The sequence below is a fragment of the Homarus americanus genome, unplaced genomic scaffold (genome assembly GCF_018991925.1).
Source record: "Homarus americanus isolate GMGI-L3 unplaced genomic scaffold, GMGI_Hamer_2.0 scaffold43895, whole genome shotgun sequence".
Classification (NCBI taxonomy): domain Eukaryota; kingdom Metazoa; phylum Arthropoda; class Malacostraca; order Decapoda; family Nephropidae; genus Homarus; species Homarus americanus.
In genome coordinates this window covers 940623-1084801 of record NW_024738072.1, presented here as the reverse complement: position 1 = coordinate 1084801, position 144179 = coordinate 940623, and the positions used below count along the sequence as shown (strand labels likewise).

Sequence of the window (144179 nt, the reverse complement as noted above, 5' to 3'; positions counted from 1 at the left end):
GGTCGAGAGGGTAACCGCCCTACACTCTGGTCAGGAGAGGGAACCGGGGCTACTACACTCTTGGTCGAGAGGTAACCGGGGCTTCAATTTTGGTCGAGAGGTAACCGGGGCTACTACACTCTTGGTCGAGAGGGTAACCAGCTACTACACTCTTGGTCGAGAGGGTAACAGCTCACCTTGGCGAGGAACCCACACCTTGGCGAGAGGGACCGGCTACCACTCTTTGCGAGAGGGTAACCGGGGCTACTACACTCTTGGTCGAGAGGGTACCGGGCTCACACCTTGGTCGAGAGGGTAACCGCTACTACACTCTTGGCCGAGAGGGTAACCGCTACTACACCTTGGTCGAGAGTAACCGGGGCTACTACACTCTGGTCGAGAGGGTAACGAGGCTACTACACTCTTGTCGAGAGGGTAACCGGATACTACACTCTTGGCCGAGAGGGTAACCGGGGTCTCTACTCTTGGCCGAGAGGGTAACCGGGCTACTACACCTTGGTCGAGAGGTAACCGGGGCACTACACCTGCCGAGAGGGTAACCGGGCTACTACACCTTGGCGAGAGACACACCCAACCACCTCGAGAGGGTAACGGGCTACTACACTCTCTTATTGGAAGGAAAATAATCTGTTGTAAGTTTATTGTTTTATGAAGAAACTTGATGACGAATGAGGAGAGTTTTTTATTCCTTTTACGGTTTACAGCTACTGCTAATACTGCGGCTACTACTACTACCTACTACTACTACTATCACTTTATTATTATTATTATTATTATTATTATTATTATTATTATTATTATTATTATTATATAACTATTTTCTCATACAAATCATCGGCTTTTAAGTGTCCAATGTGAGTGTACACAATAACACACACACACCACACACACACACACACACACACACACACACACACACACACACACACACACACACACACACCTCAGTGATAAATTACAAGACATTCTAAGTAATGTCCTCAAATATTACACAAATATTGACGTATTTTCTAAAAAACTGAGAGTAAGTTTTTCACGAGTTCTTTAAAGTGTTCTGTGTTCCCCGCCCTGTGCTTGTGTTCCCGCCCTGTGCTTGTGTTCCCGCCCTGTGCTTGTGTTCCCGCCCTGTGCTTGTGTGTTCCCGCCCTGTGCTTGTGTTTCCGCCCTGTGCCTGTCTTCACACCCTGTGCTTGTGTTCACTCCCTGTGCCTGTCTTCACACCCTGTGCTTATGTTCACTCCCTTCACACCCTGTTCTTGTGTTCACACCTGGAAAATATGTCACAACACCCTGAAAAATATGTCACCACACAGCATAACCTGGTAATTCCCACACCTCGTACCATGACTCAGACACACATTCTCCCCCCTCCCTCCCGTCTAACGAAGACACCGTTGAATACAATTTGGGTCTGTCAAAAAGAACCCTTAAAACTGTAATTAGGAAAGAACTTATTGATGAGTTTGACGCAAGTAGACAAGTGCAAACAGGCACTAGTCGATCCATAGGTTACCATGATGAGATGTATCAAGTGAAAGATGTATATGGAGCAAGTAACAAGATCACTAGATTACAAGATGTTGTAACCGCTAGACTAAGGTTAGGATATAAGTACCTCTGGCAGTATGTTCCTCAAGCAGATGTAAACAAGACTAAATGTAAAGTGTGTGGCCATACATATGGCCACACACTTGAACACTACGTCCTCGACTGTGTGAAGATAGAACCTTTTAGGGACAGGTCCAAGCACACTGTGTGTGAAATGGCACAACACTTCATCTGTAATGGCAAGATAGCCGACATATTAAGATTGTATCCACTTTTTTGCACTTAGTAACTTTATCAATTCTCATGTACAGAACCAAATACGCAATGTGCTCGAATACCTCTCACGTAAATGTGACTAACAAAGTGTGAGGCCAGACATACTGCCTCACACGCCTGTACTAACAAAGTGTGAGGCCAGACATACTGCCTCACACGCCTGTACTAACAAAGTGTGAGGCCAGACATACTGCCTCACACGCCTGTACTAACAAAGTGTGAGGCCAGACATACTGCCTCACACGCCTGTACTCACGCATTTGTGAATAAGTTACCCTTTATGTATAGAACTAAACAAATAATGTAAATGAAATACTGTGTAACATTCAGTGCCATAATATCCTGACAACGGGGGTTAATTATTATGACCCTTTGTAAACCCTACTCTGTAATCCTTTTGCGCTACCGCTCACAGGATGAGTGTGGGGTGCACAATAAAGTAGCCGCTGTAAGCGGCAAAATAAAAAATCAATCTCCCTTCTCCCTCCTTCTCCCTCCCTTTTCCCTCCTTCTCCCTCCCTTCTCCCTCCTTCTCCCTCCCTTTTCCCTCCCTTCTCCCTCCCTTCTCCCTCCTTCTCCCTCCCTTTTCCCTCCTTCTCCCTCCCTTTTCCCTCCCTTCTCCCTCCCTTCTCCTTCCTTCTCCCTCCCTTTTCCCTCCCTTCTCCCTCCTTCTCCCTCCCTTACAACACATCCTGACCTCTGGAGTGGATCTCACCTTATTTTTGGGTATATGCACAGGTGGGGAGGGGAGAGGAGAGGAGGGAGGGGAGGGGAGGGAAGGGCGGGGAGGGAGGGAGAGGAAAGAAGGGAGGGAGAGGAAAGGGAAGGGAGCGTATTTCTTTTTCACTTCTGCCCAAAATATTGTGTTTAGGTTAGGTTAGGTTAGGTTAGGTTAGTGTTTCAGTTTGTGTAGGTTATTAGACTGTAACAAAAGACTGCCAGGATATTCTCACTGTATTAGACTGTAAGAACGGACTGGCAGGAGATGTACGGTGGCTTAAAGACGCGCGCGCGCGCACGCACGCACGCACGCACGCACGCGCACGCGCACACACACACACACACACCTATCAAAGATGAATTTTGTCCTTAGTTAAGTTTTTAAGTTCGTTTTAGTTAATATAGTTAGATTAATTTGATTTGAATAACTTAAGTCAGGTTTAAGTATACTTTCTGGTGTGTGTATGTATGTATGTATGTATGTATGTATACTTTTGAGGTAATATTTCCTTGTGTTTATTTTAACAAACACTTATACACTTAGAAAATGAGGAAGTTGTTTATATTACAGGAGGTTCATAATTAGTTGTGTTTTTGTAGGGATATAAATGCATTGTTTACATACGTTGACAATGGTAGATGATCCCGGACGTTCCGAGGTATAAAGTATCGTACAAAGGTCAACTGAGCATCGTACCAAGAGAGTATCGTAGTATAAGAGAGAGAATCGTATCATAAGAGCATTGTATCATAAAGGAATCGTATCGAAACAAAAGAGAATCGTATCATAAAGGAATCGTATCAAAACAAAAGAAAATCGTATCAAAAAAAAAAAAGCATCTGATAACCAAGAACCACAAAATAACAAGCAATAAATACAATAAAAAGAGAAAAATACCCCAAAACAGAATTAATAAATCACCTACATAGAAGCATTAGGAACAGATTTTAACACCTAAGAGAGAGAGGTGGGGGGTCAGGGCGGGGGTGAGTATCGTACGCATGAATCATATTTTGGGGAAATTTCTGTCTCTCGTACTATCCCCGTCGGAAATAATGTGCTTGTGAACACTTGTCGTACAGTATAACACTTTTTTCATCAGTCACGTATGGGTGGGTGGGTGGACGGCCTGAATTGTTGTAGATGGGCGGGCTGCGTGGTTGTAGACGTGGGCGGAGTACAATATATCCTACTTGCATTACCTAAATGCTTATAAACACCTCCTCCACCCCCCTCTCCCGGATGCTTCCACCTGCCTTAATTTCTCTCTCCCTCCTTCCCTTCCTCCTTCCTTCCCTCCTTCTCTCCTCCTTCCCCTTCCCTTCCCTATGACTCACCTCGACACACACTACCCTCACGTCAATAAGACATGTCTACAGCACCTTTCGCCTTCAGAACAATGGACAGGAATGAACACCTCCCGTCTGTCTGTCTGTCTGTCTGTCTCTCAATGGAAAACGCCCTCTTGGTCGGGGTGGGGGGAGGTGGTGGTGATGACTCTGGTGGTGTAGTGGTGGAGTGTGTGGTGATGATAGTGTAGTAGTGATGATAGTGTAGTTGTGATGATGGTGTAGTTGTGATGATGGTGTGGTGATGATGGTGTGGTGATGATGGTGTGGTGATGATGGTGTGGTGATGAGTGGTGTGGTGATGGTGGTGATAGTGTGGTGGTGATAGTGTTATGGATGGGAAGAATACATAGGCCTTTCCCCTTACTAGTAATATGACTGACTGACTGACTGACTGACAACTATGATATTTAACAGTCTAGTTACAGTCACCTTCAGTAATGACACAACCAAATTTTTACTTCAAAATCAACTCTCTCTCTCTCTCTCTCTCTCTCTCTCTCTCTCTCTCTCTCTCATTATCTCCTTCTCCTCCTCCTTACACCACCATCATCTCTCTCCCTCTTCTCTCTCTTCTTCTTCTTCTCCTTCCACAACACCCTCAGTCATCCGCATTCTCTTCACCCCCCTCCCACCCTCTCCCTCTCCCCTCTCCCCCCTCCCCCCCTCAACACCTCCGCCCTTCGCTTCCTGTGTTATAAGAGACATAATAGATGTGTCTCTGATGTGGTGACCTTGACAGCATCTAGTTCATCTCTGTTCAATGATGCTGTTTATATTTTCGTCTGAAGATATTGGATGTGTTTTTGATGTTGTCACGTATTCCCCCCAGTGGATGTTTTTGATGTGTTGGTGGGATGTTGAAGGTTCTTTAGATGTTGGATGTGTATATGGATGTAAATAAATAAGTATATAACGCGTGGAAAATATGATAAACATTCGGGTCTTCAATTCTTCCTTCGTTTTCTGTAACTGCGTCAACAAATTAGTTAATGTTTGGACCAATACCACGACCAGGAAAGGGAAACCAAATCAATTATCTATTTAATTAAGAAACAAACGACAGAATCTAACCTAACTAAACCCAATTTATAGAAAGAAAAAAAGATCACTACGTTACAGTTTAGAAATTTAAATCGTTAAGTTTAATCTCAATTGAGTCGTGTGATAAAATAAATATAAATGGCTTTCTGTTCCGTGGTACTTTTGCAACATAGGTTTTGTTTACATTGCGAGATCCAGTCTATTGTCTCTGAATCCTGAGAATGTGAGACCAGTTTAATGTTGAATAGACCAGTTTAATGTTGAATAGACCAGTTTAATGTTGAATAGACCAGTTTAAGACCCCCAAAAACCAGTTTAAGACCCCCAAAAACCAGTTTAAGACCTCAATATCCCAGTTTAAGACTTCAATAGACCATTTTTTCGTGATCCAGACCAGAGGTGAATTCGTAACATCCGGTAATATAGGAAAAACATCCTCGAACGACACAGAATAAATTGCCATAGGTGAAGAAGGTCGTGGTGTGAGGGAGCCTTTGTGAACGCTGGGGAAGGCGCAGAAGGAGGGGGTATTAAGCTGGGGAAGGCGCAGAAGGAGGGGGTATTAAGCTGGGGAAGGCGCAGAAGGAGGGGGTATTGGAAGGCAGAAGGAGGGTATGTGGAAGCAAAGGAGGATAGCTGGGGAAGGCAGAAGGAGGGTATTGCTGGGGAAGGCGCAGAAGGAGGGGTATTCGGAAGGCAGGATGTTGTTGGGAAGGCGCAGAAGGAGGGGGTATTAAGCGTACAGTGACAGAAGGAGGAGGAGGAAGGGCGTGGTGGTGATGTGGGAGACTCCATTGTGTCGGAGGTGTTGCTGCCTATACCCCACTCCCCTACCACCCACTCCCCACCACCCACTCCACCCACCCACCCACCCACTCACTCTATCATCACCCTACCCTAACCTACTCCCCACTCCCTACCACCCACTCCACCACCCACCCCACCACCCACTCCACCACCCACTCCCCCTCCACACACACACTCCACCACCCACTCCTACCACCCACTCCCTACCACCCCACTCCCTACCACCCACTCCCTACCACCCACTCCACCACCCACTCCTACCACCCACCTCCCTACCACCCACTCCCTACCACCCACTCCCCACCACCCACTCCCTACATCACCCTACCCTAACCCACTCCCAATCCTACCACCCACTCCACCACCCACTCACTCATCACCCTACCCTAACCCACCCCACTCCCTATTACCCACTCCACTCCCACCTCCATCCTTTCCTCCTTCCCTCCCTCTTTTCCTTCTCCAGGACGACGAAGAGGAAGACCAGAGAGGAGGAGGAAGACCAGGAGGAGGAGAACCAGGAGGAGAAGGAGGAGGAGGAGGAGGAAGACCAGGAGGAGGAGGAAGACCAGGAGGAGGAGGAGGCACAAATACAGACACTGATCTTCCTGTGTGTGTGTGTGTGTGTGTGTGTGTGTGTGTGTGTGTGTGTGTGTGTTCTTCCCCTCCTTCTCCACTCACCACGAGGTCAAAAAAAGTCACTCTAGGTCACACTTGAAGGTCACACTAGAAGGTCACACACTTGAAGGTCACACTTGAAGGTCACACAACTTGAAGGTCACACTAGAAGGCACTGGCAACACACCAAGACAAGAAGTGTGTTAAGACCCTTTAAAGATTATCTTGTTGGTTCTGATGATAAATAACATGTTTACCAGTTATGATTTACTGAGAGATGGAGAGAGAGAGAGAGAGAGATAAGGAGATGGAGAGAGAGAGAAGGAGAAGGAGAGAGAGAGAGAGAGAGAGAGAGAGATAGAGATAGAGAGAGAGAGAGAGAGAGAGAGAGAGAGAGATAAGGAGATGGAGAGAGAGATAAGGAGGAGAGAGAGATAAGGAGAAGAGAGAGAGAGAGAGAGAGAGAGAGAGAGAGAGAGAGAGAGAGAGATAAGTAGATGGAGAGAGATAAAGAGAAGGAGAGATGGAGATAGGAAAAAGAGGGAATGACAGAGGAAGGGAGGAAGAGGAAGGGAGGGAGGAAGGAAGAGGAAGGAGGAAAGAGGAAGGGAGGGAGAGGAAGGAGGGAAGAGGGAAGGAAGGAAGGAGGAAGGAGAGGGGAAGTTAGTTCAAGGTTACAAAGACTGTAATCAAGAGTTATTTTGTATCTACACTACAGTACTACAGGCAATCCTACACCTGCGTCACACCTGTTGATTCACACCTGCCTCACACCTGTTGACTCACACCTGCGTCACACCTGTTCACCCACGCACGAAGACGGGGGAGGGGGGGGTGAGGAACGTGGGAATGTAGCAGTGTGTACAGATGAACGGATGAATGACAGACAGTGTACACGAAACGTAACAGACGTACACATCACCACCTAGTAATGTACACACGAACATGTACACCAAATCTAGGTCGCAGTAAGGGTGGGTAAAAATGTACACAAGCTTTAAGTAAGATCACGTACACACAGGACGTAGCAGTGTGTGTGTGTGTGTGTGTGTGTGTGTGTGTGTGTGTACCTTAGCTGTTCGTGTCCTTAAACCCGGTCCGTGTTAGAGCGAGACGGTCACGGACGAAGGGACTTAGCGGATGCCTGTGCGACCTGTCATACACACACACATACATACATACATACATACATACAATAACATACATACATAGTCAATATATCATCAGGTACAATGCAGATAAGTTGAGGTGTGTGTGTGTGTGTGTGTGTGTGTGTGTGTGTGTTGGAGGGACAGTCAGGGAGAGAACAGGAGAGAGTCAGGGAGACAATCAGGAGAACAGGGAGACAGTCATGGAGAGAGTCAGGGAGAACAAGGAGAGTCAGAGAACAGGGAGACAGTCAGGGAGAACAGGGAGACAGCCAGGGAGAGAACAGGAGAGAGTCATGGAGAGTCAGGGAAAACAGGGAGAGAGTCATGGAGAGAGTCAGGGAGAACAAGGAGAGAACAGGGAGACAATCAGGGAGAGAACAGGAGACAGCCAGGGAGAGAACAGGAGAGAGTCAGGGAGAACAAGGAGAGAACAGGTAGACAATCAGAGAGTACAGGGAGACAGCCAGGGAGAGAACAGGGAGAGAGTCAGGGAGAACAGGAGACAGCCAGGGAGAGAACAGGGCGAGAGTCAGGGAGAGAACAGGGAGACAGCCAGGGAGAGAACAGGGAGAGAGTCAGGGAGAACAGGAGAGAGTCAGGGAGAGAACAGGGAGAGAGTCAGGGAGAGAACAGGGAGACAGTCAGGGAGAACAGGGAGCATCTTTGTTGATGTTTACCAGTCACGACACTGAGGTCTCTCTCTCTCTCTCTCTCTCTCTCTCTACCTGTTCACACCTGGATGGATGAATGGATGTAGTAGAAGGTAGAGAGAGGTCATCACCCAGCTGTCGTAATGTGACGTAGTGTGACGTAGTGTGAAGTTGTGTGACGTAGTGTGAAGTTGTGTGACGTAGTGTGAAGTAATGTGACGTAGTGTGACGTAGTGTGAAGTAATGTGACGTAGTGTGACGCCATATGTTTTTGAGTTAAACTTCCGCTGTTGTTAATAGATGAAAAACATCCTTAGAGGGTCACGTTAGGCATCCACTAACATCTACGACGGTCAATAACAACTACAACATCACCACAACTACAACATCACCACAACTACAACATCACAACAACTACAACATCACCACAACTACAACATCACCACAACTACAACATCACCACAACTACAACATCACAACAACTAACATCACCACAACAACAACATCACCACAACTACAACATCACACTACAACATCACCACAACTACAACATCACAACAACTACAACATCACCACAACAACATCACCACAACTACAACATCACAACAACTACAACATCACCACAACTACAACATCACAACAACTACAACATCACCACAACTACAACATCACCACAACTACAACATCACAACACCACAATACAACCTCAGAGCCTTAATAACTCACAACCTTCATTTACAACCTCGTGAATCAACAAAAAAACAACAACATTCACCTAAATTCTTCTTTCTCCACATCATCATCATAGCCTTGTCATTTACCCTCATTTCTCGAGGTCTTTTATCCTCTTCCTTCATTCTATTTTCTCCTGTTCCTCTTCTTCTCTTCTTTCTCTTTATTTACATAGGGTTAGAATCCTCTTAAGTAGTTAGAATTGTAAGTAGGAAGTGAAATAAGTAAGGGAGGTGAGGTGGAGATAGGGAGGGGGGGGTGAGTTAGGGTCCTGTGATCGTCGTGGTTGTCAATATTATCGTTTGGTTGTTATTGTTGTGTCTGGTTGAACGTGACGTAGGGAAGAGAGGCCATCAGGAAACGTAGCTAAGAATCCTGCTGACCAATCATAACACACATACACACATATATCAGCCACTCATAACTGTTGGATTGTTTGTGAGTCATGTAATGTGTCTGGGTATAGATTACAAATGTCATGGTGTGTTATAAAGTTTTAATGTATTCTGTATTATGTAATGATTTTTGTTCTACCTTGTAATGATAGGATGTATTTTTATCAACAAATTATAATAATTAACGTGGCTTGGGTGCTTAAAGTTGGTAAATAATCATTTCAGCCAATAAAAAAAACACGCAAAACAATTCGCAAATGACCTCTCTTCTGCGACCAAACATTGAACATAGAGTGACCGCGCTGGTATCGTTCATATTCTTCACCTTGGCTTAATCGTTAGACACAATACCTAGTTTACACTCTTCTCTTGTTTTTATTTACATCAACGTTCTAAGTTCATGACACAATACTGCTCTTTATGTTGTGTTTTGAGGAAGACACTATATCAGTCTATTTGTTAAACGCTCCCACTCTTTCAGTGAATGTCTCTGTACACTTCACACCACCCTCAACTAAGCGAGGGTTGGAACCTTAACTCAGGCTTAAGTATTCTGTCCTTGAAATACTGACAATACATAACGAAGAAATTAGTATTATTGTCTTTGTGTGTGTGAACTTACCAACCATAAAATACGAGCGTAATGCTGAAGTTAAGAATGTTATTACTCTCCTTACATCTAACCATCATCAAAATCATTTTTTAATATTTCTTACTAATAATTAATAGACAACGAGAAATATAAATGTGAAGTTTATATAAAAGAAAGACGATTACAAGCCTACAATATTTTCCCTGCCTTCACCGCGCGCTATAAAAGAGACAATGTCAGAGGGAGTGGATGATTACCTTACTTTAGAGTGTTGTGCGCCAAAAGTTAAGTCTACCAGCATCACTTCACACTGTTCTCCTGCGTAATTTACGAAGATCAGCCAAGCGTAGTACCGGGGCCCCACGACACGTCACTTTAAAGATAACTTTTACGCATTTGTACGATAGTCTCAGCCCCCGTACATGTAAACACTGTAAACAAACGGGACTCTGACAACTTATATATTTACGGAATGCTGACGGGTGACGGGTTAACAGTTGACGGGTGACGGGTGAACAGTTGACGGGTGACGGGTTAACAGTTGACGGGTGACGGGTTAACAGTTGACGGGTGACGGGTGAACAGTTGACGGGTGACGGGTTAACAGTTGACGGGTGACGGTTGGCGATCTAACAGGGGACAGACTGACAGTTAACGGGCTAACGGTTGGCCGCAAACGGTAACCAGCGTATAACAAAATGTAAGCGTTTACGGCACAACACTGATAAATATCATAACAAAAACGACTAAAATAACCTTCTGTCAGTTGTAGGAGGTTGTGAGACAGGTTGTAGGAGGTTGTGAGACAGGTTGTAGGAGGTTGTGAGACAGGTTGTAGGAGGTTGTGAGACAGGTTGTAGGAGGTTGTGAGACAGGTTGTAGGAGGTTGTGAGACAGGTTGTAAATTGTAGGTGACGGGTTCCCTCGCCTACCTTCCACGATACAGAGATTATCTTTAACAAAACTTCGACTTCTTGAACCTGCAGTGTGGCTATTTTATCATTAGAGTTCATTTTAACGTTTTTTTTTTCTCTAAACACTATTTCGGGGGTTAGGTTAGGTTGAGCAAGGGTTAGGTTAGGTTGAGCAAGGGTTAGGTTAGGTTGAGCAAGGGTTAGGTTAGGGTTAGGTTGAGCAAGGGTTGGGTTAGGTTAGGTTGAGCAAGGGTTAGGTTAGGTTAGGTTGAGCAAGGGTTAGGTTAGGTTGAGCAAGGGTTAGGTTAGGTTAGGTTGAGCAAGGGTTAGTTTAGATTTGGTTGGCTTGAATTAAGTTATGTTAGGCTAGGCTAGATTACGTTAGGTTAAGTTGCGTAAAAAAAAAAATTCCTTTGTTGTCTCTACGTGGAAAACGGGATGAAAGCTACGACATACTACACCTTACCTTACCTCACCACGAACATCCGAAGTGACTATTAAAAATTACGAGCTGTGAGGACCCCTTATAAGATGGGGGAGTATGGCGGACAGATCCAAGCAGGGATGCGAACAGTGATCCTGGTGTGGCGGTGAGGCCCTGGGCGGGGGTCGTTGGGGAGGGCGTCTCAACCACCTCGTTCATGGTTAATAAGATGGAGAGAGAGCGGGGAGGGAGAGAATGTAGGAACACCAGCTCATGCAAGGGAGATGGTGTAAGTAGTAGCAAGGAGGGAGAGAATGAAGAGGGAATAAGAACGTAAGAATGGAGGAAACTGCAGCGGGTCATACGGGGTAGTAAAGCCATTGTTACGAGTTCGCTCCTGGTAGGATAGTTTGAGTACCTTAGTAATGTCCCCTTTGTTTAGCCCTGACTTTCATTTATACACCTCTATCATGTCCCCCCTCACTCTACGTCTCTCGAGGGAGTGTAAATTAAGATGCTTTAACCTGTCTCTGTACTCAAGAGATTCTATATCCATTGTGTAGTACGGTGACCTGAACTGAACTGTGTAACCCAAGTGAGAGATGAAAGGAGGAAGGGAGAGGAGAGAAGGGAGAGAAGGGAGGGAGAGAAGGGAGAGCAGGGAGGGAGAGAAGGGAGAGCAGGGAGGGAGAGAAGGGAGAGCAGGAGGAGAGAAGGAGAGCAGGAGGTAGAAAGGGAGAGCAGGGAGGGAGAGAAGGGAGAGCAGGGAGGGAGAGCAGGGAGGGAGAGAAGGGAGGGAGAGAAGGGAGAGCAGGAGGGAGAGAAGGAGAGCAGGAGAAAAGGGAGAGCAGGGAGGGAGAGAAGGGAGAGCAGGGAGGAGGAGCAGGGAGGGAGAGAAGGGAGGGAGAGAAGGGAGAGCAGGGAGGGAGAGAAGGAGAGCAGGAGGTAGAAAAGGAGAGCAGGGGAGGAGAGAAGGGAGAGCAGGGAGGGAGAGAGAGGGAGGGGAGAGAAGGGAGGAGAGAAGGGAGAGCAGGGAGGGAGAGAAGGAGGAGAAGGGAGGAGAGAAGGGAGAGCAGGGAGGGAGAGAAGGAAAGCAGGAGGAGAGAAGGGAGAATGACGACTAGCATCACCACCACCACACTCCCCAATAAACCATCTTACGACACCTGACCCAAATCCTCAAATAACCTTAAATTAAATACTTACCTTAACTATATACGAGAGAATCAACAACAACAACAACAATAATAATAATAATAATAATAAAAAAGTTAAAACTCAGTCTCTTTTGTCTGTATCCCCCTCCCCCCACCTCCTCCCTCACCCGTCACCCACATAACCCCTTTCTCTGCAAGCCACCTACACCCTCATCCGTCACCCACACCCTCCCCCGTTAGGTTGGGTTAGGTTAGGTTAGGTTAGACCAGTGGTTGGTTCTCAAGGGCCGTGGCCCAAGGGAGCCAAGGCAAGAATTTAGGAAGCCACGGCGAGCTGTTATAAATTGTACGTTTCCAAATAATGTTGGGAATCTGAATTAAACAAAACTTGTATTACTGATTTTGACTTCAGAAGAGAATTTTCATTCTTTTTGTCATTTTGTTTATCATAGCGACAATACAATTTTAATGTTTACAAACTCTGGTGATAATTGTTTTGTTTTTACGGATTATTTAAGATTTCACAGTTCCAGTCCTGTGTGTGTGACAGGCGCTGGACCGAGCTGCTGAACTGACTTGTTCAGTACGTGTCTGTGTGTCATCCCTTGCAAGTGGTGATAGGACCGAATGATCTCAGTCTGACCTGGGATACCATCACGAAAACAGTGGAGTGTATTGTCTCTGAGCCATATTGTGTTTGTGTTTGACTCAAGCATAATATACCCGTAATTGGTGTTACTTATTTTGTTTCATAATTCATGTGGTCGCTGCTTTACGTGGGTGAAATATTTGTACACTTCCTTTATTAATTATTTCCTTATTTATTGGTGCCACTGTTGTTCATACTCATTCTTTACTTATATAATCCCACCAATTTTAGCGCTAAATTGGTATGACTCACTATTCTTCTCATTCTTCCAAGTTGGGCAGTGCTTGTCAAAGGAGGCGTGTTCTTGCTTACAGGAAGCACTTCAGCTTGCTAGCTTGAGTGTGAATGTTTACCTGTGTGCATGTTTGTGTATGACTGTATGTGTGAGTGCATGGGCGTGTTATGTATGTATGTGTGTGTGTGTGTGTGTGTGTGCTCACATTCTAACTTGTCCTATTTATCTGTCCTTTATCATTCTTTAGTCTTATCACTTGTCTGTCTGTTCTGGGGAATGGAGTGAAGAAGGTTGAGAGCCACTGGGTTAGAGTATAGTGATGATGACTTTGATCATTACCAGGTGGATGACAGGTGACGCACCACAGCTATGAGTGTGGCATCAGCAACCTCGCCTGGATACTGACCTCCTCTCTCTCTCTCTCTCTCTCTCTCTCTCTCTCTCTCTCCTATCTCAATACAACAACAACAACACCACCAAGAATACATTACGTATACCTTCAGGCACCTGAAAGTGGGCGTGTCTTCTGATCCTGGGAGGGTGTTAGCTGGTCTAGTGCAGACATAGGGAGGAGGGAGGGGAGGAGGGTGAAGGGGAAGTGTAGATTCCCTGAAAGTTAAATGGAATAAAATGGTTTAAATATGTGTGTTGTTGTGGGTGTTTACTGTACAGCTGGGTGGGGGGTTGAGGGGGTGAGGGGGGTTGAGGTGGGGTAATTGAGGAGGAGGAAGAAGAAAGAAAAATTATAAGGTGAAAGATGAGAAGGAGGAAGGAGAATGGGAGAAGAGGAGGAGGAAAAAAAAGCGTGTAAGTATTTAAGTGTGTGTAAGTATTTGTGTGCGTGTACTAACAAGGTCAACGAGGTAATAGGGATGCTGCCTAACAAGAGATGACGTCACTTTACCCTTATGTAACTCTGTGACGTCACTTTACCCTCATGTTGACGTCACTACATCTCAATCACGGTAACAAGGTCTCATAACAACAACAACTAGAGACTGATAAGGTCAACAGGTCAGGTCATAAAATATGTAGAGTTGTGCTAAACCTCACTATAGTAAACCCTCCCAATACCGGATTTCTTAACAAAATAATTGATATAATAAACTCTCTCAATACCGGACGATAAACTTCTTGCCATACACACAGAGCCTCACACACACACACACACACACACACACACACACACACACACACACACACACACACACACACACACACACACACACACACACACCTTCGGCCTAGTGTTAAAACACCAAAGATAATGAAACATAAAATAGTCTCATTAATTGTTTCACAGAAAGTTACGCAGTGTGGGAATCCTATTTCCATCTCCTTCCTGAGAGAGAGAGAAGAGAGGGCAGGTGGAAGGAGGGGGGAGAGAGGGAGGGAAGGTGGGGGAGGGGGGCAGAGGTGGGGTGAGGGGGAGGGTGAGGGAGGAAGGTAGGTGGGAGGAGAAAGGGAGGAAGGTGAGAGGGGGGAAAGAGGTGGGGGTGAGGGGAGGGAAAGGAGGAGGAGGTAGGAGGAGGGTGGAGGTGAGGGAGAAATAGAGAGAGAGAGATCACGTGTACTTAACATAACCTGGACAGACATGATCTCTCAGTCAGCCAGGGTTATTTTTCATAGAGCTGACCACGCAGATAGTGATGTTTGTGGTCACGTCCGTTCACAACAACAGGATACCTTAGCCAAATACGGGTACTAAGGACGGACATTCAAGGACGACTAAATACGTACAGACACTCACGAACTGGTAAATACGTACAGACAACAGCCCATCATTCACGGACAAATAGCACCTTCTAAACACAAACACGGAAAATTTAAGGAGAATTAATATGAATATACATTGTACAAAGCTGACCATTGCAACATATGCAACTTAGAAACCCGAGTTGTTGATTCCCTTATGACTCGTTATGTGTAAAGGATTGAGAATCTGTGCTGGCAAGAACACCATGATTAAAGGTACAGTACAAACATATTTAGGTGAGGGGTGGGTGGGTGGGTGGGTGGGTAGGTTGGGTGGGTGGGAGGTGGGTGGGTGGTGTGGGTAGGGTGGGTGGGTGGTGGGGTGGGTGGGTGGGTGGGGTGGATTGGGTGGGTGGGGTGGGTGGGTGTGGGTAGGGTGGGTGGGGTGGGTGGGTGGGGTGGTAGGTGGAGTGGGGTGGGTGGGGTGGGTGGGGGTGGTGGTGGGTGGTGGGTTGGGTGGGTGGGTAGAGTGGGTGGGTGGGTGGGTGGAGGGTGGGTGGTAGGGTGGGTGGGTGGGCTTGGTGAGTGGGCGGCTGGATAAAGCAAGATGCTGTTTCGTATAATCTTTTAACCTTTCTCAGTTCACTACCCACTTCTTGAACCCTTCTGTTGACAAGTACTGGGCATGTGTGGGCGGGCTCTCTGTTACACACTGTTGACAAGTACTGGGCATGTGTGGGCGGGCTCTCTGTTACACACTGTTGACAAGTACTGGGCATGTGTGGGCAAAGGCGACTGTATGTTAACGGCAACTGTACCAAGAAACTATGTGGCAACGATCGTCTTATGTCTGATTAACGACATCAATTACCAACAAAAACCCTCATTAGATACTACTCTGTTCTTTCTACTAACTCAATCACTCAGTGTTTTCTTCTCACAGTGGTCTAAGAATTTCATAAAGGTACATTAACTCACCTGTAAAATTACCCAAGGTGAGAATTACGGTACAGTAGGATACAGAGTTCATTCCCACTACTGTTGTCAAGTTACAGGCCAAGTACAAAGTTCACTCCCGTCTGAAATGAAGCAGCATCAATCACCCCCAATGAAGCAGTATCAACCCCCCCCCCCCAAAAAAAGAAGCAGTATCGACCCTCCAAATGAAACAGTATCGACCTCAAATGAATCACCATCGACCCCCAGTGAAAGACAGTCAGGATAAGTCAGCTCGAGACTAATTCACCAGAGGGATCGAACCATTGAACTCGACTGTACATATCTCCCTCTAGCATATGATCAATGTTAGGGAGGGGGGGTTCCTCCATATTGCTGTGAAGGATAAACAAAACATTTTACATTCGTCTCCATCATCATGTGTGGGTATTTAAATGTCCGTGTGAATGTTAGTCTCATTAGTGAACATTTATATGGCTGGAGGACAGGTAAAATATAAGATAAACTCCACAGCATCGGTTCCAACAGTAAAGGAATCCTGCAAAACAGAGGTCCCAGCAAAAACAAGAACGGTCCCAGCACAATACAATACCCTTAAGGACACCACCTACGTCACACACACACTACAGTACGGTCAAGATAACAAAGATTCGCTACCGTTTTAAAATTATCTTTTATGTTATTACCTTGGATGTAGTTTTTAATATTTTATTTGGTATATTTAATGTCTAACCTGACCTGACCTGACCTGACCTAACCTAACCTAACCTACCTAAAACAATTATCTTTTTCAACTTCTGTCAATCAACTGAACGAAGCATTAAGACACACACACATTATTACATCCATGAAGTATACACGCGTGTGTGTGTGTGTGTGTGTTTTGTGTGTGTGTGTGTGTGTGTGTGCGTGTGTAATGAATGAGTAATTAAGGCAAGAGACGTGATGTAAGTCAGGTTAATGACTCATATTTAAAGAAAAGAATAGGAAAAAAAAAATTTACAAGGGGGAATTCACGTACAGTACCAACAGACAAAAAAGTACAGTACGTGGACGTGAGATATCAGGAGGGGAATAAAAACAAGTCCCTGCGGAAGTACACAAGATGTCAGTGTCAAGTACGTCAACGGAAGCATCACGGTCGTCATCTTCTTGCTGCCGTGACGTCATACAGTAGCTCGTAACCCGGGGAGGAGGAGGAGGAAGGAGGGAGGAGGGAGGAAAAGACAGGAGGGAAGGGAAGGAGAGAGACGGGAGAATATGGAAGAGGGCTGGAACAATCCACACGCCTAGTTCTCTACCGTACACAGAAGTCAGGTCCTATACCACTGTTGGATTATCACCCTAAACAACACAGCTTCAGGGGGAGCAAGAACATACCACAAACCCATAGAGTCAATAAGGACGAAAATCCCCACTTATAACAATATTAATCCTAACATATAATGAAAATAGATTCTTGAAAATCTGATTTTGATTATTATATCATAGTGTTACCTTCAAGTACTATTTACGTATTTTCTTGGGATAGTATTAGTACTTTCTTACCCTCTAACACCCCCCCCCCTTACTCTCATACAGGACGGGCTTCGGGGATGTCAACATATCCCTGAAATTGACGTCGTATGAGTATAGTTGGATCCCTCTCGGTTCCGCCGCCGCCCAGAGGAAGGGTATGTAATGGGTGTTGGCTTAGAGCGAGTCACTCGAGTTAAAGCTACTGGACTGATAACTACACAGTGTCTTGTTCCCTACAGTCTTAGAGGAACGTATCTAGGACTTAACCCAACCACCCACTACTTATAAGAGGATTTGTATCAACTTAATCCTACACTTTGATTACCGGTGTTAATTTAATCGGTAAGTTTGGGGGTTTTTAATTATTAATACTAGAATAATGTGGGTTTTTTAAAGAACGTGTGATTTAATTTATTATGGTGATTCAGTGATTTAAGTGATTTTGTATGTTATTTCATTCTTGTGGTTTATACATTCAACGTGTAGTGATTTTTTTTTCTGTGATTGGTTATTGACAACGGGTGCTTAGGACAGTGATTTAAATGCTCTTATGTGATTTAAATGCTCTTATGATTTAAACGCCCCCCAGTGTTATTTAAACGATCCGAGTGTTATTTCCATCGTGGTTATTGACTAAGCAATGATTACTACACCATCACGTTGATTTATTCGTGTGATTTATCTGTTATTGATGGTAATTTTTTCTCAATTATTCATTAAATCACTAACTTATCTTGATTTGGTGATATATGAAACCTAACTATGGTGATTTATGTAGTTATTGATTACAACCATAACTAAACTCTGACTTGGTTTATCCTGGTGATTGACGCACGTTAGTGGATGTAATTGACTCGTTAAGGCGTCAATCACCTCAAAACACTTTAGTGCAATAACCCACATGACTTCACCTATTATTAATGACGTGATTGATTACCTGTGTGTGATTTAAATACAATAGTTAGTTAAATGAGTTACCTTCTTTAAATACTCGTTTGTGATTGGTCAAGTGGTTCAATTACTCCTAACCATTGGATACTAAAAGTGGCAAAGTTGCTATTTTGTGGCTAGTTACGACTCCTATTAATTGCATAGACTAATTAAAGATACCACTAATGACTATACCACTATTTAGGTCATTAGTAAAATCATCTTCCTAGTGTAATTACCACCTCAGATCTTGCTAGTAATTGGTTATTTATTTGCTATTGAGTAATTACTAGTTATTTATGTAATAGTTTTTGATTAATTAACATTTAATTATTTTTAATTGTTTAGGTAATTAAATTTAATGATTTTGTTGTGATTTTTTTAACATTTTCATTGTTATTTTATGTTTAATTATGAGTTTTAATTAATTTTCTATTTTTTTATTATCAATTTTTATTTAATTTTTGTTCTTTGTTTAATTTCTTAGTTTTTCGTAATTTTTTTTAATATTTTACTTAAACTGTTATTTAAATTTTCACTATTATTATTTCCAATTTCAGGTGAAGAAATATTGTAATTTATCTCTAAAAGGACTTCAAACTAGGACATTTAATAGCAATTTACCTTATAAGAACTTTAACTAGCAAAACTCATAGTACTTTACCTTACGATGATCTAAATCCCTAGAACTAATAGCATTATACATTTTAAGGCCCTTACTTAATAAAACTAAGCTCTTCCCTCCTACAACTATTTAGCACTCCTAATAGCACTTCCCAGGTAAGGATGCTGTGCGCTACTTTCAACTAGCAATTTTCACCTCGTTTATGGATTTTTAAAACAAGTGGCTCTTATGCTAGTAGTTCTGCGCAATTAAGTTTTTTGCTAGTGGCGTAGATAATAGCGTGGTTAGGTTAGGTTTTTGATGCGATGAAAGATGCACTGTTGAGTGAATGTATGTTATGTACGTCCTTGTGTGTGTGTGTGTGTGTGTGTGTTTTTAAGGAGAAATCGTCTTTATGGTTTAGTAACGAACTTAACAGCATCAACACACACACATACATGGTAGAGGTTTACATATGTGTGTGGGAATATACATGTGTTATATATATATATATGTATTGAAATATACATGGTTGTCTGCCTCACCTAACTACACCCAGGAAGACCAGGCCTCACTGACTGCACTGCGGGTTGGTTTTTTTTCTGGTTCGTAGAGGTTTGAGAGTCCTTCCTCCATTTCTCCTCCTCCTTCACTCCTTCCTCCTTCTCCCTCTCTCCCTCCTCAGTCAAGATCATGGCCACTCCCAGGTGAAGGCATTGTAGTTATAATGACCGTAGCAATATTCTCACCATCACTGTTCCCCTCAAGGGCCATCTCTCTCTCTCTCTCTCTCTACTCTCTGTGTGGGGCACAGAGGAGGTGAGGAGGGGAGAGACAACAGACGGAGAATGGGGGAGGGAGGAAGAAGGAAGGGAGGAAGGGCGATAGAAGAAAGGAGAGAGAGAGGGGGGGGAGGGACGTGAGTAAGGCGCAGTAGAAATATCAAAGAGAAACTCATTTGATGTCAGGTTCGATATATTATTTACTTTAGTTACTCCTCGATTAACTATCATAGAAAACGAGGTTATTTGTCGCATTCAGTAAAAATAAAATGTATCTAACGAAGTAATTAGTATTTCTTTATTATTATTATTATTAAATATTTAAACCTCACAGATAATAACTTTTAAGAAACAAACACAACGAGAAGGATACAAGCATACAGTATAGGCAACTGGCAAAGGATACCGAGCCGGATATGTTTCCACTGCTGGCCGGATAATACTAGCATGGTGATAGTCCGAGTAATAATGGTGGTAGTCCTCGTAATAAGATGGTAGTAGTCCTAGTAATAATAGTAAAGTAGTAGTAGTAGTGGTGGCAGAACACAAACATGAACTAGTAACCTTGACAAACCCAGAGTTGGAAATATAACACCATTGAGCTGTGTTACAAGTCGCAGACCTAAAATATTTAAGCTTGGCACGAGAGAGAGAGAGAGATTTGGACTTATTTAGTGAGGTGTCTTGGTAAAATTTAATTACCATTATTATTGTTATTAATATTATTTACCTTCCAATAAATAAAATAGACGCTCCCTTCAGAAGCCTTTACTCTACAGATTTCAATATACGCCTCAGCCGCCCCCCTAACAAAAATACCGTTCATATATAATAAAAAAATAAATAAATAAATGTTTTTATATAAACTTATAATGACAATCGTATATAATGACTAAAGTTTAAAAAAATATATTACTTTTTTTCTAAAGACAAAATTATGTGTTACAGCCAAGTAAACAAAATTATTCCACTAAGGCAACCAGTTAAATGATCAACTTTTTTATGTTGGAGGTTACGAGCCAGTGTTGGGTGCGTGGAGTCAGGGGTTCGTTGAGTGCGTGTAAGGTGCGTTTTGGCCGGTACGTGGGTCAGAATATCATGCAAAATTCGACGTCTGTGTTGAAATATACGCACACACACACACACACCATAACACAAAGTCACAAGCAAGACCGTAGTTCCTGACGACACCACTCCACCTTGTTTATTGCACCGTCAGCGCCTTCCTCTCCTCCTCCCTGGCGTGTGTGTGGCCTTCACCCGATCGTCCGTCAGCCCTCACGTCAAGCGTCAGCCACAGTATATAACTACCACCTTTGTTAGTAGTGTACACCGTCAGCCAGCTTTCACCCTGACGACAAGACGATATTACCAAAGGCTTTAACAGTAATCCACAAGTTGCGACAATATACTCATACACAGAACACTTACCTCAGTTCCCCCTCGAATCAGATGAAGAAAACTTAATGCCTGGTTATAAATGATGTCTTCCTAACGACACACCGTCCATATAGTCTTCTCGGTACTAATCACACTAACAAAATAAAGAAGAGAATATGATAATAGATAACTAAGACAGGAAACCTTGATGGTGAAAAATGTATCACAAGGCCAGGAGGAATAATTGCCAAGAGTTTGTCCCCACACCCCTCCTAGTGAGGTGTCTGTCAGCTCCATCTATTGTCCTGATTACTAACTTCTCTACTTAGTCTGGTATTAAATTATTCTCAAAATATCTAAAAATTTAAATAACTGTACAACTGTTGAAAATTGCATTAATGAACAAAAACTATAAAAAAAAATCATTTCTACCAAAAAAATATGTTTCTATAATCGAAAATAAAATAAAAATAATAAAGTTTGTCATTGAAAGTTTACCGTTAACGATCACATTATATTCCTTCTACAATATAACGACCTTCCTGCTGGTGTTAATTATTTCTGTCTGTCTGTACGTGTGTCTTGTTCCTTTGATCTAAGAAGTGGGAGAAAAAAAAAAATAATAATAATAATAGGTTCGTATCCTCTGAATCGAGCTGCTTTGAGACCGATAACTTGCCCTCCTCTCTCTCTCTCTCTCTCTCTCTCTTTTATTATGTTTCAGGTATATTTCCAAATTTACACACTTGACTTATTTCAATCATGACGTGGCGTTTGTGTGTTTTCAGAAGTGTGTGTGTGTGTGTGTGTGTGTAGGAACTCATATGACATTCTCCACACACACATGACTTCAATCCATAGTAATATTTTTATTTTTTCTCTGTTGCAGGTGTGTTGTATTGGTGTGTGTTGCAGGTGTGGAAGCCAGCGTACAGGTCGCCACAATGGTCTGTTCCCTCAAGGCTATCGTTGGGTGTGGCATCTTCCTGGCCATTATTGATATCGTGAGTATCTACCTCCTACCTACCTGTTCACACCTGCCATAATGACTTACATGATTATTTTGGTCTCTCTCGACCTCTCTAAATCTTTCTTGACCTCTCTCGAACCTCTCATAACCTCTCTATCAACCTCTCTCTCGACTACATTCATGGATTGAAGTGGGCTTCTGGCTACAGAATTCGTAACTACTTCTATCTGTCCCAGGAACTCAAAACAGCTGTGTGTCAGAACAAGATCTACGTTTACGACCAGAGTGAGTACCTTCTTCCTGTGTGTGTGTGGATGATCGTATGTATGTGTGTGGACTATCGTATGTGTGTGTGGATGATCGTATGTGTGGATGGATGATCGTGTGTGTTTGTGTGTCTGTCTGTGTATAGAAAAATATTATATATACTTGTAGTCATTTGTTTACATTACATCAGCTGATATTTGTTTACTTTTCGACAGTGTTTACTTTAAGGACGTACATTGGCTTGGGTGAAGGTGCCATCACTCCACTCTTTGACATCATCTACATAATCGCACTTATAAAGGTAACTTACAGTCTACTTGCAGTCTATTACAGTCTAGTACAGTTATTCATGTGTTTATTTAGATACAGTTAAGTTACAGTCTAGTATAGTTATTTGTGTGTTTATTTGGATACAGTTAAGTTACAGTCTATATACCAGTCTATATTACAGTTTAACATAGAATTAATTTACGAAAATATCTAATTATTAATCAGAATAAATCATAAACTAAAAATAATATCCTTCGAAGGTTAGTTAGCTAAGGTCCTGGGATAAATACTCAACTAAAATAAACAGCTTTTAAAATATATTCTCGTTAATGTTTTTAGAGTAAAGAATAAATATGAACATTAAATTAATCTTCCTTGTCGAGGCATCGCGCCATCCTAACCACACAATATTATATCCTTTGAAAACACTAAGATATTGTAGTTCTTTTATGAGTTGGTACCCAGGGAGAGGGAGGATGGGGTATAGTTCCGTAGTTGGGGTAGTCTGGGTGGTGATTTGTAGGCTAGACCTTCAGTGACGTAGTTTTTGTGGGTAGTTACGCTGTCGTGGATGTGAGTTGGTTTCTAGGACGTGTGTGTGTGTGTGTGTGTGTGTGTGTGTGTGTTTCTGGGGAGGAGGAGTGTTTAAAGACTTTTTTATATGTTGGAGTCTCTCTCTTAATTAAACACACACACACACACACACACACACACACACAGACAGACAGTCTTACCTTCAACCTTGAGCCAATATCTCTTCTCAAATTATATATAAAAATAATCCCACACGACCCACATACATACAGCGACATTCTCTCAACCCGAGTCGTAAAATGTTCGAATGTGTGTGGCGCAATAAACGTTCTTGGAGGTTGGGTTAGTCTGTGTTATATTACTGTGTGTAAATAGATCAGTGATAAGGTAGAAATTAATTTACTTGAGTTTGTCCTTTGAATGTTTTTTCGTTTCTGTGTTTCTGTGTGTTGATGTTCTTTTGTTTTTTGTTTTGACTTGTAATTTTTTTATGTTTCTTGTTTGTCTTTTGTTTTTATAGTATTTATGTTATGTTTTTCTTGTTATTCTCTCTCTCTCTCTCTCTCTCTCTCTCTCTCTATATTTGTCTCAACCAGTCAATATTTCCTTCTCATCTCTCCTCACTCACTTCTTCCTCTCACATCCCTCCCCTCTCCTCCTCCTTCCCACCACTTACCTCCCTCCCTCTCAACACCTCCCACACCTCCTCCTCCTCAACACCTCCACACCCTCCTCCCTCTCCACCACCCCTCATCCACTCCTCCTCCATAGCCATGGCTCACCTGGTTCTGGCTCCTGAAGTCCTTCGGTGTGATGGGCATCAACGTCTTCTATATCAGCTCCTGGTTGGTCCGACGAAAGAGCTTCGCCCACATCTCTTTTGATGAAGATTCTAAGGTAAAGTTCTACCTCCCCCCCCCTCTCCCTTTCTCCCTACGTCCGTCAGTCCGTCCTTCCCTCCGTCTGTCAGGCTACCAGTGAGAAAGAGTGTATGTATGTATGTATGGATGGATGTATGTGTGTGTGTATATGTATATATATATATATATAGATATAGCAGGCTCCACATATATGACAAATCACAACTGTATATAAATTTTCATAAGTTTACCCTCAACTGAAATACGTTTTCCATGTAAAATTTTTAGGGCGAACTAACGTATTAAAGACGTCTTTATATAATTGATGAAGAATTCTCTTTTTGATGAATCATTAACAACAAGAGAAAACGGTTAAAGAAATAATTAATAAAAGAAAAGGTTACCATAGTGTTATTGTAGTCCCTCTTACAGTAGATTTGTGATTGGCTGTAGAGTGCCATGACGTAATAGTCCATTTTAGTCTTGTGATTGGTGTCATGTGTCGTGATCCATGAACGCCATAGCCTCTAACACTCATGATTGGTGTATAGAGTTTGTAGTGATTAGTGACATCATAGTCCTTAAACTCATGATTGGTGTTATGTGAGGTGATCCATGACGTCATAGCCCCTTTTAGACTCGTGATTGGTGTAGAATGTGAAGGGATGAGTAATAATGACGTGTTCCTCCCACAGCACTACGAGCAACTGTTCCGTTTGACTGGCATTGGTCTCACTCTGGCTCAGCTCGCCATCACCGTCATCTTCTGCATCATTGCCGGCATCTTCACATATAAGGTAAGTTTCTCTCTCTCTCTCAGTACCTCTATATATAACGATTGCATCCACATATCAACCTCTCTCTCTCTCTCTTTTAAACCCATATTTATCACATTCTCCTTCTTCCTTCTCTCCTGTAGGTGGCTGAAGAGAGAACCCGCAGCAGGAAAAGCTTACACCACGGCGCCAAGTTCCGGTCGAAGAAACACCACTCGTCGTCAGCACCGCCTCTTGACTCCTACGATGCTGACGATAGCGCCTCCATCGTCCGGGTCACCATGGACGAGCAGTTTATGAACCAGGGTCTCCATGATAGCACTAACAAACTGCCAATTTCTGGTTCAAACGGCAGTATTGATCAAGTTGGGAATTCAGATACAATCAGACAGCCTACTAGTGTCTAAATGTCTTTCTTAAGGTGTCTGAGTGTCTGTGTCTAGCCTGTGTAGTATCTAAAAGTGAATCTGGATATTATTGCCTCTATGTCTCAGTGCTGGATTAGACAAGGAGGCTAGAAATGTCTTATGTATGTCTAAAGATAAGCTTCCAATGTCTAAATATGTCTGAGAACGCAATGTTAAGACAAGTTATCAGCATTCAAGATTGTCTATGAAGTTAATTTGTTCCATTCATCATTATTATCATTACCAGTTATCTTGAGGAAGGATATCAACCTCCTCCTCCTCCTCCTTCAGTTAGGATATCAAGTATCCTATCTAAAACTCCTCCTCTCTATCCTGAAACATTTATATCATGGCAGGATATAGGGAGCTCCTGCCCTCACCTCATCCTTTAGTAACTAGGATACTCATCACTCCTATAACAGCCTACTCTTCGTTGTTGTGAATCTCCCTAAAGTGACTTGGATGTTGTGGAGCGAGACAATGGGGGAGAGAGAGTGAGGGAGAGAAAGAAAGAGAAGATAAAGAAGGAGAGAGAGAGGGAAGTGGGGAAGAGACAAAGAGAGAGAGAGACAAAATATTCTAAGTTGGGTACATGTGCCAAAGTGCTGAAACCCTGGCCGGAGTGAGCCCAAGTTGGTCATGTTAAATAACTATTACATTCATGTTAGAAATATAATTAACTCATTATAGTTAAAATTATAGTCTTAGTGGTAATTTTAACTCCATGTTGGCTATCATCTGAACACGTTAGCTAATCAGAGAAGTCCTTATATCTCTTCTACATAAAGGGGATATAAGAATTCCATCTCTCCTCTTAACCCTTACCCGCCGCCTCGTGTTGTGTCGGAGTAGTCAAGACAATCTATGAGGTGCTACTATGTATATATTATTATAGGTGTATATAATTATAAACTATATGTATATTTTTGGAGAACAACACTACACTATAACCCGGACAGAAAAGCAACAGTGAGAATCCGGATTGAAAGAACACGTGAGGATAATCCGGATGTGTTTACTCGAACGATTTATTTACATTTTCATCAGAATACTTTTCATTTTTTTTTTTGCCTACTTTAAGGTATTATATATTGTCCTTATATATGTCCAGCTCTTCCCTGTATAAAAATGTTGGATACTATATATATAGGCGACATTTTATAAGCTGTTGTGGAGCTGCAGAAGAGAATTTGTATTTTGTTGACGTATAAACGAACCTCTTTTTTTAAATAATGTATTTTTTAATAAACAAATTATGTATATTTTTTGTTATTTTTGTTATTTTTGTCCTGTTGTTATTGTATATAAGACAAGGAAAGATAATTGATAAGAATAGTTGACAAAGAGAGAGAGAGAGAGAATAATCAACATAAACAAACAAACAAATTTTTAACCAACATTTCTATTTATAAATAAGAAATATAATAACAAAATAAACTACAATGAGAATAAATCACATTATAAAAGTAAAAACTATTCCAATCAAAAATCCAATCACTAATTAAGACAATACAGGTATGCTATGGGAGGTGTGTTACAGGTATGGCTGTAAACCCCGTATAAAAATTATTGTACCTGTAATTTCCTCATTAACCTGTACTGTATATCTACCTTCGTGTTTACCTTTAGGTATTGTCTCTGAGTAAACTTCCTAAGCAAACAATTAATTTTGTACATGTTTTGACGATGTCAGTTTATATTCAGAGTCTCTCACGTGTAAACAAACCCAGCAGCTTACATTAAGGGTCCTTTAAGAGTTTAGATGAAAGGTCCCTCTTATATAAAGGATCCCTGGACATGGTAAACAAACCCAGAAGCTTACATTAAGGGTCCTTTAAGAGTTTAGATGAAAGGTCCCTCTTATATAAAGGATCCCTGGACATGGTAAACAAACCCAGAAGCTTACATTAAGGGTCCTTTAAGAGTTTAGATGAAAGGTCCCTCTTATATAAAGGATCCCTGGACATGGTAAACAAACCCAGAAGCTTACATTAAGGGTCCTTTAAGAGTTTAGATGAAAGGTCCCTCTTATATAAAGGATCCCTGGACATGGTAAACAAACCCACAAGCTTACATTAAGGGTCCTTTAAGAGTTTAGATGAAAGGTCCCTCTTATATAAAGGATCCCTGGACATGGTAAACAAACGGGAACTTGCCTTCTACACACACACGTCGCTTACACCTTGAAGTGCCAGCTTTGAGGAGGGCCATAACACGAGGCATCAGGTGGCACTTATGATGTGTGTGTGTGGGTGTGTGTGTGTGTGTGTGGGTGTGTGTGTGTGTGTGGGTGTGTGTGTGTGTGCGTGCGTGGTTGTTTTTCTTATTATCTTGTGTTTTATCTCATTATCTTTTCTTTATTACTCTGTCTACTCTTACTTTCTCTTTCATCATATAATTTCTTCATCACATTTTTCCCTCACTCTCCCCCTTCCTACATCTCCCTTACCTCTATACTAACTTATCCCCTTCATTCACCACCTGTCTTGCCTCCCTCCCTTCCCACCTCCTCACCACCCCCCCCCACCTCCCTCGCCTCCCCACCCCCACCTCCCCTGCCCCCCACCTCCCTCACCTCCCTACCCCCCCACCTCAAATTTGGGCGGTAGAAGCTTGTGCTCCTTACCTTGATAACACGAACCCACGCTCTGAAGCCCCTGTGAAGGTGTTGACCATATGAAGATCTTTGAACCCGACACACTTGAATCCTGCTGAAAGATTCCACATTCGGGATGTTCTACGATCCTTCCCTCACTTGTTCTCACAACATGAAGGTGATATAGGCGTCTTACCGGTGATAGAACACACTATCCCTACTGGAGAAAGTGCACCTGTACAAACAAGACAACGGCGACTACCTGAACGCGCCCGGCAGGTGATTAGAGAAGAATGCCAGAAAATGTTACAAGGTGTGACTGAACCTAGCTCTTCACCTGTTGTCGAGTGAAGAAACCTGATGAGTCGTTTCGCTTCTGCGTGGATTACCGTAAACTTATCGACCTAACAGTACCCGTTGCCACACATTCAGGGTATTTCAGATGACTTGGAGCTACACGATATTTCATTACGTTAGATGCCAAAACGGCTTACTCGTAGTGGAGAAAGATCGCGCTAAAACAGCATTTTCTGATGGGGTGCGTCTATCCCAGGTAAGACGCATGCCATTCGGTTTAAAAACACCGCTTGAACTCGTCATTTATTTCATCTTGTCTCCCGTCGACGGTAAACACTCGCTAGTGTACCTACATGATGTTATTCACTTGACGTGCCTTTACCACACAAACCTTTAAGTTCTTTGTGTTCATCCACCGTTCATTATAACATGTTATCTATAACAAAATGTTCCCTATTACATGTTCATTATATCAACATGTTCACATTATATGTTCATTATACCATGTTCACTATAACATGTTCACCATAACATTTTCACTATAACATGTTCACTATAAGTTTCACTATAACATGTTCACTATGACATGTTCACTATAACATGTTCATTATAACAATTAATTCACTATAACAACATGTTCGCTATAACATGTTAACTCTAACATGTTCACTATAATAAAATGTTCATTATATCAACATGTTCACTATAACATTTTCACTATAACATGTTCACTATAATAACATGTTCATTACCATAACAAAGGTTCACTACGACATGTTCACTATAATAACATGTTCATTACTATAACAATGGTTCACTACAAGAGGTTCACTATAATAACATGTTCATTACTATAACAAAGGTTCACTACAAGAGGTTCACTATAATAACATGTTCATTACTATAACAAAGGTTCACTACAAGAGGTTCACTATAATAACATGTTCATTACTATAACAAAGGTTCACTACAACATGTTCATTACTATAACAAGGTTCACTACAACATGTGCATTACTATAACAAGTTCACTATAATAACATGTTCATTACTATAACAAGGTTCACTACAACATGTTCATTACTATAACAAAGGTTCACTACAAGGAGTTCACTATAATATGTTCATTACTATAACAAGGTTCACTACAAGAAGTTCACTATATAATAACATGTTCATTACTATAACAAGGTTCACTACAAGAGGTTCACTATAATAACATGTTCATTATTATAACAAGGTTCACTACAAGAGGTTCACTGTGGTAACCTCTTACTACGATATCTTACACTTGACATAATGTTTCTATGATCAGTGATCTGGTTTGGTCTAAAATGTATCATGCAGAATATTAAAAGTGAACGACGCCAGCACCAGCCCGTCACTAAAATGATGACCGAGAAGAGGCCAAAGGGTCAACAGTGACACCCCAACTGGCTCGTATGAGGGGCCAGTGGGTGCAGGAGACAAGGAGGTCTGTCAGCTCCTAACGCTTGTTAGGAGTTGTGAAGGTAGGCTTGAGTGGCTCTACCATAAAAAGATTCCAGAAAAGTATATAAAGTGCGTCTCTGTCCTCCAGAAGGGTCAAGGACAGCCCCTACGGGTTGTGGGGCTGAATAAGGCCTCGTCCACGATGCCGCCGGATCACCTCAGCCCTGGTTCAAGGCTGTGACCGACAGTGACCATCAAAGCTCCTAACAACATGTTAGGGGTTGTGAGGTAGGCAAGTGGCTCTACCATAAAAAGAGATTCAGGAAAAGTATAAGGTTCGCGTCTCCTGTCCCTCAGAAGGGTCCAGGACCAGCCCCTACAGTTATGCCAGGGCCAGATAAAGACACGGTGCAGATGCCGCGGTTCATATAAAGTCCTTGATGGCCTATAGAAAAGGGAAAGGCGGCGTCAGTACGCCAGTGTCTAAACAGTGTTCGGCCTAAGGCCCACCACGGCCTAATAATTGACAGACAAGGGTCCAAAATACGCCGGTACCTATCACTAACCGTAGAATAACCATAGTTCTTTTGAATGTTACTAAGTGATGAAGTCGCATGACCGGTCTCCTGACCAGGTGGACCAAGGTGGGAACCTGGTTAACCTGGTCCGCTCCACCCACATTTGTTGCAACTCTGACTTCTGAGAGGCCCTTACTCTCTTGACCCACCCCCCCCACCCCCACATTTGTTACAACTCTGACTTCTGGGGGCCTTATATCTTATTTTACCCTATTTGTACAACCTCATGACTTCTGAGGAGGCCGCCTCTCTTGACCCCACCCCCACCCCACATATGACAAAAAAAAAAAAAAAAAAAAAAAAAAAAAAAAAAAAATGGACCCTCTAGCCACTGGCCTCACACAGCGGGGTCTGAAGCTCAGGATTAGTCTCTGGGGCTAACAGTTTAGTGTTGTTATTATTACGAGAGAGTCTGTTTGAAACTTTTTGAAAAACAGATATTATATTGGGCATAAATTTGGAAATTTAGGGGTGGTAGGGAGGGTGTGGGGGTGGTAGGGGAGGTGTGGGGTGGTGGGGGAGGTGTGGGGGTGGTAAGGGAGGTGTGGTGGTGGTAGGGGAGGTGTGGGGGGTGGTAGGGGAGGTGTGGGGGTGGTAGGGGATGTGGTGGTGGGGGGGAGGCAGCTACTCGTGGCTGTCACCCCTAAGAGAATGGGCCAATGTTCGCCTCACCTCCATGATGGCGGGACAGATGGCCATCTTGCTGGGTGGCCACCTGGCCTCCTTCATAGACTGTCTAACGGCTCGAGGATCACGGACGAGATGCACCACCTTCACCTTCACGAGTGGATCCTTCAGGAGCTCTGTAATCCACTCTAATCGGCAGTAGATGGTTTTGACGACCCTGACGGCACTAGTTTGACATACTTGGCTCCATTCTGTGAGGCCTCGTGTGTCTGTCGCCTTAAGAGGATGGAGTTGGCTGCACCCAGAAGACTGTCTGTATCTAACCTTTGACTTCTTCATATATTTTCCTGTCAGTGTAAGGTATTCTTAACATTCACCTATAACACCACATGTCAAAGGCCTCCAACCTCTCTCTGGTGTCTGCTGAAAGTGTCCGCGGGTCTGAACCATACATCGGTCCTTGTCATATAGAGCCTTTCTGCTTAATTCACATATTTTCGTAATTTATTCCTGTTTTTTGTGACCGAATTCGTTTAAATATCGATGATTTGTTGTTTATTTTGTAGAGTTTCGTATGTTAGGTATTATTGTTTAGTGATATTTGTATTATTTACGAGTGGTGACGTCATAGATCAATATTCAACTGATGACGTCATATATCAATTATTCTCCAACTGATGACGTCATATATCAATTATTCTCCAGCTGATGACGTCATATATCATTCTCACCAACTGTACGATGTAACTTTCTCTCGCCACACAATATCCCTTCGTTAATTTCTTATTATTTTCTACATCACACACCCACTGTAAACACGATGAAGAAGATGTAAACAAGAATGCAGACAAGATTAGTCGGTTAAGTCAGTAATACCAACATAAACACCCACTCAAGTACGGTCCTCATACACCCAGCCACCACCACCGGCGGCCCTGGCAACACTGCGTCAGACCCTCAGTGAGACGACTACCTGAGAGATAGGTAAATGATCTAGAGACACAGGTAAATGATCTAGAGACACAGGTAAATGATCTAGAGACACAGGTAAATGATCTAGAGACACAGGTAAATGATCTAGAGACACAGGTAAATGATCTAGAGACACAGGTAAATGATCTAGAGACACAGGTAAATGATCTAGTGACACAGGTAAATGATCTAGAGACACAGGTAAATGATCTAGAGACACAGGTAAATGATCTAGAGACACAGGTAAATGATCTAGAGACACAGGTAAATGATCTAGAGACACAGGTAAATGATCTAGAGACACAGGTAAATGATCTAGAGACACAGGTAAATGATCTAGAGACACAGGTAAATGATCTAGAGACACAGGTAAATGATCTAGAGACACAGGTAAATGATCTAGAGACACAGGTAAATGATCTAGAGACACAGGTAAATGATCTAGAGACACAGGTAAATGATCTAGAGACACAGGTAAATGATCTAGAGACACGAATGGTAAAATGATCTAGAGACACAGGTAAATGATCTAGAGACACAGGTAAATGATCTAGAGACACAGGTAAATGATCTAGAGACACGGGTAAATGATCTAGAGACACAGGTAAATGATCTAGAGACACAGGTAAAATGATCTAGAGACACAGGTAAATGATCTAGAGACACAGGTAAATGATCCTAGAGACACAGGTAGAAATGATCTAGAGACACAGGTAAATGATCTAGAGACACAGGTAAATGATCTAGAGACACAGGTAAATGATCTAGAGACACATGTAAATGATCTAGAGACACAGGTAAATGATCTAGAGACACAGGTAAATGATCTAGAGACACAGGTAAATGATCTAGAGACACAGGTAAATGATCTAGAGACACAGGTAAATGATCTAGAGACACAGGTAAATGATCTAGAGACACAGGTAAATGATCTAGAGACACAGGTAAATGATGATCTAGAACCTGGGTAAATGATCTGGGAACACAGGTAAAATGATCTGGGAACACAGGCAATGATCTAGGAGCACAGGTAAATGATCTAGAGACACAGGTAAAATGATCTAGAGACACAGGTAAATGATCACAAGACACAGGTAAATGATCTAAAGACACAGGTAAAATGATCTAGTGACACAGGTAAATGATCCTAGAGACACAGGTAAATGATCTAGAGACACAGGTAAATGATCTAGAGACACAGGTAAATGATCTAGAGACACAGGTAAATGATCTAGAGACACAGGTAAATGATCTAGAGACACAGGTAAATGATCTAGAGACACAGGTAAATGATCTAGAGACACAGGTAAATGATCTAGAGACACAGGTAAATGATCTAGAGACACAGGTAAATGATCTAGAGACACAGGTAAATGATCTAGAGACACAGGTAAATGATCTAGAGACACAGGTAAATGATCTAGAGACACAGGTAAATGATCTAGAGACACAGGTAAATGATCTAGAGACACAGGTAAATGATCTAGAGACACAGGTAAATGATCTAGAGACCTGAACGTTTATGTGTAAGCACTTTAGTCTGTAACCTGTATAGCGACCAGAGTATTATACACTATGGATCAAGAAGTCTTCATTATGCATTGCGCTTGAGGGTGCAAAAGATGTCTTCATAGCAAGCATGTAGTAAGCATTAAGTAGCCTGGTTAAACGCAGCTGGTTCAGTCATCGTCATGTACGGTGGTCTGGCGGGGTTGCTGACCAGGGATGCCTCATTATGATGATGACATATTTTAATCCTCACTACTTATATCATTAATGACTCTTACTTGATGACTAGAGGATAAAAGAGCAAAAAATTATTTGATTTAAATTATTAATTAGCTTAAGTTAGATATTTGCAACGTCAATTAAGGATGCTTCACGGCTCTAACGAGATCATTCCCAGACAGCTATTTCAGTAACGCTGTTGAAAATGATTCAGTTGTTCGTGCCAGAGGGATTGACGCACAACAGCCCTTCCTTCTGAGAGAAGCTTCTAGAAGCTTGAAATCATTCACCATCCTTCGTCACGTCATTGTTAGTTGTCCCCGGGGTGGTCCCGCCCCGGAAAGCTAGGTAGTCTTAGGCTGGACTCCACACATTCATGATCTATACTGAGCAGTTTGCTTGAGAGACCACTTCAGTCCTAGCAGATCTATCTCTGAGTCTACCTCAGAACTAGAATCTCTAAAACTGCTCTCGCCTCGTACGAGATCGGGTGGCCAGCCTCCTGTGTAAATACAAGTGTAAATATACTGTATATATACCGAACATACAACGATTTGTATCCGTCCACTCATCTCGGTGAAGTGAACCAAGATAGACTTTTATGAACTATTCTGCAAACTTCAGGACATAATTGTGAGCCTTCAGAAGTTTTCATATGTACCTAAGTGCATACCCTTTATATGAGTCATTGTGTGTGTGTGAAGGAGAAAAAGACTGCATACCTGAAACAGGGATTCCCTCCCCAACAGGTAAGGAGGAGACAGTGAAAGGATTAAACTCAACAGAGGGTTAGTCACTTCTTGCCGTTAGATTTAGGGCGATAAAGAGTTGACATATTTCTTTCTTGATGACTTTCTAAAATACAAAACTGACACTAATTTAAATACAGTCTTCAGATTCTCTGATGATTGTGAATTAAACCAATCTGACTTCACAGAACAGAAATACGGTTTCCGTCTCTACTGCAAACTCCAACACGCGGACTTGCTTGACAATTTTACTAAAAGTAAATAAAGTTGAAGCTTTCTACATCACTCAAAATGGATCTTGAATGTTTCAGCTGTACACAGGTATATGTAACTTAATGTAACGTCTACGCATTCTTTCATAATTTAAAACCTACAAAGATCAACACGAGATATGAGAGACTCTGAAACACATTAGAGAAAACGGGCGTCTCGGTAGGTGACTCAATAATAAGTTACATGTTTTAGGGGCTATGAAGAGTTATATAAAGCATTTGATTTTACGTGAACTAACATGAATGACTGCGGTCAGTAGTGTGAGTGGGGTGTTGTTCCTCACAGTGTGGTGTCACTGCTGCTTATCAATATTATACATAATAGTTATCTCTATTACTATACATTAAGGACGATATTCAAGCGTTAACGGTTAACAAATTTATTGTTCAACAGGTGAATCGTACCAAGTCATCAACAGGAACTAATTACCGCTTATAATATAAGGTCTTACAACTATCATATAACCTGCGACCATCCTTAACATCTGAACTATAAATATCATAAAGAATTTACCTAATGATGAAACAACAGTGAGAGGAGTTAGGTGTTGATGGGCCTCATTCCTCCTGTAACACAACACTATGGGAGACGCCGACTTACACCTGTACGGTCTGGCCTTAATTCTCTGCTGCCTCCTGCTGATAACAATGTAAAAATATCGTACATTCATTCGTAAACTAACGTATTTCCGAGTAGCACACCGGAGATTCGAAAAAAAAACTTTAGCTATGCATTCTGTTCATTAAATATGCAAGTGTTATCATAGCCAACGACTTGTCTTACAGTAAACTTGGGGAAAATGACTCAAAGCTTTAACCTGGGATACGGGAGCGGGGACGGTAGGGAGAGAACAAGTATTTTAATGGAGTGTTTATGTCTGTGTTATGCTCGTGGATTTGTGTCGTAAATAAAGTTTTCATTGGTTTAATGTTAAGAGGCTGAAGTGTAAGCTTTTGAAATAAATTAATAGACCTATACAACACATTTCAGACAAAAATCCGACAGGCAAAAAACAGAAACTGGTCCCAAATTAGGATGTACAAGTTCACGGATTATCAGGTCACCAGCTGCCGGTGGCATTGCCCTGTATCTCAGAATGATAACTTACCTAACTCCCTCCCTTCCCCTGCCCTGCCCTGCCCTGCCCTGCCCTGCCCTCACCTTCCCTTCTCCTCCACTCCCCTGCCCCATCTCTCGTCGAGGCTGCGGTCAAGAGCTTGTCTGTAAGGCTTTTTTGGTGTTGGTAAATAACAGACTTCTTATTATATGGCCAAGACTGATAGACATATACGAGAAAGGGAAACAATTAATGCGCTTTCTTGGACATAACCAACCCCGGGTAACTATACACAACATGCATAGGTTCACAGGGTCATGGGAACATAACATCATGATTCAAGAGACCTTCACTCGCAAGGCTTAGTCAGATAAGAAACTGAATCTACCCATACAGCTGATGCCGTATCTTGTGAACAGAGAGTATGGGTGAAATACTGAGTGTGTGTCATCAATATGGCTCTTCGTGTTGCAGATGAAGGTAGCGACGCTGTGTGTGTTGGTGGCGGCACTGACACGGGGCGCCCTAGGAGTGTTGTCTCCCCCTGAGAGGTCCTACAAGATCCTCATTCTCCTCCCCGTCTCCACCAGGAGCCACAGGATTGTCTTCATGACCATCGCTGAGGCTCTGGCTGACCGTGGACACAAGGTAAGGTCTTTGGTGGCTGACCGTGGACACAATGTAGGGTCTTAGGTGGCTGACCGTGGACACAAGGTAAGGTCTTTGGTGGCTGACCGTGGACACAAGGTAGGGTCTTAGGTGGCTGACCGTGGACACAAGGTAAGGTCTTTGGTGGCTGACCGTGGACACAAGGTAAGGTCTTAGGTGGCTGACCGTGGACACAAGGTAAGGTCTTTGGTGGCTGACCGTGGACACAAGGTAAGGTCTGGTGGCTAACCACAAGGTAAGGACCGTGACACAAGGTAAGTCTTTGGTGGCTGACCGTGGACAAGGTAAGGTCTTAGGTGGCTGACCGTGGACACAAGGTAAGGTCTTTGGTGGATGACCGTGGACACAAGGTAAGGTCTTTGGTGACTGACCGTGGACACAAGGTAAGGTCTTAGGTGGCTGACCGTGGACACAAGGTAAGGTCTTAGGTGGCTGACCGTGGACACAAGGTAAGGTCTTAGGTGGCTGACCGTGGACACAAGGTAAGGTCTTAGGTGGCTGACCGTGGACACAAGGTAGGGTCTTAGGTGGCTGACCGTGGACACAAGGTAAGGTCTTTGGTGGCTGACCGTGGACACAAGGTAAGGTCTTTGGTGGCTGACCGTGGACACAAGGTAGGGTCTTAGGTGGCTGACCGTGGACACAAGGTAGGGTCTTTGGTGGCTGACCGTGGACACTTTGGTGTGACCGTGGACACAAGGTAAGGTCTTTGGTGGCTGACCGTGGACACAAGGTAAGGTCTTTGGTGGCTGACCGTGGACACAAGGTAAGGTCTTTGGTGGCTGACCGTGGACACAAGGTAAGGTCTTAGGTGGCTGACCGTGGACACAAGGTAAGGTCTTTGGTGGCTGACCGTGGGCACAAGGTAAGGTCTTTGGTGGCTGACCGTGGACACAAAGTAAGGTCTTTGGTGGTCTTAGGTGACCCTACGTGGTGTTCATCTGGTTGTATCTGATGGTAGTGATTCGGAGTCAATTCTGGCATGTTTCAGTGCTCCTAAGTGATCCCAAGATCATCTAAGGTGCTCCTGGTCCTGGGACCATTCTGTCACGTATTACAACCTTCTTGTCAACAGTTTTAGGCCCACGTCATTGTTTTCGCGGGTTTGTGACGTCACATTTAATTTTTACGACGTTGATTGGCTGGTAGGTGACGCCTTCTCCCACGAGAGCCTACGATTGCAGAGAAGAGCCCCAGGAGAGACGCCAGTCTGTATCGTCATACATTTAACTTTCCCGCGAATATGTGAGGTGGTGAGACATGACAGCTAACTATACCTTTAGCCTCTTCCTCCTAACCTCACCATTTCGTCCATCCATCTTCATTTCTCTAGGTAGTGATGTTGATCAACCAACCCAAGTCGTCCACACATCCCAACATCCACGAGGTCGCCCACGGCCTCCCGCACCGTCAGCATGAAAAATTCAACATGTTTGACATGAGAAAGTCTTCGGGAGGAAGCACCAACGCCCTCGTGAGAACTCTGCCGCCCATGGCCAGGGACATGTACCAGGTGCCGGAGGTGAAGGAGCTGTATGAGCGGAGGAAAGAGTTTGACGTCGTTATGGTCGATGCTTTGTTCAACGAGGTGATTATATCCGTGTTAACCGTCAGTTGAACTGGACAACACTCGAGTTAGGTGCCAACTCATACCGGATGGTGTGTTTTTCTTGACTGTTTAAACTCGGGAATATTGCAGACTAACAAGTTGTTATAGTGAATATATTTACTAAACGTTAAGAATACAGTCTTAATGTGTTGCAGGAGTCAGTGTTCGTAAGGTTTAGTGATATTTACTTTACGTTGTAGTATGAGGAGTAAAGTTTGACCCGTTGTTCACTCTCCACAGACTTAGCCAGCCTGATGTCTCCTCTTAAGCCCAGTATGTCCTTCTATAACGCTTACAGTAGTTTCTCTCACCACTTAGATCTTTCTGTTTCCTTACAATCACATTGAGGTTTTACTAATTTAAACTTCACAGTGATCAGAGTGACTCAGATCACGAGACGCGGATTCGTGGTCGTCAAAAGTTGTGATCCGATGGAGTCAAATTTAGTTGATTGTTTACGTGGCTGGTGATAGTTTCCTGTAAAGTAAACACGTGGAAATAACTTCTTAAAACAACACGTTATATAGTAAACTACAAGTATGATCACACCTTTGTAAACTTTCTTAAGTCACTGTGTTGTCAAGTAGTAGTGATACATTTAAGAACACTGACATAACTTAATATTTGTAATCCTTCCTTGTGTCTTTCTCTGTAGGTTTGTTTGATAATTCCCTTAAGGTCAGTGTGTCATCAGTATCCGTCTCCTACAGGCAGCTTATCCGTTCGTGCATGAGCTTCCCTTCATCCTGGTGTCTACGTCAGGTATAGCTAAGAGCGACGTCCTGGGAAACGTCCTCAACCCTGCGTACACTCCCAGCTTCATGTTCGACTTCCCGTCACCCATGTCAGCCTGGCATCGTTTTCTCAACACACTCAGTTCTATAGTAATGTCTGTGTACTGGCGGCACTGGGCCATAGTGCCTCTGATACAGAAAGAGGTGAGGTTAATGTTAACGTTTGTAAGTGAACAATGGGAAAGACTTTTCCTGTTTCACCTGTCTCTTAGTGAGGGAGACTTAGATGGTCTGCCTGTCATCTTGTGGTGAATAATGATAACGAAGAATGCGGGAGGCAAGTTAACATTTCTGACAGAAGAACCAACGTAACCAAATACTTTTGAAATGAATAGACAAGTATAGCCTAGTGTTTCACGTGTACTCTGAGTAATAATGTCAGTTATTATCACGTAAACTCCTCTCGTAATGTTAAAGTTATTGTTTGGTCAGCAAATCATTTCCATATTTCCTCAGATCTCGGCACAGTTCCCAGAGCTGCCGCCGCTGCTGGACCTGGAGAGGAACATGAGTCTGGCGCTGCTCAACTCTCACTTCACCATCAGCAAGTCGGTGCCCCTCCTGCCCTCACAGGTGGAGGTGGGCGCCATGCACTGTCGCCCCGCCAACCCTCTGCCTCAGGTCAGTTAGCAGCCTCTACCCTTATCTTTCGTCTTATCATCGTCTTCCTGCTTATCTTAAATACAGAAGAAAACCGGAATTTATCGGCTTAGAAGATGGGAAGTAATTTGATTTATTATGCAAGCCAAGGTCAAGCCGGGTGCTTCACTCAGTAAAACACCTCAGTTGTCCACAAGTTGTTGACCACACATTACTGCCTTACAGGAACTGGAGTCGTGGATCACTGGGGCGGGGGCGGAGGGCGTCATATACTTCAGTCTGGGCTCCGTCGCTCGCGGCAACTCTATGCCAGTCCAGTACCGCAACCTCTTCCTCCAGGCCTTCCGCAGGTTGCCGCAGCGAGTCATCTGGAAATATGAGGGAGAGCTGGAGGACGTCCCAGACAACGTGATGATCAGCAAGTGGCTCCCCCAGCAGGACATTCTCGGTCAGTTTTTTCTTACATTTGTCTTTGGTGAAAGATGAGTCAAAGGCAGAACACAAAACATCACCTGGGAGCCTTGATTACAGTCTTCAGTACAGGTAACACTATGTCGTCACACTCATCACAGGTAACACTATGTCGTCACACTCATCACAGGTAACACTATGTCGTCACACTCATCACAGGTAACACTATGTCGTCACACTCATCACAGGTAACACTATGTCGTCACACTCATCACAGGTAACACTATGTCATCACACTCATCACAGGTAACACTATGTCATCACACTCATCACAGGTAACACTATGTCGTCACACTCATCACAGGTAACACTATATCATCCCACTCATCACAGATAGCACTATGTCATCACACTCATCACAGGTAACACTATATCATCCCACTCATCACAGGTAGCACTATATCATCCCACTCATCACAGGTAGCACTATGTCGTCACACTCATCACAGGTAGCACAAGTCGTCACACTCATCACAGGTAGCACAAGTCGTCACACTCATCACAGGTAGCACTAGTCGTCACACACATGTCCACAAAGGCTTAGATTGTGTTCCTCTGCAGCAGTGAAGAAGTCAGGACACTCGATACCTCTCTTAAAGACTAAAAATTCACTAAACTATTGCAAGGGAATAAAAACTGTCTAAAGCTTCACATTGCCTCGTAATGTGTTGACAAGAATATACCTGTGGTGAACTGTGTATTGAGCCACATAATAAATCACCGTATAACAGTTACCCATTTTCCCTTATTACTTCTAGGCGATAAGCAACTCTTGTACTATAATTTATAATTATTTTGTCAGTAATACAACATGTGTACCACAGCCCACGACAACGTGAAGGTGTTCATCACACACGGCGGTCTTCTCAGCCTGCAGGAGTCCATCTACCACGTCACGCCCCTCCTCGCCCTCCCTATCTTCGGCGACCAGCCCAAGAACGGTAGATTCGTGAGGGACTCTGGCCTGGGCCACTTTCTAGTGTGGGAGGAACTCACGGAGGACCTCATTGTGAACGCTCTCACCGACATCATCAGTGACCCTAAGTAAGTATAGCAGCTTACAAGTAGCCAAAAGCTTCCTGCCTTACTCCTGCACACAGGACTTGACCTGCTGTTTACATTAACACAATCTTGCAGTTAAACTGTTTATATATCACACAGACAGCACAACAATAATAGTTACCATGAGTGACACTTTACTCTCGGTCAGGTATAAAGAAAACGTGATGAAGATGTCAGCTGGGCTGCGGGATCAGCTGATCTCGCCCAAGGAGTTGGCTGTGTTCTGGACGGAGTATGTCATCCGCCACCGAGGGGCGCCCCAGCTGAGGTCCCCGGCGGCACAGCTCTCCTGGGTGGAGTTCCTCATGCTGGACGTCCTGCTCCTCCTCCACCTGGCTCTCCTCGTCCTCTACTTCACCCTACGTCGCGTCCTGAGGGCCATCTCTGCTAAGATCTTCGGCAGTGGCGGAAGCAAGAAGAAAAAGGATTAGGATCACCTTGGATTCATCATTCTCTTGTATTATTTACCGAAATGTAGAATATATATTTGGTACCGAAGTTCAGTCTGCTATCTGCGGTGAAGGGCGTCGGAGAGGATGGAGGGCGTCATGGGGAGGTGAAGGGAGTCAGGGAGGGTGATGATCATCAGGGAGTAGAATTTGTTACTCGCCTCACTGTACTAGGAAGAGAGCCTTAAAGTATATGAACAAGTTTTACTGGAGACATTAATCTCGGGGTAAGTTTTGACTCAACCTATAGGCTGAAAAGATTAGAGGGATCACCTGAAGAATCGTCGCCCCAGCCCACAGTGAATATAATTTGCATAATTAGGATAACATAAATACATTCCTGTGTTTTATGCATCTTTATTGCGATGCATATTACAAAGGGTACTGAACAGCAATTTGTTGACATAAATTTTCCAGAGGATTAACAGAAAAACGACCATGCCACATGAATTCTTGAAGGTAAGAATTTAAAAAGCTTCGTTTGCAGCCACGCATGGTCTTGATGTAACTCTTGTTCGTGTTCCAATATGATTCAATCGTTTGTGTGCACACCAGAATTCACATTCACAAAATTGACTGAGTGGTTCACAGTTTTGTGCGTGTATCCAAGACCTTGAATATTGCGGTATGCTCTCCACTCATCACTGTGAATGACTGATCCTTGTTGAACCACTTTGAGTATTATAGGAAGGTATTGCGTGTCATGGTCGACTGATGATTATGACTAAAAAAATTTTGAGCCCTTTTTCTATTGTATAGTCCTCCTACCTGACTGGAGGGTCCTGACTCCACTAACCTGAAGATTAACAACCGTGGAGGGTCCTGACCCCACCTGAAGAATTGTCACCCAAGGTGTTGCCACCTGAACAATTGTCACCCTGCCGGACTCTGGGGTGACAATTCTTCAGGTAATCCGATTAGAGTAACAATTTATCCGCCTAAATTTATTTTATCCGCAATACATAAACAAAGTAATGTACAGACACAAACCACAGAGCAGCAGCCGGTTGGTGTCTTTAGTAGCTACCCAGGTTCAGGTCAGGTCCTTGTGGTAACAGACCAGTTGGGATAACTTGTGATGCCATTGTGGATCTCAGTTTATATAAGGTCAGATCAAAGGTCACATGGTGGAATTCGCATTTGACCTGACCTCTTGGCACTACCTGGGGTTGGAGATGCTGATCTGATTGACCTGTGACAATATGTTCTCGGGTCGTCACTGGTCGCTAAGGTGTTGTTCCCATCACTCAAGACTCAACACGGCCACCCACCCTTGTCACTGGATCGTGAACTGTACACACCATATATTATAATCTGTGTATTCTCTTATAATGACTAAAGATATATTACAACCCACATGGCTGGTCTTCACAATTCCCTAAAACAGAGAAAATTGGGATCTTGAACCCAGAGAAGAAGAATTTACTATTTCATCTTGTGTTACTGTGTCTGAGAGTAACTTGTTGAATTAATTATATATTTAGTTTATACATTAGACTAGAACAAGGAAAGACTGACACCCACACAGGAAAATAGCAATGCAAGACTGAACACTCAACAATGTTAATTTTGATCATCTTCACAAAAAGTTTCAGAATTGTTAACAACATTTCAGATTTTGTTCTCTTTCTTACTGTTCATTTACCAGTTCTTTACATCTTTATCTCCAGAGCAAATAACTCCTCGTGTGGTGTAACGGATAAAAGAGCTTCGCCTCAGTCATCATAGTAATATTTAGCTTTAGTAACAATAAGTTATAAAGATCCTACGACACTTGCAGTCCAAAAAATATCTTTCTTATTGGCTTTCATTATCTAAAAGTATGTACAGTAACGTAAATTTTGCTGAAAATGACTTAGAAAAACCTGAACATTCTTCCTTCCATCACTTGGAAGCATAACAGACAGCCGACAAAATGTGATAAAACCAATATCACTCCTTCTTCTGCTTGCTTCCCTCACTGCCGAAGATCTTAGCAGAGATGGCCCTCAGGACGCGACGTAGGGTGAAGTAGAGGACGAGGAGAGCCAGGTGGAGGAGGAGCAGGACGTCCAGCATGAGGAACTCCACCCAGGAGAGCTGTGCCGCCGGGGACCTCAGCTGGGGCGCCCCTCGTTGGCGGATGACATACTCCGTCCAGAACACAGCCAACTCCTTGGGCGAGATCAGCTGATCCCGCAGCCCAGCTGACATCTTCATCACGTTTTCTTTATACCTGACCGAGAGTAAAGTGTCACTCATGGTAACTATTATTGTTGTGCTGTCTGTGTGATATATAAACAGTTTAACTGCAAGATTGTGTTAATGTAAACAGCAGGTCAAGTCCTGTGTGCAGGAGTAAGGCAGGAAGCTTTTGGCTACTTGTAAGCTGCTATACTTACTTAGGGTCACTGATGATGTCGGTGAGAGCGTTCACAATGAGGTCCTCAGTGAGTTCCTCCCACACCAGAAAGTGGCCCAGGCCAGAGTCCCTCACGAATCTACCGTTCTTGGGCTGGTCGCCGAAGATAGGGAGGGCGAGGAGGGGCGTGACGTGGTAGATGGACTCCTGCAGGCTGAGAAGACCGCCGTGTGTGATGAACACCTTCACGTTGTCGTGGGCTGTGGTACATACTCTGTGTTAGCAACACGCTGGTTACTGTCTCAAGCACACTGTGCTTCAGCACCCATGATTTTCCTCATTTTTGTCACGTACAGTGGTGTAAAGGTTAGAGCACTAAGGTGGCAACATTGCAGCCTGATCACCACTGAGAAGGAAGTGTCAGACTCGTGTACAACTTGAGAGTGGATAAGGTGTGGCCAAGTACTTACCGACTGGTCGTAATACCTAATTCATAAGAATCATCAAGGGAGGAGATATACCTATCCTGTCTTAACTGGTTTATGATCATACATAACTTTAGGCCGTGTGGTCTACCTGACATGTCCTCTGAGTGACCATTACGGCACATCTCAGAAGAGTGAGAGGCTGACCCTCTAATGAGAAACTCAGCAAGATTATAGTGGAAGTCACTCTTAATGATCTGTGAGCCAAGACGACACTCCTCGTTGGTAAACAGTTTAAACTGACCGAGAATGTCCTGCTGGGGGAGCCACTTGTTGATCATCACGTTGTCTGGGACGTCCTCCAGCTCTCCCTCATATTTCCAGATGACGCGCTGCGGCAACCTGCGGAAGGCCTGGAGGAAGAGGTTGCGGTACTGGACTGGCATAGAGTTGCCGCGAGCGACGGAGCCCAGACTGAAGTATATGACGCCCTCCGCCCCCGCCCCCGTGATCCACGACTCCAGTTCCTGCAAGGCAGTAATGTGTGGTCAACAACTTGTGGACAACTGAGGTGTTTTACTGAGTGAAGCACCCGGCTTGACCTTGGCTTGCATAATAAATCAAATTACTTCCCATCTTCTAAGCCGATAAATTCCGGTTTTCTTCTGTATTTAAGATAAGCAGGAAGAGCACGACCCCTGAGCACGATACTGAATGATAAATAACAGACGATGATAAGACGAAAGATAAGGGTAGAGGCTGCTAACTGACCTGAGGCAGAGGGTTGGCGGGGCGACAGTGCATGGCGCCCACCTCCACCTGTGAGGGCAGGAGAGGCACCGACTTGCTGATGGTGAAGTGAGAGTTGAGCAGCGCCAGACTCATGTTCCTCTCCAGGTCCAGCAGCGGCGGCAGCTCTGGGAACTGTGCCGAGATCTGAGGAGTGACAGGAGGCCATTACTGCCTACACTTGAAGCAGCTCCTCAAAGACTGGAGGCAGACCCCTAAGATAAAGTCGCAGGAACCATCTTACTCTATAAAGAAGAGTTATTATGAACGGTGTTCCTCTGAACTGAAATTTTTGGGCACAAGAGTCTTGTTATAACAAAGAGGAAACATTTTGTGGCCTTAAAGCCTACTGATACAATCTTCGTTGTGTTCAGGTAGCACTCGCTTAACTATACCCTCACCCTCTACAGTACAGTCGCCTACCATCAAAAACTATTTGAGAGAGAATTAATAACATCTTCACTTTACGTTTTTATTAAGACATCTCCAACTCACCTCTTTCTGTATCAGAGGAACAATGGCCCAGTTACGCCAGTAAACCGAAAATGATACATGCATCAGTAAGTTCTGAAGACGGTGCCAGACAGACATGGGGGAGGGTAATTCAGTCAAAAGGTTGGAGACGTAAGCTGGGTTGAGGACGTTGCCCAAGACAGCACTCTGACGTGGGTCCATCCCTGAGGTGGCAACGGTGATGAAGGGAACTTCGTGTACGAATGGATAAGCCACCTGCAGGAGGGAAGTAGTTTAAAGACACAGGTGACTAGTGGTATAAGTACGGTAGTCTACTGCCAAACATCACACGACAAACAGCAAATGAAAATGGAATTAGTAAGAGCTGTAAAAGGATTATAGTATATGGAAGTACAGTGATTCTAAGTGACTAAATATTGCCAATATTTTAGGTGGACTTTGTAGTTGAATTGTAACAGTTGTAACAGTTTATTTAGCCAGAAAAACACAGATACAGAATGGATAATAATAACAATATTAACATGGTTGAGAATCGACTATGTGTATCATTAAGAATGTTGAAGTTCTGGTGTACAATGAAAGACAAAAGTCGTGTCGTAAAATTTGGTGACAACATATGTCAAAGGGCTAAACTTTGGTCCGCTCTGCCTTGTGGTAGGGGCGAGGCTCTCATAATGTTTCACGGGTTATATTTAATCTTCGGACAAAACCACGACACGACTTTTGTCTTTGATTATACATAATGATGTCACCTATGATAAAAACATGACAGTTTAAGTAACAGGAACTTGAGAGCCACGAAGCCTTTTGTTTAACGTCACACTAACCTAATAAACAACTGCTACGGTACTTAAAATAGTCTAAACAATACTAATATAACGACTCGTTAAACAAAAGAGTAAAGTCCATAAGGGATTTATACCTCACTGAACACAACACAGAAACAAGACTCACTAACCTCATTAAACATGTGATTCACTACTATGAGATCAAAGTCCTTCCTCTTATCGTAAAGGTCCTTCACCGCCTTCACCTTGTACATATCCCTGGCTATGGCCGGCAGGGCGGTCACGAAGATGTTCAAGCCCCCTGTAGGATCCTTCCTCGAATCGAACATGTTCACATTATCCTCCCTGAAGTGTGGGAGGCCGTGGGTCACCTCGAAGATGTTTGGGTGTTTGGAGGACTTTGGGTGGTTGGTCAACATCACTACCTGGAGGAGATGTTTGTGATGTTGAGGAAAGGTGATCAAATGAACCGTCACCAATTATTAGACAGAAATATGAAAGAAAATCGAAGGTGTGCCGCTGTGTGATGATCTAGCCGAGGATTGAGTGGCGTCCAGGGTTACTCTGAGTTACTATGGGTTACTCTGAGTTACCCTGAGTTACTATGGGTTACTCTGAGATACTGTGGGTTACTCTGAGTGACTGTGGGTTACTCAGAATTACTATGGGTTACTCAAAGTTACTATGGGTTATTCTAGTTTACTATGGGTTACTATGAGTTACTCTGCCTTACATATGTTCACTATTATCAGCGTGAGTCAGTCACCCAGGGTCAGCTAAGGTCTACTCCTTTACATCAACTTCCCATACCAGACTGACTCTTCCCCCCCCAAGACCTTGGAGAACAATGGATAAAAGAAGAAAAGAATCCAGGCTGAGTCAGAATCGGTGAGAACTACTAGAGTCACCCAGAGTCACTTAATACTATCTTGTCACTTATATATTTAGAAACTTGACGGGAATAAATATCCAATTCTCAGCGAAAATAAAATATGTCATATTTACTAACACTCATTAACGATCACATGGCTTAGTTCAGGGTCAAATGGGGCAGCTTATAGCGTAACCTAAGACCCTACCTTGTGTCCACGGTCAGCCACCTAAGACCTTACCTTGTGTCCACGGTCAGCCACCTAAGACCTTACCTTGTGTCCACGGTCAGCCACCAAAGACCCTACCTTGTGTCCACGGTCAGCCACCTAAGACCTTACCTTGTGTCCACGGTCAGCCACCTAAGACCCTACCTTGTGTCCACGGTCAGCCACCAAAGACCCTACCTTGTGTCCACGGTCAGCCACCTAAGACCCTACCTTGTGTCCACGGTCAGCCACCTAAGACCTTAACTTGTGTCCACGGTCAGCCACCAAAGATCCTACCTTGTGTCCACGGTCAGCCACCTAAGACCTTAACTTGTGTCCACGGTCAGCCACCAAAGACCTTACCTGGTGTCCACGGTCAGCCACCAAAGACCCTACTTTTGGTGTCCACGGTCAGCCACCAAGACCTACCTTGTGTCCACGGTCAGCCACCAAAGACCCTACCTTGTGTCCACGGTCAGCCACCTAAGACCCTACCTTGTGTCCACGGTCAGCCACCAAAGACCTTACCTTGTGTCCACGGTCAGCCACCAAAGACCTTACCTTGTGTCCACGGTCAGCCACCTAAGACCCTACCTTGTGTCCACGGTCAGCCACCTAAGACCTTACCTTGTGTCCACGGTCAGCCACCTAAGACCTTACCTTGTGTCCACGGTCAGCCACCTAAGACCTTACCTTGTGTCCACGGTCAGCCAGAGCCTCAGCGATGGGCATGAAGACATTCCTGTGGCTCTTGGAGGAGACGGGGAGGAGCATGAGGATCTTGTAGGACCTCTCAGGGGGAGACAACACTCCTAGGGCGCCCTGTGTCAGTGCCGCCACCAACACACACAGCGTCGCCACCTTCATCTGCAACACCAACACTCAGACTATTATAACCTTAAAGACAACAAACTGTTCAACAACCAAAGGTAGCTGGTGTCTGTGGGGAAACTTTATCAATAACAGGAACAAAGGACTTCGATAAAATATCCTTAAAGTCTTATATTAAGGGACTTGGGAGAGTTTTGGTGTTAACGTTATAAACCTTGTCACCAGCACGACTGTTGTTTTCACCGACGTTATCCACCAGTACCTCCCTTACCATTATATTCTACCATTGTGATGATGGTATTGACGTCATGGTAACGACAGGTGGAAAAGTTCCCAATATGACTGACAATGTTAGGTAACAACATTGTTCCTGGGCTGCCATGTGTATGGGACCCACTTTTACTTTTCTGTACCGGGTAGAAAAGTTTAGGAAATATTTTCGACAGAAATTTAGTTTAACTTTCCGGAAAAAAGTTATCCACGTGTGCCACCAGTCCACCATGTTACCTGTGAACGCCATTACGGACGACACAACTTAAAACGGGTTAGAATTATCTCTCTAGGTGAGGCAGCTGGTGCCCCCCCCCCCCACTCCCCGTGCGTCACTTAAGAGAACCTTGGGGAGTACTTGACCTACGAGAGATGTTGTGACAAACACTGGGCACATCAAGATGTGCTGTTCCACAATATACTGTACTGTACTGTACAGTCACCAGCCTGCGACGCTCCCCACACACTCCGGCGTCTGAGATCCTTTTACTGTACAGTACATAATTGTAACACCTAAGTAGTCTACAGGGGGTCCTACACCTATGCCGTAATACCTTTGTCACCACAACATTGTATTGTACTGTACTGTATGTCAGAGAAATCGTTCAATGTTTAGTTGACATAATTAGAGTCTCAAGTGGTGGAGGCATCGTGTTACACCAACATTCTCGGTCGCTTGTGGTCACAATCATTCCTGCATAAGTAATCACCTACAGACACTCGGTTAAACAAAAAAAAAATGCATCTACAGGTTAAGTCGGTTGTGGCTACCACTTCAACAAACTTAACTCGGATACAGGACATGTAACATACACCGCCTCATGTGTGGTAAAACGGGTGCAAGGGCCTCGGCGCACAGGCACGGGCAGGTGTACGAGTTTGGCTGTACAGGAGTGTGCGGCCTCATGTATCCATACACCTGCCGATGGCTGAAGTAACTATCTTAACATATGAAAGTGAGGTACTGTACCTGGAGCAGGGCGAGTGTCAGGTTGTTGATGCAGTAAAGTCTACCTGTTATCTCCCCTGAGGCGCCCAGGTGACTTGTGGCAACTGTTGGCAAGGAGCAGACGGGCCCCCAACTCACCCCTGGGCCTGTCTCCTCCAAGACTCATACAATAATTTTCTTACCAACCAATACCTGGAGTCACCGCTTCCTTACCACCATAATACATTAACTGCTGTACACGTGAAGGACAACTTACCCGCGCTGATAGCCGGGTCCCTGAACGCGTTGACCTACGAGAGATGTTGTGACAAACACTGGGCACACCAAGATGTCCTGTTCCACAATATGCTGTAAAGTCACCAGCCTGCTCGTTTCCCTACGAACATCTGCAGCCATTACATAAAGACGCAGATATTCTTGCAGTTTATCTTTCTTACGTATCATTAATTTCTTTAATACTTTAACATTTGCTGCCTAACACAAAGTAATTCACGACGACAATAGCAATATGTTCATTATAAAAACATTGATGTTGTTATGATGCATTACTGCGCTACAACAGCTATAGTCTTTATATATAATGTAACACGTGGCCTCTTAGGCATTCCCTCCCACCTCCTGCGTGATGAAAACAACTGTGATACAACCTCAGGGTGACCTCCACTTACTGTGATGTATTGAAGCACCACACGACACACTGTATGAGCAGTGAAGAGACGCACTAATAACGAGAACACAAGACCGTCTCTCACCGTCGGGTTGAGCCGTCTTAGTGTTATGCCTGTACGCCAGCGTTAACAGATGCCACCCAGTAATTATTAGCGTTTTCCAGCGTTCATTTTAACGCTTCGGTAACTGAGCCGTTCAACACTGGTTATAAAATTACTTTTAGTATCCCTCTTGTTAAATGTTTTATACCTAACCTTCACTTACGAACATAACATGATAGCTTCTGGTGTGTGAGGGAATTTATTACGCTGTAAAAACGTTGGTGGAAACTCCGTCATATGAGCATATCAGCATGAGAAAGCGTTTCATAACGCCCTTGGCTGGTGATGACCTTCAGACAATGCTATCACTATCAAGGATCCTAACGTCAACAGGGGGCGCTGGTGGTAGAGTGGTACCGCTCTTGCCTTCACAAGCAAGAAGTCACGGATTCGATTCCCGGGCCGGTGGAAGTTGTTTGGACATACTTCCTAGTCCCCTTCGTCCCTGTTCACCTAGCAGTACAGTAGGTACCTGGTGTAAGTCGAAAGTTGCGAATTCATATTCAGGGAAAGTTGTTGGAGTTTCCAATAACTTGATGACATAAACCACTGACTCTCCAGGCTTCTACGCCCTTGACCCTTCAGGCTTCTAAGCCCTTAACTCAAGAGACAAAGGCAAGCATGAACTTAGCATGCTTCCCTGTTGGGCGCTGTAAACGCTTCTGCGCTTCACCTTACACAAGGGTGTAGAGGGGTGCAATATAAAAAAAAAATACGTAAACAAGTAAAAGACAAAAATAATAATAATCATTTATTTCCTTAACTTAGAGACAACAGTAAAGCATTATTAATCCTTTTTCTTCTTGCTTCCGCCACTGCCGAAGATCTTAGCAGAGATGGCCCTCAGGACGCGACGTAGGGTGAAGTAGAGGACGAGGAGAGCCAGGTGGAGGAGGAGCAGGACGTCCAGCATGAGGAACTCCACCCAGGAGAGCTGTGCCGCCGGGGACCTCAGCTGGGGCGCCCCTCGGTGGCGGATGACATACTCCGTCCAGAACACAGCCAACTCCTTGGGCGAGATCAGCTGATCCCGCAGCCCAGCTGACATCTTCATCACGTTTTCTTTATACCTGACCGAGAGTAAAGTGTAACTCATGGTAACTATTATTGTTGTGCTGTCTGTGTGATATATAAACAGTTTAACTGCAAGATTGTGTTAATGTAAACAGCAGGTCAAGTCCTGTGTGCAGGAGTAAGGCAGGAAGCTTTTGGCTACTTGTAAGCTGCTATACTTACTTAGGGTCACTGATGATGTCGGTGAGAGCGTTCATAATGAGGTTCTCAGTGAGTTCCTCCCACACCAGAAAGTGGCCCAGGCCAGAGTCCCTCACGAACAGACCGTTCTTGGGCTGGTCGCCGAAGATAGGGAGGGCGAGGAGGGGCGTGGCGTGGTAGATGGACTCCTGCAGGCTGAGAAGACCGCCGTGTGTGATGAACACCTTCACGTTGTCGTGGGCTGTGGTACATACTCTGTGTTAGCAACACGCTGGTTACTGTCTCAAGCACAATGTGCTTCAGCACCCATGATTTTCCTCATTTTTGTCACGTACAGTGGTGTAAAGGTTAGAGCACTAACGTGGCGACATTGCAGCCTGATCACCACTGAGAAGGAAGTGTCAGATTCGTGTACAACTTGAGAGTGGATAAGGTGTGGCCAAGTACTTACCGACTGGTCGTAATACCTAATTCATAAGAATCATCAAGGGAGGAGATATACCTATCCTGTCTTAACTGGTTTATGATCATACATAACTTTAGGCCGTGTGGTCTACCTGACACATGTCCTCTGAGTGACCATTACGGCACATCTCAGGACTGTGAGAGGCTGACCCTCTAATGAGAAACTCAGCAAGATTATAGTGGAAGTCACTCTTAATGATTTGTGAGCCAAGACGACACTCCTCGTTGATAAACAGTTTAAACTGACCGAGAATGTCCTGCTGGGGGAGCCACTTGCTGATCATCACGTTGTCTGGGACGTCCTCCAGCTCTCCCTCATATTTCCAGATGACTCGCTGCGGCAACCTGCGGAAAGCCTGGAGAAAGAGGTTGCGGTACTGGACTGGCATAGAGTTGCCGCGAGCGACGGAGCCCAGACTGAAGTATATGACGCCCTCCGCCCCCGCCCCCGTGATCCACGACTCCAGTTCCTGTAAGGCAGTAATGTGTGGTCAACCAACTTGTGGACAACTGAGGTGTTTTACTGAGTGAAGCACCTGTCTTGACCTTGGCTTGCATAATAGATCAAATTACTTCCCATCTTGTAAACCGATAAATTCCGGTTTTCTTCTGTATTTAAGATAAGCAGGAAGAGCACGACCCCTGAGCACGATACTAAATGATAAATAACAGACGATGATAAGATGAAAGATAAGGGTAGATGCTGCTAACTGACCTGAGGCAGAGGGTTGGCGGGGCGACAGTGCATGGCGCCCACCTCCACCTGTGAGGGCAGGAGAGGCACCGTCTTGCTGATGGTGAAGTGAGAGTTGAGCAGCGCCAGACTCATGTTCCTCTCCAGGTCCAGCAGCGGCGGCAGCTCTGGGAACTGTGCCGAGATCTGAGGAGTGACAGGAGGCCATTACTGCCTACACTTGAAGCAGCTCCTCAAAGATTATATGTAAAGAGGCTGAACCAACTTACACAATAATGAGAGAAAGTATCCGGCATTTCCTTCGAATAAGAGGTCTTTTTTCTCACTTATCAACTTACTAGCTGTTCGGACAGTTTGTCTATCCAGTATTAGTCCAGGAGGAAACGGGGTCCTGGAGACCTGTCATGTTTGGTAGTGAAGATCACACTGGAGAAGACCTTTCTCCTGATCATGAAATGTTTAAAAGTGAGTCATTAATCATATGATATACAACTCACCTCTTTCTGTATGAGAGGAACAATGGCCCAGTGACGCCAGTATACCGAATGCCCTATAAGTTTGATGGTATTGAGGAAACGATGCCACGCGGATGAGGGGATGAAGTCGATAAGGTAGGTCGAGTCGCAAGCTGGGTTGAGGACGTTGCCCAAGACAGCACTCTGACGTGGGTCCATCCCTGGGGTGGCAACACTGATGAAGGGAACCTCGTGTACGAATGGGTAAACCATCTGTAAGACGATGGTTATTTAAGGTCACAGGTGATTAAAAGTACAACTACGGTAGTCTATGGCCAAACAAGACGCCACTAACAGCATATTTAGATAGCCTTTCCTCCGTTGTTAGAAATTCATAAGTTAGGGAAAAGAGAGAACTTACAATGATAATATCACACTATTCTCTGTATAAACGTTAAAATGATGAGATTAATCAATAAAATAATCAAACGACTCAACAGATGTTCACATTACTGAACACAACACAGAAACAAGACTCACTAACCTCATTAAACATGTGATTCACTACTATGAGATCAAAGTCCTTCCTCTTATCGTAAAGGTCCTTCACCGCCTTCACCTTGTACATATCCCTGGCTATGGCCGGCAGGGCGGTCGTGAACATGTTGAAGGTGCCTCCTGGACTCTTCCTCATCTCGAACATGTTCATATTTTCCTCCCTGAATTGTGGGAGGCCGTGTGGCACCTCGAAGATGTTTGGGTGTTTGGAGGACTTGGGGTGATTGGTCAACATCACTACCTGGAGGACAGGTGAGGGGCGGAAGATGTTTAAGTCATGTTGTGGGAAGGTGACCAAGCATTTTGTGACATAATATGTTCACTGTTATCAATTCAAGACACAGATAGTCACTCAGGATCAGCTGGGGTCTAATCCTTCACATCAACTAACCAGAGGCACTCGGTATAAGATAGGAAAATGGATCCAGGCTGAGTCAGATTCAAAGAGACGAGATTAAGGTCACCCAGAATCACTAAATATCATCTAAAGTAGTCAAGATATATTCAGATCATGATGGAACAAATGTCAATGTCTCGGATAGAATAAAATAAATGAATTCATATTTAACTAACACTCGTCAACGATCACATGGCTTCATTCAGCATCAAAGGGGGCAACTTCTTAAGCAACCAGGAGCAATTAGATTCACCTAATACCTTACGTTGTGTCCACGGTCAGCCACCTAAGACCTTACCTTGTGTCCACGGTCAGCCAGAGCCTCAGCGATGGGCATGAAGACATTCCTGTGGCTCTTTGAGGAGACGGGGAGGAGCATGAGGATCTTGTAGGACCTCTCAGGGGGAGACAACACTCCTAGGGCGCCCTGTGTCAGTGCCGCCACCAACACACACAGCGTCGCCACCTTCATCTGCAACACCAACACTCAGACTATTATAACCTTAAAGACAACAAACTGTTCAACAACCAAAGGTAGCTGGCGTCTGTGGGGAAACTTTACTGTCAGTCATCAGAAATTACCGTGCTGAGAATGTACTGGGCATCGAAAATAAATTCTAAATATTTTTGGAGACTTCCTGCGTGCTGGACTTCCTTTCGAAAAACAGTAATGGTGGATGTTATTGTTAGTATTTCACGTTCATAGGAATTCATTAAGAACAATATATAGAGGTGTGGATCGTTGTTGGTTCCTTTCGTGTTTACCCGCTTGTAGACTGACAAGTATTTTCCAACCGTAGAGATGAAGCCACACAGGGACCAGCCATAACCAAGCCAAGGCCCACACAAGAGCGGATCTGTAGCAAATTAGATAATTTTACTATCAAACAACAGGTAATCACAGCCCCCAGGTAATCACAGCACCCAGGTAATCACAGCACCCAGGTAATCACAGCACCCAGGTAATCACAGCCCCCAGGTAATCACAGCACCCAGGTAATCACAGCCCCCAGGTAATCCCACCACCCAGGTAATCCCACCACCCAGGTAATCCCACACCCAGGTAATAATCCCAGCACCCAGGTAATCCCAGCACCCAGGTAATCACAGCACCAGCACCCAGGTAATCCCAGCACCCAGGTAATCCCAGCACCCAGGTAATCCCAGCACAGGTAATCCCAGGTAATCCCAGCACCCAGGTAATCACAGCACCCAGGTAATCCCAGCACCCAGGTAATCCCAACACCCAGGTAATCCCAACACCCAGGTAATCCCAGCACCCAGGTAATCCCAGCACCCAGGTAATCCCAGCACCCAGGTAATCCCAACACCCAGGTAATCACAGCACCCAGGTAATCACAGCACCCAGGTAATCACAGCACCCAGGTAATCACAGCACCCAGGTAATCCCAACACCCAGGTAATCCCAACACCCAGGTAATCCCAACACCCAGGTAATCACAGCACCCAGGCACATTGTTATCACTCTAATCAGTACGTGGGACCTAGTACATGTCACCCGCTACACACGATAAGGCAGTACTCGGCCCTGTGTCGTATATATAGACTTTACTCTTTTGACCAACCTTATCGTGACCCCGTATGGGAGATTATCACTGATTACGTGTAGCTATGATAAGGCTGGTGATGTATGTATTTATGTATGTGTGTATGTATGTGTGTATGTATGTATGTATGTATGTATGTATGTATGTATGTATGTATGTGTGTATGTATGTATGTATGTTTTATGTTTGTATGTGCATGTATGTATGTTTCATGTTTGTATGTGTATGTATGTATGTGTGTTTTATGTTTGTATGTGTATGTATGTTTTATGTATGTACTGTATGTATGTTTTATGTTTGTATGTGTATGTGTGTATATATGTATGTACGTTCACTCTGCTAGGTGTAGAGAATTTAACCATTATAATATTTACCCCGCGAGGAAGCTGGTTTATTGTGCACCCCTTTGCATCTTGTGCATGGCGAAGCGCAAAAACGTTTACAGTGTCCAACAGCGAAGCATACGGAGTTTAAGCTTTCCTTCGTTACTCTGTATTTAAGTACCTGAAGGATCACGGATTATGTAGGCAAGTTACATATAGTGACTGGATGACATGTTACCGGGTCCCTGAACGTGTTAACCTACGAGATGTGACACACAGTGGGCACACCAGGATGTCATGTCCCATTACAGAACTCAAGATAATACAGTAAAGTCACAAGACAGCTCGCTTCCGTACAAACAACTGAAGATTTGGATATACTGAACAGGAGTGAAGTCATTATCAGACAAATTGACGTACATATTCTTAATAGATCATTCTAATTACCACAAATCAATATAGTATCGTCAGTAAAATGTTGTATTCCTCCTGAAAACTCTTAGCTGTGGCCGTGGATGATTCCAAATAGATGACCACAAACACTTTCCCTTGCCACCTTCTCCTTGATCAAAAAATAACTACTCACTCTCTCTCTAATGCAGCACACCACTACACAGCCCTTCCCAACACTAGTTACTGGTGTCCTAGGCCAACGTGGTGCACCCTAAACCAACGTCAACAGATGCCACACAGTAAGTTTGTATTGTGGTGAAGCGGACAACACCTTTACAAACATTGGTTATAAAGCTTGCGCCTTTATGCCTCTTAGGAAATGTTTTATTCCTAAACCTGAGTGAAATAAATATAGTTTCAGAGATTTTGGTGTGTGGGATTTTATTGGGCTGTAAAAACATAGTTAGAAACTCCTTCATATGAGTATATCAGCATGAGTGAGTGTTTCGTAATGACCTTGAGACTCTACGCTATCACACACCTCATTGTCATGGTTTGCGTTAGGCTTACCCACGCAACCAACTCCAAAGTTTGTTTTACCAGAGATAAGACACCCGGCGAGGCATAACTGGGACATGTATTTTCAATTAGGTATGTTAGCCAGCCTTTGGGGGGTGGGCAGTGAAAGTGTTGTACTGTTCATCGCTTCACACCCAAAAACCTCATTTTAAGTAGTATCCCCTAGACTATGGCATAGTTAAGACGTCGTCTCCATCCTCTCCTTCCTGAAAGGGGGCGGGACACCACACCACCCCGAGTCCTCCACCGCCACTCCATCCTCCACACGAGACTAAGCGTGTTAACCTAGGTTGTTATCCCCGTGGAAATATCACGTGTGGATGCCTGGTTGCAACAAGAGCAATCCAGGCTGGCCTATCAAACCTACAGTAAATGGTTAATTAATTCACGCTTACAGAGTTCTCCTGCACGACACCCGTCTACAGTGACTGTGATCGACACGAGACTAAGTGTTAACCTAGATTTGTTATCCCTGTGGAAATATCACGTGTGGAAGCCTGGTTGCGACAAAAGCAATCCAGGCTGGTCTATTGCAAATAGATGGTTAATTTAAGTCACGCTTACCAGTTCTCCTTGCCGTGACAACCGTCTACAGTGACTGTCAGTGACGCTAGACTAGGTGTGGTAACCCAAGAGTACTTTTTGTTGTTATGGCCATGGAAAGAAGTTCTTGTGCGGAAGCCTGGTTGCAACAAAAGCAATCCAGGCTGGCAGTAAATGTATCACTTGAAGAATTAAGGCTCTGTTAGGTCATACCCACAGTAGAGTAATCACATGTGTCCCCAAGTTGAAATTCTCTTTTAGAAGATTAATTTTATTACAGCATGAACGTGAGTGACTCATATATCCATGCAAATTGTAAATCATTGTATGGAAGCTTGACAAATAAATGTAAGTGCAATTATCTGCCCGTATCTGTGATCCTATCTTATCATTACTAAAGGTAATGACTGATTGGTTATGACAAAGGATAACCAATAACTGAGATAGATGTTGGAAATTAATGGAATTCATTAAATCATCATTTATCAAGTATAAATCATGGAAAGTCGAGTGGTGGAGTGAACTTCTACGTAGATACGCCATAATCGCCTGTAAGTAACCAGTGTGAAGGTATCGAACTCTACGGTAAGAAATAAGAAATAAGACATATGATTTTCTTTATATAATATATCCACTCCTACCTGTACTACCACCGATTCACCTAAAACCATGACTCATACTTTTACCTGAACGACATATTAATAAGGACATTCTCACTAATATACCATCAAGGATCATTACATCAACAACTAAAATATGATGTCACATTAACTTACTGGTTTCCTTAATTTAGAGACAACATTAAAGCATTATTAATCCATTTTCTTCTTGCTTCCGTTACACTTAATGATTTGTGAGCCAAGACGACACTCCTCGTTGATAAACAGTTTAAACTGACCGAGAATGTCCTGCTGGGGGAGCCACTTGTTGATCATCACGCTGTCTGGGACGTCCTCCAGCTCTCCCTCATATTTCCAGATGACTCACTGCGGCAACCTGCGGAAGGCCTGGAGGAAGAGGTTGCGGTACTGGACTGGCATAGAGTTGCCGCTAGTGACGGAGCCCCGACTGAAGCGGTTTTTTTTTTTACAGGGATTAGCCCACCCGGGCACAGGTCACTGACCCACATCAGGGTCTGGAGGGCGAAATATAATAACAATAACAATAACAATAACAATAACAATAACAATAACAATAATAACAATAACAATAATAACAATAACAATAACTAACAATAATAATAATAATAATAATAATAATAATAATAATAATAATAATAATAATAATAATAATAATAATAATAATAATAATAATAATAATAATAATAATAATAATAATAATAATAATAATAAATATAATAATAATAAATAAATCAATAAATACAAAAATTAAAAAATAAATCAAAAGTGAGAAACAACAGTATGTATGTTGTGTTGTCAATAGTAAGAGAAACAATTGAGACCCTGCAATTGTGTGTAAATGAGGCAGAAAGTCAGATCAGCAACCTGGGACTTGGTCACAATTTTCGTGATGACCTATGGCAGCAGGGTCTACCATTAGACAACACATTATGCTTCCAATATCTTCCCAGGAGGTAGAACCTCCCTGTTTGATAGCTGCCTACTACCTACTATCTAAAAATTATAGTCGTAACCTCTGGTGAGACTCGAACCCACAATCCCTGGCTTAGGAGGCCAATGCCTTATCCATTGGGCCAAAGGGGATTCATATCAAATAGCGGGGTCAGTATGCGAGTCTTACTAAATATCCCTAAACCCAATACGGCATAATTTTTTCGTTCAAATCCGTGTACATGGTTTATTACTATTATGGTCTACACATCTGATTAATTTATCAAACTGATCATGACAAGGCTGATGGGTGTGTGTGTGATGGAATAATTCTTCATGTTGCTACACTGCCTTGGGTTGTTGTTGTTGGCCCTGATGAGACACATGACCATGTAGAATATGAAACTCGATCATTTTTACTGACAAAGTGATATCAGACTGACAAGCCGGAGTGAATCTATTTTATGGGAACTAAATATTCGTTCACCGTATTGTAGAATACAGAACCTCCATAATGTCGTAGCTAATATTGCATTCCTGGTAAAGACGCTGTGTTATGCCACTGCCTGATCATTAATGGAACAAGTGGCCAAAATATCATTACTTTACCGCCTTCTCCTTGATCAGTGACGTGTTTTTGGGTTGCTCTAAAAAATTCACAAATATAAACCAAATATAAAACAACTCACGTCATGCCTTTTTCATCAGTGCATTTGCCCCAACACTGGCTGCAGAAGGATGACATCAAGGAAGCCTTTTATGCCGACCTTGACATTGTTAACCTCTATCCCGAGAGAAGATAAGGTTGTGCTACAATGTGATTTCAATGGCAGAGATGCTGACATCTGGCTGGGAATTAAAGGGAGAAATGGACTAGGCAAGTGTAATCCAAATGGCCTACTCCTCCTCAGCTAGTGTGCTGCACACAGCCTCACTATCACCAATACCTTGTTTAGGCAGTCCGACAAGTTCAAGGGTTAGTGGCAACACACAAGATCCAAACACTGGCATCTCATTGACTACATCATTGTCAGAGAAAGAGATCGCCGCGATGTCCTCATCACCCGACCCATGCGTGGCTCAGTCCACTGCGACATTGCTCATTGGCTCGTCAGAACCAAGTGCTCACTTCGCGTCGCCCCAAAACGGTGGAGACAGCAAGCCTCCAAAAGAGGTTTTAACACTAAGCGTTTGGAGGATCCAGCGGCAGCACATATCTTCAGAGAGCAGCTCAAACATGGGCTGATAAACAACCCAAATCCCAATACTGAATGGGATAATCTCGACTGTCAAGACAAAAACATGCAGACACACCGTTGGCCAGATCGAAAGAATACACCATGACTGGTATGATGAAAACGACCCAAAAATCAATGTACTCATCAATGATAAATGTGCTGCTTTAACCGACTGGCAGTATAAGGGCAGGGAACACGCTGCCATCATTAGGGGCGGGGATTTTCTTCTTCTCCATTATATTCTTATTTCATACTTCTTTCTTTGTCTTAGTTCCTTCATTTGTTCTGTCTAAATATTTCATTTCATGGTTACTTCATAACCTCAGACCTTTGGTAGCATAGCGAGGGTAGGCACATGGGTACTGTAATTCTGGTATGAAGCCATTGGACAAAATATAGGTGAATACTGGGAGAAAAAGATACCCCTAATATACTCTAAGAAATGGTTTATTAATACGAAATTAAATTTGGTAAAAGATGGCATTAGCATACAACTACAAGGTTCAACTCCTTGGCTTTACTCATCTGCAATCCCAAGTGGATACTCTTACTTCTGGTGGTACATTACATTACATACAGCTACAAGACAAACTTACATATGGTACCTTCACTAGAACTGTTGGTAGTACATATGGAGGATGCACTCACAGCACATAACAAGTTATTACTGATACTAACAATTTATATGGGTTCACTACCCAACATGGGATAATTATATTCTGGTTAATTATCTCCAATCATATATAACAAATACTGTGGACCAAATAACTGTACGCAGTGTCCCAGAGCATAACACTGGCGTCTCAACAAATGAAGATCGCTGTTATGGTCGGTTGGAGTCTGACACGTGGCGAGAGTCTGGGGAAATTTCCCAAGACTGGAGCAGTTTAATCCTGCCGAATCAGCGACATCGTCCAATACAGCTAACTGTTAGATAGCCACCGACCCCGGGCAGCCGATGGGGGTGTTCAAATAACCCACACACTTGATCTGAGATAAATTGGAAGTCGTCAAAGGAAGGCTGATGATGACTCAATCACAAACAATCTTTCGTCTAGCAACGACAGACGACATTTACGTTATAGTAATTCTTACACTGGGTAAATGACTATTTCACTGTTACAACATAAACACTGATATTCACAAAATTGACGAAGTTAAACTGAATGACTATATCGGCGGGGAACACACATACCCGAGATAAGTTTGGAAGCGTCAAGGAAGGGCTGATCCTCCTTCACGCATGGGTTTATATACGCCGTGAGTTGCTAGAGGTGGCTACTCACGCAATGACAGGAATTACATTCAAATCAACTGCTACACATTCAAAGATGACCCTCAGTTGATACGGTCTTGCGAATTGTTTAAGTTGATTTACATAAACTAATTCGAGATTGAGTTTGCAGGAAAAAATGGAATATATACGTTGACAACTGAAGTACCCCAAATGGGCGGGACTTACGGAGAGCGAAAACGCGTTTCTTCCTAGGAATAACTCACCAGTTATCCACATATTTTGCGGGCATGAAGTATAATATGAATCAACAGGTTTCAAACAGACCAGCCGTCATTGTGACCATGACAGCAGAACAACCCTCAATCTCGGACCATAGCTGATACCTTCTGCAATTAGAGAGCAGCAACCCAACACGAACTTCGCAATCTAAAGAGCGACTCATTTAAAAATAAAGCATGTGAAATGCAAAAACTAACAGATCAGCACAAGATGCGCAATTTTTCAATTCCGCTAAAACATTTTTAGGCCAGTCACTCATGGTGCAGCCCCCTCTATTCATCCGAAAGAAACTCCCGAATTAAAAACTAAGAAGGTATCCTTCAGTGCTGGAAAGCACTCAACCGAAACACCAATGTGGATTCCCTGACTACCCAGCAGGTCCCTTTGCATCCAGACCTGACTCACCTCAGCTGTCCTCCACCTCTGGATGAGGTAGCTACTGCCATCAAACAGATGAAAAATAACAAAGTCTCAGGGCCTGATGGAATCCCAGCCGAGGTGTATAAAGTAGGAAGACCTCTGCTTGCCAGCCGTCTCCACTCTCTCTTTGAGAATACTGTATATGCTGGGAAAATGAGGAAATCCCCCAAGCTCTTATAGACGCCTACATCGTCAATATTTATATGAACAAGGGAGACCGGTCAGATTGTAGCAACTACTGTCTGTAGTTGGCAAGATTATCGCCCGAGTCCTTAACAGATTTGTTACTGAGGCAGAAAACTTCCTCCCAGAATCTCAATGTGGTTTTAGACCATCACGTGGCACCACTGATATGATCTTTGCTGCCCACCAGATACAGCAAAAGTGCAGAGAACAGCGTCGTTATCTGTGCATGGCCTTCATCGACCTAACCAAGGCCTTCGACTCGATCAACAGGGAAGCCTTCAGGTGGACCCTCAGCCGTTTTGACTGCCCACCAAACTTCATCGCCATTGTGAGGCAAGTACCCGATGGCATGAACGGCAGTCCTGCACAATGGCACCCAGTCTGAGTTCTTTCCCATCCAAACTAGGGTAAAACAAGGATATGTACTGGCACCAACTCTCTTTTCCATTTTCTTGGCTGCCTTCCTTACTCTTGCCATCAGTGCCAATTTAGCCGGCAGGGTGGACATCGAGTACCAGATGAAGGGTCTTTTCAACATAAAGACGACTCCAGACAGGAACAAAGGTGTCCGCAGCTTCCATTACTAAACTTCAGCATGTAGACAACCTCACCCCTGTCGCTCATACTGAATGCGACCTACAGGAGATCCTGAACACCTACGCAGATGCGTATGTACACTTCGGACTTGACGTGAATGTTTGTAAGACTCGGATTTTCTTTCAGCCACACCTCCACCACCCATCAAGCTTAATGGTGTTACCCTCTCTAATGTTACCCACCTTCGGTATCTCGGCTCCCATCTGTCCAGGTATAAGGGTAGTCTTAAGACAAACCTGATTAAGTACCAAATCGACCCCCTCACCTGGGAAACAATTACTCCACACCGTAACGCTTGGTCTCACCACACGAGAAGGTGTCAATACTTTCGAGTGAGCCCGACTGTAAAACGAGACAGAGAAGCACCAGCGCCAGAAAGACGCTGCCTCTGCCCCTCCCGCACTAGATGTAGCCCTCCACACGTGCAACATCTGCCAGTCCCGTGTCAATCTCTTTAGTCACCTCAGAACTCACCAATGAAGGTGACATCCTTAATAACTCATACCATTGCATCATAGCTGGATGATCTTCATACTCGATTCCAAGTGGTAGCAAAGTAGTAGTAGTGTGTGTGTGTGTGTGTGTGTGTGTGTGTAAATGATTAAAGCCGCACACATCTGTCATTCCAAACAACAAAAATATCTACGTATCTGAACCATCACACATCAAGAGGGTTTTATCAGAGATAGAATGGAACTCTCATAAGGTTCCATATAAAACGTGACCAACACCAGGGATAAATTAGAGTCCCTGATACACCCCCTTTGATTGTAAGTAAAATTCATCTTTATAGAAGAACACGTCAGACAAGTCACTGAACCTTACAAGAGCAATTAAGTTTAAATACAGGAATGGGGTTAATCATTTTATAACTCACAGAACTTGAGTATTATAACATTTTGACAATTCATATCTTTAAACTTTATAAGATCCTTAGAATGATCTGTATGTAAATTGGATAACCTACTGTACAGGAGGTCAAAAGTTCCCTCCCTCCCAAAATAAAGCAGCATCGACCCAAAGTGAGATGAAACAGTCAGGGTAAGTCAGTTTGGAGACTGATTCCCATGACTCCGCTTCACCACAGGAGTGAACTTTGGTCCCGGACTGTACATAAGGGATTAGAAACCACCGAGCCATTTACCTATTTAACAAGAGAAGGGGGGGAGCTGGTGGTAGAGCGGTACCTTTCTTGCCTCACAAGCAAGATGTCACGGGTTCGATTCCCGGGCCAGAGGAAGTTGTTTGGACACTCTTCCTAGTCCCCTTCGTCCCTGTTCACCTAGCAGCAAAGTAGGTACCTGCTGTAAGTCGAAAATTGCGAATTCGTATTCAGGGACAAGTTGTTGGAACTTCCAATACCTTGCTTAGACATAAACCATTGACTCTTCAGGCTTCTACGCCTTCGACTCTTCAGGCTTCTAAGCATGAACTTAGCATGTTTCCCTGCTGGGCACTGTAAACGCTTCTGCGCTTCACCTTACACAAGGATGTAGGGGAGTGCCCAATAAATGGGAGAAAAAACAAACAAGAGAAGACACCCTTACTGGAGATAATAGATCGAAGAGGTACAGTCACTCAAAAAAGCTATCTCTACTTGAGGAGGTTGTTGATGAATTTCAGATTGAACCCTGCCATTCCTGTTGTCTCGGTAGGGTTGTCAAAATCCATCATCCCTTGTCATTTTTTTTCTCACACTATTTTGGATATAGTTTTTTGAGTGACTGTACATCATCTTCAGAAATTTATGGATTCCAAAAAAAATTTGAGAAACTAGGACAGATGACTAAATACCTAAATATAATGTTCCAAATAACCCATCTTGAGTTTCCTGCCCCCGTCATGTGCACGTCCCTACACCTGAGTGACATTAATGGAGGAAAATATAATCACAATTTCCTAACATAACGCATAACCAGTGTTAATGTTGGCTTACCATAGTCTCTAGTGGTGAGGTAGGGGTGTCCTCCATAGCCGCCTCCACGATACACAAGTAAGTTGATAAACCTTCAAAAACATGACAACCATAGCAGCCCTAGCCACCATATCCACCATAGCAGCCCTAGCCACCATATCCACCATAACCACCATATCCACCATATCAGCTGTAGGGGCTCACTGCGCCATGTAGGGGTTCTGGGTACTCAGTTCTAACTACAAAGGCGAACACAAACACCTGTAGAGTATTGTAGGTTCTATTTGACGGAAGTATACAAGGGTGCGCTTACAAGCGCCGGTAGTCCCTACACTCTTTATGGGTCAACTGACCTCTCCGGCGACATGTGGCAAGTGGTACATTAGCAGCTGACCTTTGATGTGCCGTTGTAGAACCTCCAGTATCTCCTCTACAGACAATGAAGAAGTCGAGGGCACCTGCAACATATGTTCCAACACACGCTGCGTTTCCAAAGACAGGCACATACGCAGCTGAAGGAGTTGTTTATGCTGTGGCAAGCTCTGGAGATCCACCATTGTAGCATAATCAATCCACCGTTGCCGCCACTCCCGAAAAGTCTGGAAAGTCACATCAGGCTTCAAGATGGGTGGGGGTGGGGCTGGAGGGCATACAGAAGGCGTTGACGGGGTATCTGAGCCAGTCGATACCGAAGCGGTGGGAGAGCCAGGGGATTGGTTAGCAGTAAGGCTAGATATCAAAGCTGCAAACCGTTCACTATCTTCCAATCTCCTTTGGTGGTCTGTGTTTGCCTTCGCTTGTCTCCTTTCTTCGTCCTCAACACGTCTTCTCGCTTCGTCCTCACGCCTTTCCTCCCTCATAAACTTCATCAAAGCAATTAACTCTGAAGATAAGGCTGAAGGTCGAGGTGAAAGGCTGCGAGATGTGGTGGGAGAGGGTGGAGAGTCGCGCTCTGACTGGTCATCCATCTCTGTGGAGCTGTCATCCGTCTGAGTCATCCGGGCGCTAGGAACACCGCTGTGTAAAGCCCGGGACATAAATACTTACTCTGTATATCGAGTCTCAAATTAGTGTTGACCGGTCAGCCCGTCGTATCAACAAGATCGGAGACAAAAAATTAATTAAATGCACAGATAAGTAAATTATATATATAAAATATATATAACGGAATGAGTGCAGTCGGTGTGTTCGTGCGTGAGTGTGTACCCGTGGGTTGGTGTGTGTCTGTGTGTAGGTGGGGAGGGGGGGAAGGGGGGGGGGCGTGGAGCGCGCTGATCAGTTACCCGCGAGACACAGCCAGGGAAGGGTGCGCTGACGCACTGTTCCTCACAAATGCCCTATGTCAGCCTTCCACCTTGGGGAATCCTTTAGAACAAGGTCACACTTTAGCACTACACACACGAGGGGCACTTGTAGCACTTCACAGGACTTGCTGTCACTGAAACTCGTTGGTAATTCAAACAAATTTTTGTGGGAGACAATGCGATTAGGAGCGCGACGGTTGATGGATGACGAAACGTGGGATCTACCGGTCTTAACTATACAAAACGACACATATATTTCCAATCAATCAAATCACTGCGCCATGTAGGGGCTCACTGCGCCATGTAGGGGTTCTGGGTACTCAGTTCTAACTACAGGGGCAAACACAAACACCTGTAGAGTATTGTAGGTTCTATTTGACGGAAGTATACAAGGGTGAGCTTACAAGCGCCGGTAGTCCCTACACTCTTTATGGGTCAACTGACCTCTCAGGCAACATGTGGCAAGTGGTGCATTAGCAACTTCCAGATGTCGCCAGGCACATTATCTAAGCGTGTGGTGACATGAAAAAGGGGCATTGCCACACGCTACTGACTAGATAAGTTATGTATATAAATGGAGTACATACATAGTATAGATACAACATATATAATATACCTACAGCAGCTATAGCCACCATATCTACCATAGCAGCCATAATCACCATAGCAGTCATGGCCACCATATCCACACACAACTACCAACACCACCACCACAGACAAGAGACGTTGCAAGAAACAGTCACTGATATGTTATTGTGATAGAGATGATGTAGTGTTATAACTCAACATCACAACCATTTTCTCAGAACATTTAAGCAAATATTCAGCTTGGCTGCAGGATGTGTTTGCTTGAGGAACAGGTTCACGGTGATGTTGAGTAAGACTATTCATGCAGGACTTTATATAGAACAAGTTGCGCCTCCTATCGCTCCTCACCTTCAAGACATGGAAAGCTGGTTTGAGAATTAAAGTAAATACCAAATGATTCGTGAAAATTATCAAAAAAGTGAGAATTCTTTTCTAGATATGAAAATTCTGAGGCACGAACTCCTACACACATCGATGATCCGGCGGGGAAAATCTACAAGGTGATGACATGATGAATTATGTTCTCTGGAAGCCAAATGGACTGAACCTGTGGACACGAATGATGGGAGTCAAGGTCTTCCCGATTAGTGGGATTTTCCGAGTCCTAGTGAAACCGACAAAGACCTGTGAAACCGACAAAGACCTGTGAAACCGACGAGGAACAATCTCTCAAACTGCGTGAACAGGTTAAACAAACAACCAGAACTAAACATGATTCCTGAAATTACTGTGACAAAAAAAAATAAATGAGTATTTTCAAAACATCAGAAGGTAGCAGTTAGTTATCAAGTGGCATAACATTCTTATAGTCTGTGATCTTTCATAACTTACTAGACCTTATAGAAAATAATGAATCATTACCTATTTCATTCTCCCAAAAGATACAATTCCTTTCAGAGAAACGAGCCATTCCTTCAATGTAAACATGTCACTAGTAACGGCTGTCTTCCGCCACCCATTTCATAAGTCAAAACTGATATCTCACCAAAAATATTCCTTCTGTATTTTCTATCTGTTTCTTGAGGTAAGAAAAGTTTTATCTTCTATGGGAAAATTTCGTCAGGTAGCTACTAAGACTGCAACATTATCTTGAATATTACCAAGAATAATATAAATACTCACTGTGGTTGTCTTGCTGGTGGTGTCCTTCATAGCTCACTAATTATTACTTACCAAGATCACTTATTTTCACTTAAGTGAGATCACTAATTATCACTTCACCGAAATTGCTAATTTTCACTTAATCGAGATCAGTTATTTTCACTTAACTTATTTTCACTTAACCGTTATTTTCACTTACTGATATCACTTATTTTCACTTACTGATATCACTTATTTTCACTTAACCAAGGTTGCATATTTACACTTAAGCGAGATTAACAATTTTCACCTACCTGAGGTCACTAATCTGAGATGTTGAATTCTATCTATTTTATTTTATTTTTTTACTTCAATCAGATATGTAAGAACTTGAATCCGATTTTTTCCTGTTTCACAACTGCTCCCAGTCTTCTCCTCCTATGGAATTGTTTCTTAGTAACTAAAGAGCTATCACCACCTTGGTACTGAAAAAGCAGCAAAACTTGTCTGTCTTTTTAAATTATTGGATGCAGACACTAGTCATGGTTACGAAGATGCTTAATTGAATCAGAACTTGTTGTTTGTGATGTAGCAAGGACCGAGACGCATTAGAATTTAAATTTTATATTTTTTAATGTAATTTTGTATCCGAAAGTGTTGAGATTAAGTTAGTTTTGCTTTGTTTTCTATTTGCAACTCTGGAGTCAACCTAAAACAAGTTATCAGTGCCTTTAATACTTGACTACAACCCCTACATGTCTGAAGCAGAAGAACAGTACAATAAACCATGTAAGGTAAGCAAAGTGAAGTTACTTATCTTAAACTTGTGTTGGTTAAAAAGCAACTAGTGTACGTCATAAAAGTGAAGGAGTATAATTATGTAGGCATAAGATAATTTGTTTCTTTGGTTGATTAGTTTATAGCAATACAGCTAAAGCAGTTGTTTAATTTTTACTTCAATTCTTTACCATTTAACATATTAAACCAAATAGTGACTTAAATAAATGGTTAAAATGTTACTGTCGCACAACCATGAATCTTAAGAATTTTATCTTTGCAAGCAATTGTTTAGACAATTGTAAGACACTGTTCTTCTATGACGTTTCCCTCGCAAATGACCTAAAAATTATCTAACCTAACCTCACCTCACCTAACCTAACCTAACCTCATCTCACCTTTTTGGACCCACTCCCCCTCCCTGCTCCTGGTATATACAAATCTTTTGCGAGGGAAATGCCATAGACGAAAAATGTCTTAGAATAGTCTAAAGAATTGCTTGTAAAGATGAAATTCCTAAGATTCATGGTTGTACGACAGTAAAATTTTACCAAATCAATTATTTAAATCAAACTACCCTGCTGCCGATTATCACGTAAGTCACACAAGCATTCATTAAATATCTCAAGACAATATAACTCGGTATATTATCACTCAACACACTGATGATATGATTGATATTATCGATATTTTTACCAATAAATTCTTAAATACGTTCGAGAAAAGTTTGTTCAAAGCTCTTGATCTTGGCAGAACTCTTTTAAGCTTTTTCACCTTTCCACACCATAGCTTTTATCTCAGATGTTTGTAGCGCCATTATTCTAGCACTGCTTTACAATGTAGATGCGGGAATCAGTTCAAGGTAGTAGCTTATGTGGGAGACAGTAAATGGCGTCGTCTGGCCGGTTATGGCTGGTGAGTGAGTCTGATGGACCGTCACGTTGTCAACAGGGAACCCTCGTTGTCTCGCTAAATTCGTCAACCTTTTACTTATTTTATCATCTCAAGTTTGTGTTCCGTTGTAATATATAAAGAAAGAATATTAATTAAATAAATAAAAATAGATGGGTGAAATAAATATACCGGTGTCATATATCTCTGTTATAATAAATATTTAATATTATATAGGAAAGTTGTGGCGAACAAATTGGACATGTTTCTTAAGTCATAATTTAACACTTCATAAAATATATTTTTGACGATCTAGCGAAACACATATGATTAAATGTATACATATAATATTACAATTAATACTAAAACTAATACTGATATTAATATTGTCACAACCATAGGAAACTTTTCGTGTTTATGTGACGTAAGGGTAACATGGTGAAGTATGGCAATATGTCGACCTGACTCATTTGTTAAGCCTGGCGTAAATGTGGATTGTGAAGAATCTATTTTAGGTGTATGTAGGATTGTTTTTAAGATGGCACCAGGGATCATCCAGGATAAGAAGAGAATAATGAACACCATATTTATCTGTTTGCATGGGATCAAACAGACTAGCTGGTTCGTGTAAATAAACAGTGGTTCATCCATATCAGTTCTCCCCTCTTAACCACAAGCTCTAGCAGTCTTATCCTGTGCAAATCAATAAACAAAATTAAATTCCTAGTTATAGACACCCAGGAAACACCGTTTAAAAAAAATTGACAGTAGCAATTACCTTATTTTTCAATCGATTTGTTTCAAAGTTGAATCCTTAATTTATTACAACTAATGAAACTGTTGAATGGAAGTCGATTCAGCGGTCATTTTAAGTACCCATGTTTAACAAATTATAAAAACGTCGCCAAAGTTCCCTTGGTACTTGGTATAGTCACCCACCCAAGTATTGTCGCCTCTCCTCCTGAACCACGAACTCCAAGATTCAGACACGTGAATCCGAAGCATTTAAAGACAGATTTATGAATGTATCAACCATCTACTGCTTCGGGTTCACGAGTCTGAATCTCGGGGTTCGTGGATCAAAAGGAGAGGCGACAGGACTTATGGGTGACTCAACTTGTGGGTCATTATGTGATTGGATTATAGATGATGAATTCTTCGTTTATCACAATACACGCCAGATTAGTGGAGACAGTCTACTAACAACATGACAACACTATAGCGTAACACTTGACAGATCTGAGTATAGGGTGTCCCAGAGAAGTGTCCCTCCCTCTCTGGTTGCTCCCTGCCTTCCTCCCTCTCTGGCTCTCTCCCTCCCTGGTCCCTGAGACACTGTGAGTTGGAAGTAGGGAGGTAGACAGGGAGCAGGCAGGGGTGGAGGCAGGGACATTTTTCTGGAACACCTGACTATATAGATGTTAGAGCCTTAACCTCCCTTACCTACATGACCACCAGGTAAACGATGCCAGGTACTGACAAAACTGTATTGGGAATTTTGTTTCAATCGTATATTCCGGACAGACCAGCGATACACAGTTAGGTTGGGTTACTGTGTAAGGGGGGGTATGAACAACAACTAGCTGCCACCATGCGAGGGCTTGGCACTCTTACAACTTACGTTGATACTCTGACCTGGTAGCGTGACGTGAGAGAAAGGCCCATGGGTCCATGTAAATATAGTATCGAGTATTAGAGAAAGAACAATGGTGAATACTGTAGGTGAATCATAGACCCACATACAAATACACTGTTTATTAAACACAAATTTTTTTACAGAATAGACGTTGTATGCACCCAAAACAGGAACTCCTGGTACCATGCCCTCAGGCTCAATTTACTTGCACCACTACCGGGTGTACCCACACCAAAACGCACATAAACTCTTACAGCACCTCAGTACCAATAAAACCAGTGGCACCTGCCAGTACAACACTCAATACCCCAGGGGCAACACTCCAGCGGCCGCCCTGGGAGTCTCATCACCAAGTGACACCTTCCAACAAACTCCGATAATTCCGGTGGACTAACACCACCACACCAACAGCCCCACCGAGTTATGTACTGTACTCATCCACCAATGATGGGGCTGGCAGTAGTTTGGGGGCTTGAAGATCCGGGTTCACCACAGGGGCAGGGCGTTAGGGGACTACTACACCCTATGGGGCCCATGGGTGGTAGTGGAGCTTCTGACGGTCGGGGTTCAAGGGGACAGCCGACTCCACTGGACCTCAGACATCTCCCAAAACTAGTGGATGCGTCATCCACGCTACAGACACGGCCTAGGCTGCGTTAGGAACCTGTGGGAGGGAAGCGTAGCGGCTCACTCGGTGTATAACGAACCTCAACGTTTCAAAGGGACATTAAGTAAGGACATAAAATACTTCACTCAAAGCACATTAACTACGTTACTTTAACACTTGTACAAACTATTAATTAGGTCAAATCACTTAAAAATGGCGAATTACAACACGGAGAAGGTGGAGTGACCTACCTGTGGGAGGGAAGCGTGGCGGCTCACTGATTTGAAAACCAACCGCGGCCTTCCACCCCGGATAAAGTCACAGATTCCACCTGCTCAACCATTTCACTGAATTACGTTACTGTAACACTCTGACGTTTGAAACTGCGACTACGAACTCAGTTTCATTCCCTACAATTATCTTTACAAACAATGCTCTGACTCAGCAATCAAAAGCAAGAATTAAATTGATTACAAAAGGTTGGATGGTAACAGGTCCCAACAGCAACGCCTTGCTACAGCACCCGATGAGCAAGTTTTTAAAAGTTCCCTTCAGAATATTAACTAATTCTTCAGTTAACCTCCCTACCACAATTTCACTATAATTATCAGAGTCTCTGCTAATCATAGGTGAAAAAAAAATGTTAACAGCTTCTCGGTAGCCGAAAGAGTTTACAAACTTCCGTCAACAAACACACGACAACTTGATGAAGTCATCAAGGAAACAGAAAGAACGGCAGATATTTCCACTGGGAGACTCAGAAGGTTTTGTGGACGTGTAAGAGTAATATGGATATCATTAGTTTATCAGGTTAGCCGTCATTACGATCATGACAACTGGCCAAATTTCTAGGCGAGGCACTCCCCCAGCAAATGAGGTACTGAGTGAGGTTCACTTCACAACAGGTGATACTGGGCGAGGTTCTCCCTCAGCAGGTGAGGTACTAGACGAGGTTCTCCAGCAGGTGAGGTACTGGGTGAGGTTCACTTCACAACAGGTGATACTGGGCGAGGTTCTCCCTCAGCAGGTGAGGTTCTCTCCCAGCAGGTGAGGTGTACTAGGTGATACTGGGCGAGGTTCTCCCCCAGCAGGTGAGGTGTACTAGACGAGGTTCTCCAGCAGGTGAGGTACTGGGTGAGGTTCACTTCACAACAGGTGATACTGGGCGAGGTTCTCCCTCAGCAGGTGAGGTACAAGACGAGGTTCTACCCCGGCAGGCGAGGTACTGGGCGAGGTTCTCCCCCAGCAAGATGAGGAGGGAGACGCTATGCCCCAGTATCAGCAGGTAAAAAGCTCCCTGTAGATGGTTCAGCCCAAGTACCACCGGGTCGTCACTCTCCTGTCAACAACAAGAGTAGACTAACATGTTGGGAGTTTATTACTGTACAAGAGTCATGAACCAACACAGTACAACAGCAATGCTCCACCTGGCTAATGCACCAAGTAGAACTATCATTTGCTTCAGTCAGAACAGCAAATATTTCCTGAATGTCAAAAAATCTTCCACTCAGTTCTTTTCACTGGTTTATAAGTTGACTATTTATGTCTATCTTGAAAGCCATGGAGTTGAGTGTGTGTGTGTGTGTGTATGTTTATGTTGTGTGTGTGTCTGTGTGTGCGTGTATTTATGTTGTGGGTGTGTCTGTGTATGTGTGTTTATGTTGTGTGTGTGTCTGTGCATATTGTACATGTTTATTTGCATGTAGATGGAAAAAAAATATGTGCCTGTGGAGGACCTACACTACACCAAGGGAAACTGTTATACCCTATTTACTAGACGTGACCTCACACACTGTATAACACTACACCTGTGAGTACGCTGTGTTCTGAGCATCGTGTGTACGGGACCTGGGCAGTGTGATGTGTGTGTACACCACGTCTTTCATCCATCGGTCGATCATCCCCACCTCAATCATCCTCTGGGTCATCTTACTCAACTGTCGGAAAAATGGCGCGCCCTTCCTGGAAAAATGAGTAATATTATTCACTCTACCACAGTTTATCCGGAGATGACGATGATATTTGTCAACAAGATGCCCCCATGACTGTTTTTATGCGAAGCGAACCCACCTGAACCCCCAAGCATTGCCACCCATGATCTGGTACTTGGTGGTGCTGGTGTGGAAGGGAAGGTTGCCGTACTTGTCAGCATGTACGGAAGTGATATCCGTCATAACTACTGTCTCGTAGACGATGTAAGAGAACCCGCCCAGCAGTACCCTCTCCATCCCCTCCAGTATATTGACAACCTAAAGCAGAAACACTTCATCACCTTACTAGACGTTTAGTCAAGGCTGGAGGCAAGTTACTCATCACTTGCCTCTGTGAAATTTTGTGTATTTAGGGAGTAAGATAAGTTATGATGGTAGACGTGAAGGAGAAATTGTTTTTAAATATATTACGTTCAGTAAAAATATATTCTATTATCTTTATGGATCTGATAAAAATATATATATATATATTTTTTTAAAGGAAGGTTGTTGGCGTCTCTTCAACATACCTCCATTCTTCTACCAATTTCCTGCACCACGGGATCAGAACTTTGGTTGAAGTAAAGAAACGTTGTTCCCTGAAAAGCCATCCTGCCCCACGCCCAGTTATCTTCCTTCAGTAAATCCTGGAAGCAGTTAATGGGTTGGGTCTTGCTCTGTACAGTGAGGTGAGCGATGAGGGAGGAGCGGTAACCTATGTTGATGACCATACACGTCAGCAGACACAGCCCGAACAGCACCTGCAGACAACACCAACAATACCTTCAGGGTCACCCAACACGTCACCAACACTGACTATCCTCGCTGCCAGAAGGTAGAGGCAGCAGAGGGCGTCAAGGATGGACTGTTGTGGCAAAGGTGAGTGTTTTACCTTGGTGTCTGTGTCATGAACTAGGCCATCTCTCCTCCACCTGTTTGAAGGGCATCAACACCTGCAGCGTGTAAGGTCCATTGGACTACATATCACTACTAGAGAAAACTAAATAGTTGGAAAAATCTGGAATATTTTGGCAGCACAGTTGTCCTTATACATTATTAATCCCTTCACTACAGGGACGCCACTTTTTATATTTGGCTAACTTATTCAGCAGAGATGGGGACCTCGTACACGTGTGATTAATATCTAATTAAGCTTCAGAAAATAGTTAGAAATAGTGTGTTATTTAAAAGGAAGATTTTTCACAATGAATATCACAAACTTGTATCATAATAGTGAATGTCAAATCGATTCACCGAGGCGTCCCCTTGCTGAAAATACTGGAATATACTGTTAACTCCTCTGAAAATGTTGCAACAAGTGAAGGAGCGTCCTGTGGTGAGGACTGGTGGTGAACATAACACACGTACCCTGCTGGTGAGGTTGGCGGGAGCGTTGTCTGGCGGGTTCTCCAAAATCGTCCCCCAGATGTAAAAATGGGCGGTGCTCAGCCTGAGGCCAGACCCACCTGACACCCATGACCACGCCTTCTGCAGCAGCCACAGCGCGAAGCCCAAGGTGGTGGTGCTCATCATGACCATCAACCACAGCTGTCCTGTGTGTGTGTGTGTGTGTGTGTGTACCATCACCAATCATTAGTAGGAACTGTATCTAATTTGTCTTTAAATGGTTACATGTTGGTTGATAATGCATACTTCGTTAACAGCCTAAATACTGTACCAGGAAAACTGATTGCTCGGAGCCAAGCAATCCAACCTACTGAGGAGTTAGAGAAGAAAGAAGGAGGCGAGTGGTAAGAGTAAATAGCTTATATTTAACAGGAAAAAGGAAGCAACAAGAAGATTATCTCTCGCGATCATTACATTCCTGTCCTCAGCACAGCCGCCTCGGACTAACACACCTGTAAAGGGCCTCAGGAGCGCCAGGTACCGAGGGAGAGGTCCTGGCTTTAGTGACAGGATAACAAGAGGATCATCAGTGTAGATCCTCGTGAATGATATAATCTCCATCCTGGCTCCTGTGGGCGTCAGGTCGAGGGAGAAGTCTACGAGTTGGTGTTGAAGATCTCCCACGATGCCCGTCCAGTTGCCTCCCGTCGTCGGCACACCCCAGGTACCATCCAGCGGCTCTCGGAACATATACCTGCAAGATATAAACATTCAGGCTCACTGATGTCTAAACAATACTAACATTTCCTCCATTTTTTTCAGAATTTTAGTTCCGACGAAAAAAAAAACTCAAAATATCTTAATATCCTACAAAATGTAAGAAATATGTTTTTTAATGGAGATTTTTGGTGTACATAATGAGACATAAGCTCATATAAAAATTAAATAGTGAAATACATGAATACATGTACAGTAGTACAACGCAGTAGAATAAATAATAATTTCATAATTTGAGAAACCAAAGAAAATGGTTCAGGCAGACACATCAAAGAAACTGATTCACCGTCATTTACTAAAGGGTAAACTCAACTCTTACTTGTATGGTGTTCTTGTGTCACTCTATATGCTTATGTTTAGTCTTGCCGAAGCTGTTCGTAAGACACTAACTGGGTGGGTCTCCTATGGTTACACTCACACCATACTGAAGAAAGTTACTCACTTAATATTTAAAGATCCTCAGCCATATCAGTGTTCCAGTTGTTTTGATTGACCAACATTTGGATCTCTCAAGTTCGGCAAAAAGGATGCCAATATGACTACTGTCTGAGACATGAAGTCATAATTTCTTCAAGAGCTTCGTACAGAAAAAGAGCAGCCTTGGCCAAGAAACTTCTTTTAATAAATTACAGAACATTTTGTTGAATTCTTCAGAACTGTTGAACCAATTTAAAAGAAAGTGGATTTACATACATGATCGACAATTGGACAACTTAGAATTGGCTAATTTAGGACATCATAAACTCATATTTTTACTGTAGAAGAGAACTGGGGATTGGGTTTTCTAGAATAGCAATTTAATTTAATGTGGGAGGACCTTGATAGGCTAATATAGAGTTTCCCAGATAACTTTCATTACATGTGATAATTACAGTACTTGTATACATGAAAGTATTTCAGGATGACTTTATCCCGTCGCCTAATACTGCAAATGATTTATAATAGATGAGACAGGATAAAGTAGAGTCAAGTTACGTGAAGTTGAGGCACCGGGCCATGGTGTTGATCATGCGTGTGTTGAGTGAGTCTCGCGGCGACAAGGCCCCGCCCTCCTCACTCTCCTTCTCGAAGGCGATGAACGGGAAGTATGGCAGCGTCACGACCACGAATTTATGACCCATGAAATTCTCAAGTCGTTCTGAAATATATGTATACGAGGAATTATTATACTTAAAGAGATGGGTCCACGAAGGAATGAGTCCCTTTACTCCCGAGGAATTTAAAATGTTGTGACGCTGGTAAAATAAAAGTGTAATAGTAACATGTGTCTTACTCTCAGTCCTGACGTTGTTTACCAACTTCCGTCCGTCATGAAATTTATATATGAGGCGGATATATGATTGTTGATGTTGCTTTAGTGACGGCACTTTCTTATGGTGCTGTGTGTGTGTGTGTGTGTGTGTGTGTGTGTGTTGCAACAAGTAGTGGTGGTCAGAGTACGTACATAAATTTTTCAGTGTACAGTACAGTATTGAGGTCCTCATATGATCTATTATTCTGACTTCTACTCTCAACTGTATTGGTTTTAATGAATGTTTATTGGTTCTTTAGTAAAACTGTTGTGTTACTAATACAGATGTCATGAAAGGCATCCAGTCTTATACTTCTTGTTTTATAATAAAGGACAGATTACAGTGAAACATGATTATAAAGTCATCCTGAATTTTCAAACCTAAATATATTTGTATGCATATATGAGAGAAACAATTACAGGTGTCATAATAAAAGGCAAATTTAATAACTTTTAAGCCTAATTGTTGCATTCATTTTTGGCGTTCAGTTTAACAATAATTCCTCTAATAATACATAACTGTACAGCTCGCTTCAGAATGTTGCTTTACAATTTTGTGAGACAATAATTATGACACAATGGATGACGGAATTTGACAACCCTACCGAGACAAACAGGAAGGTATAGTAACAAGAATAAACTGCGTGTAACTTACAAAGTCTACAGTGTTATTCTGCCGTGTTTACAAATCAAATTAAAACTTGAAAGTGCACACGGACTTTAAAAACGTCGTTTAAAGCCAAGAACTACAGAGTATTCTTAAAATTTAGAAAGTAGACACAAACTCATCATGAGAGTTGTGTATTTGTGTTGTGGCTCACCAGGGAAGAGCTGGTTGTGATAGTGGTGGTTGTTGGCAGACGTGAGCGGCCAGAGGTACAGGAACACAATGTCCGCATCCCCGTTATTGCAGTACAGACACCGCCTGTATACCTCTACACTCTCCCGCCTCGCTGTTGGGTGAACTTTAATTATTTTACCCACATTATTGTAACAATATTGTTAAACTTGAGACTCACAAACTGTTTGTTGGTAACACAATAAATAACAGTACGTTCTCACGAGCGTCCTACCTGCAGCAACAACGTGTTGTTGTTGTTGACAAACTCGAGCCTTCTCGGTCCTTGTCATCCTAAGACTCGTGTTAGGTGTGTGAGCCTCACAGGCATACAGGGCGAGGTTATAGAAGGCGAGGTAAAGTGTATGTATAGTGTTGCGTAGACTAGGGTGGTGGAGGACCACCTTCACCTGAGTCCTCTCACCCACCACCACTACACGAGTCTCAGGCCACTGCCACACCCCCGTCGCCTCCAGGAACCTGTACAGGGTTAAGGTTCTCCTGTAGGTGGCGTGATAGGCACATTATATATACTGTACAGTGTCTGGTAAGCTGCTGCACGATAATCACACACAAGAACAACAAGAAGCACAACATTACAGAGAACACTGGCCATTATGGTAACAATATAATATTCTTAGTTAAGTGATGTATATTATCCTTATACAACATTTTACCATCATTCTCAGTCTTCATTAGTTACTGGATGACGATGTTCTAAGACAGGGGAGAAGTTGGGTAGTTGGTGTTACCTGAAGGCGAGGTGAGAGTCCTTGTTTAGGTGAAGGATGAGAGCACGACAGGTGGCCCTGGCGTCTCCCCACACTTCCTGCAGGAGACCTTGTTGTGCTGGCGAGTCATGAGAGGTGAACAGCGCCTCCATCTCCACCACCACCACCGCCTCTACTCCTGACGCCACTTTCCTGATTATTAACGTCTTCGTTATATACTGTACAGGCAGTGCTTAATGTCCGAGTAATGTTAAACACATACATTACACTGCATCAAATATGACACCTTCCCTGAGCTCTCCAGGAGAAGGGTTTTATGTCCCCAACACCACGCCTCACCCCCGACACTAATTAGTGATGTTGGCTTCTACATTAACGATGGTTGTACAGATCGTCTAAAGTTATAAACCTAACTTAACATCTGAAGAAACCAGTCCACTTGGACGTCTCCTTAAAGGGTGAGTCAGTGTTTACCTGAGAGTGGAGAAGAATACTGGCGTGTGTTGTGTTGTGGCCACCACCAGGTGACACCCGGCCAGGTGATGCTCCACCACCTTGCTCACCATTATGGCCACCTGTTCATCCACCTGATCCACGGAGCCGCCAACCTGGCCCATAGCGTGGTCCACCACCAACACGAAGAGTGAGAAGGCGAGGAGCTTTGGCGAGGAAGGCGCCATACTTGCTGGAAGGAGAGTACCCAAGGACTGGTCAATGGCGGCGCTACTTTATGGCCTCTCACGCCACCGGTTATATTGTCACTGAGTGAAAGTTGTGAGTTAATTACGAAAGAGACAAGATTCAACTCGCACAACCATTCCCTGAAAGTTTATGAGAGAGATTATGTGAAAGAAAACTCCCTGGCTAAAACCTGTCACCGCGGAGGGCAGCCAACCTAACCTAACTTGTGTCCTATCACAGAAAAGGAAAAAAAACAGCAAAAACAAAATCTAAACAATCTAGAATTAATATAACCAACACTTTCCCAGTCCATAACACTCACCCATCCAAATGTTCACCTCAACCAGCAGTTTTCTTCAATTCTTCAACTTTTTCCCATATTTTTTCTCTTCCCATTAACTTTCTTTCACTTCTTATTCTATTACAAACAAGAATCTCGCACCCGTGGGCGTATTGTAAGCATACGTTACTCCATTCTGTCACTCTCAATACGGTCCACTGAACTATGGACGAGTATTAACTGTGAATGTTGGTATTGCTCCACCTCATCACCACCATTACCCCCAAGTGAGGCGATATTTCACTATATTGGTCTTAAATCTCTGATGAACTGAACCTCAGGAGAGAAAACATGACAATACGTCTACTTTTATCACTGATGATATAATGCTACAAGTCGGTCTCTCCTGAAGGGCATAATCACACAGGATACCGACATTAACTTCTTGACACTGAAAAGACATCCCGGGTATACTGAAAACCTCCAAAAGAATCCACAGTTAAGAGATGGTACCTGCCTACCTGTATGGCTTGTCCTCAGGCAGAGACCAATGTTTAGACTTAGGCCTAGTCTAAACATTGGCCTTCATACAGCCTAGTCACTAGGCTGTATGAAGGCCGATATGGTGTCAAAATATCGGTAGAACGTTGTTCCAGAATTAGGAATAGTGGAGGTGTGTTGAATAGTGTAGAAAACACGTGTGAACCATTATATATCAACATCTGCATTTTAAAAGATCATAGAAGGAGTTAACAGTTACGAATTATGGGATGCAAGGCCGATTGCAGAACAACATTCAGACGCGTTTATCGCTCAAGTTCTTACTATGTGAAGGATATAAAAGAAATGTTTTACCAAGAATACAACCATCATAATATATGTTTGTGGTTTTTGTTCTTATTCTTCTTTATTGAACCACCAAGAGTCGATTCCCAGACAGCAATAGTAGTAGTAGCTAATATCGTTAAGTGTTCGGTTTAATGAGGCGTGTGTTGACTAATGTACAGTATGTCACCACGGAAGTCGACTGCCGCCTAGCGTGACAGGCAACGCCCAAGTATACCTTACACATAATGCAAGTAGATGTTTATGAGTAATTGATTTAAGTTACCATCTTCATGTTTAGGCTATGGGCGAAGTTCAGTACTTTGAACATTGCGTCACTTGGTGTAGGAGTGGTCTGATTTTTTTTTTTACTTTGTTGCAGTTTATTCACTCCATATCGTGTCAAGAGTCCATTATATTTGATGGCGTCAGTTAATAGCCTAATAGAGATGCTATTTGTCGCCTGCCGTAACAATAGTGATCAGACATGTGTTTGCACAGCTCACGTGAACAATGTAGCTTTTGAGAATTTCGTTAGCATTCTGTTTACTCACTCATACACACACACACTAACTCGCTTACTCACTGGCCTACTCATTCACACAATTATCTCACTTACACAATCACTCATTCACTCACTCACACCTTAACTCCATCAGGCACTCACTTCACTCACTCGCTCGCTTATTCACTCACTCACAACTCAACTCCATCAGGCGCTCACTCGCCAACTTACTAACTCACTCACACTTCAACTCCACCCAGGCATTCACCTCACAACTTGCACTCACTCACTCGCCTACTCGCTCATACCTCCACCAGGAACATACTTTAATCTGCACTCACTCACACCACATTACGCCTCATAACATCACACACAAAAGTAAACGAAAAAAACAAAAATGAATGATATTGTAAATAGATTAATCAAATTCCAAAATTGGTAATATTTCTTGAAGGCTCCAGTATAGGACTCTGATTTAATACTCACAGGAGGCTAGAGTTTTTAGGAGGTGCTGAAATATAGTAGAATCAAATGTCAAACTTCGACTTCACTTTTCACATAAATAGTTGATTATATTAAGTCTCTCACCACCGCAGAACCTCACACACTTACACAAGACAGCCGCGTGGGTGGCTTTGGTTTGGCAAGTAAAAAAATAATTTAAGTAAAGTGTTTTTACAAAGTACATTTTAAAAGAGAACAATTTAACAGTACTAAACACTCACTCGTTTATGGTTGACATCCATCAGCTGGCTCCACAGGTAGTATAGAAAGAGGAATGTTGGTTGGTTCCTTTCGGGAAAGTTACCGAAAGTTGACTAATCATCACACGGTTTACACAACAGTACAAGTACAGCGCGTCTTCAGGAAGGATTTACAATAGTCTACACACCCCAGAACTTATACATACACATCACACATAGTTCAACCCAGCCCAGCCCAATACGGAGTGATTGTCAAAATCAAAACTGGGTTAACTAAACGTTTTCAAATGGCCAGTAGTGACAATTGGGGCACTTAAGTGGTTAATGGGATGCATAAGAATAACACTACATGATTTTGATAGTGCCACCCAGACCGGCACGTGCTTCCCTCACCCATCACCTCACCTGGAAAATCCCCAACTAACCAAAAATATCATCTATACATTAATGCATTTGTCATAAAATAGGTTATTAGCGTATCAGTAGTCTTACCAAGTTCTAGATAGAAAGAAGCCGTTGTCAGCAGTAGTCAGCCAAACACACACTCACACACCCAGCCAGCGTCAGCACCCTCCTCCTTGTGCCACAGTAAACGGTGGCTGTGGTTGACCAAGAGGAGATCGATCGGTGCGCAGTTAACAGGATTCTTCTCCAGCTTAACGACCACTAACACATATAACATTGTGTTGCTCTATGTTTATTAAGCTTGTTGATGTTTATTGCAGTTTGTGTTTACACCTGGATGTATCATGAGCTTAAGAAAACAAGTTTGGCATCGAGTACAGTACTGGTGATCGTTTACTTGTGGGATCAAATCATATATTGTGTTTTTCATTTGTTTTATTCATGGACAAAAACAATCATAGTCATCTAGTCTAAAGTTGATCATTAAATATGTTATTTTTTTAGGTACTAGGTGAGGTGCTACCCCAGCAGGTGAGGTACTAGACGAGGTTCTCCCCCAGCAGGTGAGGTACTAGACGAGGTTCTCCTCCAGCAGGTGAGGTACTAGACGAGGTTCTCCTCCAGCAGGTGAGGTACTAGACGAGGTTCTCCTCCAGCAGGTGAGGTACTGGGTGAGGTTCTACCCCGGCAGGCGAGGTACTGGGTGAGGTTCTCCCCCAGCAAGATGAGGAGGGAGACGCTATGCCCCAGTATCAGCAGGTAAAAAGCTCCCTGTAGATGGTTCAGCCCAAGTACCACCGGGTCGTCACTCTCCTGTCAACAACAAGAGTAGACTAACATGTCACCATTGACCACCAAAGTGTAATGTGGCTAATATAACGTCCCAGCTCTAGGGAAGTCTTTATATTATTCTACGAGAGAAACAACTGAGAAATACTAAATTATTCTTGTCTTTGTGTTATAACTTGTATTTATTTTTAAACCTGAGATGAATATGACAAGGTAGCAATGGAATGTGTCTTGTTATTCGGTCAGTTGGAGAAGTGAAGTGGTCAAACAGTGTAGACCAGGCTGCCTCGCGCGAGCCCCCGGGATCAAGAGGGGCATAGGTTTTAGAATCATATGGATATGTGTGTGTGTGTGTGTCAGCAATCATGTTACAGCATTAGTCTGGACGTGACCACACACACTGTATAACACTACACCTGTGAGTACACTGTGTTCTGAGCATCGTGTGTACGGGACCTGGGCAGTGTGATGTGAGTGTACACCACGTCTTTCGTCCATCGGTCTATCATCCCCACCTCAATCATCCTCTGGGTCATCTTACTCAACTGTCGGAGAAATGGCGCGCCCTTCCTGGAAAAAAAAAACATGAAATTGAATATAATTTATGTTCATGAACCGCAAAAATACACAGAAAACAGACAACTTGTACAGACTATCATCATCAATTAAAGCCATCAACGTATTTCTCTTCTCTGTATTTAAGTGAGAACTCAGAAACTGTTGTAATGATAACTCACCTGACCCCCCAAGCATCACCACCCTGGATCTGGTAGTGGGTGGTACTGATGTGAAAGGGAATGTTACCATATCTGTCAGCGTACAAACTAACAACATCCGTCAGAAGATTAGTCTTGGAGGTGATGAAGGAGAACTTACCCATCAGAACTCGCTCCAGCCCCGCCGAGGCACCCAGGGTCTGATACAAGCAAGATATTATGAAGTATAGAGGAATACTTGTAGAGATTCTGTGAGATATACGGGTACACACACAGTGGAAGGCCTATAGTGGTGTGACGGGAAACTGGCCATATACCTACGTTAAGAAGTACTCACTGTCCGGCCACACAAGAGGTACTCACTGTCCGGCCACACAAGAGGTACTCACTGTCTGGCCACACAAGAGGTACTCACTGTCTGGCCACACAAGAGGTACTCACTGTCCGGCCACACAAGAGGTACTCACTGTCTGGCCACACAAGAGGTACTCACTGTCCGGCCACACAAGAGGTACTCACTGTCTGGCCACACAAGAAATCCTCACTGGCCACACAAGAGGATTTTTGTTTCACCCGTTGATTAAAATGAAATTTAATAATAATTGGCAGTTTGTGTGATAAAGAAGAAATCCAAGGGAGAGTAAATTTAAAGCTCACTAGTCAAAGTTTCGCGGGAGTTCAGTTAAACAATCTTGCCCTCAATAATCGCTTCTCTTGGGTCTGACGCTACTAAGGCACTTAATACGAACTCACAAACTGTACCCCCATGCATCTATCCATACCTCTTTTTCATTTCCTATCCTTTGAATCAGAGGATCAAAACTTTCGTTGAAGTAGAGAAAAGTAGTTCCCACAAACTCAAAACTACCCCACGCCCAGTTATCTTCCTTCAGTAAATCCTGGAAGCAGTTAATGGGTTGGGTCTTGCTCTGTACAGTGAGGTGAGCGATGAGGGAGGAGCGGTAACCTATGTTGATGACCATACACGTCAGCAGACACAGCCCGAACAGCACCTGCAGACAACACCAACAATACCTTCAGGGTCACCCAACACGTCACCAACACTGATGTAATTAAACTCGTTCCCAAAAAAGTACCTTTATGATTTTGTATGTGACATTATGACGCAACGGACGAAGGAGGATTTTGACAACCCTATTCAAAGACAAAGCAAAGATATAATAAACTATTTTCAGTAACTATAATGAACCTTTAAGAACAATTACCACAAACTCAACACCAATATTTCATCACTGAGAGTCTAAGTACTGCAACAAGTGAAGGAGCGTCCTGTGGTGAGGACTGGTGGTGAACATAACACACGTACCCTGCTGGTGAGGTTGGCGGGAGCGTTGTCTGGCGGGTTCTCCAACATCGTCCCCCAGATGTAAAAATGGGCGGTGCTCAGCCAGAGGCCAGACCCACCCGACACCCATGACCACGCCTTCTGTAGCAGCCATAGCGTGAAGCCCAAGGTGGTGGTGCTCATCATGACCATCAACCACAGCTGTCCTGTGTGTGTGTGTGTGTGTGTTGTGTGTGTGTGTGTACCATCACCAATCATTAGTAGGAACTATATATAATTTTGTAATACAAAATATTTCTCTTGGAGTTACAAAATCTTAAAATAATAATCCATAAATTTAACATCAGTTCAGGACCTTGATCTATATAGTTTAATACCAAGAAGCAGATTCTGAAGAAGCATTAAACACGATCATGGAAATTAAAGACAGATTGTTGTTACTTGTAAACGGCCTCAGGAGCGCCAGGTACCGAGGGAGAGGTCCTGGCTTTAGTGACAGGATAACAAGAGGATCATCAGTGTAGATCCTCGTGAATGATATAATCTCCATCCTGGCTGCTGTGGGCGTCAGGTCGAGGGAGAAGTCTACGAGTTGGTGTTGAAGATCTCCCACGATGCCCGTCCAGTTGCCTCCCGTCGTCGGCACACCCCAGGTACCATCCAGCGGCTCTCGGAACATATACCTGCACATTATACAAAAATCAAGAAACTGTATACTGCTCACAAAGACTAGGCTAATATTAAAACCCTTCGGCGCCTGGCAGCCCTGAACTGCCCCTCAGTATTTGCCATATATCGTACAGATTACCAATAGACTATCTCCACTAATAGACTATCTCCATTAAGGTTTAGGGATCACTGAACAGAGAGACAGGATAAAGGAGAGACAAGTTACGTGAAGTTGAGGCACCGGGCCATGGTGTTGATCATGCGTGTGTTGAGTGAGTCTCGCGGCGACAAGGCCCCGCCCTCCTCACTCTCCTTCTCGAAGGCGATGAACGGGAAGTATGGCAGCGTCACGACCACGAATTTATGACCCATGAAATTCTCAAGTCGTTCTGGAATATATGTATACGAGGATTTGGTCAAGAATGACATGGGGAGAGGCTGTGAGAAGTGACCTCAGTCTAAGAGCCTGACGAGAAGGGCTGCAGGAGAGCTGCCATTAGGTTATCATAGCTAACTCACACATATGTGGAAAATGGTCGTAAAACGATGGTAACGATGATGAAAGCAGTCATTACATGAGTTGTGTATTTGTGTTGTGGCTCACCAGGGAAGAGCTGGTTGTGATAGTGGTGGTTGTTGGCAGACGTGAGCGGCCAGAGGTACAGGAACACAATGTCCGCATCCCCGTTATTGCAGTACAGACACCGCCTGTATACCTCTACACTCTCCCGCCTCGCTGTTGGGTGAACTTTAATTATTTTACCCACATTATTTTAACAATATTGTTAAACTTGAGACTCACAAACTGTTTGTTGGTAAAACAATAAATAACAGTACGTTCTCACGAGCGTCCTACCTGCAGCAACAACGTGTTGTTGTTGTTGACAAACTCGAGCCTTCTCGGTCCTTGTCATCCTAAGCCTCGTGTTAGGTGTGTGAGCCTCACAGGCATACAGGGCGAGGTTATAGAAGGCGAGGTAAAGTGTATGTATAGTGTTGCGTAGACTAGGGTGGTGGAGGACCACCTTCACCTGAGTCCTCTCACCCACCACCACTACACGAGTCTCAGGCCACTGCCACACCCCCGTCGCCTCCAGGAACCTGTACAGGATTAAGGTTCTCCTGTAGGTGGCGTGATAGGCACATTATATATACTGTACAGTGTCTGGTAAGCTGCTGCACGATAATCACACACAAGAACAACAAGAAGCACAACATTACAGAGAACACTGGCCGTTATGGTAACAATATAATATTCTTAGTTAAGTGATGTATATTATCCTTATACAACATTTTACCATCATTCTCAGTCTTCATTAGTTACTGGATGACGATGTTCTAAGACAGGGGAGAAGTTGGGTAGTTGGTGTTACCTGAAGGCGAGGTGAGAGTCCTTGTTGAGGTTAAGGATGAGAGCACGACAGGTGGCCCTGGCGTCTCCCCACACTTCCTGCAGGAGACGTTGTTGTGCTGGCGAGTCCTGAGAGGTGAACAGCGCCTCCATCTCCACCACCACCACCGCCTCTACTCCTGACGCCACTTTCCTGATTATGAACGTCTTCGTTATATACTGTACAGGCAGTGCTTAATGTCCGAGTAATGTTAAACACACTCATTACACTGCATCAAATATGACACCTTCCCTGAGCTCTCCAGGAGAAGGGTTTTGTGTCCCCAACACCACGCCTCACCCCCGACACTAATTGGTGATGTTGGCTTCTACATTAACGATGGTTGTACAGATCGTCTAAAGTTATAAACCTAACTTAACATCTGAAGAAACCAGTCCACTTGGACGTCTCCTTAAAGGGTGAGTCAGTGTTTACCTGAGAGTGGAGAAGAATACTGGCGTGTGTTGTGTTGTTGTGGCCACCACCAGGTGACACCCGGCCAGGTGATGCTCCACCACCTTGCTCACCATTATGGCCACCTGTTCATCCACCTGATCCACGGAGACGCCAACCTGGCCCATAGCGTGGTCCACCACCAACACGAAGAGTGAGAAGGCGAGGAACTTTGGCGAGGAAGGCGCCATACTTGCTGGAACGAGAGTAACCAAGGACTGGTCAATGGCGGCGCTACTTTATGGCCTCTGTGAAAGTGACAGCTTACGATTGGGAGTGTCTGGGTGAGTGACGGATCAGCTGGTGATTGCCGGTGGAAGGGAGAAGATCTCATACTCGTCAATATATTTTCTTATATGTAGATCTATAATAAAGCTCCTAAAGCTCTGTAATATAATTACAATTCATTGTTATTGTAATTGTCTAAAGTTTAAGCCAATACTGACAACATCATTTGATCTGCATTGGTCGTACGTTTGGTAGCGTGAAAATGTCAATACAGTTTGGCTTAGCTCACTCTTGTATACACTCTTTCTCTGGGGCGTGCAAGACTTTTTAGATAGAGGGCCACAATAAAGTCATCTGATCCCAAAAAGACAGAACGCTTATTTACTGTGTTTGTTACTGTGAAATAAGTTGCTAATGGGATGGGTGGATTTGTCCCTGCTGCACTAAGTCTGCATGTCTGGCTGATGGATGACGCAGCAACACGAAGGGTGTTTAGCAGGTGCACATCAGTAATAGGGGACCTTAATTTGTTCTTCGTTATATTCATTTCTTTTAAAAAGCTGTTCACATAAGTATGTTCCTCCAAACACTGAAAAAAAAATTGTGCGTGAGCAGAAAGTCGTGACGATAATTATCCCCAGGAGTAGCCTCATGAGGGCCTACTGACGGTACTCCTCACTCCCTGGCGGACCATAAGACAGACATCGATTTAAACACAGCTTATTGCACTTCCCCGATGCCCTGACGGTCCACTGAATAATGGAAACTTAATAGTAATACGTGATAGTAGTCCCCCTCCTCCTCTCCCTCACCACCATTATTACCGAGGGAGTTAATAATTTGTTTACCTCTAACATTTCTTATAAACTGAAGTACATGAGAGAATTTTTGCTATAATACTCACCCCTTGTCATGTGTCGTCCACTTAATAATGTTTCTCACGCACTGTGTTACTATAAATTAATAATCTTCTTTTTTCTGGGGTAATTTATTGATTTTTGCAAGTCCACTGGGCCTCTCCTACACACTCACTCAGCACTGCCACTACCCATTCGTGCTTTCGTTCAGGATTTTACTTATTCATTGCTTTTATTGTCTGTACGTGTTGTCTGCCATGCTTGATCCATCTTTGTGTTTAAGCTGCATGCCTCACCTCTGTGTCAGCACCTGTGGTATGTGTTGGTCATGTTACTCTGGGGATGGCTTTATGTTGTCTGAGAGAGACTGCACAATACCAGCACCAGTTTCAGGAGTGGTTATGGCACGGTGGGGCTCAATAACTGAGAACAGTAAGAGGTCAAGGGAACCAGCACGCTGCAGTGATAATAACTAACAGTCACGGGAGAGCTTATGGGTCACCTGAGTCCAGTCTGTTACATTATAAAAGATTATTGCCAAATTCTTGACAAGTGAACGTTATAAACCAAACACACCACTGTTGTATCGTTAACCTCTACAGCTCATTGCTTGATAATACTAATACCATTACGACCTTCGCAGTAACATACAGTATTACGGGAGGCAAACATTCCAGCATTGGAAAATACTTGCGTATATCTAATTTATTGACAAATTACATGTGTGGCGCACACATTCTTGACAACATAGGACCCCCCCCCCCCCGGTGTGGGGGGGGGTCCTTGATGGAGATGCTGCTTTTAACTTCTTAATGTGTACTTTTTTTCTTGGAATCTTTAAATTCTTCTTCCAAGAGTCTTAGTCTTGGCGATTTCAATGCCATGATATTCATGAGTCTTACCCACATGAGTTATCTCTCACTGGTAGTTAATTAAATCACTCTAACACAGAGGACTGAGCAGCGTTATCGTCTTGGCCACATCAACACAACACATTTCTCACGCCCCCTCCCCCCTCCCCCTCCTCCCCAAGTAAATTCCGCGTCCATCCTCAACTCCCGTGTTCTCCTTTCCATATGAGGGATAACTATAAAAAGCTCTTATATTCTATATTTGTCTTCACGGTAGCTTAAATATATAATATAATAATGTTAATATATACTGGTATGTTTTTCATGACAGCTAATGAGTCATCGCTTATTATGGGTTTTTGTTTATTATAATTTGTTGGTTCTTAGACGCCACAAACTGTTGACTTAGAGACTGCCAGTAAAAATAGATGCGTGTATGATGATCAGTTTAACATTTAGCATAATAACAATTCGTAATAAACTTGTAAATATTAAAAAAGACCTAACATGTTATTTGTCCCCCTCCAAAAAAAGGTTCTTGGGATGATAAAGCGTCTTACCAAGTTCTAGATAGAAAAAAGCCGTTGTCAGCAGTAGTCAGCCAAACACACACTCACACACCCAGCCAGCGTCAGCACCCTCCTCCTTGTGCCTCAGTAAACGGTAGTTGTGGTTGACTAAGAGGAGGTCGATCGGTGCGCAGTTAACAGAATTCTTCTCCAGCTTAACAACGACCACTAACACACATAACAAAAGGCATCAGAGAAGTGCATTTACAATGGCCAGGACATAAGCGTGAGTAACGGATGGCATGACAGGGTACAGGCTGGCAGGGGTAGTTGCAGGGTACAGGTTGAAGGTGTTGGAGGGTCAGGGGATCGTGATTGTATCTCTGGGAGGAAATAGCATAAGAGGTGAAATGGCGGGAGAAATATTGGCTATTCCGAGAACCTAGCTTAACCTGACCCTAACTTAACTTAATCCTAACCTTATTTAACCTCTATCTAACCTAACCTAACTTAGCCTAGCCGAACTAAACGCTAACCTAATTTCTAGTACCAAGTTTTCTCTCCCATGACCTACAGTAAACACGCTCAAAAAAATCTTTACTCTTCTCTGAGAAACTATGATACAACAGAGCAGTGCCGGATTTAGACCTGTGGAGTCCCATGGGCAGCCTCTTTGTGGAGGCCCCCCTCATTATAACTACCCAAGAGGGTGGGGTGGCGAGTGAAGCGAGCCTAAACATCTGGGAGTTCCGGGGGGCGCTGTAAGCCCCCCCGGGAAAATGTTGAAATTTGAAGACTTCCTTGGAGAATTTTGAAGCCATAAGCAGTTATATTGAGGAAATTAGAACATTGAGAAATTTTTAATTAACTGTATATTTATTGAGTGTACAAATTCCCAACACACACACTCACACAAAAGTGAGACATGACGAGTTATTCATGTGATTTCAAGTCGACCAGCCCTGATATAGCTACTACCGTACATGTGGAGGCCCCTGGGCAGCTGCCCACTTTGCCCACTCCTGAATCCGGCCCTGCAACAGAGGCTGGCAAGGGTGATGGTAAGGTATATATATATATATATATACAGACTGAGCCAACAGGAATCGCAATGTTCATTTTAATATTCAATAGACCACCCGTAAAGATACCGTATACTTATTTAAAGTGTGTTACATGTTGAAATCAATATTATTAACCATACAGTTAGGAGCATTCTTCCTTTATTAGAATACTGTTAAAACTGCAAAAGTATCTTGTATGTTGTGTGTGGGAGGAGTGAAGGGAAGGGAAACTGGATTAGTGACGAAGTGTGAGGAAGAGAAGGAACACAGTGGAAGGCAGGAAGCGTGGTAGATTGCCTCAGGGTAGAATAAGTCTGGGTGTCAATAAACTAAAATTGTGAATGGGGATAAAATGAAGTAAACGAAACCTTTATACTGTATATATATATATATATATATATATATATATATATATATATATATATATATATATATATATATATATATATACAGAGAGAGAGAGAGAGAGAGAGAGAGAGAGAGAGAGATAAAATGGAAAAAAATCAATTTTCCATAATTTCACGCGTTGAGAAAAATATAATAAAACTACCTTGTTATCTTATGAATCACACGAGTACTTTTGTTTTTTTCATCTCATCCAATTCATAAAGTTTGCCCTAATACAGTGAATATCTACTTCAGTAATTTAGCAAACCTTCCATATCGGTAAATAATACAGTAAATCCTTTTTGTGTATAAAAATATCTTATTCGCTATCGTCCTTTAATAAAAAAATATATTCTTTGGGCGGCAGCAAACAATCTGCATCTCATACCTACTAATAAACTTCCTCATAAACATATCATACTTGACTCATTCTACAATGTGGCTTAAAATGTTAAAAAGCCTCTCTAGAAAACAACACAATATCACGATACTGAAACTCCTAAACAATGCATATAATACCCACCATTACCAAATAAATAACATAATATTTCCTTCACAAATAACACATTTCCCTAATTGCCTTTACCTTTTAAAGTCCTTCACTTCCTTTTTACTTTACCCTTCAACCCACCTTCCTCCTCCTTCCCCTACGCTTGAAACCCACCTTCCTCCTCCTTCCCCTTCCCTTGAAACCCACCTTCCTCCTCCTTCCCCTACCCTTGAAACCCACCTTCCTCCTCCCCCCTACCCTTGAAACCCCTTCCTCCTCCTTCCCCTACCCACCTTGAAACCACCTTCCTCCTCCTTCCCCCTACCCTTGAAACCCACCTTCCTCCTCTTCAAGAAACCCACCTTCTCCCTCCTTCCCTACCCTTACCAGACCCACCTTCCTCCCCTCCCCTACCCAAACCCACCCCCTCCTCCTTCCCTACCCTTCAAACCCACCTTCCTCCTCCTTCCCCTACCCTTCAAACCTACCTTCCTCCTCCTTCCTTACCCTTCAAACCTACCTTCCTCCTCCTTCCCCTACCCTTGAAACCCACCTTCCTCCTCCTTCCCTTACCCTTGAAACCCACCTTCCTCCTCCTTCCCCTACCCTTGAAACCCACCTTCCTCCTCCTTCCTACCTTCACCCTTCAAACCCACCTTCCTCCTTCCCTACCCTTCAAACCTACCTTCCCTCCTCCTTCCCCTACCCTTCAAACCTACCTTCCTCCTCCTTCCCCTACCCTTCAAACCTACCTTCCTCCTCCTTCCCCTACCCTTGAAACCCACCTTCCTCCTCCTTCCCCTACCCTTGAAACCTACCTTCCTCCTCCTTCCCCTACCCTTCAAACCCACCTTCCCTCCTCCTTCCCCTACCCTTCCTCCTCCTTCCCCTACCCTTAGCCACCTTCCTCCTCCTTCCCCTACCCTTCAAACCCACCTTCCTCCTCCTTCCCTACCTTGAGCCTACCTTCCTCCTCCCCCTCCCTACCCTTCAAACCCACCTTCCTCCTCCTTCCCCTACCCTTCAAACCCACCTTCCTCCTCCTTCCCCTACCCTTCAAACCTACCTTCCTCCTCCTTCCCCTACCCTTCAAAGCTACCTTCCTCCTCCTCCTACCCTTCTTCCTTGCCCAACCCTTCCGTACTCCCTTCTTCCTTGCCCTACCCTTCCGACACTCCACTTTCTTAACGGGCCTCAATTTCCTGGCCTCACAAGGAATTTTCTGCTCAATTGTTGGGTGTTTCACGTTGAAGCTCATTCCTACTTTAGATACGGACTCACTTCCACTTGTCGGCTCCACTCCCCCTGGACTAATTGTTTCACCGGTAATGAAAGTCCTGTCCTTTGGTTCCGTTACTTTTTCTATAGCCAAGCCGTTTCGCTTTAACCGAGTCAGAAGATCGAGTGTGGTTTTTTCTTCCGCTTGCCTTTCCTTCTTTGCCAGAGTTTTCTTTCCTCTTTTACCGTGCGTTGAGAGAGTTTCCATGCCCTTTGTTCTATTCCCAAGTATACCCCGAACATCAACTGTTGTATTCTTTTGTCCTTCAGTCTCCGCACTAGTAATCTTATGGTGAGTTGAAAATTCTGGTTTTACATGACTGGTTGATGCTGCAGTACTATGAAACTTTCCTCCTAGAGCGAGAGCCACATTTTCTGAAGATGATTTCTTTACGCTAACTGGCTGTTTTCTCTCCCGATATGAACTAAAAGTTTTGTTACCGAGGAGCTCTTCAATTTCCTGTGCGACCACCATGTCTTCTTGTTTAACAGGAGGCTGAAAATAAATTAAATATTTGAACTTGGCTGACTGGACAACCCAAGTACACTCATGGTATCTGTTCTATACTCTGAAGTATACATTAATTCTAATTTCACACACAAACAATATAAATATTCCCATCTTTCTTACATAACTACCATCAGCTGCAACCCTCACTCAGTACCGTCGTGGTTAGGGCGTCAACATGCTGCGCTACTGTCACACCGAGCAGGTTCCAAACTGTCGAGACAAACGTTGGTGAAGGAAGACCTCCACCTGTGTGACCCTCCACCAAACATCTAGCCTACTAGGGGGCCTTTCTTGCGAGGGGGAACTGTTACATGTTACCTTAACCTACACCTAATCTAATCTAACCTACACCTAATCTAACCTCACCTAACCACCTTGCACTACATCTTTACTACCTAGTTTGATTCAAACCTGTTCCTCCTTGCTTGTTAAGACGTTTCGAAACAAAAGCCTTAACTATAAGATCAAGGGTTAAGTAAAAGCACAAGTAACAGTAGATAAATGTCTAAACTTGCACTGGTTCCCAAACTGGGGGCCATAAGCTGAGGCTATATACACATAAAAATCCCAAGCCCCACCACACTAGAACAGCCAGTCAGCAGCTGAGCCAGCCAGAGATATGGATTGGGAGAGGGGGGCCATGGATAAGGATCATATATGAAAAGTGGGTAATGATCAGAAAAAGTTTGGGAACCACTCTAAAGTAACACAACACTGCACACTCAAATGATAGTGTTGTTAAAGACTTGTATAAGTAACTTTGACGACAAATGGTGTAGTATAGTTGATGGCTTCACAATACACTGCACCATTCCTCCCCTTCACCTGTACCTCCTGGCCACATTACTGTACACATCCTTCAAGTATACACCTACTGTCTGTGGACATACAAACAGTATATATTCTCACCTTGTGTGCATGCATTTTAAGCATGACTTTGCAGCCAAACATACAAGCTTTCTTCTCCACTGGAACGAGCTGGAACTTTCGTGCACATCCTGTTAACAAGTGAAAAGCAACTCAGTTTCACTCTACTATCCAGCGTACCAATGACATTACCAAATTAATTACTACAGCAAGCCACTAAACACAGAGGTTCATGTAGTACAAATATTATTTTATTACTTAAAATTAATAATACATTTCCCACTATCGATTCTCTCTCAGCACTTTTATATCTTGTTTCCATTTCCATTTGTTCATGGCACTGCAGTGTCAAGTACAGTATTTTAACGTTGCTGCAGTATATCCCCACAACACCTCCACCAGTTTCTCTCACACTTGTACTGATAACTGCGATAACTGCGTCATAAATCAAATAAATTTACGTTAGTTTACCTTTTATATTTGGAATAGGATTATCAAAATATTTTCGGGTTAATGACACTGAAAATATAATTATTTACAGGTTTTACAAATAAGTGGACCTAACCTAGAACTCATTAATAAAACCTTTAAAATATTTGTTCATTGTTTATCGTCTCTCCAAAGAAACAGTAAATACATCTTTTATAACGGCTCTTAAAGCTACAATAAAACCATATATTGTATATCTCTTATTAACATCAGTTCATTGGAGACCATTGTTGTGTAAATTTCTCAAGAACTAAGTATTGCGGGTAATTCAAGTGCAGTATAAATCATGTTACTGAACATCAGCCACCCCACAGTACCACGAATTTTAAATTAATACGAGAAACAGGTTGTTTCTTACGCTATTTACCGTCCTAAATACTGTACGCTATTTTCGATCAACACTAACTTTACTCTGTCCAATAATACAAGCTGAGGTGGCCAAGTGACTGACTGATCACTATACAACACTTAACTCTCCTTTACGTGTCTGGCACTGAGAAAATAATATTATCTGTCTGTCTGTCTAAACTCGAGGAACTAAAACATACGAGTATTCCCTCAAAAGCTTCGTATAAAGAATCAAATAAATGAGATGGAAGGTTAACAAGTAACATGAGTAAGAAATCCCCTGCTATTCAAAGGTTCTATATTAGGTAAATTTTTCTCGTCGCTCCGTTCACTTGTAGCAAGTTTAAATTATATTTGTATAGTGTATTAGTGTGTGCTGAGACCGAATATGACCTTCCTTTTGGGCGGAAATTAGCCGTTTCTTTTAAGCGATTTTTTTTTTTCGTTTGACGTTTACCGAGAAGAAAAAGTGCCTAAGCGACTAAGAAATACACAATAAAACACTAGAAAAACAATAACCAAACCTAACCTAACCTGACCTAACTTAACTGACTCTCACCATATGATGGAATCACCTATTTCTTACACAACGCCACATATGTTGGTCTTTGCAATATTTACATTGTCTTGCTCTTAGTACACTTTACTGAGGTTGGAAGAACACCATGAGATCGAAAAAATGCTATAGTTTCTTCGTTTTTTTCCCAAAAACTCGCAATCAGCTCCATATACTTTAAGTGACATCCATCGCAGACTTCCATGGTCGGAACTGAACTTGAACTTCAAAATATGAGACCAAAAAGAATACTCGAATTTGATTGGGCCAAAAATACCGCGAATTAAACCCAAAAACATTTTAATTGGTTTCAAAATAAAAAAAGGCTTTTTATTGGCCGCGTGACGTGTACAGAAACGCATGTGCAGGATGATTTATGAAGGGGACGCAGTGTTGGAGGAGAGGCAGACGATAATGGCGCGATTTAATGGAAGAAATAGAAAAAAATTTGGAAGAGCTATCTCCGTTATTACACATTTCCGCCGGTAATGTAATAGATGAAAATTATCTTATAATTAGACGTCTTATTCGAATATAATAGATTAGTGGTAGGAATGAAGGAGCTACAAGAAAATAATACCCTATATTACCTTTTTTAACACAAAACCTATGAGAAACTCCGTGTTCAGTTAAATCACACCAACCAAAAATATTACTTACTGTCATGACAAAGTCGTTTGTCCCGAAGAGCATTTGGGTCATCCCTGGTAATGCCTTGATATCCATGACAGCCTCGCAGACACGCGTTCTCTCCCTTTTCCTGCAAACAGACGAGTGGGTGAGGTTGGGTTAGGTTAGGTTAGAAACGAGTGATTTCCGACAAAAATCAATATAAAAATCGAATAATAAAAAACATTGCTCAACGGAGTCGTAATGGTTGAAAATGCAAATTTACCAAACTTATCTTTCTCCGGGGCCCTGGACAGCTCACGGTGGCCCTGAACATAGGACAATAGTAACTTAGTGAATATAAGACACCAGTAACTTACAGTGAAGATAATAACATAACACAAAATACATAAGAGTACAGTACATTATAATCCTAACTCACATCATCAAACATATTGCCACACATCAACTGACAAGTCTCACTTTGACCAATATCTTCACTTGGCCCATCATATTGTGCCTTACTGATGTAATGTGCTAAAACACCACCAGTTGTAGCCAAGAACAAGAGCACGAGGATCAACTTCATCCTTCCCTCCATGACGCCCCAGCCCTGTTCCTCCGCCTCCAACAGTCCCTTTAAAACTTAAATAATACCAATTCCCTATTAACTACTATTTCTGATTATCACGTAAAGTCATCTACAGATAGTTAATGTCTTCAGAATTCATTATTTGGCTTTGGTTATTCGTCTTTAGGTGTTAAGGTACATAAACTAGTTTTTGTTATCACCGCCTAAATTAATTATCTAAACTCTTCTAAATTACTTTATTTCCAACTGATAACTTAAATAACCAAATTTAAATATTACCATGTGCTAATATTGTTCACCCAAAAAGGCAAGCAAGAACTTTAAACCAAATTATTGCTTCACTTCCATTTGTCCATTACGTTTCCTTCATCAAAATGTTTCATTCATGACCGAAATTGTCGACGCCAGGACGGTATTTTGGGGGGTTCATTGTTGACGCCAAACTCATCAGATGTGCACATAAACCAAAACAGCATTTATATTATGTTTCAGTTACTATAAAAAGACTATTTAACGAAGAGAAGTAGTCATAACTAAATACTTTTACTTTTATCCTCTTCGCCACTGACCAGCTCGTTGGCCGCTTGGGCGATCGGTCACGTCTCTGATTACTTTTCCTTTTCATTTATCCTCTTCACTACAGAAGTCTCCCCTACTATACTTTATAAAAATGCAAAACTAAATGGTTCAAGGCAGCAGCTATTAGTTCAATATGGCTAAAATATATACTGGACATCTAGTTTGATCCTGTCAAAAGTTTTCTAATATTAACACAAAATAGCTTCAAATATGACCGATATGCAACTTCACTCACACAAATGACGGAAAATGATAAGCTCTTATAAGCACACAGACAAGACAACTAATTTTCATTTCTACATTAGGCCAGTTACCAAACAGGGAGGTACTGTGGGGTATGGGATGTTTGGTTCACACTCAGGATGGGATGGAGAAAGGAAACTCACAATGTGCTCACTGTATACATATTGTATTGGATGTACAATGCAGCTTGGTGCTGGGAAGTGGCAGCGTGGTTACAAGCGTGATGTAGAGAGAGCTGGTTGGTGAGGACGCTCAGAGGAGGACCAGCTTGTGGGTCGCCATGCTCGCCGGCGGGAGCGAGGGCCGCCAGGCAGGAGGAGGAGGTGTTGCTGGCTGCGGCTGTAGCTAGAAGAGGAGAGGTCACCACGAGGTCAGGTCTTAAATAGCGGGGGTAGGCGTGGCTTAGTAGTTGACCTCCGTGATGTATGGCGGCGCTGGTTGACCCAGACCACGAGGCATACACTGGGGAATTCGTGGGGTCGGCTACTCAGCGACAAACAGCGTTTGCAGGGGAGAAATCCACTACAGTACTACCACCTGGGAAGATATTGGAAGCATAATGTGTTGTCTAATGGTAGACCCTGCTGCCATATGGCATCACAAGAATTGTGACCAAGTCCCAGGTTGCTGATCTGACTTTCTGCTTCATTTACACACAATTGTAGGGTCTCAATTGTTTCTTACTATTGACAACACAACATACATACAGGTATATTGTTTCTCACTTTTGATTTTTTTTCGTTTTTGTATTCATGGTTCCTTATTATTATTATTACAGATATTATTTTTTTTTTTACTATGAATTATTATTAGTATTACATTTTCGCCCCCCAGGCCCCGATGTGGGTCAGTGACCTGTGCCCGGGTGGGCTAATACCCATTAAAAAAAAATAGTTCAGCAGTTAGGACGAGTTAGGTTATGTTAGCTTGATTTAGGTTAGATTAGGTCAAATCATCATCCACTAACCTCACCACACCTTCTCACTCATCACCACACCTCCCCCCTCATCACCATCCTCTGACCTTCCTTACACAACAGGTGGGTGCATGGTATTATGGTGATTATTGGCATAAATGCTCCCTGAATAAACTTCACTATTGCTGTGTGTCCAGGTTACGTCAACACATTGGTAACACTCACATAACTCGCCCTAAGAATAACGTGAGGGCTTAGGTGGGTGGTTAAAGTGAGGGGCAGAGGAGTTAAGTGAACATAGGACTATACCATGTTACTCCTCAAACCTACTTCATGTACTGTACTGTGCTGTAATGTACTGTACTGTACTGACCTGTAATGTACTGTGCTGTGCTGTAATGTACTGTGCTGTACTGTACTGAGTTGTAATGTACTGTACTGTGATGTAATGTACTGTACTGTGCTGAATTATGACTTAGTGGGAACTGTAAGCAACCACCCATAAGTCCTCTTTATTTTTTTATATCTCGATACTTTGTCCTGTAACTTGAAGGTATTGTATTGCCATTAATGTGTGTGTGTGTGTGTAATGATGCAACATTCATCCCATACAGTAAAGTGATTAATTTGAAGGCATGGTCTCTAGCTTGAATAATATGTATGGAGTGTTCATCTGAACTTGGGGATCAAATTCAGACTCTAAATTACAGTAGTCTTTTCACCTTCACCAATGGACCAAGCCATACACACACACTTCATTACCACCAATAACTTGCCCCACCATCTACTTATATACGCCTCTGCGGCAGCTCTCTTGGCAACGTCACGCTGGCTATGGTAGTCACGTGTCTGACTCAGGGGTTTGAAGGGGCCAGCGGCATCCTCTCCAAGAGGGAAATTGACCCCCAACCTAGCTGGCACCTTGAAGGACATCATCAACACCAGTGGTTCCATAATGGGCGTCCTGACACCATGATCACTGGAGCCATCATGAAGGTAACGTTAGTCACTTTCTCTCACTGCACGGTCTTGTATTTTCTCTTAAGTTTTCCTCCTATCTCCTTTGTAAACACAGCAAACAAGAGTAAAAGTTGAGTAAAAGTTAACTTAATAGCAAAACAAAGTAGAACACACCTATAACACTTTATTCCTGGAGTTATCAGCATTTTAAATAGTTATGATGAGTTAAGTCAGATCTTATTACCTTTAAAATATGTTTCACAGCTAAATTTCTCAAGTACATTAACTCAACTACAAAGAGTTTACAGGAGTGTCCCCTTACTCCAACAAACTCTGCCTGCTTGGAGAACTATCTTCATCATATCTACTGCCACTAACATTGTAACCAACCAGTCCTGCATAAATGTATTTGAATTTTTTTTTTAATTACAGATCAAAAATTTTAGTAGAAGGAATGAAAAAGGAGGTTGGAGGTCATACATCTTGGTCTTCCATCTTTGTACTTCTCTATAGAACAACATTCCTGAACCCATACCACATAATACTGTACTGATGGCATCAACCAATGGATTGTGCGACTTGACATTCTGAGAGAAATAGGAGGAAATTGTTTAAATAAAGCAGTTGCAGATGATAATAACCTTAGCAGTGTATCCACCACCCCACTGACAAGGTGAGCATGTGACAAGAATAGAGGAACCTTCAGCCTCTTGTCATCAGATTATATAGTAGTGTATTGTAGCAAGAGCCCCGACCATTATTGAACTGACGGAAAATGGTACAACTGGACGTTTCATTTGATTACTTTTATTGTTTAACAGAGAGAGAGAGAGAGAGAGTGTTTTGATGTGGGTAATTTCTGCTGCTTTCTACACTTATTGCACCACTCCCATAAACCTCCTCTTTAATGATTTATTTCCCTTGATCCATCTAAAGTATAATTGTCACCAGAAGAATAACACCGGTAGTCATCTATATAAAGCTTAGGGTTCTCAAAATTCATACATGAATTTATGAAAATATATTTGGAATTAGATCATTTATCTTTTAACATATTTTCTTTTATCAAAATAAAACAAAATATTTTCAGTAATAAGTGATACCATACGAGAGATTTTTGGTAGCATCTAAGAGGTCAGCAGCTTCGAGATAATTGTCAAACGATGTCTTGCGGAAGCCTGTAATGCTGAACGTGTTGAGTTGCTTCATCCACTTGGGGAACTTGTGCATACTCAATAATGCTTCCTCAATTTTATTTCTCAAATCAACTGAAAGTAAAGATAAAATCATTAATAATAACATCTCTAGTTCATGTTTAACAAATAATTTACACTTATAAATATATGAGAAAGACGCAAGAGGGTAAGATGTAAAAGAGGGTGTAGATAGGTAACGTAGCAGGTGTGAAGAGTTGAGGGGAACAGGGCTACACTGTTGGAGTAAGGAAAGTAATGGGAGCAAAGGAGGTCTATTTTCACAAGGCAGTCTGGAAGGCATCACAGAACAGATAAAAATGAGAAAAAAAACGACAGACGACTGACAGACTATATCACCAGGATGTCCTTACCTGGGAACTTGTTGTTGATTAATATGGGATGGGGTGGAAGTGGACCCCATGATTCCTGTAGGTGCAGCTCTGGTTCCTGGTAGTAATGGCACGTCAGATAGTTAGCCAGCGACAAGGAATCAACGGCTGACATTTCTGCCTTCTTCGCCACGACCGTTTCAATGGAGTTCATGTGGTTTCCAGAGGCTGTTAAAAAAAGAAAATAATATAAAAATACTTCTCTTTACACTTTCATCACTGTACTGTTTCTGTTATCCTCTTCACCACCGATCAGCTTCTTTACTGGACTGTACCTTGTATATCGGAGAAGAACGATGCATCCTCTCCCATCTGCTTCAATGTACGTAATACAAGTTTACTGCTGCTGAGGGAACCTTCGTGGGAGTACACAAATTTACATCCTCTGGCATCCAAGAATTCTTTCACTCGTTCCCTGAAAGTTATTAACAGACATAAGTGTGTTGTAAACAATGAGAGGAACTTGTGGTGCATGTATGGTACTTTACTGTACTGTGTTTTAGAGCAACAAACATTTTGATAATACACCACTACTGTAATAATAATAATAAAGTAATATAAAAAGTCAACACACAATAATGGGTGAACCTGAGCCTGGACATTTAACATAAACCCTCATTAGTGCATACTGTACTGTGTTAAAAGTTACTTCACAACATAACAAATGAAAGCGGACTTCTTTTAATGCTTGGGTCTCCACACACATTAAAAACCTTTGTTTACAGTCACTGCCACTTGACCATAACACCACTGCATCACTACGCTGGGTCCAAGTACAGTACATGCAGTTTATTCTTAACATTGTTGTGTACAGTATAACAAATATGATAGGGATATAATATAGTAATATCTCCAGCAGCCTGAATCCCTCATACCCGGAACTCTCTAATAGCCGGAATTGAAATTCTCTTGGAAAATCGTTCCCAAAGCCTGAATTTTCTTGAAAATTAAGGCTTTGGGAACAATTTCCTGAGGGGCACATTTTCCAAAAAATTCTGAGAAAATTTTTCCTATACCATGAAATTCCGGGGATGGGGTAGTTTTTCCAGCTTTGAGACAGCAGTCTCATTACCTGAAAATCTCTCATTCCCAGAAGTGCTCTGCATCAATTGTTCCGGCTAATGGAGATATCACTTACAGTTACAGTCCTGTACTGTACAGTATTACGACAACACTTTCCAAACTCTGCTGCCAACATCGCCATTCATCACACAGTTTTTAGATGAATTATACTTTTTATTTCTTACTAGTCAATAATGTGGTATCCGGACATCTATTACCCAAAAAAGTAAAGCTGTTCATTTTATTCGTGAAAATTACATTACAATTACTGTATTGTGCTTTACATCCCAAATCCAAAAGTTCACAAACCAGTTACCAGATGGTGTCTTTGGTGTTTTGCTTTAACTTGTGCCACAAGTTCATGAAACTGTCAAGGCAAACTTTTTGGAGTGAGAGTTGTGAACAATGTGCCAGAGAGTGTTGTGACGGCACCAGGTGTGAGCTCAATCAAGACCAGACTTGGTGCAAGTATAGATACATTCAGTAGAGTACAGTACATGCCCAGCACTTACCAACAGTGCGTAACGAGCTGATCAGTGGTGAAGAGGAAAAATTAAAGTAAGGTAACAAAACTGGAGTACTGTACAAAGTGCCTCCAGATATGTACAATCCTTATGTTTGGACCCACAGATCATAAGCATACATGACCACACACATACATAAAAGTTAATTAAACACCTTAATATAAACAAAACTTTCCACCACAAACAAGGCATCACTGACCCTGAGATCCCCACGCTAGGAATAAACTGTATTAATGGGTTAAGGTGCAAACCAGAACACAGTATAATCATGTAATCTGTACTCACCATCCAGAGCTGGACCATATAAGAGAGAGACACAAAAATACAGTTATATAAATATGATACATCACAGGATAGTAGCTTTCATCATATACATAACTACAGTACCTCTAACCTCATGAAAACACTACAGTAATTAAATCTATGTACAGTACAGTGTATTTGACAATGTAATTCACTACATTTTTCTTCATTTTTTTCTATCTATTGGTACACTTAAATCTGTAAGTAATTATGGCAGCTATATAGAAATGCCATAATATTTTTAATGTTTTTCATAAGTTCATCTGTAGTATAACAGTTATAGTATTGTTCAGCAGTGGATGAAGAAACTGAACACTTGGAGCCATCACCTCTAACCACAATACAATACAGTAAAAGCAGACTCAATAGTTCCAGTTAGCTAAATTAAGCATAACTTATACTAACCAATTTCTATAATGATTAATATAAGTATTCATTCAACTTGTAAACTAACTCCAAACTTGAAGACATACATACATAGTGTACATACTGTATATAACAAAGCAACTCACTTAACATCCCTGTGAACAAGAATATCAGTGTAGTAGCCCAGAACGTTGCCCTTCTTCGGGTGCTTTGTTACGGCTCCTACGGGAAGTAACTGGAAACTGCTCGGGCTGGACTTAAAATTTTCGAGGTAAGATGAAGTGGACACAAAGGCTGAAACACAAAAAATTGAAATAAATGTCTACAAACTAATATTAAAACAGCGATACAATATACCGTACAGTACAGTACACTATTTCAAAACCAGTACAGTACTGTATCGAAGTTAAAATGAGTACGAGAATTAGCAAATCTGCTGGGTATATAAACTAATATATGTACATGCTGTACTCCCAATCTCTCCTGCATTACCGAAGGGAGCTAACCAATAAGCTGTATGTACCACCCACTTGCCCTGAAACTGCCCAGGACTGCATGAATGTTAGCTGGACCAGACTGACACAAACCACACACTACTGAGCAAGTGTGTTCAGTACTGGTGAATATCACTGTAATATGGACTTGTGGTTCACCTCTGTACTGTTCTTGTGTACTAATTTATGTCTAAGGGATGTAATGCTTTTACTTTATACAGTTACATAGCTATATGGATAAAGAATTACTGTACTATCATTTTGCACTTGGGGTTGTCCAGCTGAATGTTTTTGCTCACTGTCTGAAAGTCCTTGTAAAGAATGCAACCGGTCTGCCAGCTTAGTTCAGAGTGGCCACGATAGCAGAGTCAGGGGCATCTGTTTCCACTACAAAAGGAATGGACTCGTCAGTTGAACAGACCATGGAATTTCTATCACTTTCTTGAAGCTTTTGAAGGCAGTCACTTCTTGGAGAGGAAATTTTGGGGCTTTGACAAGAGATCTGATTTGATCAGAGTAATGAGGCACCCACTGCAAGTAGTAAGAGAACATTCCTATCACACGCCTCAATGATGGGATACTTTTTGGAACTGGTAGTTCCTTTAAAGGGAGTAAGCATTCAGCATCTGGTCTCAGAGTTCCTGGGGGATATAGTGTAGCCCAGCAGATCTATAGATGGAGAAGAGATGATAGATTTGTCTTCATTGATGGTGAAGCTTTGTTTCTTGGCATCCTCAAGAAACCTAGATAGGTTATCATTGTGTTCCTTTTGGGTCATGCCTACCACAGTAATATAAGCATACAGTAGGTACCTTGTAAGTTATTGTTACTGATGAAATCATCCATAGTACGCTGGAAGCAGGCTAACCCATTTGTTACTCCAAAAGGCACTCTACAGAATTGGTACAGTTTGCCATTGGCCTCAAAAGCAGTGTAAGGCTTGTCCTCGTCTCTTATAAGTATTTGATGATAAGCACTTTTTAGATCAAGAGTGCTGAAGAAACTGTATTCGAACAGTTTTGTCACAAGGTCATCAATGCCAGGCAGGAGATATGCATTTAAATGGGTAAACCTGTTTATAGTCTGGTTGTAATCAACAACTAGTCTCTTTTTGTGGCGTTCATTCATTGTGAGAACTTGAGCCCTCCAAGGTGGTATACTAGGTTCTATTATGCCTTCAGACAACATCTTGTTAATTTCTCCTTTGATAAATGCCTGATCAACTTCTCCAAATCTTCTTGACTTGGTGACAATGGACTTACAAGGAGAGAGATTGGAAAATAGTGATGGTGGCTCTACAGATGCCATACTACAGCTTTCTTATTTGGCATATATCCATTCTGTTAGGGGCCCATCGTTTATGAGCACAGAACTCAAAAACTTCTTATGCAGCCATGGAGTGGCAATGAGCCGGACAACCCCTTAATAACCCACTCTGGTACCATATTGTCCACATAATCTACTGCTTCTACAGTGACTTGTAATTATCCCAACTACCATGAACTGTTATTCATCAGTAAAACAGATCCTTCAGTCTCAGAAAACACGATAATAAGGAAATTATTGTTTTGAATAAAGTAAAGTTCAGTACCATAATAAAATTAGTGCTGTATAACTACTGACAGTGACTACAGTAGCTACAGGGTATTCTACTTAATTTCTAAATTATTTGTACAGTAATTTTTAATCATGCATACTGTACTACACTTATAACTAACACTGCATTCACTGATCATACCTATATCAATATGAAGGTCACCTTCACGGCTGATGTCCGGCCCTCGTCTCCGTGAATTGTACAAAAGAATAGTCTCCAAGTTCAGTTGTGTTTCCAAGTACTCGGCTAAAAATTCAAAGTACTCCACGGGGACACCAGGACACATGTATGTTGCCAGACGCAGAGTGGTGGGTTTGTTCTCCATGTTGAACCTGTAATAAGGACTTTCTGGTCAACGACTAACATACAAGAAGACACATTTCATGAATTTATAAAACCCAATGTGAGATTGACCTGACCCCTCCCCCCTTTTTAGGAAGGTTCTTGGTCAGGTTTGATCTACAAGCTCTTCCAATATTAATGTGAAGTACAGGTATTTTAAAAACATTTAATTTGGCAGATTCACCAAAACACTACATCTTGTACTTGAAAATACAGTATCTTCAATAACAGACTAACTTGAATACAGTACAGTATAAGGTCAAGTTACCTCCCATCACACAATAAGTTACAAAACATGGGAACAGATTCTACTGTATATCATGTGGTAATAATTCACAGTCAGTTCATCTGAGGCCTTGTGTACAGTACCCAAGCTTAAGAGACACCAAACAAACCATCCTGGCTATGTTGATTTCATGACAGCTTTATACAAACAAAATTTATTTGATAAAAACTCCATTGAGTATTTACAAATTTGGTTCTTATTAATTTTAGTTCAAATGAAAGACACCTGCAGTTATTCACATTAAATATGCATAGTACTATTACGAGCACATTCAACTGTTGCTGGCAATCACTGATGAGACAAATTATTTCTGAAAGATGACACAATACATATTCCTGTTCCCGTCTTCCTTCACAACACCCATACGGTATCTCTGCTAACAGTACAGTATCATTTAAGCACAGGAGTCCAGGTTAACCAGTTACTTATCAGAAAAAATCTACAAGAGAAAACTTATTTCTTATCTGAATAATAACCCAAATGAGGTGGAGGAATAATATATTTTTTATTTTAGTTTTTTTTTCTTTCCTTGGTAACTGAGGTGTGGTGTCAGCATCAGTTTGTTGGATCACCTTTGCATGTTCTCAATTAATTGGTATTCTCGTAGATCATAAGCCGTTACAGTAAGTACGGTACTCTGTGATAACTCTTCACCATTAAATAAAGAAAAAAGTATCGATCTTTCTTTTTCTCACCTCTACAGTAGTTTCAACTAGGGAACTACCTCTTTCACGTTGGGACATACGATAGGTCCTGTAGTGGATTCCTCCTAAACTATTAATACCACTACAGTACCACACCATTCCACTTTACTTGCGTGGGTTAAGTTACTTATTTGATAATGACCTCAAAAAGATGTCACTAACCATAACATTGAAAAATAATAATTAAATTAGGTATTATTAGATGGTCAATTATGTCTTTTTCATAACTGATTTTTGGTGTGTTTTTAAATTATAAAGTTCTAGTGTAATAATTATATAAATTCTAGTGGTTGAACTTACTATGGATTAAAATGTGAATTAAGACACTAATTCTAATCCTGGGTAAATTTCATATTAAAATATACTATAATAAAGTTGCCCATCCTCTCTTTCTTGGCAAATACTTACACGAGGAGTGACGTTGCTCTCCCTTACAACACTGATAGTTACACTGAGTCACACTGGTTCACTCTGGCACCTCCACACCCACAAGTTGTTCTTTCAGTATTACCAACTCCCTCATATCCTCAATATTTCTCCAATTATTATTATTTTACACCTACAACTATACATATTAACGCTATTTGTATACATGAATATAACATTTAAATAATAAACTATAAATCTATATATTTCTCAATTGAATTAAATGATTGACATTGCAAAACTATGGAAAAACATCACAGTAAATTTCATCAGAGGTCATTTATATCAGCTGAGAGTCACTTCGTTTTGATGTCATTTAAATCTTGTTACACCACCTTTAAAGTATCTTATGTTCCAAGTGATATCATTTATTATAGGAGACAAGTACATAGTTTTCATTTTATATGAAGATTAATGGTTTGATATACGAGGGATTATATTTTTGCTTTTATTTGACTCCAAGGTAAGCCCAAGCCAGACCGTAGTATTGAAGGCAGCCAACCATGAGAAAAAAAAATATATATTTGATTGTCACTACATGTCATTTAAGATTATACCTATAATTATAAACTCATCATTATACATCTAATATACCTCACTGCAAATTATATCACAAATAGTATACTGTATTAAAATTTACTCCCGTCTAGTGGTGATTTAACCTCCAAAAGAGTGAAGGTGGCTGGTTGCCGGGGCCAGGCGATGACCTAACCCATGCCACAGGGCCATATTATACTGTCTTCCCCCGGGTCATCTAATATGTGCTGTCACTCAAGATAATATGACTTGGTTGAGAGGAGTATTGGGGGTAAAAGTTTTCTCCACCTTTGTTGAATCTGTATATATAATCAATACAAGTTCTTCCATTTTTACACCATAACGTTTGATGACGAGAAGATAAAGATGTGTAAGGGATAAAAACATAGAAATATTTTATCCAGACCAACATATCTACCAGTGATAATTATAGAACAAATACTGTAGTTGATAGAGGGTCCAATAGTGCAATGAAGATACAATTAACATGAATCCTTTGAGATACATTTTTTTAAGCCACCTTCACTTCTCCAACTTTGAAAAATCTCTCCCCATTTAAAGACAGGTGAACTTCGGGTACTACTGCAGGAATGAGCCGTAGTGCTAGATACGGTGCTAATTTGGCAGTGCTGAGTACTATAAACAGAGCTAAATGGGTAGTTTTTATCACTCAAGGCACAGGGGTGTTGGTCGTTTCAATACGTTAAAACATACATATTAATTAAAATCCCGAAAAAAATTAAACCATTTTGAGGGTACGACCTTATAATAAACCATTACTCAAATACGATTGTTAAGAATTGATAGCATACATATTTTTATAACTGATCTATACAGGCGTTGGTAAGGCCGTATCCGTTTATATCCTGAGGACGAGTTATATAAGAGCTGTTGTTAGGAGCGACCATCTCTTGATAGTCTCAGCTGGGAATATACAGTTAATATAATTTCTACATTTTTGTGTGTGTGTTATCGATTGTCCTCAATATATATGCAACGTAAATGTTTTATTCATTATAACTTCATACCTGACAAAAATATAAATATGCCCCATTTATTTCTAGACAATCATTAAATCCGGAAATGGAGCTATTCATAACCCTTGATAACACGTGATGCTTCAGAATTCCCAAGAGGTGTCAACCCCAACACAAGCATGACAGTGTATGAACATTTAACCTGAAGCAAACTCGATCAACCTTTTCTACAGGTATGGGTCTTTATATCTTATTGTCTTCGCCCCTTTATATATACTGCTTATTTCACGTAAATTTCGTGAGTAATTATTTGTTTTACCGTCCACAGTATTGCATTTTTTTCTAAGACGTCAAAATCTGAGGCCTGTGTAATCTTTAATGTAGCTTTGTATGATCCGTCCCATGGTGAATTAGGATACTTTAGGTTAATTCTGTTAAAATTTAAGATAAAACTACCTTCAAAACCCTAACGTTTGATAAAAATAAGTTGACAATCTATTATAAATTGATGTTACCAACTACATTACGTAGCCTTGAGAGTGGTTGTGCTTGTTGAGAGCCACGTGATAGGCCCGTGGCAGTCGTCGTTTATGCTGGTTGAGTGGTTAATATCACGTGTGTTGTGCGTGCTGCTCTGATATATGTTTCTTGATCTAATAAGGTGATAAAACCAAGATAGTGTCACATGGTGTTTCGTTCAACTGATTAAATTTGTTATCACCACTAAGGGTAACTGTGTACAAAAGGTGGACCCATAGACAAGTGTCATATGTATGCTTATAATATGTTACAGAGCTGTGGTGCACCCGGCCGTCAACATGCATTCCTCCTTGTGCTAACTCACGCCATCTTCACTCGCAAGCATAGTACAGTTTATATTTGTCAGGGTACGTCAGTCAGGGTGTTCCTAAATTAAGCTGAAGGAACTGTTGTCAGCGACTTGAAGTATGGGTGGTGGAGGTAGTGTGAGTGGTTGGATGTGATGTGGGCGGAGAAGACTGTTTGGCTGGCCAACACTCGATCGCCTTTACTTCTCAACTGTAAAGTCAGGTACCCATATACAACTGGCACACCCTTGCCACTATAACACAAGGGTGGTATGTAGGTTAGTGAGGCTGGCGGGACCAGAATATTCCATGGTTGGATTTTTATTTAGATTTATAAACTAGACAGCTGACCTACCCACAGATCTAGTGAGAGCCGGATCACATGGGTCCTCTGTTAGTGCAAGAGAAAGCCATCTTCAGCTGGGTCACACATGCAGGCTTCCAACTCGAGTCAAAGTGGTGAGAAACAACTTCAATAAAGGTGTACCTCCAACACCGCCCCTACAGCAACACAGTCGTTACAGAAGCGTAGTGACGTGTGGAGGCTTAAGTACTTCAGACTCCTGTTCTAGTCCCTGGACACACCTAAGAATAAGACTGGCCATCCCCAGCCAACTGCTGTCGCAAGTTCGTAAGGTAGTGCTCCTCGTCTACCCCAAGGTCACTTTGTAGTATTCTAACGACTTTGCTGTACTTCGACGTACTTTAGTCTTGTGCGTGTACATGTTACGCCATACTCTTTTACACTTTTATCCTCTTCACCTCTTCATACATTTATATTAGCCACTTAACCTGGACACTTAATGTATAACAGCAAGTGTTAGGATGTGAGAGTTAAGACAATTTTCATCAGGGCACCACACAGTAAGGTGTTTAATATTTAGGTGAAATACGCTTGGGTACCTAATCTTCACATGATCTGAAAAAGGTTCTGCCAAAAATAGGCTGAAAAGATCACCTGAGATATCTTTGGTGTGACCATCGATACTGTACTGTTATCAGTGTAAGCACAAGTACCTTGAGCAGGTGGTGTAGCAGTAGTGTAGTGGCGTAGGCTCAGTGATCGTCATCCAACTACGACATGGCCAGAGTGTGGGCCGCCTTGCTGCCAGGGGCGCTGCTCGCTGTATTTTGGGGGAGCACTGAGGCAGAAATTTCCCCCCTGGCTGACGACCTCACGTGTCCTGGGGAGCTCACCACCGTTCTTAGGGAGATCAAAGACGTCCTCGCTTCAGCTGACGGTAGCTGTGCAGGTAATATGCTTGAAGAATTTTTTGTGTTATAGCATTCATCATGCACGTTGGAGAACGACATAATAATACGGTCACGGAGTGGGGTGTGGGGGCAAGAAAAAAATTGTTGAGTCATGAACACTAGTCTGCCGTTATAGCAAAGTTTTGTTTGTTTCATCCGACTCAGTGTCTTGTGTTATCTCCTTAATCACTGGTGTGTAAACAGTGGTCCTTTGGTTCATATTCTGCGGCGCGCGATTTACATTTAAATTAAACAAATAGTTCTTGTAATACCTACTTTATATTCCTGCTTTTATTGTACCACAAAAACCGTTTTATCAGAAATTATCACGTAGATAGATAGAAATTATCATTGCAATGAATATATTTGCCGACTAGACATCAGCTCTGTCCTCTTGTTCCGCCTTAATACAACCCATGCTGTACTGCTTCCCTCCCTTATCATATGTATGTATATCAACTCCACTGTAAAGTATGTATATACTTATATTATAATGTAAAAAATAAATAAAATAAATATCGAAGTGATAAGCGTGGTAACATACTGATATGTTCTTATTACCACCATGTTATGTGTACTATTCCAGTTGATACTAAGTGTTACCTAACATTTCCATGAGATAAATGTACAGTATATATCAGGTGCCTACAAGAGAGGGCTCAGGCTCTCACTGGCTCAGTCATGTTAATATATTTTTTCGACTCTGTATCTGTGTTCTTCTAGCTAAATAAACTGTTTCAATATCAAAAGAAGTGATACACACGGAAAACATTGTTTAAGACATGTTGTGTACGGGTAATGGATGCCAGTCTGTCTATTGCACGAAATTAGTATGGTCACCACTATTGGGTCCTCGCTCACGTGCTAAGCATCAGTATTATAATATTTTTAATTATCATTATTACTCAGTATTATATTTCTCTTTATTATTATAATTAACATTAATATAATTATTAGTAGTATTTTGGATCACCTGAATATTCGCCCCCTGCTTATGCCACCTGAAGAGTAACTACCTTGATGAAAACCAAACTCCCCACCCTGGTAGAGTCATGGTGGCCAATCATCAGATGAAATAAGCTGGGGGTGAATCTTCAGATGATACATATTCTTATGATTACAATGTTTACTGACGCTTATTCAATTGTACATGTTACAGGAAACACAAGACGTCAGATATTTGGCAGCCAGACTGAGGCGATGACACAAGTGCTGCAACAACATAGTGAGGTGAGGTTGTGGGGTATGGGATGTTTGGTTCACACTCAGGATGGGATGGAGAAAGGAAACTCACAATGTGCTCTCTGTATACATGTTGTATTGTATGTACAATGCAGCTTGGTGCTGGGAAGGCAGCATGGTTACAAGCGTGATGTAGAGAAAGTTGGTTGGTGAGGGTGCTCAGAGGACTAGCTTGTGGGTCGCCATGCTCGCCGGCGGGAGCGAGGGCCGCCAGGCAGGAGGAGGAGGAGGATTTGCTTGCTGGTTGGTGTAGGTCAAAAGAGATAGTTCACCACCAGGTCAGGTCTTATATAGCGGAGGTAGGCGTGGCTTAATAGTTGACCTCCGTCATGTCAGGCGGCGCTGGTTGACCCAGACCACGAGGCATACACTGGGGAATTCGCGGGGTCGGCTAGCCAGCGACAAACAGCGTTTGTAGGGGAGAAATCCACTACAAGGTGACAGGCTGACAGCCCCCCTAGACTGGTACCCTGCCTCCCGTCCACTACACTTAGTACAAACTGTACAATACACAACCCTAGAAAACTGTAGCTAAGATGTAGGGGTTAGTGAAGTGACTGAGAGTAGACTCGGTGAAGAAACTATCATTATAATTCTTGTACAAAACAAAATGACACCACAAACGCAAGGTTTTTGATAAAAGCCCCTGAGGCATACTGCACTGTTATTCATCAATCATATTGCAACAATTAATTTTATACTTTTTTCGAATGAAATAACTGAATTAGGCTTACCAGGATTGTTCAGTTTCAAATTCACTGGACCCCTCCTGAAAGAGTTTATTTTACTAAGTGTACATACCTGTATAGCGATTAATTTTTGTCCATGCTGTGTACAGGTGGTACGGTCCCTGCTGGCCCAGACAGAGTCATTGAAGGAGACATTAACATCTGTAACTGGGGCACAAAGCGCCCAGAATCATCTCTTGTTAGCACTAAAGACTGAACTGGAGACTGAGAAGCAGACCAAACGAGCACAGAGGCGCACCATCCAGGACCTGAGGATGGAGTTTCACACCCTGAGGGAGGAGAGTCAGGTTGGTCTCTTCCCCGCTCTGCTGCTCTTACACTGTGGCGCTGTACTATACAGTACCAAGTGCAACAGTGATGTGTTGCCCTTACTTGTAGTAGATTGTCTTTACACTTACATGATTAAAAGTGATGTCTAAGTACAGTGCAGTACTGTACTGTATGTTCTCTTGGGTTTTCACTTTTTTATTAGATGTATATATATATACACATCTTGATAAAATCACACAGGAAAAGGGAAACAACGGAGCACCTTAGCTTTCGTCTTTATTCAAGACATCTTCAGGCAACTGGATTACATGGACAGAGAGAGGCTTAAATATACAGGGTGACCTTATAAAATATGAGGTCAGGTCATAATGATGTCATCCACTAATCCCCACACCAACACACACGAAGAGGAGCTTAAGAGAAGGGGGGTGACGTGACTAGTCAGGTCAGGTCAAAAATAAGGGACCCACTAATAACTATCATACATCTAGATTAAAGGTTTTCAAAGCATTTTTAACCTTGGGCCACTGACAAATAAATTTATGGAACATATTATCAGTTTTAAACTGACCATCACTAAGGTTTATTGATTTTAATTACCTTATGAGCTTTGGTGACCTTGTGGCTGACAGACGTGGCGGAATCACCTCAGACGAATGGAGGTGGAGGTAAAGGCTGGCCTGCAGAAGTCAGAGGTGGCAGCCCAGGAGGTCACTATAGAAGTAAAAGGGGCAACTGACCGCACCAACAGTCTGGGTAAGTAACACTCACTTAATAGTCTTGTTTAGCCAAGTAACACCAGGAAGAAACTTCTCTACTGTATAAATAATTTAATTTTCCTCATAAAAGTTTACACTCTGGTAAAGTTTACACTCTGGTAGAGTGGAACAAACCTGGTCCCATGTCGATGTTTTCTTTAGGAGGGCATTAATTAACCATTTTATTTACGCTGGAAAACGATGCAAGTCTACGGACTTGGCGCACCCTCATTCGCCCTCGCCAAGCACGAGCGTTCAAACTTTCGCCGGGCACGAAGGGCCAGCGATCACTTGTAGATAAGATACTGTACTGTACATTATCTTCCCCCGTCTTGGTGGGTTTCATCTTATTTTTCTCCATCTCAACGTCATCAATATGGAGATTTTGTTTACTATGTGATAACAAGTGTCTCATTTTTATTAGAAAAGCATCAATCCTTCTCAACTTTGTATTTCTTCCATGCAATTGGTCATAAACATCCCGAGAAGTGGGAACAACACACTTACCTTCCTGACTATTTTTGACAGGGACCCATTTTTTGTATTTTAATTATTACTCTTCACTCAATACTTCTGTGCATCTTTCTTCCCACTCTAAAGCTTCCATCAGTTTCTCATCCATACTACAACAAGACTTGGAATTTCAAAAACTGTTCCCAGGTCTCTTCAATTATAATCTATATTTTAATAGATAACTAACAAAATTAACAGTTTCATTGATACAAAAGAATGAAGTTGGAAAGTAGCCAAACTTATGTTTTCATGAGGTTATCTAATAAATAAGTCCAAAAGAGAGTTAGGTGACAAGGTGGAGAGGGACCAATAGGGAAGGTGATCCGGAGCATCCAGCGGAGCTTGCAGGGGCTGGAGCAGACAGTGAGCCGACACACGGCCGGCCTCACGACCCTCAGGAGGACCGTAGGCAGAAGACCTCAGCTTTCACCGGACACCACGTCATCCTCGCCACCGACTGATGCCCCACAAGGTATTAAGCAGGACTATTTATAATTATTACTAACACCAACATCTTGTCTCTTGTTTCTGACAGCAAGTGTTTTGGGAAGGTTGGGGGATTTTTATATTTGGTTATTTACTATACTGTACTGTATATGTTTCAGTGTCTCCATAGCCTATTAATGAATATACTGTACTGTATATGTTTCAGTGTCTCCATAGCCTATTAATGAATATACTGTACAGTACTGTAGTAATATTAATTTTTAGTATTATTATACAGAATATATGAGTGTACTGTACCTACATTGCCCCTTTAAGTTTTGGCCATACAATAAAAAAAATCTGTCTGGCTTGTCTCACTAACACTCAGTACGTTTTAACAGACTTCTATCTGATTTGTGTACATCAAAATAAAAGTTAATTCTGTCTTGTACAGTGTAGCTTTTACACGCTCTACAACCCCCCAAAATATTATTCAGGTAAAACTGTGGACTGTCCGCACCCATATGCACGCATCGGTCTGGGCTGCTTCACCGTCCACTCTACGCAACAACTCTCCTGGCAACAAGCACGGGACCACTGCAGGTAAAACACTACTATTAACTAAACGTTCACACAAAGACCTTCTCTGATAAGACTTGATCGTCTACTAAGATTTTTTTTAACCTAATATTTCAAGGCTTTATATTTAAACATCAAGTAGCATTTCCTTGTATACCAGAGTACAGTACCATTTTTTTTCTTTATGTCATCATGAGGAGTCAGAAGGACAATGTTCTTACTCGGGTGTCTGTTGCAGGGGTATCGACGGTGACCTGGCCAACCCTTTTGACTTGTACGATATAGTTCTTTTCCTTGACGATTCCTTCCCAGGTAAGTATTACAGGTGTATTTATCTAGTAATTTCCTTGCATCTCATTTATGATCATGCACCTCAGTTTAGGCTGCCCGGATGTTCACCATGAGCTCAGTTGACATAAACATGAGTCTCTCTCTCTCTCTCCAATGAGGTGAAGATCATAAATAATAAGTTAACAAATGAAATAATGAATATGGGGACTATACTGAAAACTGTCCTTGTGTCTTGTAAACTTAATACTGTATTTATAAACAAGTTAATCTTATTGAATGTGTCGTCTTATAATCCTGCCCTATCAGAATCTGTGTATTCGACCTCAGGAGGCTGGGGATTCTGGATCGGTGGAACCCTCGACACCAATGGAACTTGGCAGTGGGTGTCTGGCATTCCGGTCGGCACACAAGTGGACTTCTGGGGGCGGGGAGAACCGGGCGACGCTTTGGGCAACGATGAACGCTGCCTGTTCCTCCACGGTTGGTGGAGGTTCCGTGCCGGGGCAGACCCGTGCACAAGTGAGAAGTACTTCATCTGTGAGAAGAAAATTGATTTATAACCTTGACAACATTTTTGTTTTTCACGCACAATGAAGAATCCATTTTGGAGTCAGTGGTAACTCTTCATTTAAAAGCAGTATACATTAAATAACAAACCTAGATTAATTGTCTCATATTAATCAGCATTATAATACAATGTTATATGGAAATAGTACAGTTCTAACCTTGAGACATATCTAGGATTGTGTTGTCAAGCTTCTCTACAGTACATCAGGGGTAATCACAACAACATTCAACACTGAGAGGAGAAAACACCATCTTCTGAGCCACTGTGCATGTTAACCCATATTTTACTAACACACTACTCTAAGATTTGGCCACATTTACAAGTCTCTGTTTTCTGTGACCCATACCTAGTAATTTGATATATTTTTTATAGTTTTCTTGTTGTAATACTTGTAAGATATTCACCAAAAAGTTTATATATTTTAACAAAACTTTAAACAGTACTTATATCACATAAATTATTTTAAAAACACCGCAATTTCACTGTTTTTTTAATGGTCATTGTTGTAGGTTGTGCAAATGTGTTAAAAAAGTTTTATTTCTAAAATAAATGTAACCTAACCTTAGTGGGTATGAAAAACAGACCTAAGCAACCTAGCCTACCTAACCTTACTTAAATTTCCTACCTCTGGTGTATTAAACCGAAAGAACTTACTATGATATGATGTAATTTGGGGCATTTCTGGACGTGAGACGAGTCACTAGAGCGACCGAAATATTCCCACAAACAATTGTCAACTGTTTATGTTTCCCACCTCCTCGGGCACCTGTGTCTAGTGCGACCAACTGCCCAACCAGCGCCCACGGGCCTAAAATGTTCTTTGCTCTGCTTCTGGGAGACTTCTTTAGCCCAGAACCCCCAAATTATTTGTCCAAATCTTCCAAAATCCGGATTTATAAGGAATACAGTATTGAAATTTGAACTTGTGTACCCTAGATCCTTAATCAGCAGGTCAAGGAGTACTCAAATGGAGGTTTTTAACAAAATGTTAATATTTTTCAGATTATGGCTTGAACTTTAAAGCATCTGTGACTGGAAAATCACCTTTTTCTTCCAGGAAAATTAATTACACATTAACATGCTATAAAAATTTTATTCTAAGATGTCTAAAATAAATAATATTCTTCTGGTACAAAAGACATCAAATTAATAAAGCAACATCTAGGGAACGTAAGAAAAGCATTTGTACATTCACACAAAAAATAAAGGCTTTTATAAAAAAGTAAAAGTTAGTTCTGGAACTGACAATTATTTGATGATTGATATGGATTCAAATATTCTGTGTACGGTAGATCTTTGTAACAGCTATCAAGATTTTTTTTTTAAGTGAGCAGTGTACATTGTTTAACAATCTTTCAAAAACAGAAATGACTGATTACATTTTATGACTGAATCCTCAGAAGAAATGGTACATCGGTAATGCCATATAGTATATCAAATGCTTCATTGCGAATAGTGTATGCCTTTTTCATTTACATAAACCAACACAATGAAATTTGTTTACCATAACTATTTTCTTCTCAATTAACTTAAATTTCTTTATAAAGAATACAGACAGTCCCCTAGTTATGAACGGGTTACGTTCCTGGACCCCATTCGTAGGTCATAAAGACGTTTACTCCATAGTTTAGGTTACGTTAAGTCACAGCCCCGACTACACAAAACAACAATAGTATCCCGTACATTATAAATAATGTATATGAAGTTATGTTAAACAATATGCAGTAATGTAAAAAATGGTATTTTAGTTTCAGATTTTTGTGATGAATATATTGGGATCCCAGTCATAAGTGCGGGCGTTCATAACTTGAGGACTGCCTCTACTAAGATATGGGGACAGCTTACTAACTTCAGGTTTAAGCACCATCAATAATGTACGTACTGTATATAACTTGTGATTCTACTGTTACTAATTGAATTCAACAGTTTAACTTTTCTCCACATGAGAAGAAATTAAGTTTACCATAAATTCAAATCAGATCAATTCCTAGTTACAGTATAAATAAACTGAATTCATTTTTACATCCTACTGAAATGCATTTATCTGAAGACTCTAGCTGTACTGCCCCCACACATTAACTACAACAATACACTATTCACAAGTATTTTACACGTCTTCTTAACAGGATGTTGCTATCAGGGAACATTATTATAACAATTGTAAATCCATAGAAGTAGTCTGTTATTGTTCTGACTGATGGATGATTGGCTGCCCTGAAGTGGTGAGAGAGTGAGGCCGAGCACGCACACATGCCCGCATGCATGCAGGCAGGCGAACACACAAACACACGCACTTGCAAGATGGTGTGAATTCATTATATACTTACCTGTATAACAACAACTGCCCAAAAATGTCAAATAGTTCTGCTTAGTATAACCTCCTGGAGATCACAATGGAAGGGTGAATTGGGAATAATATGTGATGTAAATTTTGTAGGTTCTTGATGACAGCAAAGGCGGGGGAGTGAGGAAAGCTGATAATAAATAGTAATGACTCCCAACGTGATATCCTGATTCTCCTCTTCTTCCTTTGTAAATATAGGTGAATGTGTTAAGTGTCTTCATAACAACAACATAAAAACCACAGAGAAGGACAGACACATCAGCAGGAATCTATTTTACCGAGGACACAACACATAAACCATTATAATATCAACGGTCTTTAAACAACATTCTATTCCAGCCTGAAATAAAGACGACACTTGAATTTGTGGTTATAATTATATCACTTACAACAGAGGAAATATAAATCATTATATACTAACTCACTTCACCATTAGTTTCTTTGTATTAGAGGAACACAAACTGCAAGAGAAATAACTTTCAGTAAGTCAGTAACTCAAACATGTGTTTCATTTTAAAACTGATTTACATTAAAAAACAACTTTATTTTTCTGTAAATTGCTCAGACTGTCAAACAATGAAATTAATAAACTACCAACTTCAAAAATAAATAAAAAATAATAATTTACAGAATATACAAATTATATTTACCTTCATTAGACAGTGAGCCTTTGTGTCTAAACCTACACCATATATATTTTTTCAGTTCAAATTTTTAACCCCACTTTCATAGCTTAAGATTACTTCTCTAAAGCTATGCCATTTATTATGACCACTTTATAATTATGAGATTACTGTATTACTTCACCTGTCGTGCCTCATCACTAAGTCATACCTAAGCTGAGAGACAGATAATTTCTGGACTTAATCTATTATTCCATGCAGGCCAGCGAGAATTTTTACTTCACTTAATTTTCTATCTTTACAAGCTTTATATAAACAAGGTAACTATTTGGATCTGAAACCCTCGGGATCACTTGTTGTTTTGAGGTTAACGTCGAGTTTTCTGTCACTTGTCGTCTTTAGTGGGTCTCTTATCGTCTTTGTCCCTGTTTTTGTCCTGAGCTTTATCTTGGGTGTGCTTCTCTGCGGGCATTTTAAAGCCAAGGGTAAACGGGAGACCTGCGGCTGCTGCGGCCCAACCCGCCTTTTCACTTCCTTTGGTTTCTGCCATTTTGCTGTAAAATAATTATGGAATTAAATGATGTCAAAAACTTTATTAAATTCCACTTAACAAATAAATTACTGTAATATTTTCGATAAAATAAAGTAAATAAACATTCTGTTGTAAGTAAACATGCTCAACAGCCTGTCAATGAATCCATATTAAAAAAATTTGAAAAACAAAATCAGGATCCATGATATTGCCTTTGTGAGTCTAATCTGAAGTACTGTACATTCAAACAGATTCATTATCATCAGGATAGTACACAGTTTATGAGCAGTTATAATGTACCAGACAGTGAAGAAGGTCTCTGTAACCAAATTATTGACAACGGCAATTGCTTTTCTACGAGTACTGCTTGAAATTCTTATCTTTCTCAAATTTTTTCCAATCAAATGATGTAGAGTACATTATATCTGTCACTTTCCTCACACATGAGTACTTTGCTCTTGCTGCCACATAAACTAAGAAAAATATCGGGTACTTTATCACTACCATATGACGACGTTACCTAAACATACATCCGAAAATCTAAAGTCAATTATGATTATTTCTGAGAGAGAATTGATGGACAGAAGGTGACCACACAGCCAGCTAAACCAACAATGTAATGTTTAAATATATGTGATAGTACTACATTCTTAACCTTCATATCATTCCATAAACAAAGCAACAGCAGTTTCCAAGGTACAATAAGCCAATACAATACAGTATCAAGTACTTCAATTCATTTATATATAAAAAAAAAAAATCAACTTTCTGGTTTTTATTGAGAAAATAATAAATTAGCATGCCTAGATATTGAAACCATCTTTAACACACTTGGAACAGGGTATGTATGAAAGTGCTGTATACTAAATAAAGGGCAACAGTACATACCACAAGCAAAGCAACACAAGAGTTACCTTGGCAGCCACTACCTAACATGCACAATATTCTCCTGAAGTTATATATTTATTGCAAGTTGCTGACTGGTTTTAAGGCAGTCAATTCAATAACTACACACACTTAAAAGTCTGTACTGCATCATCACTACTAATTTATTGGTACCGGCTTCCGAAATGCAGAGATGGAGAAAGTAAGATATAAACCAACGTGCAGAACAAATTGCTACTGGAAAAATACATTGACAGGGACCCGATGGAAGAGTACAGAGAAAAAATCATTACCAAGCCAGAGAATGAATGCCTGATGCCGATGGTACAATCGTGTGGATGTGGGATAAGATCTTAGCATGGCCTATGTACAATGTGGAGGAGGTGGATAATGCCAGCAAATGTCTCGGGTGTAGCCCACAATGCCACAGAATTGAGTGCATGAACAAGTGAGTGGGAGGAGACTCGTTTGTGAAAAGTGAGTGGAAGGATACTTGTTTGTGAAAAGTGAGTGGGTTAAGCGTAATATGTCGAGCGAGTGTGGGGTGTAACTGGGCATGAAGTTAAAAGATATTATGTACAAAGAAATGACAAGTAGCTAATAATCTTATATAAAAATAAAATTGTGTCTACAGAGTTTACAAGACAAACTTTGATCAACCTACAGTGATTTATCTGAAGATAAACCATATGAGGGTTCACCAATTTAGTGAGGGTCTCCTTGTGCCATCTTCCCCACAGCAAACAGCAGTACTGAAGAGGCCACCCACAATATGTTATGGTGAAGCAGCTCACATCAAAGAAGTCAAATCTTTAACATGCAGGGTCTCATAAACAGCCATTAAAGGTATTATTTGATTTTTTTTTAAAGAGAAAGAGGAATTAGAAATTGTTTGGAGTAATAGATTACTTACTTTACTGTTCTACACTAAGAGGGTTAAAAAATTCTGCAATGACAGGAGTTATCATTTACTACTGCAACTTGAAACATGCAACAAGCAGTTTTACCTTTACATACTAAGACTTTCATACCCAACAAGGCAATTACACACCTGAATTGTCTACCTATGGGTTGCATGAAACAAAAAGAACCTATGAAATGGGGCAACCAAACATATATATCATGATTACAAAGCTACACTTCACCATAAATTTTACATTTATCATTGAATGCCAATAAATTATGACAAGAAAATTCTGTACAACATTTATTTAAAAAAAAAAAAAACAATTTTGAAAAGTGAGGTGAGGAAATGTACTTCAATATGAAAGCCGTTTTAAAGCAACATATTTTTCCTCCTGGTAATAACAAGAAGAAATAGGGGACAAAACAGCCAAAGCTAAAAGAGAAAAAGAAAAAGAAAACATTTCAGCATGTGAGTCAGTCTTCCTGGACTCCCCAGTAGTCTGCTTAAGCTGGTGCATCAATTACTTCTTTCTGCAACAGTGTACACAGACAAGTGCATGTGAAACCTAAGTTTAGTGAGTCAACCACCGCAAGCTCAAATTCAATTGTGTGCACGTTTCATCTCCCACAAAAATTTGGAACTGTCAATTAGCCGCTGAGCCCTACAAAAAGAGGTATGTTGATTGACATAGGAGCAGTGTTGAGCTGATGGCTATGAGGTGGTAGTGATCTTACTTCATGCGTGCGATGAGCCTTGCAGTGTTGAGGGCGGGGATGCAAGGTACCTCTGTTCCGCCGTCGCTGACATAGCCGCTGGTGTTGTCGCTGCTGACGCCACTCTCCCCTTCTCCGGCTATTTGTCCTCCCGCTGACGCAGCTCCTCCAGCGGACGACGAAGTGGCGGTCGTTGCAGCCGACGCCCCCAGCGACTCTGGTTCTTCGGCTCCAGACAAGGGTCCCTCCTCGAGAGTCATATCAGACAGTGACACAGGATCCAATGACAGGTCACACATAGATGACTCACTCAAATCCTGGAATGTAAACACTAATATGGTACCCAACTTAAATCTTAACTAAGAACTACATAACCTGAGAGTAAATTAAACCCTGGTAGTATATTTTTGAAGTTCTTGTGAGGCTCTGCATATGTGAGTCTCTTTGGTGCTTCCATTACATCCCAGGAAGTTGGAAATGGAAGAATAAAAGAATATAAAACACAGGCCTTAATGACTTAGAGGGGAGTCAACTAACATACAGAAAACAGAACACATCTGGTTTCTCTTGATCTCAAATATCTCCTTTGGTCAGGAAGACATATCATGAAGGAAATTTTGATATGAAGAAGTATCCAATACACAGAGGAAACACACAAAGCACCTATAAATCTTGCTAATGATCAAATGATGCTTAATTTGATCCAGATTTTACACAGAACAGAGACCATGTGTGTATGTGTGTGTGTGTGTGTGTGTGTGTGTAAACCATAATACTGTAACATCAAACCTACATACATCTCAAGGTGTTGTCAGTAATGTGTTTTACCTGTACAGTCACCCACAAAAGACCTGTAGTTTGTACTGAATCATAAACCCCTGAGATTCACTCTTGAACCCGAAGCATTTATGGACAGAATACTGCATCAGTGTCTACGGCTTCGGGTCCACGAATCTGAATCTCGGGGTTCGTGGTTCAGGAGAGGCGACAGGACTTTTGAGAGTGACTGTGATTTGGAGGATACACAACAACATCCACACAACACTATTTCTCTCCCTTTTATACCATATATCAGTCCAGTGCCATCCATTTTACTGAATTATATCCACATTATAGGGAGTTACTATGTTATCTCAAGTATAAAATGTGACACAAACAATTTATTAAAAGATATAATAAATACAGTCTCTGGAAGCTTATCAAGCAGAAATCACAAAAATCTCTCGTGAACGTAAACAGAATCTCTCTTTACCTTATCGGCAACATTGGCGGCAGAATGCGCCTCTTTCTTGGCATCATCCGTCAAGTGGTGACCATAGAGTGAAGGCCGTGGGGCTAGTGGCGGCCGGTACCCACCTGCGAAATCACAAAAGTCTCCTGCAAATCTCCCATTACAGCTAACTTGGTGTAACACTGATGGGTCAATGAAAATAAAAAAGAAGATTTAATGAGTATTACTAATAAGTGTGGCTGGTTATCGAGGCGTAGGAATTAAGTTGCGAGATAAAATTACACCCTGGTAGTATATTTCTGTAGTTATCGTGAGGCTCTCTGCATACAAGAGTCTCTGGTGCTTCTATTCCATCCCAGGAAGTTGGAAATGGAATAATAATAATAATAATAATAATAATAATAATAATAATAATAAAAGAATATCGATAACAGGCAGCAATGACTTAAAAGGGGAGTCAACCAGAAAACATATCATGACATCACAAGAGGAGGAAAGCCCAGGTGAGATGCTCAATACCTTAAACCAATAATAACAAAGATCTAATAGTGTCATACACCTGCAGAGCGTGGTCTTAAAAGCTCCACCATATTGTAACACTTGACGAATTCAAGATGATCATTATGAGGAGTTTGAATCCAAGTAGATATTAATTCATGACGATTGTTTAGCTTCACCCTGAGATGATTCATGGTAAAGTTGTTGAAGCTACGTCAAACCTTTAGGACTGTAGGCCGTATACAAGGTGGAGTCTAACGATGGTCGCACGGACGAGGGTCGGATAAGCCATGATGACATAAGCTCAGCTCCACAAGGTTGCTGAGCTAAAAGAGGGAATTCAAATAAATGAAAATACTTAAGTATATTCACTGTATGTGGTTATGACGGGACTGGAACTGACACATCCATTGTCTGATGTATGTATACCACCTCCTGGGCCTGAGACTGCTCACCTACAGGAACTTAGTTTTCTCAGTGGAAACCCATCAACTAACAGACCACACACGCTGATAATGTTAAATTTTGATCAACCACAAGTGGATCATTGTTCATGGAAGTTTTTCTGACTGACATCCCTTGATAAATGTTAACTGCACCAGTATGTAAATTTTAAAATCTCTTGACCTGACAGTTTTTAAATAAGCCAAAAACCAAAGGCATCCTCAGGACCAACATAATCAATTGTGTCAGTGTCATTAGGTAGGAAGGATTACCAAACTGCGTGATATTAACTAACACTGCACTACAAACATGTGACAGGCACTGAAGGTTTCTTAAAATCAGTAAGTTGGCAAACCAGTAATCTTCCGAGTGAAGTTTTCTTTAAAAAACATTATTGGATATACCAAGAGACAAGTGACAGAGCAAAACAACAACTCACTCTTTAAAGGAGGACTGGAACTATTTAAAGGGTGTGGATGTTGTAGGTGACTAACAGGACGGTCGTGGTCAGGGATACCAGTGTGTGCCTGCAGTGACGATATGCCATTGTGTGACGGTAAGTTAGACTGCAGCAGTGTTGCCATGTCCAGCTGTAAGGTGTCCAACACACTCGAGGCAATGGGAAGAAGTGGCTTGCGAACCATCCGATTTGACTTGTGTCTTGAACCTGTCAATAGGAAAGGTGTGATTAATGCTACTGATCAGAAATTTTGAATAACTAAGACATCAATATACTGTACCCTTGTCTTATCATATAGAGATGGATATAAAATCGGCTGGTCTCTACTCCTCAAAGACGTGGCCTCATTATTTACCAAAGTGTTGTTGGTGAGTGGTCAACACTTTAGATACCAAGAGGGCCAAGTAAATAGAAATGATTGAGCAAAATTCTACTCAGTTATCAGTTAATCCTCATTTACAAGGCAGGAAAAGGTAGATTAACACCGAACCTCTGAACGCCAGTGAACAAGACCGTGATGACGAAGAACAACAACAACAAGCCACATCACTCACTTATGCCCCCCAGGCCGGGTTTACTCCAGGGTCTGCGGTGATCTGGTGCTCCCCGTCCCTGCATCTCTAATAGGTGAAGCAGCATCATTTCATCACCTTGGGGAGAACTTAGATCTGGCTGAATGCTGGTACAGGACGACAAATAAAAAATAAATTAATAAAGTTACACAGAGATATGTAAACTAAGGTATTATTGATTCACTGTCCTCTGTACATTGATAAGTGAAGGTGGTGTCTCATATATACGACCGACTCTTTGGATTTAGGATTAACTGAGAAAACCCGAGTACAAATCCCTAACCTTCCGACGGCTCCTAACTGTTCCGTGAGCGAGTCCAAGTCGGACAGAAAGCTGGAGCTGTGAGATCCGCTGTGGCTGAGGAGCGGTCCCTCGTGTAGGGCGGAGGCTTCGTGGAGGCTGGCCAGGAGGGAGGAGGCGGCCGAGTGCTCCACGTCGTTGTCTCCGCTCATTGTCTCGTCGTCAACGTCGTTTTCGTCGTTGCTGGCGTATTCGGCCGTGGCAATGCTGTGGTCAGGTCCTTCTTCTTGGTCATTCAACTCACCTTCACTTAGATCCTATAGAGATAATGAAATAAAAACGGGCAACTAATAACAATATTAATGACCAGTTATAAATAAATAAAAAAAATGCACAAGCCAGAAAAAATGGGATGACCAAGAAACATTAATTAGCACTGTATATGTTATTAAGGTGATAAACCAGAAGGATTATAAGCTGGCCTGGATAAAAGTTTTAAACATTAATACAAAACTTATGTGTTGCCATCATCTGCACTTACTTCAGTATCCGAAGAACTGGTCGACTGTCTTTCCGCTTCTAGTTCCACCGGCTCGACGCTTTTGTTGACGTGGTGGTTCCGCTGAGGCTTAGTCTGCGGTAGAGGATGAGGGTGGTGTGGGTGAGAATTTACAGGATTTGGCTTAGGGGAGGACGACTGGGGTCTCTCCACACGAGGAAAGCCGGCAGAGTTGCTGACGTTCTTGCTGCTGGACACCGAATTCCGGGAGAGCTCAATCGCTATTCTCTGTTGGAAAAGCCAAAACGGTTCCTAAGATCAGTGGTCGAGGGATGTTAACTTTTACTCTGTACAATTCCATACAAATATTTGCCAAAGGTCTTAAGACAAGTTATGTATACAATCTAGTTCAATACTCAGTGGCATCAAATTAGACTACAAATAATGTTTTAGCTTAGTGTGATGCCACTGTGGGTATACTGGGGAGACTATACCTCCTTTAAGTTATTTATTTGCTGGATATACTGGGCTTGAAGTGTCTGAAGCTGGTGAATATACCACAGTTGGTCCCGACACTTCTGGAAGAACGTTGGCGGCCTCACCTGGAACCTGCGTCAAGATAAAAAAGAACACATTCACGCAACAGAGAAAATATAAGCGTAAGAAATCCGTAATGTCTGTTCTTCCTCCACATGTATATTAACACGAAGGACCAAAAACACTTATGACAATTAACAAAGATATAAACTAATTCTCGGCCTCACCGGAGTATTAGCGTGTCTGTTTCTGTGTTGAGGTAACCTTCGTTGGCGAGGAGGTCGAGACGAAAGAATCTATTGTAGCCCCAACACTCTCCTACTTCAAAGTCCGAGGCAAACTCTCGAACGATATTTTTACTGGCGTCTCTTGATCCCTGGTGAATCATTTCCACTCTGTACTCGTATCTGCCGGAACAAACGGGAGACGAGAGAGAGTTATCGGTTATCAGATACAGCACGACCACATAGGCATTCTAATTACAGCGTACAGAGAGCTGGAAGAAACGGCATGTAACCACTCCTAGTACATCCTGATCACTCCTAGTACACCCTGACCACTCCTAGTTCACCCTGATCACTCCTAGTACACCCTGACCACTCCTAGTACACCCTGACCATTCCTAGTACACCCTGACCACTCCTAGTACACCCTGACCACTCCTAGAACTCCCTGATCACTCCTGGTACATCCTTCTAGTCTTCTTCTTGATTCTCCCTCCTCTCCCTTCTACCATCCACCTTTGATATAATTCGACACTTCTTCCAATCTCTCACTCCTTAGTATTACCAGAGAGAGAGAGAGAGAGAGAGAGAGAATAATTATAAGCAACAGAGGCAAGACTCGACGCAAACAAACTCAAGAACGGCTCACAGCTCATATGCTTACTTCGAAGTTTCAGGCAGACCAGCACTAAGTTCCAGGAATACCGACAGATAGTTACCCCTGACGACACCATTACCGTCGGGATAAACCTGGAAGACAAATTAAACAAATAAATAAAATAACAAAATAAACATGTCTCATTCATATCCTCAGTCTACATACAGTTCCAACGTCTTCTTGTATAATGTCTACTTTTCTCACAACCTTGCCATACCTTTAGTCTCCAGGAGAGGCCGTTGACGTGGAGGGGAGGGGAGTACACGGGGTCGGCCTTGTGTTGCAGCTGGGAGAAATTGTTCATGACGAAGGTACTGCTGTCATACTGTGGTACTATTTCACTGTAATAAAAGATAAATAAATAAATAATACTTCATTTATCCCATGATTAATAGCTTAGAGGTTTCCATCAACAGGCCATTAAGTTATTACACTGATGATGTGAAGAGACGAAGGCTTTTATGAACTGTCCCACACGTCTTTTTTTTTTTTGTGGTTCGGTAACTGTTAAAATATTACCCGTTCATTACGTAGATGTTCTTGAACCACGTACTATCGTTAGTTAAGTTACTGTTAGGATGGTTAGATATACTCTCTAAAAAGTATCTTGTAAGAGTTTTCCCTACAATAACTGTGAGAGGAAATTGCATTTACGTCTCACCTTTGGAAGTCTGCAGGTACGGGGGCGGTGACGAAGGAGGCCATAGGTTTTTTATTTACCGGGGCGATCATGGAATGGAGGTCTGGAGAGCGCTGGATCAATTCAGATCTGTAACAAGGCGACAAATGACCCTTTTATCACACCGACTCACAATTGTTACATTACAGGAAGTATTATACCTGTACTGTATATGATTGGTGGTGCTGGCTTATGTGAGGTCTTGAGGTCTTGTGGTGTGGGAGTCACTACCATGGCTGAACGCAACTATACACTCGACCATTCATGACCTAATTTTCAAGAGCTTCATAAATTTCACTTGACATAATTTTAAATACATGGCAAACTCTTACTTAGATGTGCAACTGATTTGACCCCTTACTTACAACAGGTGTGCAGCCGATTTGAACCCTTACATAGAACGGGTGAACAGCTGATTTGAACCCTTACTTGGAACAGGTGTGCAGCTGATGTTCAATCTCCTGCAACAGAGATTCCAGCTGCTCCGTTTCCTGCGTTAAGGAGTTTTTTTGACCCATTAGTGTGAGCAACTTCGACTTGAGCTGGGAGTCAAGTCGAGCGATCATCAATTCTACAGCATTGCGAATTTCCCGTACTCTCTCGTCCTTTGCGGCTCGAACAGACTCCACGTTTCTCTCCTGCAACAGCGAGGAAAACACAACGCTCTTACACCTTCCTCAGAAACAGATCCCTTACACGGTATAATGTCATCAAAGCAACTTATAATACACGTAACAGCTTTAATGAAACGTGGGAAACATTAGATAACAACTACAGTACAGTATAAGATGCCTGCTCTAACAATTGAGGCAAAGAACCAATGAAGGACAAGTGTCAATATGCTTGAAAACAATAAATACGATGTCTTTCACCAGTATAGCTTAGACCTACACTAACAATGCTCTAATCTGCCACTTAAATCACTACAATAACTTCACTGGTTCCCAAGTTATGGTAATTTCAAGGTTTGTCAACTTTTAACTGTATTTTTCTCTGTTTTTCATTCACAGGCTTGTCCTAATTCAGTTCTGTGAGCCTCAATAACAGAAACATTGTCATATGTACAACCACAGTCTCATGGAGCAAATATGCTGTACGTGTAACGCTCAACTAAGACTCAATGCCAGGGAGACTAAGGCTAATTATAAACCTATACTGTATTGTTCTGTACTTGGTAAATCATAGTCAGTAAAATCTAGATACTAATACTGAAGGTCATCAATGCTACGAACGGCATAAAGATCAAATTCCGTAATTCAAAACAAACACCCACATCCCATTTCATTTTACGGGTTAAATCTAGCGTCACTGACCACTTCCTGCACCAGAGAGACCAGCTCGTGCAGTCTCCGTCTTAGCTGGAGCACTTCCTCTCTGATTTGTGTTATGTGTTGTTCATACACCTCCTCCAAGGGCTTGAAGGTGTGGCCTGAGTGCGTGCCACCCCACAGCGCACACTGGTGACAGATGCATTTCCCACACGTCCAGCAATACACGCTTAATTTTTCCTGGTGGCGTTCACATCTGCACAGAAAACATGAGTTGGATTATGTAAAAAAAAAACTCTCCAATGTTCCTGAATCTTTAAAATAAAATGAAGTCAGAGGATTCCTTAACCTTTACAGTTTATATATTTACTGTATACTAAGTTGAATCCTGTAGGTACACAAACACTCCAAAAAATATCTTTACGATTTTGTGCTAGACAATATGACACAATGGATGAAGGATTTTGACAACCCTACCAAAACAACAGAAATGGCAGTGTTCATTTTGAAATCTATTGGACCCCTGTAAAGATCCTTTTTAAAGTGTATTGTGTACATATATACTGTATAGTCCTGGTGAAGAGAAGGACATAAAACTTACTTGTCTTTATCTGTGTCAGGAGGTGGAGGTCTGACCCCCGCCTGCTGTAGTGTGTCTAACTGCTGGGTGACTTCCTCCACCCAGCGGCAGTTGACCAGCTCGTGTAGGTGCAGGTTGGCCCGGCAGTGCGGACACTGGGGCCGCTGTTCCGTCAGCCAGCGTCGAATACAGAGGTAACAGCACAACTTGGAGCAGTGTGGGCACAGGTGGGCATCCTGAAGCTTCTCCATGCAGATGAAGCAGCGAAACACCTCAGCCAGGCTCTGTGGGCACCAATACCAACTTAATAAAACACATACACTACAGTACAACACTTAATACATACATACTAACTGCCATATACTGTATATATTAAAGCAACAACGAATTTTTACTCTCAATAAATTAAAATCATAACACCAGCACAAAACACAAGTTACTGTATTACCATTGGTTAAGAGAACATACTGTATATTCTTGAAGCATTTATACCTCACACAGTTAGGGACAATAAACCCCACAACCCAAAACATTACAGTAGTAAATTAACGCCATTTTATTAAGTCTACACATTGTTCTCCTTCTGTAGCCCCCCCCCCCCGGCATCCAACCTCCCCTCCTCTCTACCTTCAACATTCCTCCCCATCCCCAACATTATCCCCACCCCCCACCCCCACCACCTCCCCACCCCTCCAAATACTATCACTCCTTCAGGTTTTGTCTGAAAGGAAGAGAGAAATACTAAGAGAAGGGAGAAAGAAGAATGGTGGGGAGAGGAAGGGAGTAAAGACGGTGTGGGGGAGGGGAAGAAGGTACAGGGGTAAGGGGGAGATAAGGTAAGGAGGGGGAGAGTAGACAGAATCGTCACCTTTGAACGGATGAACACAAGTGCTTCTCCACCACACACACACACACACACTTAACTCAGGTTAATTAGATCTTGGATATTGTACTTAGTTCATAAACCACTTGACTCTTGATATTAGGATCACCTGAACATGAGGCGTGTGGAAGGAGGCGTGTGACCAGCCTTGGTGGTATAAACGTGGAGGTAATGGTGTTAAAGGGGGAAAAACAATAAAACACACAATCTTATCACATTATAAACTCCCTCCATCCTTCAATGTAATCATCAACACATCCGCACACTCCCTCCATCAAGCGGCTGTCACCACTACAGGTAACACATTATACTTGTAGCTGGATTACCTGTGGGTTACCTGTGTGTGACTAATGAATTGCATGTATTCGTCACTGTTTTTGGTGTGATAGTGTTTGTAAAAATTATTATCACGATTATTATTATTGTTATTATTATTATTATTACTATTATTATTATTATGAAAGCATTAAGGCAGCCCAGTGTTCATATATCAACAGTGACTCCTAACTGTGTGTGTGTGTGGCGAAGTGAGGTGAACGAAACGGTCCGCCAGGCGTTGATGATTGCCAACACTGACTTTGTTTACATCCCCACGCGCCATCCACCACGAACCGACAGACATACATTCACACATAAAGAAGAGACCACACTACCACACCACCCATCACTACCACACCACCCCTCACTACCACCCCTCACTACCACACCACCCCCTCACTACCACACCACCCATCACTACAACACCACCCATCACTACCACACCACCCATCACTACCACACCACCCCTCACTACCACACCACCCATCACTACCACACCACCCCTCACTACACACCACCCCCTCACTACACACACCTCACTACCCACACCACCATCCTACCACCACCCCTCACTACCACACCACCCATCACTACCCTACCCATCACTACCATACCACCCCCTCACTACCACACCACCCCTCCTCCACACCACCCCCTCACTACCCACACCACCCCCTCACTACCACACCACCCCTCACTACCACACCACCCATCACTACCCACACCACCCCTCACTACACCCCCCCCCCTCACCCCACCACCCACCCACCCCTCACTACCCACACCACCCATCCTTTCTACCTACCCCTCACTACCACACCACCCTCTCACACCACCCTGCACCACCACCCATCACTACCACACCACCCATCACTACACCACCCATCACTACACCACCATCACCCACCCCTCACTACCACACCACCCATCACTACCACACCACCCCTCACTACCACACCACCCATCACTACCACACCACCCATCACTACCACACCACCTCTCACTACCACACCACCCATCACTTTCACCACACCACCCATCCACTACACACCACCCATCACTACCACACCACCCCACATCACTACCACACCACCCCTCACTACCACACCACACCCCATCACTACCACACCACACCCCTCACTACCACACCACCCATCACTACACCACCCATCACTACCACCACCCCTCACTACCACACCACCCCCTCACTACCCACACCACCATCACTACCACACCCACCACACAGGTACACATTGAGTAACAGAGGAGCTCTTATACACACAGGTGAAAGTATTCTGTTACATCCTTATCAATATCGATAATGACATGACAACCATCACCTGAATACCTGGCCAGTCATGTCATGTTCACGATACGTCACACCCCCCCACACCTTGTTATTCCTGCAGGTAGATAATGAGGACAGGTAGATAATGAGGACAGGTAGATAATGAGGACAGGTATACATGACAGGTAGATAATGAGAACGGCCAACACACCTGTATAAGAAACAAGGTATGAATGTATGTAGACGAGCGTACAGTGAACACCAGGTGAGGGTGGATGGTACCTGGAGAGGCTATTATACTGTATATACCCCCATACATACATACACACACACACATACACACATACATACAACACGACACCACCTCTCTCTCTCTCTCTCTCTCTCTCTCTCTCTCTCTCTCTCTCTCTCTCACAGGTGATGGACTGCACCTGCTACAGTGACCAGCAATCCAGCAGAGGCAGCAGGCGAGACAACACACTCTTAACCACACATCCAGGTGAGAAGAAGCGTGTGTTGTGCAGGCTGTGATTCCTGCCCCTCCTCTTCTCCTCCTCCATACACACACACACACACACACACACACACACACACACACACACACACACACACACACACACACACACACCAAAATGTTAACAGTATTACATAATGACTTTAAAAGAGAAAAACACAAACGCGTTCCACTCCCATGTCATAGTGCATCCAGTGATGCAGCACCATGACTCCACCAGCACTACACTACTACACTTCACACTACACTATACACTACACTCATATTTTCACTGAAATTTAATTCATCACACACACACACACACACACAGGTAACCAACCGAGGATGAACTAATTAAGAACTTTCACTTAGGACAGGGAAGGGAGGAGGATGGAAAGAGGGGAAAGAGGGGGGAGAGAAATATACTTGTAGCAGTACTTGATGGACGGTGGGGTGGGGTGGAGGTGAGGTAGGGGTGGTGGAGGTGAGGTGGGGGTGGGGTGGGGGTGGAGGTGGGGAGGTTGGCGTGAGGGTGGGGTGGGAGTGGGGGATGTGGGTAGGTGGGGGGTGAGTAGGGGGAGTGGGGGGTGGGGGGTGGGCAAGGGTGAGACAATGTTTTAAGTGACGCTCTGGAGGTCTTGTTTAGTGTTATATGATGGGCGTTACCTCGACTCTGTGTGATATAATAAAAGGAAGAGAGACAATGGTGACAAACTTACCTTCCCGCCCACACACAGCGCCATAATACACCTGGCGGTCACCTGGTGTACTAATTACCTGGCGGTCACCTGGTGTACTAATTACCTGGCGGTCACCTGGTGTACTAATTACCAAGGTATACGAACAAGAAAGTCATGATCATTTTAAAGGAGGAATAAAGTAACAGGAAGTATATAGTGGCGGGGATATATAGTGGTAATTATGGTGTTATGGCTGAGTAACATCCCTGAGTAGAGCAAAGGTAAGATGGGCGTGTGGGCGTGAGAAGTGGGTGGGTGAAAAGGAGTTTATGAAGGCCTAAAGTAACACACACACACACACACACACACACACACACACACACACACAGCCTATCACCACCACCTGGCTGATAAAGATATATCACCAGATTATAATGATTGGTTGGGTTGCATGTGTGTGTTATCTGATGACTCCTATTGGTCGGCTAACACCCCCACCTTTTGTAGTCTCATCTTGTCTACTTCATTATCCTCCTCTACTGCTGTTGTTCTTTTTTTTCTCTTCCTCTCTTTCTTTTTTCCTCTTCTTCCTCCTCCTCCCTCCTCCTCCTCCTCCTCCTCCTCCCACCGATCCACCAGTAATGACAAGTTTGGTTATGGCTTGGTGGAGTAACAACTTAAAACCCCATCCACAGAATTATCGTGTACACATGGTTGGTGTGTGTGTGTGTGTGCTGGAGAAACCTATACAACACACATTGCCCCAGACAGTTAGCAACACCACACACTCCGTGCGTGTGGGAGTCTGGAAGCGTGATCACACCCCTCCTTCCTCAGCCCCCCCCTCTCTCTACACCCCCCAGGAAGGACTTACATCACTATCAACAGCGCAGAGACTAATTAGTTTACCTGTAACACCTAAGAGCAAGTAACACAATCATGCCCCCCTCCTTCCCCTTCCTACACCCCCTCCCTCCCTAACCCCCACCCCCCCTCCCTCATGTGGGCGGGCCAGTTCACAGCAACCACGCCCCAACAACATCCACACTGGCCTACTTAACCTTCTTACAAGTTCTCAAACCCACAACATTACAACACACACACACACACACACACACACACACACACACACACACACACACACACACAACACCACACACACACACACACACACACACACACACACACTCTCTCCGGAGGTAGAAGCCAGGTAACCGCAGTTGAGGGAGGGAGGGAGGGAGGGAGGGAGGGAGGGTGCACCAGTGACACACACACACATACTCATATCATTACCCTCAACACACACACTGTAAGTCATATTCTTCAGGTCACCCCCCATAGAGTATAGTGAAGATGACAAGACCCAGAGAAATATTCACAGCCCCCGCGTCACTTTCTCCAGGGGTGGCACTGAGGGGTGGCACTGAGAGGGGTGGCACTGAGGGTAACTAGAGGGTGGCACTGAGAGGGGGTCAAGCTAGTGCCACAACTGGTGTCATCATCATCATCCCCTCTGTGTGACTCCCTACATTTACTATCTTTGAGGTGTTGATAGTGACACCTGCCTGCACTCCGTAACACACACACACACACACACACACACACACACACACACACACACACACACACACACACACACACACACACACACACACACCAGCAGAGTCGTGTGTGTGTGTACTGAAACCATGTTAATGTTGAAAACTTGCATTCTGCCTCCTGCCCCCCCTCCCTACCAATGGCCAGCAGTGGTGGACGATGGTGGGCCACATGTGTTATAAAGCGTGGCCATGGCTCTCACGAAATTACCACAATACTCTGTTTCTTCTTGTTCTTCAAGTTGCCACCTCGTGTGTGTGTGTGAGCAGCTGACCTCTCTTGACTCCCATAATTCCTCAGGTCAAGGCGTGCTGGTGGTAGAGTGGTACCGCTCTTGCCTTCACCAAGCGAGATGTCACGGGTTCGATTCCCGGGCCGGTGGAAGTTGTTTGGACTTACTTCCTAGCCCCCATTAGTCCCTGTTCACCTAGCAGTACAGTAGGTACCTGGTGTAAGTCGAAAGTTGCGAATTCAGTATTCAGGACAAGTTGTTGGAGCTTTATACTTGATGACATAAACCACTCTTCAGGCTTCTACGCCCTTAACTCGTGAGACATAAAGGCAGCATGAACTCAGCATGCTTCCCTGTTGGGCGCTGTAAACCTTCTGCGCTTCACCTTACACAAGGATGTAGGGGGCAGTATGCACAAAAAAAGCGTGACTCTACCCCCCAACACCTTTTGCCTCCTACCTCCTTACTTTCCTCCTACACCCCTCCACAAACCACCAGCTTCCTCTACACACACTTGCCACTAACTACTTCCTCGTCAGTGTCCCATCTTAACAGGCACTTCCTGCAATTGGGAGTTTTAACACTAAAGATCCTTCCTGTGTTGTCACTGTCCTGGTGGTGGTGATAGTGGTGGTGTGGGAGAGAGGAAGGGAGGAATGAAGGAGGGAGTGGGGGAGAAGAGCTGGAGGTATGAAGGATGGAGATGAGGGAGGGAGGGAGAGGCCAAGAGGTATTTGGTATACGTCTGACCACCAACACCTCACGTTCATCCCTGAGGCAAATGACCTGTACCTTGTATCACCCACCACCACACAACTCACCAACAGGTAACAACACAATCAGATCACTATATTCACCCTGCAGTCACGATGCTGAAGAACGCCAAGTACAGTGTCGCATCATCAAAGTACAGTGCAGCATTACAGTGAACCTCCCTCCCCCCAGCTAACAGTATCACCTCCCCCCTCTCTCTCTCTCTCAGCTTGCCGGGTCGGCCTTCCACAAACACCTAACAAATGTAATTCACTTATCAACGTCTGTGTGTGTGTGTGTGTGTGTGTGTGTGTGTGTGTAGACGAGCTCTCTCCACCGCCCACCAAAACAGTAACAATGCTGCTGGTACCATCTCGACAGTACGCCCCCCTCACTGATCAATAAACTCTCTCTCACTTTCTCTCACTCACTCTCTCACTTTCTCTCACTCTCTCTCTCTCTCAGTACCTACCTCCTGTACGTGTATCACCTTGGAGGGTCTGTTGCTGTACACATACTTCATCCTGGTGGTGCTGGGCCCTTACCCACCCGAACACTCACGCCCATCTTGGTTCAGCCTTCTGCAGCACAACGCCCACTTGCTATACCGCTCCTGGGCCTTGGACACTATATACCCGCTCGTGGGGCCTTGGACACTATACCCGCTCGTGTGAGCCTTGGACACTATATACCCGCTCTGGGGGCCTTGGACACTATATACCCGCTCCTGGGGCCTTGGACACTATATACCCGCTCGTGGGGCCTTGGACACTATATACCCGCTCCTGGGGCCTGGACACTTATATACCCGCTCCGGGGCCTTGGACACTATATACCCGCTCCTGGGCCTTGGACACTATATACCCGCTCTGGGGCCTTGACACTATATACCCGCTCCTGGGGGCCTTGGACACTATATACCCGCTCGTGGGGCCTTGGACACTATATACCCGCTCGTGGGCCTTGGACACCTATATACCCGCTCGTGGGGCCTTGGACACTATATACCCGCTCGTGGGGCCTTGAACTATATACCCGCTCGTGGCCTTGGACACTATATACCCGCTGGGGCCTTGGACACTATACCTGATCCTGGGGCCTGGACACTATATACCCGCTCTGGGGCCTGACATATACCCACTCGTGGGGCCTTGGACATATACCCGCTCGTGGGGCCTTGGACACAACACTACGGACGTCAACACTGCTCTTATCCTGACGCATCAATACACCACAAAACACATCCCTCGTTTTTCTCTGTTTTTCTTCTGGTATTAAAACGAAGGCTTGGTGTTTTATTTTTCACTCGTTTGTCTATGCGCGCGCGTGTGTGTGTGTGTGTTAATTAGGGAGCCTCACTTGTAGCCCCTCTGGATAAGTACCGCTTGGAAATTGAAGTCTCCCTCTCTCTCTGTCTCTCTTTCCTACCCTACCAAAAGTCTCTATTAGGACGAGATCACCACCACCACATCATCACTATCACCACTTTTCTTTTTCAATCTTCTTGGTATTTGTGTGGTGACAGTGTAGACCAGGGGAGGAAGGAGGGAGTATAGAGGTGGTCAGTAGTAGTGGCGGAAGACCAGAGCACCAGCACGTCTTGCCTCTCTGCCGTCACGAGAAACACTGAGACTGAGAGAGAGAAGACGGGCTAAGAAAACGTTCACCACCACCACCTCCTCCTTCACCCTCCTCCTTCACCCTCCTCCTCCACCACCTCTTCCTTCACCCTCCCTCCTCGTCACTCAACACAGACAGATGGTAGTGGTGGGTTAAGGGTGACGCGGCGTGACACATCCCAAGCTCACGTCACGCCTCCGTCTCTCCGTCACGCCGAAATTATAGTTATATGTTACTAATGAGAGCGTTACTTACACACACACACACACACATTCTTCCTTCTTCCTCTCCCCAAGTGTGCGTGCGTGCGTGCGTGTGTGCGTGTGTGTGTCATTACCTGCCAATAATTTATGAGGTCTGGTACTCACCTGTGGGGTCTACCTGCCCCTAATGCCCCGTTCATTACCTCCCGTCTCACTCACCTGTAAACAAACAGGGTTATTATAACGCTATCTGGATGCAAGTAGAAGTAACCCCCCCCCTCTCTCCTCTCTCTCTCTCTCTAGCATCGGGAGAGGGGAGAGGGAAGGGAGACAACTGATGGTCATACGGGGAGAGGAGGGAGGGGGAGGAGAGGGGGGGAGGGAAACGGTGAGGATAGTTAATATGATAAATATGATTACTAGCTCCCCACCACCTCACCCACTGCCCTATCTTCCTCGTGTGGGCGTGGTGGGTGGTTGTACCCTCTAGGCGTGGGCGTAGGTAACTTATGCTGTCACCTCCCCCCTCACACCTGATCCCGGCTACGTGTGGTGAGGATGAGGCTCTCACCACACACAGACCGACAGACACACACACAGACCGACAGACACACCAGAACCGACAGACACACACACAGACCGACAAACACACACACACAGACCGACAGACACACACACACACAGACAGACAGACACACACACAGACCGACAGACACACACACACACACCGACAGACACACACAGACCGACAGACACCAAGACACACACACACACACACACCGACAGACTAATGCATTTTTCCTTTTTGGATTTTTTTATCACGATAATAATACCTTTGTGTGAAGGAAGGAAGGAAAAGAAGGAAGGAAAGGAAGGAAGGAAGGAAGGAAGAAAAAGAAGGAAGGAAGGAAGGAAGGAAGGAAGGAAGGAAGGAAGGAAGGAAGATGGTGTCAGGTCCCAATGTAAATGAACTTGCATAAGGTAAACAAAACACACACACACACACACACACACACACACACACAAAACACATTTTCCACCACACCTGCCTTGGGTCTATCTGCAAGGTGTGTACATGAACAGGTATGGCTAGCCAACACCTGTGTACCCCCCGCCACATATGTTACCTACAGGTGTTCAAACATTCCCTGAGCCTCCATCACTGTATCACAATCACGTGACTCTTATGGTGGTAGTGGTAGGTGTGGTAGTATGGTGACAGTATGGTGGTAGTATGGTGACAGTGTGGTGGTAGTATGGTGACAGTATGGTGACACGAAAGTTAATATCGTGAGAAAATTGACAAATGGCATTATAACTCTCTCTCTCTCTCTCTCCTCTCTCTCTCTCTCTGGAGTAGCAACTGAGGAGGGAGGAGTGTCATGTGATATACATTAAACACAGCCTCTACTCTGCCACGCCCTCCCCGTACCGCCCACACTAATGTGAAACGACCCCCACCATCCTCAAAACACACACACACACACACACACACACACACACACACACACACACACACACACACACACACACACACACACACACACACACACACACACACACACACACACACACACACACACACACACACACACACACACACACACACACACACACACACACACACACACACACACACACACACACACACACACACACACACACACACACACACACACACACACACACACACACACACACACACACACACACACACACAAGTACCTAGCAATAAGTCATCTATCGACATAAATGAAGAAGAGAGAAGTGAAGGAAGGACGATAACAGTACAAGAGACAAGTGTGTGTGTGTGTGTGTGTGTGTGTGTGTAGCTCCCCCCTCTTCCTCCAATACCCCCTTTAACTCCCCCTAACCTCACCTCTCTTCCTCCTCCTTACCTCACCCTCCTCCTCCTCCCCTTACCTCACCTCTCCTCCCCTTACTCACCCCCCCTTACCTCCACCTCACCTCCTCCTCCCCTTATCTCACCTCTCCTCCTCCTCCCTTACCTCACCCCCCTTACCTCACCTCTCCTCCTCCCCTAACGTGTCCCTAACCTAACCAGTCCCCATAATACACACTCTTAACCCAGCCAAACACGAGCCGCTCAGGTGAGGCTTCTTACCTGGTCTGTGGGTCCCGTAATGAGATAAGGGACGGGTGAAGGCAGACCAGGTAGACGTGCCCACTTTCCTTCACTGTCAAGATATCCTTCCCTTTCTCCTTCACTGTCAAGACCTCCTTCTCTCCCTTCACTGTCAAGACCTCCTTCCCTCCCTCCTTCACTGTCAAGACCTCCTTCCCTCCCTTCTTCACTGTCAAGACCTCCTTCTCTCCCTCTCACTGTCAAGACCTCCTACCCTCCCTCCTTCCCTGTCAAGACCTCCTACCCTCCCTCCTTCCCTGTCAAGACCTCCTTCTCTCCCTCCTTTTCTCAGACCTCCTTCTCTCCCTCCTTCACTGTCAAGACCTTCCTTCACTCCCTCCTTCCTGTCAAGACCTCCTTCTCTCCCTCCTTCACTGTCAAGACCTTCCTCCTCCTTCCTCACTGACAGAGGTGTAGTGGGCGGAGGGAGGGAGGAGTAGTGCCTGTATAATTAAGAATGTGTTATCACCACGACCCAGCCTGACCCTAACCTAACCTAACCTAACCTAACCAAATCTAACTCAACCTAACCTAACCTAACCAAATCTAACTCAACCTAACCTAACCTAACCAAATCAAACTCAACCTAACCTAACCTACACAGGACATCAACAACAACACACCTGGTCAGTGCCCTGCTACCACTATTACTACAATTATCATCCCTACCACCACTATTACTGCCACCCCCACCACCATCACTACCACTATCCACCCCGACAACCACCACCACCACAATTCGTTTCTTGTGAGCTAGAGACCCTAAGAGTGGCGTTAGTAGTGGTGGTGGTAATGGTGGTAGTAGTGGTAGTAGTGGTGGTGGTAGTGGTAGTGGTGGTGGTGGTGGTGGTGGTAGTGGTGGTGGTGGTGGTGTGGTGGTGGTGGTGGTGGTAGTGGTAACGGTGGGGTAGTGGTGGTAGTGGTGTAGTGGTGGTGGTGGTAGTAGTGGTGGTGGTAGTAGTGGTGGTGGTAGTAGTGGTGGTGGTAGTAGTGGTGGTGGTCGTGGGGTGGTGGTGGTGGTAGTGGTAATGGTGGTAGTGGTAATGGTGGTGGTGGTAATGGTGGTGGTAAAGGTGGTGGTGGTAGTGGTAATGGTGGTGGTGGTGGTGGTAGTGGTGATGGTTCGGACATCATTACTGACCCAGAGAAGGTCAGGTAAGGTTAAAGTGGCAGAGAACCAACTGACTGACTGACTGACTGAGTAACTAACTAACTGACTGACTGACAAGAATTACCTCTACCCTCCCTCACCCTCCCTCACCCCCTCCCTCCTACCCTCCTCACCCCCCCTCCTCCCCACCCATTGCTATGAGACCAGCACTTACTGCATCCGGGTCCACACTCACTCCTCCTCTGTATGTTCACCAGCCAACAGCAGAGGAAGAAGGAGGAAGAGAAGAAGAAGGAAAGAGGAAGAAGAAGAGGAAGAAGAAGAGGAAGTAGAAGAGGAAGAGGAGGAGGAGAAAAGAACGAAGAAGAAGAAGACGAGAAGAAGACGAAGAAGAGAAGAAGAAGAAGAAGAAGGAAGGAGGAGGAGGAAAAGGATGAGGAAAGAGAGGAGGAGTTGGAGAAAGGAGAGAGAAGGCAGGACAAGTCATGGTAGTTAGTTATTAATTAGTAAGAGACCACCCACCCCACCGCCCACCTCACCGCCCAGCCCACTACACAACCCACTACCACTCTACCACCCCACCACACAACCCACTACCACACTACCCCACCCACCCCACCGCCAGCCTCCCACCCACTACACAACCAACTACCCAACCCACTACCACACCCAACCCACCCCACCGCTCAGCCACCCACCCGCCCACCCCCACCACAACCCACTACCACCGCCCACACAAGTCGGTAGACCTCCAACTTTAAGCGTACATTTGTGTTTGGAAGGTCCGGGGCGGGTTGTGTGAGTGCCAGAACGACGACACACACACACACACACACACACACACACACACACACACACACACACACACCGTTTTCTTTGATGTAAGTGAAGACGCCACAGGTGATCGTGGACAGTACAGGGGAACTAAACCTATTATGGCTTTACCTGGTCCACTAATTAGTCCTTCTATATAGGGTGACGAGAGGTGTTGGAGGTAGGGCAGGTGTTGGAGGTAGGGCAGGTGTTGGAGGTAGGGCAGGTGTTGGAGGTAGGACAGGTGTTGAAGGTAGGACAGGTGTTGGAGAGGTAGGACAGATGTTGAGGTAGGACAGGTGTTGGAGGTAGGACAGGTGTTGGAGAGGTAGGACAGGTGTTGGAGGTAGGACAGGTGTTGGAGGTAAGACAGGTGTTGAAGGTAGGACAGGTGTTGAAGGTAGGACAGGTGTTGGAGGTAGGACAGGTGTTGGAGGAGGTAAAACAGGTGTTGGAGGTAAACAGGTGTTGGGAGATAGGACAGGTAGGACAGGTATATGGAGACAGCTAAGTGAAAGTAGGGAAGGAGAAAGACGAGGTTAGGTTAAGAGAGAAGAGAGAGAGAGAGAGAGAGAGAGAGAGAGAGAGAGAGACCGACCCTCCGTCACTAACCTGGAAAACTTATCGCTCTAACACCTGACTTGACAATAACAAAACAGGAAACAAAAAACAAAAACAGGAAAACACACAGAAAGAATACAAACAGAGAGAACTTAAATAAAACAAACACGTAACTAATTTATTAAAAATCCAAACAAAATTACGAAACATGAAAATTTGTTAAGTGTGGTGAGGAGGGGGTGAGGGGGGCAAGAGAGGGCTATACACTTGATGCTCCTTGACGTATACATAAGAGCGACGTGTGGTTAACGCCAGACACGACCTTGACCCTTCACTACCACTTGTCCTTGTCATCACCTCAGGGGAAGGGGGTGAGGGAGGGAGGGAGAGGAGGGAGTTAACAGTGTGTTGGGCCCTCCTTCTCCAATGACACTCACCCTCAACACTAACCTCACCCTCCAACACTGACACTCACCCTCCAACACTGACACTCACCCTCCACCACTAACACTCACCCTCCAACACTAACACTCACCCTCCAACACTAACACTCACCTCCAACACTGACACTCACCCTCCAACACTAACACTCACCCTCCACCACTGACACTCACCCTCCAACACGACATACCCTCCAACACTAACACTCACCCTCCAACACTGACACTCACCCTCAACACTAACACTCACCCTCCAACACTGACACTCACCCTCAACACTGACACTCACCTCCACCACTGACCTCACCCTCCACCACTAACACTCACCCTCAACACTGACACTCACCCTCCAACACTGCACTCACCCTCCAACACTGACACTCACTCTCAACACTAACATCACCTCCAACACTAACCTCCGAGGCTCAAGGGTAAACAACAACAAAGGCTCACCCTGCAGCTGCCACTCATCACTCAGCCTCAGCCTCCAAATCTGAGCAACAGCCTCCAGTACTTGTTAGGAGAGAGAGAGAGAGAGAGAGAGAGAGAGAGAGAGAGTGTTGGCGCCCTCTTTGCCGCCTTCATTACCACGCTCCCACCACCACTCCCTACACCCATCGTCTCTCCTTCGTAAATAATAAAGATAAAAACACAACAAATAATACACACACACACACACACACACACACACACACACACACACACACACACACACACACACACACACACACACACACACACACACACACACACACACACACACACACAGGGCCATTGGTTTTCGAGAACACAATGTAATTTGAAACTTAATTAGAGGTGTGTGTAAAGGTGTTCCCCACAGATCTCTCTCTCTCTCTCTCTCTCTCTCTCTCTCTTAATCTCTGGTAAATTGGAAAACACATGAACTTAAAACTCTCAGGAGATGTGTTTAACAAGACTATGCCAGCTTGTGTGTGTGTGTGTGTGCAGTTACCACCACCACACACAGCCTTCACTTCCCTGTTGAGTCAGTGGTGAGTCAGTAGTGAGTTAGGTGAGTCACTCCCT

General features: G+C 43.0%; 9 protein-coding genes across 24 annotated transcripts; 3 read left to right on the top strand and 6 right to left on the bottom strand.

The window, feature by feature from the left end:
* Positions 1-22315: 22315 nt before the first annotated feature.
* On the top strand, positions 22316-26474 carry LOC121873675. The gene is made up of 5 exons (XM_042377354.1): positions 22316-22383; positions 22581-22666; positions 23936-24066; positions 24725-24826; positions 24949-26474. The coding sequence occupies exons 3-5, from the start codon at positions 23983-23985 to the stop codon at positions 25210-25212; spliced, it is 450 nt and encodes a 149-aa protein (XP_042233288.1). The 5' UTR covers positions 22316-22383; positions 22581-22666; positions 23936-23982; the 3' UTR covers positions 25213-26474.
* Positions 26475-34105: 7631 nt separating this feature from the next.
* Positions 34106-41524, top strand: LOC121873673 (UDP-glycosyltransferase UGT5-like). Its single transcript, XM_042377350.1, has 8 exons — positions 34106-34189; positions 35994-36167; positions 37522-37776; positions 38508-38735; positions 39048-39212; positions 39417-39639; positions 40487-40706; positions 40873-41524. The coding sequence occupies exons 1-8, from the start codon at positions 34121-34123 to the stop codon at positions 41153-41155; spliced, it is 1617 nt and encodes a 538-aa protein (XP_042233284.1). The 5' UTR covers positions 34106-34120; the 3' UTR covers positions 41156-41524.
* On the bottom strand, positions 41515-49896 carry LOC121873674 (UDP-glycosyltransferase UGT5-like). Of its 3 annotated transcripts, none has more exons than XM_042377351.1 (8): positions 49788-49896; positions 47763-47936; positions 46161-46415; positions 45224-45457; positions 44711-44875; positions 44244-44466; positions 43555-43774; positions 41515-43388 (listed from the first exon to the last, which is right to left on the bottom strand). In XM_042377351.1, the coding sequence occupies exons 2-8, from the start codon at positions 47934-47936 to the stop codon at positions 43106-43108; spliced, it is 1554 nt and encodes a 517-aa protein (XP_042233285.1). In that variant the 5' UTR covers positions 49788-49896; the 3' UTR covers positions 41515-43105. The 3 variants fall into 3 exon arrangements, with proteins under 3 accessions (XP_042233285.1, XP_042233286.1, XP_042233287.1); XM_042377352.1 differs by lacking the exon at positions 49788-49896 and adding an exon at positions 49141-49219; XM_042377353.1 differs by lacking the exons at positions 47763-47936; positions 49788-49896 and adding an exon at positions 47070-47092.
* A 731-nt stretch (positions 49897-50627) lies between these two features.
* Positions 50628-56216, bottom strand: LOC121873672 (UDP-glycosyltransferase UGT5-like). Its single transcript, XM_042377347.1, has 8 exons — positions 56151-56216; positions 53972-54145; positions 53263-53517; positions 52761-52991; positions 52285-52449; positions 51817-52039; positions 51126-51345; positions 50628-50959 (listed from the first exon to the last, which is right to left on the bottom strand). The coding sequence occupies exons 2-8, from the start codon at positions 54143-54145 to the stop codon at positions 50677-50679; spliced, it is 1551 nt and encodes a 516-aa protein (XP_042233281.1). The 5' UTR covers positions 56151-56216; the 3' UTR covers positions 50628-50676.
* Positions 56217-82205: 25989 nt separating this feature from the next.
* LOC121873671 (glutamate receptor-like) lies at positions 82206-87468 on the bottom strand. The gene is made up of 11 exons (XM_042377346.1): positions 87066-87468; positions 86613-86783; positions 86096-86340; positions 85844-85975; positions 85466-85628; positions 85012-85253; positions 84592-84776; positions 84047-84277; positions 83286-83464; positions 82965-83118; positions 82206-82572 (listed from the first exon to the last, which is right to left on the bottom strand). Exons 1-11 carry the CDS (start codon positions 87272-87274, stop codon positions 82363-82365), a joined length of 2121 nt encoding a protein of 706 aa, XP_042233280.1. The 5' UTR covers positions 87275-87468; the 3' UTR covers positions 82206-82362.
* Positions 87469-88499: 1031 nt separating this feature from the next.
* LOC121873711 lies at positions 88500-97733 on the bottom strand. The gene is made up of 5 exons (XM_042377413.1): positions 97685-97733; positions 96179-96278; positions 94168-94256; positions 92569-93243; positions 88500-88625 (listed from the first exon to the last, which is right to left on the bottom strand). The coding sequence occupies exons 3-5, from the start codon at positions 94207-94209 to the stop codon at positions 88500-88502; spliced, it is 843 nt and encodes a 280-aa protein (XP_042233347.1). The 5' UTR covers positions 94210-94256; positions 96179-96278; positions 97685-97733.
* Positions 97734-100423: 2690 nt separating this feature from the next.
* LOC121873670 lies at positions 100424-110596 on the bottom strand. Of its 3 annotated transcripts, none has more exons than XM_042377343.1 (7): positions 110465-110596; positions 105490-105680; positions 103404-103551; positions 102874-102882; positions 101278-101417; positions 100985-101170; positions 100424-100685 (listed from the first exon to the last, which is right to left on the bottom strand). In XM_042377343.1, exons 1-7 carry the CDS (start codon positions 110515-110517, stop codon positions 100504-100506), a joined length of 909 nt encoding a protein of 302 aa, XP_042233277.1. In that variant the 5' UTR covers positions 110518-110596; the 3' UTR covers positions 100424-100503. The 3 variants fall into 3 exon arrangements, with proteins under 3 accessions (XP_042233277.1, XP_042233279.1, XP_042233278.1); XM_042377345.1 differs by lacking the exon at positions 110465-110596 and adding an exon at positions 107089-107215; XM_042377344.1 differs by lacking the exon at positions 102874-102882.
* LOC121873669 (C-type lectin domain family 4 member M-like) lies at positions 109497-116685 on the top strand. Of its 4 annotated transcripts, none has more exons than XM_042377342.1 (8): positions 109497-109670; positions 111861-111931; positions 112782-112979; positions 113595-113718; positions 114547-114705; positions 115157-115262; positions 115477-115550; positions 115836-116685. In XM_042377342.1, the coding sequence occupies exons 2-8, from the start codon at positions 111902-111904 to the stop codon at positions 116087-116089; spliced, it is 945 nt and encodes a 314-aa protein (XP_042233276.1). In that variant the 5' UTR covers positions 109497-109670; positions 111861-111901; the 3' UTR covers positions 116090-116685. The 4 variants fall into 4 exon arrangements, with proteins under 4 accessions (XP_042233276.1, XP_042233275.1, XP_042233274.1 ...); XM_042377341.1 differs by lacking the exon at positions 109497-109670 and adding an exon at positions 109809-110083; XM_042377340.1 differs by lacking the exon at positions 109497-109670 and adding an exon at positions 110529-110700 and having other exon boundaries at positions 115857-116685.
* A 485-nt stretch (positions 116686-117170) lies between these two features.
* Positions 117171-138244, bottom strand: LOC121873668 (E3 ubiquitin-protein ligase TRIM37-like). Of its 9 annotated transcripts, none has more exons than XM_042377332.1 (18): positions 138227-138244; positions 130014-130276; positions 129458-129668; positions 128574-128782; positions 128127-128234; positions 127683-127806; positions 127472-127557; positions 126811-126990; positions 126541-126655; positions 126089-126334; positions 125590-125864; positions 125289-125413; positions 124714-124941; positions 124052-124156; positions 123354-123514; positions 122173-122418; positions 121146-121233; positions 117171-119618 (listed from the first exon to the last, which is right to left on the bottom strand). In XM_042377332.1, the coding sequence occupies exons 2-18, from the start codon at positions 130241-130243 to the stop codon at positions 119389-119391; spliced, it is 2967 nt and encodes a 988-aa protein (XP_042233266.1). In that variant the 5' UTR covers positions 130244-130276; positions 138227-138244; the 3' UTR covers positions 117171-119388. The 9 variants fall into 9 exon arrangements, with proteins under 9 accessions (XP_042233266.1, XP_042233263.1, XP_042233265.1 ...); XM_042377329.1 differs by lacking the exon at positions 138227-138244 and adding an exon at positions 136711-136876; XM_042377331.1 differs by lacking the exons at positions 121146-121233; positions 138227-138244 and adding exons at positions 121533-121545; positions 136711-136875.
* Positions 138245-144179: the final 5935 nt, after the last annotated feature.

Coding starts and splice junctions, on each gene's coding strand:
- LOC121873675 (XM_042377354.1), top strand. CDS start 23,983: ATGGGCATCAACGTCTTCTATATCAGCTCCTGGTTGGTCCGACGAAAG. Junction 24,067..24,724: donor CTTTTGATGAAGATTCTAAG/GTAAAGTTCTAC, acceptor TTCCTCCCACAG/CACTACGAGCAACTGTTCCG. Junction 24,827..24,948: donor CCGGCATCTTCACATATAAG/GTAAGTTTCTCT, acceptor TCTCTCCTGTAG/GTGGCTGAAGAGAGAACCCG.
- LOC121873673 (XM_042377350.1), top strand. CDS start 34,121: ATGAGTCATTGTGTGTGTGTGAAGGAGAAAAAGACTGCATACCTGAAA. Junction 37,777..38,507: donor TCGATGCTTTGTTCAACGAG/GTGATTATATCC, acceptor CGTCTCCTACAG/GCAGCTTATCCGTTCGTGCA. Junction 39,640..40,486: donor CCCCCAGCAGGACATTCTCG/GTCAGTTTTTTC, acceptor TGTGTACCACAG/CCCACGACAACGTGAAGGTG.
- LOC121873674 (XM_042377351.1), bottom strand. CDS start 47,936: ATGAAGGTGGCGACGCTGTGTGTGTTGGTGGCGGCACTGACACAGGGC. Junction 46,416..47,762: donor TGGCTGACCGTGGACACAAG/GTAAGGTCTTAG, acceptor CATCTCCTCCAG/GTAGTGATGTTGACCAACCA. Junction 44,876..45,223: donor TTCCTCTGATACAGAAAGAG/GTGAGTTGGAGA, acceptor GTCACTCCTCAG/ATCTCGGCACAGTTCCCAGA.
- LOC121873672 (XM_042377347.1), bottom strand. CDS start 54,145: ATGAAGGTGGCGACGCTGTGTGTGTTGGTGGCGGCACTGACACAGGGC. Junction 53,518..53,971: donor TGGCTGACCGTGGACACAAG/GTAAGGTCTTAG, acceptor CCTGTCCTCCAG/GTAGTGATGTTGACCAATCA. Junction 50,960..51,125: donor GACATCATCAGTGACCCTAA/GTAAGTATAGCA, acceptor ACTCTCGGTCAG/GTATAAAGAAAACGTGATGA.
- LOC121873671 (XM_042377346.1), bottom strand. CDS start 87,274: ATGGCGCCTTCCTCGCCAAAGTTCCTCGCCTTCTCACTCTTCGTGTTG. Junction 85,976..86,095: donor ACAACACGTTGTTGCTGCAG/GTAGGACGCTCG, acceptor TTCACCCAACAG/CGAGGCGGGAGAGTGTAGAG. Junction 85,254..85,465: donor GCCCGGTGCCTCAACTTCAC/GTAACTTGTCTC, acceptor TATAATGTGCAG/GTATATGTTCCGAGAGCCGC.
- LOC121873711 (XM_042377413.1), bottom strand. CDS start 94,209: ATGTTTGGCTGCAAAGTCATGCTTAAAATGCATGCACACAAG. Junction 93,244..94,167: donor TTAAAATGCATGCACACAAG/GTGAGAATATAT, acceptor ATTTATTTTCAG/CCTCCTGTTAAACAAGAAGA. Junction 88,626..92,568: donor AGGGTAGGAGGAGGAGGAAG/GTAGCTTTGAAG, acceptor TTATCACTGCAG/CGTGCTGGTTCCCTTGACCT.
- LOC121873670 (XM_042377343.1), bottom strand. CDS start 110,517: ATGACGATCACTGAGCCTACGCCACTACACTACTGCTACACCACCTGC. Junction 105,681..110,464: donor TGCTACACCACCTGCTCAAG/GTACTTGTGCTT, acceptor TCCTTATTACAG/GTTCAACATGGAGAACAAAC. Junction 101,171..101,277: donor GTTCTTCTCCGATATACAAG/GTACAGTCCAGT, acceptor TTTTTTTAACAG/CCTCTGGAAACCACATGAAC.
- LOC121873669 (XM_042377338.1), top strand. CDS start 110,529: ATGGCCAGAGTGTGGGCCGCCTTGCTGCCAGGGGCGCTGCTCGCTGTA. Junction 111,932..112,781: donor TGCTGCAACAACATAGTGAG/GTGAGGTTGTGG, acceptor TGCTGTGTACAG/GTGGTACGGTCCCTGCTGGC. Junction 112,980..113,594: donor CCCTGAGGGAGGAGAGTCAG/GTTGGTCTCTTC, acceptor TGTGGCTGACAG/ACGTGGCGGAATCACCTCAG.
- LOC121873668 (XM_042377329.1), bottom strand. CDS start 136,761: ATGAAGTATGTGTACAGCAACAGACCCTCCAAGGTGATACACGTACAG. Junction 130,277..136,710: donor AGGTGATACACGTACAGGAG/GTAGGTACTGAG, acceptor TGGTGCCCACAG/AGCCTGGCTGAGGTGTTTCG. Junction 119,619..121,145: donor TTATCTTCAGATAAATCACT/GTAGGTTGATCA, acceptor ATTATTTTACAG/CAAAATGGCAGAAACCAAAG.